This window comes from Podarcis pityusensis (genome assembly GCF_964106645.2).
Source record: "Podarcis pityusensis genome assembly, chromosome: 6".
NCBI lineage: Eukaryota > Metazoa > Chordata > Lepidosauria > Squamata > Lacertidae > Podarcis > Podarcis pityusensis.
Window position 1 is genome coordinate 1,330,749 of NC_138030.1, and position 142,704 is coordinate 1,473,452.

At 49.5% G+C, this 142,704-nt stretch overlaps 1 protein-coding gene across 1 annotated transcript; it reads left to right on the forward strand.

The window, feature by feature from the left end:
• Positions 1-21,136: 21,136 nt before the first annotated feature.
• CTNNBL1 (catenin beta like 1) lies at positions 21,137-109,039 on the forward strand. The gene is made up of 16 exons (XM_081011250.1): positions 21,137-21,311; positions 41,510-41,695; positions 42,356-42,462; positions 46,755-46,894; positions 51,628-51,725; positions 55,297-55,390; positions 56,858-56,949; positions 59,726-59,798; positions 60,100-60,158; positions 60,718-60,866; positions 71,482-71,663; positions 92,954-93,051; positions 95,459-95,539; positions 102,156-102,293; positions 103,430-103,502; positions 108,806-109,039. The coding sequence occupies exons 1-16, from the start codon at positions 21,282-21,284 to the stop codon at positions 108,892-108,894; spliced, it is 1,689 nt and encodes a 562-aa protein (XP_080867376.1). The 5' UTR covers positions 21,137-21,281; the 3' UTR covers positions 108,895-109,039.
• Positions 109,040-142,704: the final 33,665 nt, after the last annotated feature.

The following is a 142,704-nucleotide window of genomic DNA, read 5'->3' on the forward strand; positions in this document are numbered from 1 at the left end:
ATTCCTCAGCCTCTGTGGGCCTGAGGTGTTTGAGACGGCCCGAGCGTTGGTTGCGCCTGAAGCAGTCCAGGCAACACCATGGGACACGATCCAAGAGAAGCTCCGCAACCACTACGCACCAAAGCCGTCCAAGATTGCTGCCCGCCATGTGTTCTACCACCGGAACCAGGCAGAGGGGGAGTCAATCAACAACTACACCACCGCCCTGCGACAGGCTGCCATGCACTGTGAGTTCCGAGACTTAGACGATGCCCTGATGGATCGAATCGTCTGCGGGGTCCGGGACATCCATCTGCAACGGCGCCTCCTAGCCAAGCCAGACCTCACGCTACAGAAAGCCATTGAGGAGGCTGTGGCCTCAGAAGCTGCTGAACGCTCCGCCCAGGAGATCCGCAAGTCCAGCAGCCCGCGTCTTGCTAGGGAGCCAGTTCCGGTGCATCATGAAGAGGCCAGCAGTGAGGAGGCATCCTCCAGTGAAGACGATGACGTGCACCAGACAAAGCGGGAGCGCAGGAAGTTCCAACAGAAGTCCAAGGGCCAACCGGAATGTGCTGGCTGCGGAGGCAACCATTCCCGTGCCAAGTGTCGATTCAGAGACGCCATCTGTAGGAAGTGTTCCAGAAGGGGCCACATCGCTAAGGTCTGCCGATCGGCTCCGTCTGACACCCCCCCTTCATCGACTCGCAAGTCCAAGTCTTCACTCCAGTCTGCCAAGGAAAGTTGTTTCGCTCTCACCAACTGCCGCTGCCCGTCTGGAACCACGATTGGCCAAACCGACTCGCCTACGCGACGCAAGCTGAACGTCACGGTGCTCATTGAAGGAGCTCCATGTGACATGGAGATCGACACCGGGTCTGCCCTGTCCATCGTGTCATGGAGCACCATCAAAAGACTGGTACCCAGAGTGTCCAAAAGGCAACTCGACTCTCACCGCGTACACCTGAGAGACTACCAGGGAAACGACATTCCCGTGGTAGGCGTTGGCCGGTTCCGGATCGCCTTCAAGGATTTTTCGGGCCTGCTCCGGTTGGTGGTGGTCGAAGGTCAGCGGCCAAGCCTCCTAGGGCTAGACTGGTTTGATGCCCTCGGCCTGGAAGTCACCGGCATCAACTGCATCTCTAACGCAGAGACTGAGGGTCTGGTCAAAGACTTTGCCGAGGTTTTTGACGGCACCTTGGGCCAATATACAGGTACGCCCATCTCCTTTAGCCTTGATCCACAAGTCGCCCCCATCAAGCTAAAGCCACGCCGGGTTCCCTTTGCTCTCAAGGCTAAGGTGGACGAACAACTGGACAAACTGATCGCCCAAGGAGTTTTGGAGCCGGTTGACCACGCAAAGTGGGAAACCCCCATCGTCACGCCTGTCAAGCCAGATGGGTCGGTGAGAATCTGCGCTGACTACAAGTGCACGATCAACAAGGCACTTCAGCAGCACGCTTACCCGGTTCCTGTTGTCCAACACCTGCTGCATTCCCTGGGTGAGGGTAAGGTCTTCGCTAAGCTGGACCTTGCCCAAGCCTATCAACAACTGCCAGTCGATGATGCCACTGCTGAAGCCCAGACGATCGTCACCCACCGGGGGGCTTTCCGTTGCCGCCGGTTGCAGTTCGGGGTGAGTGTGGCTCCTGGCATCTTCCAAAGCCTTATGGAGCGTCTCCTGCAAGGGCTTCCGGGCGTGGTACCATATTTTGATGACGTCTTGGTGTCTGCAGACTCACACCAGCAGCTGTTCGAGCGCCTCCGTGCCGTGCTGACCAGGTTCCAGGAGGCCGGGCTCAAGGTAAAGAGGGACAAGTGCCAGATCGCCGTTCCACAGGTAGAGTTCCTGGGCTATCTTATCGATGCCTCCGGTCTTCATCCAACCACATCCAAGATCCGCGCTATCCAGCAGGCCCCCACCCCAAAGAACAAAACGGAGTTGCAGGCATTCCTGGGGCTGCTGAACTTTTATAACATGTTCCTGCCCCACAAAGCCACAGTGGCTGAGCCTCTTCACCGACTCCTTAGCACTAAGACGCCTTGGGCCTGGGGTCATCGGGAGACGGCGGCCTTCAACGCGGTCAAGGCTCTCCTTTCTTCAGACAGTGTGCTGGTACAGTACAGTGAATCCAGGCCGCTGGTCCTTGCCTGCGACGCCTCACCTTTTGGCATCGGTGCTGTCCTTAGTCACCGTTTTCCAGATGGAAGAGAAGCACCGCTCGCCTACTTTTCCAGGACACTATCTCCGACGGAACGGAATTACAGCCAGCTCGACAAGGAGGCATTAGCACTTGTGGCTGGAGTGAAGAGGTTCCATGAATACCTCTATGGCAGGACTTTTGACCTCATCACTGACCACAAGCCACTCCTGGGCCTCCTCGCCGGTGATCGTCCAACTCCACCGGTCCTCTCACCACGCATGCTGCGATGGACTGTTTTCCTGGCTGCCTACCACTACCGGCTCATCCATCGCCCGGGGAAATCGATGGGCCATGCCGACGCCCTCAGCCGTTGCCCTCTCCCAGCATTTGTGGAAGACCCGGCTCCAGCTTCATCGCTCCTTCTGATTGAGGATCTTCCGGCAGCGCCTGTATCGGTTGCCACTGTGGCCTCCGCATCTGCCCAGGATCGCACCATCAGCCGGGTGCTCAACTGGGTGTGGAGGGGGTGGCCACAAGGGCCTGTTGCATCGGAGTTCCAGCCCTTCGCAACCAGACAACATGAACTCTCAGCTCATCGCGGCTGCCTGCTGTGGGGAGACCGCGTCGTGATTCCCCAGGGACTCCGTCAGCGCGTCCTGGAGGCTCTGCACGTTGGCCACCCGGGAATTGTCAAAATGAAGGCGTTGGCTCGGTGTTACGTCTGGTGGCCTAATATGGACGATGCCATCACTGCCTGGGTGTCCGCCTGTCAAGCGTGCCAGGAGTCGAGGCCTGCACCACCGGCAGCTAAGGGACACACCTGGGAGACGCCAAAGACACCCTGGTCGAGGGTGCACATCGATCTGGCTGGCCCCTTTCACGGCCGGACCTTTATGGTAGTGGTGGACGCCTATTCCAAATGGCTGGAGGTCGCCCTGATGCCCTCCACCACTACCGAAGCTGTCATCCGGGTGCTGCGAGGCCTGTTTGCAACGCATGGGTGTCCTGATGTCCTTGTCTCTGACAACGGACCGCAGTTCACGTCAGGCACGTTTGAGCGGTATCTTTTGGGACTGGGCATCCGCCATGCCCTAACGGCACCCTTTCATCCATCCAGCAACGGGCAAGCGGAAAGAATGGTGCGCTCGACAAAAGAGGCACTGGCGCGCCTGGACCGGGGAGACTGGCATGAGCGGGTCGCCGAATACTTGTTCGTGCAACACATCACCCCTCATGCGGCCACAGGGAGGAGTCCTGCTGAACTGCTTATGGGCCGCCGCCTCAGGTCACCGCTCGACCGGCTACACCCAGACTTTGCCGTGGCTGAACCCCCAGGCTGTGCCAACGCACCACGGTCATTTGTCCCAGGAAACCAGGTCTTTGCCCGGAACTATGTGGGGGACATCCCTTGGGTGCCAGCCACAGTAGTGGGAGTCACTGGACCTCGCTCGTACCAGGTGGCACTCGAAGACGGACGCTTGTGGCGACGGCACATAGACCAGCTTAGGCGCAGGGTTGGGGACTTGGACACTACCGAGGTGCCCCCAACTGCGCTTGCGGCTCCAGAAGAGACACGTACAGATGGCGAGGCCCCACCTACACCTCCCTCGCAAGCTGCCAGCGTGGAGCCGAACCAAGCCGTTTCAGAACAGACTCAGATCACTCCACTTGCGGAGGCTCCACCCACAGCAGCGGATCCAGGGGAGTTGGTTCCAACGCCACCTAGGGTCGCACCACAGCCTCAGCGAGAACTGTGTGGCCCTCCGGACTTGGCTACCAGTCCCCGGCGGTCTGGCAGAGTTTCCAAGCGCCCAACTTATTTAAAGGACTATGTTGTTGGACAGGTATCACTGTTGGTCTAAGTATGGGAAATGTAACCGATATGCTTTAGTGCTTAATTGAACCATTACGCGTAGTGCTGTATATAAGGAAACCATTACGATTGTAACTAACGCCTTATCTCGGTGGGGAGGGGTGTTATGTAGTGTAGTTTCACCCTGGGCCAACAGGGGGATACTGTATATAGTTTTCACTCAGGTCTGTAGATAGTTTTCACTCAGGTCCGCGTCTGTTATTTTAGGCGGGAACTCTGGGCTGTTGTGGTTACAATGTTGACAGCCGGCTGCCTATAAATACAGGCCGGCTGAGCTGTTCGCAGTCAGTTCTATTCCAGCTTACCATAATAAAGAGCTACTTGAAGAAATCGCTGTGCCGGCTGCTATGTCAACCCACGACCTAACAATTCTAATCTAGTTATTACATACATACATCTTTTGTTCTAAGACCTCGAAATTTTTACTCTTTCTAAGTTCTTGTGTCTAATGTAGATTACTTCTATCTTTATACTTTTTACACCATTTTCCTCTTTCTTTAACCCTGCAAAGCATCATTCATCCAGCATTTTGCTTCATGGGATGGCCAACCAATCACCAACCAACCAACTTGTCTATCTGTCTGTCCTGAAGATTCCTGCCCTGCCCTTCAACTAAACTCTCAGGGCAGCCATATTCATTTGCTCCAAGGGGTCTGGCTGCGAATCCTGCCTCTGGAGCCACCAGTCTTCCTGCCTTGGAAATGCCGCCTCTGCCTTCAGCCGACCAAACCGCGGTGGCAGCGCGAGGCGGGTGGGTGGGACTACGCAGCCCCTGCAACCTGGCAAAGCACAGCAGGTGGGAAGCGCCGGCGATGAAGGACCATTCCCCATCCTCCCTCTTTCAGGCCTCCTTCGCTCATTTATTGTCGCAGCTCGGAAGTGGAGCTGTCACCGCCTAAACCTCACTCATCCATTTAACCTTGGAGGAAGAAACACATTTGTGCCGGATAACGCGCATCAGATGGTGGCAAAGGGAGAGGTGCGCGGAGCCACCCCCGTGCCTGATGGATGGGTTACAGGGGCCTTGGCTGACCTGAGCTTGTACGTTGTTATCTGCGTTCTCCCAGGAAGCTTTTCATCATGCCCAAAGGGAGAGGCAGCGAGGCTGCCAGAAGCAGCTTTGTGGGGCTGCAGCTGCAAACTCAAGGTGTGCGCACCAGTGTGCATGTATGCACATGCGATGGGCAGGGCAGCATTAGCCAGAAAGAGCCAGGGAGACAAAGAGTGTGAATAGGAGGAAATGTCCTCTGTAGGACTATTGACAGTCTCCATTTTGCTCTGGAAGCGAAGTCCTGATAAAAAGGTCTGGAAACCAAGCCTAACCAAGTGCAGGATAGTGCGCACCCCGGAAATGATCTCTTTCAGCTTCTGCCTTCTGGAAGAAGGTCCAGGGTTATAAAGGCTAGGACTAGCCGCCTGAGAAACAGTTTCTATCCAAATGCAATTTTGGTTTTAAACGCAGTGTAAGGTAGTCTCTATGGGAGTTGTTGTTGTTTAGTCGTTTAGTAGTGTCCGACTCTTCATGACCCCCTGGACCAGAGCACGCCAGGCCCTCCTGTCTTCCACTGCCTCCTGCAGTTTGGTCAAACTCATGCTGGTAGCTTTGAGAACACTGTCCCACCATCTCGTCCTCTGACATCCCCTTCTCCTTGTGCCCTCAATCCTTCCCAACATCAGGGGCTTTTCCAGGGAGTCTTCTCTTCTCATGAGGTGGCCAAAGTACTGGAGCCTCAGCTTCACGATCTGTCCTTCCAGTGAGCACTCAGGGCTGATTTCCTTAAGAATGGAAAGGTTTGATCTTCTTGCAGTCCATGGGACTCTCAAGAGTCTCCTCCAGCGCCATAATTCAAACGCATCTATGGGAGTATATTGTATTTAATTATGGGGTATCAGAGTTTTTATCGGGTTAACCAGGCTGGGATAGCTGGGATAGCAGGCTTGTTGGTTTTTGAATGTCTGATGTAGATTTTTTGAATTTCGTTGTTCTGTATGAGACAATAAAGATTATCGTATCGTAATGAGGAACAATTGGGGGGGGGGGGAGCTGGGTCTGTTTAGCCTGGAGAGGAGGAGGCTAAACATTGGGAAGAACTTTCTGAAGGTTGAGACCTGCTGGACTACGGAACGGACTACCTTGCAAAATGGTGGACTCTCCTTCACCGGATGTTTTAAAGCAGAGATTGGATGGCCATCTGTCAGGGCTTCTTTGCTGTGACTTCTGCATTGCAGGGGGTTGGACTAGATGACATTTTGGAGTCCCTGCATAGAACTCTACAGTTCTATGATTCTATATTCATAAGAGATGCACTCCCTCGGACTGCTGCGTTCTCCTCTGACCAGCTGAAGTTTTGTGCAAAATCAGTATTGAAAGTTAACTAGTGTTTTTCATGGCTGTCTGCTGTGGCCTAAACGAGACAGTACAGAAGGTCCTGATTAGAGCAGAATGGGACTATTCTGGTCCTCCTGAGTGGAAATAGTGGCACAGAGCGCCCTTTTCCAAAGTTGGCCTTCTTCATGCTCCCTTTCTCAAAATAGTTGCTCAGAGTGCTCTTTTCCAAAGTTAGCATTCTCCACACTCCTTTACTCAGAATATCTGGCCTGGGTGCTCTTTTCCAATTATAATGTTATGCGTTTGTGGGGTACCTGGACTCCTATTCCAATGCCTGGGTGCCAGACACTAGATTTAGCATGTTCAAATCAAGCCTGCCTGGCTTAGCTTGCTTAGGAGAATGCCTGGGGTGGGTCATTCAGAAGAACAATGCAAGGGGTTGGTCTTGATTACTCTCAAGGCTCCTTCCAACTCTACAATTATTATGATTTTAACAAAAGGAAAGTGATGAGCCATTAGGAATCTTATCAGAGAGGAGGGCAGGCTCCTTCAGCTCAGGGGTAGTGAGAAGACAAAAGGCCAAAGTTTCAGAGAGAGTTTAGGATTGAGTTTTTGCAGAAAGGTTGCAGTCTGTAAAAGTCAGCAAGCTGGAGAGAAGATCAGAGCCATATTCTGATCTTTCCGTTTGAATCTTAGGCCATGTCTATGGGGAAAGTGAGACCCTTGTGGGGTGTCAATGCTGTGAGCCCCTCTACTGGAGGCTCAGAATGCATATATGCGTAAATAAACAATATGCAGTGGTACCTTGGTTCTCAAACTTAATCCGTTCCGGAAGTCCGTTCCAAAACCAAAGCGTTCCAAAACCAAGGCGCGCTTTCCCATAGAAAGTAATGCAAAACAGATTAATCCGTTGCAGACTTTTAAAAACAACCCCTAAAACAGCAATTTAACATGAATTTTACTATCTAACGAGACCACTGATCCATCAAATGAAAGCAATAATCAATGTACTGTACTCTAAAATAAATAAGACAGTATTGTAGATGATAATTTTTTTAAAAAAATCTTACCTGCACTGATGATAGTCATTGTTTGTATGGGGGGCTTTTATCCATTTCCGCAGTCAATCAATCAATCAATCAATCAATCATAAAACAAAAAACAGGCCACAGACACAAAAATGAAAAAGCCACACAAACAAAAACGCAAAAAATAGCAAAAACAAAAGCACCAAATATCACCTCAGAAAACTGCAATCAAAAACAGAAGGCTTTAATTATGATGGGGAAGACTTAAATTTGCTGCTTATCTGTTAAACGGGAGGGGGAAAGCCTTAATTACTATGTGGGGGACTCAAATTACCGTAACTGCACAACAGTGAAAACGGAAGCTCAGGAGCACGTTCAGCTTCCGGGGCAAAGTTCAAAAACCAGAACACCTACTTCCAGGTTTTCAGCGTTCGGGTTCCAAGTTGTTTGGGAACTAAGCTGTTCGAAAACCGAGGTGCCACTGTTTCATAAAGACACACAGTCTCTGCTGTGCCTCCCTTCTAAAAGGAAACACAGACCCTGAGTAAGTGCCCGGAACCCCTGGGATCTCACACCACTCAGAAATCAGGACTGCATGTAACAATGGTTTCCTTTCTTCCAGTGCAAGAAAACAGGAGGCAGTTGTGGTTATTTTCCTCTTCCTGTTGTGTGGCTGAAACAAAGAAGCTTTGCAGTCATCCAGAGCAGCTACTACTCAGAGCGGTGGCCCACAGACTTGTGCCAGTCCACCAAGGACTGACTGCTGGCCCACAAGAACCCCACCACAACCCAGGTTGGGTGGGATGTTGCAAAGACCAAATATGGTACCAGTTGCTGGCAAAAAGAATTTTTGGTTCTCCACATCAGATAGTACAATGAGAAACACTGATCTAGTCCACCTTGAGGGAGGGGATGCACTGATAGGGGGCCAAACCTCCACATGTGGTGGACCTGCAAATCTGTACATAAATTCCTGGAGAGGAGTTTTATAGGGAATGTCTGAGATTGAAGGCAGAGCAATGAATATCCATGCCAGGCTATGTTTGTCATCAACATTCAAAGATGGCAATAATAATAATAATAATAATAATATACCCCATCCTCCCCAGCCAAGACCGGGCTCAGGGGGGCTAACACCCGATATACAGTAAAAACAATTGATTGAAATACAACTTAAAAACAAGATTGAAATACAACATTAAAACATTAAAATACAGCCTCATTTCAGTGGAAACTCAAATCAAAAACTTTTTGGCGATGAAAACGTCAAGTCTTCACCAAGGCCAACTATCCAGACTGGTCCTATGTGGACCAGAAAAAAACTCCCCAAATAGGAGTTCCATAATTTATTTCCATTACTTAATAAAGTTCAAAAGAGAGAAGACAGCACACGGAGGGATCTGTGCAAAGAGTGGGGGTTGTTCCAGCCGGCGAGCAAAGCGCTGCCACGATTTGCTGCCTCTCCGCTCCGCCGCGCGTCTTTGCGCATAGGAGGAAATCCCTGCCAAGAGACTTTTCCCTCGAAGCGCAAAACCCGCCCGGCTTGCGCGCGCCCGGCCGGCGATGTCCAAACACAAGGCGCGCCCGTGGCCTCTCCAAACATCGCGTCTCCTGGTGCTGCTGCTGCTGTTGCAGATTTGCTGCCTTTGCTCATGCTAATTTCACTCTTCAATTATAAGCGGCTCGCTTTTTCTCGTTTTAATAAAAACGAAAGCATCCGGAAACGCCGCGGTGCCCGGGAAAACGGCAGATCTGACATAATTAAAAAGTGGCTTCGATCAGGCTGTTTTCCTAATGGTTTGTCATATCAAGCAGCAGCTCCCAGAGAGAGAGAGAGAGCGCCCCCGCCCCATTCCGACTCCCAGCCCCCTGAGGCATCATTTACATTTCTTAATAACCCCTCATTAATATTCATGACGTGGGGAGGGCCACGACGGCTGAGTGCACACCACTAATTCAATTTCGCCGAGCCTCCGTGTGTTTAGTTAATCACCGGGGGACCTGGGTGGCTCAGTACAATTATTTATTCGGAATGAGATCTGGAGGCATCGGCATTGCGAAAGGACCCGAGGAATACAATGCAGGAAAAAAGGGGATTCTCCGCCTCATCCCTGCAGGCACCTCGCCTGGTCCCCAGGAAGAGCTGGAGAGAAAAGCCCCTGTTTCCCTGCCGGCAGTTTTGTGGTAAGAGGTGGGGAGTCCTCTCCATCTTTACAGCCCTTTGGACGCAACGCGCAGCTGCAAGAAAACGTCTAGGTAACCAACGGCTGGCTATAGGGGGTGCCCAGGTGGCTTAGGTGCACAGTCCTCCCCTTGAGGTTGGGAACAGGAAAACAAAAGGAGAGCCTGCTGCGTCAGGCCGATGGCTTGTCCAGTCCAGCATCTTGTTCTCACAGTGGCCAACAATGTTTAGGCAACACGGTGACCATATGCATACGTAATAGACAACCTTTATAGAATTCCTTCAAACAATTGTTGTTGTTGTTGAGTCGTTTAGTCGTGTCTGACTCTTCATGACCCCCTGGACCAGAGCATGCCAGGCCCTCCTGTCTTCCACTGCCTCCCACAGTTTGGTCAAACTCATCTTCGTAGCTTCGAGAACACGGTCCAACCATCTCGTCATCTGTCGTCCCCTTCTCCTTGTGCCCTCCATCTTTCCCAACATCAGGGTCTTTTCCAGGGAGTCTTCTCTTCTCATGAGGTGGCCAAAGTATTGGAGCCTCAGCTTCAGGATCTGTCCTTCCAGTGAGCACTCAGGGCTGATTTCCTTCAGAATGGAGAGGTTTGATCTTCTTCCAGTCCATGGGACTCTCAAGAGTCTCCTCCAGCACCATAATTCAAAAGCATCCATTCTTCGGCAATCAGTCTTCTTTATGGTCCAGCTCTCACTTCCATACATCACTACTGGGAAAACCATAGCTTTAACTATGTGGACCTTTGTTGGCAAGGTGATGTCTCTGCTTTTTAAGATGCTGTCTAGATTTGTCCTTGCTTTTCTCCCAAAAAGCAGGCGTCTTTTAATTTCGTGGCTGCTGTCACCATCTGCAGTGATCATGGAGCCCAAGAAAGTAAAATCTCTCACAGCGAACATAACAAGTTCAAAATGAAATCTTAGTCTCAAAGTCTCTGAAAATCTTTAAATGAAGCGAGGTACCAAACTTTGAATGATGAAAGATAAGCTGTAGAGCTTTGTGTATTCAGCAAATATAATGTCCAACACTGAACAGAGATTCCGGATATTGACCGCTGTTTCGTAGATCTTCGTCAGCGTGGTGGGAGAATATAGAATTGTTTCATGAACCCATCTTATTTCGAATGAATATATCTGAATGAAAATATCAAATGCTGTGGAGCAGTGCTCATGTAATAAGATTGTCTATTACGTGTGTATATGGTCATCGTGTTGCCTAAACATTGTCGACGTTCTCTTTTGCAACACAGGCTTTTGTTTGGATACTCCCAGTGGCCAGCCTGACGCCTGTGGGAAACCAGCAAGCACAAGAGCAACTCTCTCTCCCCCTGTGGTTTCCAGCAACCGGAGATGTCTGCAAACATGACATGAAGGATGGCAACATCAACTTTGCCCTGTGGGAATGCCTTGCGGAGGACTGCAGTGCCTGGAGACAGTCCTGCTTCCATAGCAGTGACCAGAGGAGGAATGACCGCTGGGAGGAGCGCAAAGAGAAGAAGCGCCCTGGTACATCTGCAGCAGCACAACCAGACGCCTTCCTCTGCCCCAGCTGCAACTAAACATGTCTCTCCCATATCCGTCTCTACAGCCACAGCAGGCGATGCAACCTTTCACCAATGTGACTTCTCCCTTGAAGGAGCACTCCTCCGTTGTCTCCTGGGACAGATGGATGCCAAATGTACAAGTTGTCATCATCATTTTATTTGTATTCTGCCTTTCCATAGTTATGCTCAAGGCGGCTTACAGCATGACAAGATTTACATAACTACCAACATAACAAAAGTCATAAACAATAAATAAAACACATCAAAAAGCACACAGTCAAATGGAAAACAATTTCCACATAAATCATAAAATCTAAAACTAAGAATACAGTGGATGCTCGGGTTGCGAACATGATCCATGCGGGAAGCACATTTGCAACCCACAGTGTTCGCAACCTGCAGTGCTGCATCTGCACACGCATGGGTCATGATTCGACGCTTCTGCCCATGCACAAAGCACGATTTAGTGCTTCTGCGCATGTGCAAGCGTCGAAACCCGGAAGTAACCCATTCCGGTATTTCTGGGTTCGGTGCAGTGCGCAACCCGAAATCGCGCAACCCGAAGCGTATGTAACTCGAGGTATGACTGTAAAGCATTAATATCAATCAAAATTTAAAATGACATAGATTAAAAAAAAAAGCAATTTGAAAACAAGGAGAAAACAAAAACGGAGCCCTCTCTGCCCAGCAGCAGCAGCAGCAGCAGCAGCAGCACTCCTTTATGGAGCCTGTCAGGCCCTGCCCCAAGCCAGGTGGAGAGAATCAGGGCAAGGCCCTTCTGGCTCCCAGCAGGTCAGAAGCATCGCTGCCTCCAGCTGTGGGGCAGAGCAGAGCTATCCTGGCCAGCTGCTGTCCATAGCCACCTCCTCCTCCATGAATTCGTCCAATCCTCTTTGAAAACCTTCCAAGTTGGTGGTCCTCACTGCCTCTTGTGGGAGGGAGTTCCATAGTTTAACTGCGTGAAGGAGGACTTCCTTGGATCTGTTCTGAATCTCCCAGGCCCTAGTCCAGCACTCTAACCACTGCACCACAACACAACTCTCAAGCTCCAGAATATGGGTGATCCCATAATATATATATATATTTTTAATGATGTTTATTGAGAATTTTAAAATTACAAAAAAACCAAAGAGAAAAAAGAGGAAAAAACAAGAAAGAAACAAATAGCAATTAAAGAATATAGAAGCAGGATAAGCACCCCAGAAAATCGGGGTGGGAAAGTGAAGACTGCTATAGGGCCATCCTGGGAGGGAATATGCCTTTTGAGTTGCAAGGGCAGCTTTTGAATGATGTTCTGCTTCCAGGCAAGCTAATTTTGGTCTTCATTGGAAGCTGTTTCCAGGCAGCCGCGTCTGGGCCTCTCTTTCCTGGCATGCATTGCATGGGGGGAGCCTCTCAGTACCAAAGCCCCCCCCCCCAAATTTCAGCATCATGGCTGCCCCCGCACTGCTTCCAGGAGCTCACTGGGGACTGTCAGAGGCCCTGACAAACAGCTCGGCGGCTGCTTCATAATGCCGCCAATGATGGAGTTGTGGAGGCAACGGCAGGGAGAGGAGCCAGGGGTTGGGGGCTCTTGTCATAACTTTATTTGTGGGAGACGAGCGCTTTGTCGGGGGTTTGATGGATGGGCCAGAAGCAGCCTGCGAGGCGCATCCCCTGCGTGGCTCGTCATCAGCACAGCGGAGCAACCTTGCAGCTGAAAAATGAGCTGGGGGTTGAGAGAGAAAAAGAAGACAATGGCTGCAGTTGCTGTTGCAGTTGCTGGTTTGTTTGCACAAAGGAAAGCAGCGTTGATATGGCGCCTTGCAAATCCAACTTATCTAAATTGGGATAACATGATCCTATCTATATCTATCATCTATCTATCTAGCTATATCTATCTATCTATCTATCTATCTATCTATCTATCTATTATCTATCATCTATCATCTATCTATCTATCTATCTATCTATCTATCATCTATCTATCTAATCTATCTATCATCTATCTATCTATCTAATATATATCATCTAAGGTTAAAGGTAAAGGGATCCCTGACCATTAGGTCCAGTCGTGGCCGACTCTGGGGTTGCGGTGCTCATCTCGTTTTATTGGCCGAGGGAGCCGGCGTACAGCTTCCAGGTCATGTGGCCAGCATGACTAAGCCGCTTCTGGCGAACCAGAGCAGCGCATGGAAACGTCGTTTACCTTCCCGCCGGAGTGGTGCCTATTTATCTACTTGCACTTTGATGTGCTTTCGAACTGCTAGGTTGGCAGGAGCAGGGACCGAGCAACGGAAGCTCACCCGTCATGGGGATTCGAACCGCCGACCTTCTGATCAGCAAGCCCTAGGCTCTGTGGTTTAACCCACAGCGCTACCCACGTCCCGTTCATCTATCATCTATCTATCATCTATCTATACCAGAGGTTAGCAAACTTTTTCAGGTCAATGCCCTCTCAGTTGCACAGACTCCCACTTAGTGAGTTTCACCCCACCCTATAAAAAGAATAGTTAACAACCCACTGAGGAATAAAATGCAAAATAGCAACAATTGCACATCCAGTTAAAATGAGTTCAGTTAATTCAACAAAACTGATGGACTCGATCCAGCGATACTAGGTTTTCAAAGCCTGTTGGTCATTTACAGCTTCACCGCCCCCCCTGCCCCTCCCTCTTAGCGCCCCCCCAGCCACACAACTGCCCTCCATCGGGTGTTACCACCCAATTTGGGAACCGCTGGGCTAAACCGAAACCACCTCACATCCAACTGTAACCAAGCCAAAGTCCAAAGCATTAAGACCATAGCTGTCAAGTGTCCCTTATTTGAAGGGACAGTCCCTTATTCCAGCGCCATGTCCCGCTGCTGTCCCTTATTGATAGCTGTCCCTTAAATGTCCCTTAAATTATGTCCCTTAAATTTCAAAGGAAGCAGCTCCTCTCCCTCCCTCCCTGCCGGCCAGGGAGGAGGGAGGCTCCAACTGTGTTGCTTGGCTGTGTTGCTCACCCAATAAGAAGTCTAAGAACGACTGGGGGGTGGAGCTTGCATGCCTTGTGTGTGGCTAGATAATGCAAGCTGAGGGGGTTTTTGAATGCTGGATGCCATTTTGTTGCACGTGCTGCTGCAAACTGCAGTGCAAAGCCAGGCCGGGGAGCCATCTTAAGTTGAGGCTGCATAGGCCTTGTGGTGCATGTGATTCAGATTCTATTCAGTTGAACCTCTGGTTACAAAGTTGGTTGGACAGTGTTCTCGAAGCTACCAGCATGAGTTTGACCAGACTGCAGGAGGACAGGAAGACTGGAGTGCCTGGAACAGGTGAGGCTGCAGGTCCCTTATTTTGGCTGCTGGTCCCTTATTTTCAAATCTGTAAGTTGACAGCTATGGTTAAGACCCCAGGAGATCTCGCTTCTCCATTAGTCACAGCTTTGGTTCCAGCACAGAGCCAGCAGATCTCTGGGTCTCCAGATTCCACCTTTGCTTCCAGCCCAGCTCTCTCACACCTGTCGGGCTCTTGTTCTCCTACCTAGCAGCTAGGGGAGGGGAGGGGAGGAAAGACCCACCCTTAAGCTTGGAGGGCCCAATCTCTTAGTTGTAGCTCCTGCAGCCTTAGCTCATTATTTTGGGGTGCTGATGAGGACCCTAAAGTGGCCAGCTAAGGTCACTGCCTTTGTTATGTACTGAGTTGAATAGGATCCAGAAGACAGCAGTCTGATTGGTCCTAGAACAATAGGGTCCAGAATGCAGCAGTTTGATTGGTCCTAGAAAAATAGGGTCCAGAATGCAGCAGTCTGATTGGTCCTAGAACAATAGGGTCCAGAATGCAGCAGTTTGATTGGTCCTAGAAAAATAGGGTCCAGAATGCAGCAGTCTGATTGGTCCTAGAACAATAGGGTCCAGAATGCAGCAGTCTGATTGGTCCTAGAACAATAGGGTCCAGAATGCAGCAGTCTGATTGGTCCTAGAACACAATAGGGTCCAGAATGCAGCAGTCTGATTGGTCCTAGAACAATAGGGTCCAGAATGCAGCAGTCTGATTGGTCCTAGAACACAATAGGGTCCAGAATGCAGCAGTCTGATTGGTCCTAGAACAATAGGGTCCAGAATGCAGCAGTCTGATTGGTCCACAGGAGCCACCCAATCCAGCTCCAGGTGGAAGTGAATCCGCAACCTGATTGGCCTACAGGTGAATCCCGGAATTAGCCAATCACGTGGGGCCCATTGTGTAAATAATGTATATAAAGCAGACATTCTGGGGGAACTTCCATTCCTCACTACTATGAGCTGAATAAAGAGCAGGAAATCCACACTCGACTCCGAGTATATTTCAGCCTTAGAAAGAGATTTGTCTGACCAGTCCTCCATTAGATTCCCACCCCCACTGGGTACGGAACCCTAAGAACTGGAAGGAGCTCAGGGAACCATTCAGACTGGCCCCTCCCAAACCCCAAGCGCCTGGAAAACTTGTGCAAGATATTTTAATTTGTGTTTTCTTCTTACATGTACACTTCCCTCTGTGCTGTATCAGGCTCTATGTGTTTAAAAAATGATTTAATGAGAGAAGACATGTGGTTGCTTGGTGCCCCCCCTCCCATCGCCTCCTTTTTACCTGGGGCTACAGTTCCACCCTAGCAGTCAGCCAGCCTGCAACCTTCTCCCTGCCGCCCCTCCTGTTTTCTCCAGCTTCTCCTCGTCTTCGTTTGCTTTCTGTATTTGCCTTTAATTCAATATTTTGTCCCCATGCTCCATCTCCCTTTATTGGATAACACTGCTCTGTTATTGAATCCTCCCTCGCAATCGTGGGGGAGAGAATTTAGTTTCACAGGCAGCAATAAAGCCGGATTGGAGTCTTCGGAGGCCAGGAAGGCGCTACGGTTCGGAGGTGTGGGAGAGAGGAGCCCCAGGGGCTTCTGGGAAAGCCAGACCTCTGCAAGGTCTTGTCTGTTTTTCTCAAGTTAGCAAATTGAGAAAGCAGGAAAGAGCCATCGGAGACAGCCTTCTCCAACCGCAGTGATAACTTGTTTGAGGATTCCAACCCACACCCAATTTGTTCATTGTAAAGGTAAAGGGACCCCTGACCATTAGGTCCAGTCGTGGCCGACTCTGGGGTTGCGGTGCTCATCTCGCTTTATTGGCCGAGGGAGCCGGCGTACAGCTTCCGGGTCATGTGGCCAGCATGACTAAGCCGCTTCTGGCGAACCAGAGCAGCACACGGAAACGCCGTTTACCTTCCCACCAGAGCGGTACCTATTTATCTACTTGCACTTTGACGTGCTTTCGAACTTCTAGGTGGGCAGGAGCAGGGACCGAGCAATGGGAGCTCACCCCATTGCGGGGATTCAAACCGCCGACCTTCTGATCGGCAAGTCCTAGGCTCTGTGGTTTAACCCACAATGCCACCCGCGTCCCTTGTTCATTGTAGCCATCATCAAAAACATTTATATACCGCTTAATATGCAAAATCCCTAAGTGGTTTGCATAAAACACAGTAAGATGATTTTTTAAAAGAAAATTACATAAGCAACAATTAAAACCGAAAAGGCAAAGTAAAAACAGAGAAGCTGTCAATAAAAAAATCATTTAAATATCAATAAATAAAGCAGAACAATGTGGTGATTAGTGTATATGCAGGAGGTGTGGTGCTGTGTGTTAAACCACAGAACCTAGGACTTGCCGATCAGAAGGTCGGTGGTTCAAATCCCCACAATGGGGTGAGCTCCTATTGCTCGGTCCCTGCTCCTGCACACCTAGCAGTTCGAATGCACGTCAAAGTGCAAGTAGATAAATAGGTACCGCTCCGGCGGGAAGGTAAATGGCGTTTCCGTGCGCTGCTCTGGTTCGCCAGAAGCGGCTTAGTCATGCTGGCCACATGACCTGGAAGCTGTACACCGGCTCCCTCGGTCAATAAAGCGAGATGAGCGCCGCAACCCCAGAGTCGGCCATGACTGGACCTAATGGTCAGGGGTCCCTTTACCTTTACCTTAGGAGGTGCCAGACTTCCCCTCATTCCTTCCATGTGCTCAACACACACAAATTCACCTCCCTCTCTGTGACTGAAGACATCTGCAAATGCCCCCCAGAAGCCTGGCTCATTTGAAGCCTCCACCCAAAGGTCCCACTACAAATCCACCCCCAGGCTGTGCACAAATTTCAGCTTGGCAACTGCAGAAGAAACCTTGACTGTCCTTCCAAAGAGGAATGCCAGCCAGCAGACCTGCAAGGGCCCAGGTGAGGTCCTGGTGATGAGTTGCTGGGCAATGCTGTGCATTTGGGTGGCATCACTTGCCTGGTCCAGGCGGCAGATTCGAGGCTAGATTCTGTGGACGACACAAGAGGCTGCTATCTGGCACTGCCAATGATTGCATACAAATTTAACAAATATAATACTAGAGTGATAATAACGATAAAGGACTTCAGCCTTGACGGATCCATTGTGATGGTCTCCCTTGGGAGGTGGTGCAGTCTCCTTCCTTGGAGGTTTTTGAGTGGAGGTTGGATGGCCATCTGTCATGGATGCTTTTGCTGAGATTCCTGCATTGCAGGGGGTTGGACTAGATGACCCCCGGGTCCCTTCCAGCTCTAAGATTCTATGAACTAGAGGCGCTATCGCAGAAATGTCCACTCAGATGGGTCAATTGATTCTTTTGCTTGTGGTGTTACACCTGCTGGGCTTTCGGTTCTGTTTTGCAGTGCAGACCTTGGTTCTCAAACGCCTTGGTACTCAAACAACTTGGAACCCAAACAGTGCAAACCCAGAACTAAGTGTTGTGGTTTGCGAACTTTTTTCAGAAGCCGAACGTGCTCCGTTTTGAGTGCCACACTTCTGTTTTGAGTGTTATGCTGAAGTCTGTCTCTTTTTGCTATTTATTTTATGATTTTGTGGCTATTTTATGTTTTGTTTTTGTGACTGTGTGGAACCCAGTTCAGTTCATCTAATAATTAATTGATTGTGTGACTGCAGTACATTGCTTATTGCTTTCATTTTATGGAGCAAGGGTCTCGTTAGATAGGAAAAAATCATGTTAAAATGCTGCTTTAGGGTTGTTTTTTAAGTCTGGGACGGATTAATCTGTTTTGCATGACTTTCTATGGGAAAGCATGCCTTGGTTTTGGAACGCTTTGGTTTTGGAATGGACTTCCGGGATGGATTAATTTTGAGAACCAAGGGACCACTGTAACTCTTTCCCTTTTTACTCTTGTGCAATGCCTCTTTTACATTTCCTAGGTGGCCATTCTAAGAAAAGAGAAGAAGAGCCTGCTGGATCAGGGCCAATGGCCCATCAAGTCCAGTATCCTGTTCTCAGAAGTGGACGACCAGATAGATGCCCATTGTGGGGAACCCGCAGGCGGGATCCGAGCACAAGAGCCCTTTTCCTTCCAGTGGTTTCCAGCAACTGGGACTTGGAAGCAATAGCAGGGTCCACTTACCTTAACTGAACAGGACATGGGTTTGAGCACATCATGCGTAGGCTTGTGCTGTCAAGTGTTTATTCTCTATTTATTTGTGTACAAATTATTGTGCCTTCTTGCTCAGCGCTAGTCATCAAGCTTCCCAGTAACTCTTCAACATTCCCAAGAATACACTGATCTCCGCAGTGTAACTGCACTGGCGTCCCTTGGTCACAGCTGGCTCTATCTGGATGCTCAATAAAAAGGATGATGCAATAATTATGTGCCATTTATCTCTTCTTTAGAGCAGAGATTTGTGGAGTTAATTTCATCCTGACTGGTTCGTCGTCAGCTGCACTGAAACGACTGGGGCGCTGGCTGAAGGCGTCTGTCAAAAAATTATATATGTTTTTAATTTCAGGCCTATCTTTCAAGAAAACTCCCACAGAGATAACTGTGCGCACTCTGCTGTTAATGATACAGGAGTTTGTTTGCTTGCTCGTTTTCCTAAAGGGGGTGGGAGAAAAGACATACTACACAATGTTTTGCAGGATTCCGTGCAATTAGCTTTCCTTTCCAATTTGTTTTTGCTTTTCACTACTTCAGATCTCCTGCAAATGAAACACATGGATCACATCTTTGGTTTAACCGAGGAGTTTTTCTCCACTTTCCTTGAGCAATGAGGGAGTTCTCAGCGTAGCGGTTTGCAGAATCATTTTCCAGCAGAGAACACATAGCACACTTTTGCAATAAATAGTAGTGGGGTTTATTTGCAAATCTGGAGAAGGTGGATAGGAAAAAGTTTTTCTCCCTCTCTCATAGCATTAGAACTTGTGGACATTCAGGGAAGCTGAATGTGGGAAGAGTCAGGTTGGATAAAACAACGACTTTCTTCACGCAGCATGTAGTTAAAACGGTGGAAATCACTACAACGACACCTTTCTTTTTGAAAATTCAAGTAGGTAGCCGTGTTGGAGCAATGACAAACCTAGACAGCTTCTTAAAAAGCAGAGGCATCACCTTGCCGACAGGTCCGTATAGTTAAAGCCATGGTTTTCCCAGTAGTGATGTATGGAAGTGAGAGCTGGACCATCAAGAAGGCCGATCGCCGAAGAATTGATGCTTTTGAATTATGGTGCTGGAGGAGACTCTGGAGAGTCCCATGGACTGCAAGAAGATCAAACCTCTCCATTCTTAAGGAAATCAGCCCTGAGTGCTCACTGGAAGGACAGATCCTGAAGCTGAGGCTCCAAGACTTTGGCCACCTCATGAGGAGAGAAGACTCCCTGGAAAAGACCCTGATGCTGGGAAAGATGGAGGAAAATAATGTATTTCTCTTAAATACATTATAGATCCCCCCCTTCCTTCTCAAAGTTCTTCTCTTCCTGGTTTCCGATTTTCCCAGTCAGTTTCGCCATTTTGGCATAATCCATCATCTTCATCAGCCATTCCTCTCTGGATGGAACTTCCACACCTGGGATTTTCTACATGCAAAGTGTGCTCTGATACAAATTGAGACACAACATCTGCATATACAGAAGCTCCCCCACCCATCAAGGGAGGTATCGCCCCCACCCTATCTTTGCTGAATTTTAATGTGTAGCTTTATTATTTATAAAGCGGGTGTGTGGTTTTTATTTTTTCATAGGTGTTATGAAATATTAATGTATCATATGACACCCCCTTTCCCCTTCATCTCCTTCTGTTTTTGTTTCTCCCCTTTGGGTAACAAGCAGCCAACAAATTTAATGCATGCACACATCATTTTATTCGGATGCTGCCCTTCCATAGTTAAAACCCACACCGTAGGCAGCTTACAACATGAAAACACACACACACATAATTACGCACATAACAGAAGTAGCCATAAACAACAAATAAAACACTGACAGGCACACAACAGATTTCCATATATATCATGTTGTTGTTTTTTAGTCGTTTAGTCGTGTCCGACTCTTCGTGACCCCCTGGACCAGAGCACGCCAGGCACTCCTGTCTTCCACGGCCTCCTGCAGTTTGGTCAAACTCATGCTGGTAGCTTCGAGAACACTGTCCCACCATCTCGTCCTCTGCCGTCCCCTTCTCCTTGTGCCCTCCATCTTTCCCAACATCGGGGTATTTTCCAGGGAGTCTTCTCTTCTCATGAGGTGGCCAAAGTATTGGAGCCTCAGCTTCAGGATCTGTCCTTCCAGTGAGCACTCAGGGCTGATTTCCTTCAGAATGGAGAGGTTTGATCTTCTTGCAGTCCATGGGACTCTCAAGAGTCTCCTCCAGCAAGGTGATGTCTCTCGGCAAGGTGATGTCTCTGCTTTTTAAGAGGCTGTCTAGATTTGTCATTGCTTTCCTCCCAAGAAGCAGGCGTCTCTTAATCTAGATCTAAAACAATGATAGGAAAGATTAAAATCAGCAGCAGCAGCCTCCCCTCCACCCAACAAAACCGCCTAAACAAGATGCAGGATAAGAAAATAATCATAATCATAATGATGGGGAGGGGAAAAAAGCTTGGGAGCCGCCGCTCTAACCGCTGGGCCACACTGCCTCCCTCGCAAGGAGGGCGGGGAAAGGAATGCCGCGAGCAAGCGCGCCGATTCCCAGCCCGGCCGCCAGGGGCGCCAGACGCAACAGCCGCCGCCGCCGCAGCTCCTCCTTCGGCCGAGCGACGCCTCCACGTGCGGCGCGAGCGCGCTTTACGGCAGCCGCAGCACCTCTTCTCCCTCCCCCGCCCCTTCCGGGCGCTTTGCGGCAGCTTCGCGGCCTTTTGCGACAGTCCGGAAGAAGGCGGCGGCGGCGAGAGAAGCGCCGGTTCGCGGCGGGGAAGGGGCGCCGCCGGCATGGACGTCGGGGAGCTGCTCAGCTACCAGGTCAGCGGGGGAGGGATCCCCACCACCTCCCCGACCGGGGCGAGGGGGCGCCGGAGGTGTCGCCATGGTTACCGGCCGGGGGAGGGGGCTGGGGGGGCTGCGTCATGTCTTGTTGTTTCGGGGTGGGGGAGGGGCCGGGGGATCCCTGCCCCTCCCCCCTCCTGGTTCCTGTCACTTGTTGTTTTTTTTTAATGATATTTATTAAAGTTTCAACAAATACAAGAGCAAAAAAAAACAGGAATACAAGAAAGTACAAAATACAGAAAAAAGAATAAGATTATTAAAATATAACAAAAAAAAGAAAAATAGAGAAAAACATACAAAATACAGTTAAAAACACATTAACTTTCCATAATATACCTTCCCTAGCCTTATTTCCCCGGACCTCCTCATACCTCCCTTTTTTGTATTCCAGTTTGGTTTGTTAGTTCAGCAAATCCTTACCATTAAGCTTTTACCCATTTGTAAACCTTTTTTCATATCTCTTAAAGCATTGCAGCTGGAAACCACTTAGTTTCTATCTAACATCCTTCTAAAGTTCATTAATTTTACAATATTTCTGTAAATAGTCTTTAAATTTCTTCCAGTCTTCTTTCACCGACTCTTCTCCCTGGTCTCGGATTCTGCCAGTCATTTCCGCCAATTCCATGTAGTCAATCACCTTCATCTGCCATTCTTCCAGAGTGGGTAGATCTTGTGTCTTCCAATACTTTGCAATGAGTATTCTTGCTGCTGTTGTGGCATACATAAAAAAAGTTCTGTTCTTCTTTGGCACCAATTGGCCGACGATGCCCAGAAGAACTGGGCATCTTCTGGGCTGGTTCTTGTCACTTGTTAAATGTACAGGTAAGATCGCCTTTCGCCCGAAGATCCCACAGGGCGGCTCACGACATGGAAATCATCATCTTCATCACCATCACTTTTAATTGGTGTACCTCCCAGTAGCGCCTTAGAGACCAGCGAAGTTTGCTCTTGGTATGAGCTTTCGTGTGCATGCACACTTCTTCAGATACACTGAGTGTGCATGCACACGAAAGCTTATACCAAGAACTAACTTAGTTGGTCTTTAAGGTGCTACAGGAAGGAATTTTTTTATTTCGACTATGGCAGACCAACACGGCTACCCATCTGTAACTGGAACCATGGAAGGCACCACATTGAGCCGCATGAAATGGAAGTCCATCAACCTCACCAAGAAACTTGCACAGGTACAGACTGATATCTTCTTTCTTACTAAATGCAAGAACCTGGACATTATACCCAAGGGTCTTAGAATTAAGAACCCTCTACAATCCACGTATCCCACTGAATATGCAAGAAAACTATGCAACACTTTCTCTAAGAAGCTGCTCAAACATCTGATCAGCGTTCTCTACTCTAAACAGAAGCTAATAAAGGAGGAACTCCTTGTATTGGACAACTCTATCAGGAACCACCAAGCTTGGCAAGAGTTCCAAAAGGAAAAACAAAACATTTACCACTCTCAACTGGAGCTACTGAAGAAACAGAAAAACAAGAAACTCTCTAACCTTTCCAACCTACAGGCTACTAATCAAAACAAGATCAACAATATTGTCAATCTCTCACAGCAAGCACTCAGCCCAGCCGAGGAATCAGTCCTTTCACGTGGACTGTCATTCTGCCCTGCCAAATCCCCACACATGATCCAGTTCTACGGGGACTTGGAAGCATTTTTCCGCCTCAGTGTATCTGAAGAAGTGTGCATGCACACGAAAGCTTATACCAAGAACTAACTTAGTTGGTCTTTAAGGTGCTACAGGAAGGAATTTTTTTATTTCGACTGTTGATGACTGTTAACGACTGCAATTGGTCTTCCAGGAAAAAGCAAGGGGTGAGATGGCTAAAAATAGCTATATCATGTATAATGAGATAAGAATCCAATGTCTCTATTCAGACCAGGTCTCTCCATGGTTTTAAGTTTGGTAAAAGGTAAAGGGACCCCTGACCATTAGGTCCAGTCGTGGCCGACTCTGGGGTTGCGCGTTCATCTCGCTCTATAGGCTGAGGGAGCCGGTGTTTGTCTGCAGACAGCTTCCGGGTCATGTGGCCAGCATGACTAAGCCGCTTCTGGCGAACCAGAGCAGCGCACGGAAACGCCGTTTACCTTCCCGCCGGAGAGGTACCTATTTATCTACTTGCACTTTGTCGTGCTTTCGAACTGCTAGGTTGGCAGGAGCAGGGACCGAGCAACGGGAGCTCACCCCGTCACGGGGATTCGAACCGCCGACCTTCTGATCGGCAAGTCCTAGGCTCTGTGCTTTAACCCACAGCGTACAAGTAATTAATTATTATTATTATTAGAAGTTAGAAGTCTGTGGGGTGGGGGTGTGGAACGGAGATGTCTTATCCAGCCTACTCTCTTTGTACCCATAACAGATCTTGGCAGGCAGGAAGGAGCAGGGGGATGGTATGTTGTTGTTTTTTGCAGCATGGAATAAAAGCATGATCACCAGCAAATGCCTGCACATTGGACGTAAGTGTTCATCGAGGGACCATAACTCCATGGCAGAGCACATGCTCTGAATACAGAAGCGCAGTCCCTGGCAGCAGGTGGGGTGCATAGCCAGTGACAGCAACAGCAGACAATAGTGGCCTAGTTGGACCAATAGTCTGACCTGATGTGACGCACCACTGCAATGCCCAGTGGGAAACTCAAGCTATCCTACTTCCCCACCAATTACTCTGAAAGGTAAAGGGACCCCTGACTGTCAGGTCCAGTCGCGGACGACTCTGGGGTTGCGGCGCTCATCTCACTTTATTGGCCGAGGGAGCCGGTGTACAGCTTCCGGGTCATGTGGCCAGCATGACTAAGCCGCTTCTGGCGAACCAGAGCAGCGCACGGAAACGCCGTTCACCTTCCCGCCTGGAGCGGTACCTCTTTATCTACTTGCACTTTGACGTGCTTTTGAACTGCTGGGTTGGCAGGAGCAGGGACCGAGCAACGGGAGCTCACCCCGTCATGGGGATTGGAACCGCCGACCTTCTGATCGGCAAGCCCTAGGCTCAGTGGTTTAGACCACAGCGCCACCATAACAACCTAATGCAATACAAACGTGATAATGAAGCATAACTTTAAAATAAGCAACCTGCGTCAAATAAAGTAACATTCAGCAATCATTAGAATACTATAGAATAATAATATTTTGTTATTAAATATTTAAAACCTTTTTAAAGCATTTTCTGGCCATTGGTGTTTATTTCATAAAATTTATACACTGCTTGATTGTAAAAAAACAAACTCAAAGCAGTTTTAAAATGTTGACTTAATTGTCCTCTGCTCACTGTTTTCTTGTCTCTGCATGTCGTTTGATGCAATTTTATTGTGCTGTTTTATTCTTGTACCAGTTGGGTAATTTTACAGTGTAAAGCAGTATACATTGGTACCTCGGGATGCGAGCGCGATCCATTCCGGAGCCCCGTTCGTATCCTGAATGGAACGTAAGACGCGATGGCGCGCGGCGTGTTTTGCCGCTTCCGTGCATGCGCGTGACGTCATTTTGAGTGTCTGCACATGCGAAAGCGGCGAAACCTGGAAGTAACGCGCTCAGTTACTTCTGGGTTGCCGCGGAGCGCAACCCAAAAGCGCTCGACCTGAAGCATATTGAACCCGAGGTATGACTGTATAAATCTCTTAAGAAGTAATAAACATTGGAGAAAGAGAAAGAACCTGTGGCTTGGTGGATAGAAGCACCAGCTTTGTGTGTAGAAGTTCCTAGGTTCAGGGCTCAGCATCTCCACGTTGAAAGGATCACAGATGTCATCAGGACTAGGAAGGACTCACATAAGGCCTTGGGTAGATGACAGTTTTTTCTTCCTGTCTCACCATAATGCTAGAACCAAGGATGCCCTCCATCCATTGAATACCATTTGCTGGGAAGCCGTAGTTGAGGACGTACTGTTGCCTCCAGGTGCCCCTTATAGGCTCCTCAAGTGGCTTCTGGTTGGCCACACTGTGCAGCAGGCTGGTGCCGCCCTAAATAGCCTGCCTTCGTCTGATCCACCTTCAGGGCTTGTGTTCTGTGAGGAAGCCTCGTGTGGCCTCTCTGGGTTCCACTTCCAGCTTTGGGGAAGAAAACAGGGAAAGACAAGTAACTCTGGAGAAAGAGATCCCTGGGTGGCTGAAGATGGCTGGAGAAACAAAGTCTCTCTTGGGGAGCAGCCAGGTGTCTCTCTCGCACCTGGATTGAACATGTGCTGATTGCAGGTACTTGGCTCTGCCCCCTTTCCAGTGAGTGGCTTCACCATCACACAGGTGTGCGCTTGAATTCCTATCTTGCACCAAGCTAAGCTCCCTTCAGAATTGATTTCTCTATTTTCTGAAAATTCTATTTTTGAGTTTGTTGTTTGATTTTTAATAGTTACAGTATTAAGATTTTTATCACTTCGGGGGGGGGGGGAGGAAGCCGTTAGGGCTGCTGTAGCTGAGAATGATGATGCCTCTAGCTAACATTTTTGGATTCTTTCTTACACTTTGTCACTTTCGTGTTCTTGAAATGCGGGTGGTGGAAGGTGTGGCCTCTGTCTCGTGGTAGGCACGTAGCCTTTGGCATTCATTCTAATGCCCACCTCATAAATATCAACCACTTAAGGTGCCATGGAGCAGTGATGTGGTAGTGTGTGGTTCCCAGCATTCCTCACCACGCTGGCTGGGGCTGGTGGGAGTTGGGGGTCCAACACCCATCTGGAAGGCCTCAGGTTCCCCTGTTGAAGCTCAGTGCTCAAATGAAGCAGAACATGCAAAAGAGAGAAGGTTATAGCAATAGCAGGAAAACTGTAGGAGGCAGACCTGGGAGGCGCATTTGAAATAAATAGCTCCGTGACAGTTTCTAGTCATGCTTGGAGATGCATTTCTATCCATGGAAAGCTAAAAGGAGATGCAGCTTTGCTTCTATTTAACAGTTGAATAATTTCTCAAGACTGAAGGTATTTGAAATGGGTTAAATTAAAGTTGCACCTCATTTGCTTTTCCAGTTTCCATGTAACAAAAATAGGTGATTTTGAGAACCAATTTGATGCTCCGTCTCGCCCCTTTCATTAAAAAAAAAGTTGTTCCTCCCTCACCTACTCCCCCCACCCCCCTGGCCTCTTCCTTTCCAAGCTTCTAGTCCTGGGTCCCTGCTAGGTGAGTTTTAGGGACTCTCCCTTCCTCTTCTCACAAGGACCACCTGCAGATCCCCTGCTGTGAAGCAGGTACACCTGGAGGGCCAGAGGTTCTCTATCCTTGTTTTGTGATGCTGCAAGGCCATAATATTTGGGAACATAATAATAATTTATTATTTATAACCCGTCCATCTGGCTGGGTTTCCCCAGCCACTCTGGGCGGCTTCCAACAGAATATTAAATTACAACAACCTATTAAACATTAAAAGCTTCCCTAAACAGGGCTGCCTTCAGCTGTCTTCTAAATGTCAGGTAGTTGTTCTTCTCTTTGACAACTGGTGGGAGGGCGTTCCACAGGGCTGGTGCCACCACCAAGAAGGCCCTCTGCCTGGTTCCCAGTAACTTGGCTTCTCGCAGGGAGGGAACCGCCAGAAGGCCCTTGGTGCTGGACTTCAGTGTCCAGGCATAACGATGGGGGTGGATACGCTCCTTCAGGTATACTGGGCTGAGGCCGTTTAGGGCTTTCAAGGTCAGCCCCAACACTTTGAATTGTGCTCAGAAACGTACTGGGAGCCAATGTAGGTCTTTCAAGACTGGTGTTATATGGTCTCGGCGGCCGCTCCCAGTCCCCGGTCTAGCTGCCGCATTCTGGATTAGTTGTAGTTTCCAGGTCACCTTCAAAGGTAGCCCCACATAAAGCACATTGCAGTAGTCCAAGCAGAAGATAACCAGAGCATGCACCACTCTGGCGAGGCAGTCCGCGGGCAGGGAGGGTCTCAGCCTGCGTACCAGATGGAGCTGGTAAACAGCTGCCCTGGACACAGAATTGACCTCCGCCTCCATGGACAGCTGTGAGTCCAAAATGACTCCCAGGCTGCACACCTGGTCCTTCAGGGGCACAGTTACCCCATTCAGGACCAGGGAGTCCTCCACACCTGCCTGCCTCCTATCTTCCAAAAACAGTACTTCTGTCTTGTCGGAATTCAACCTCAATCCATTAGCCGCCATCCATCCTCCAACCGCCTCCAGGCACTCACACAGGACCTTCACCGCCTTCACTGGTTCTGATTTAAAAGAGAGGTAGAGCTGGGTGTCATCTGCATACTGATGAACACCCAGCCCAAACCCCCTGATGATCTCTCCCAGCGGCTGCATGTAGATGTTGAAAAGCATGGGGGAGAGGACAGAACCCTGAGGCACCCCACAAGTGAGAGCCCAGGGGTTTGAACACTCATCCCCCACCACCACTTTCTGAACCAGCCCAGAAGGAAGGAGCGGAACCACTGTATAACAGTGCCCCCAGCTCCCAGCCCCTCAAGATGGTCCAGAAGGATGTTATGATTGAAGGTGTCAAAAGCCGTTGAGGGATCCAGCAGAACTACAAAACTCTCACCTTTGTCCCTAGTCCGCTGGAGATCATCAACCAGCACAACCAATGCAGTTTCAGTCCCATGATGAGGCCTGACTCCCGACTGGAAGGGATCCAAATGGTCTGCTTCTTCCAGGCATGCCTGGAGTTGTTCAGCAACCACTCACTCAATCACCTTGCCCAAGAATGGAAGATTTGAGACTGGGCGATAGTTGGCCATATTGGTTGGGTCTAGAGATGTTTTTTTAAGAAGCCGTTTAATGACTGTCTCTTTCAGTGGATCTGGGAAGACTCCCTTGCAGAGGGAAGCATTCACCACCCCGCAGAGCCCATTGCCCAGCCCTTCCCAGCTAGCTTTTATAAACCAGGATGGGCAAGGATCAAGGAGACGGGTGGTTGGTTTCACTCGTCCATGCAGCCTGTCCACATCCTTGGAGGAAACAGATTGAAATTGAACAGCTGAGCCTGCAGCATTTTGTCTTTCTTGGGATGCAAGGAGTGCATCACTATCCAGAACAGGCTGGCTCCTATCCACCCACTAACAGTGCCTCAGCCTGGCTTGGATTGAGCTCCATTTTATCAGCTCTTGCCAGACCTGTGGAGGTACAAAGCAGAAATAGTGCTGCATGTCATCAGCATATTGATGACATTGCAAAACAAATATTCAGGTGACCCCACTTAGCCGTTTCGTATAGATGTTAAGTGGCGTGGGGAGTATGACCAGCCGCTGTAGAATTCCATATTGGAACATCCCCCACAAGCACCACTTTCATGCAAAAGCAATTAGAACCACTACAAAGTGGTCCCCCCCACCCACAACCAAGGCAGCTGAGTTGATTCAGGAGTCCCAAGGCAACTTATATAAAAGAATGAAATCCATCTAATCTCTTCTAACAGAGCAATTAAATCCAGAGCAGCTGTCTGCCCTCTTTATTGTATTGGGCCCAACACTTTTCAGGCTGTGGGGAGCAGCTGCTTGTGCTGGGAAAGAGGAAGGTTTGTTACTGAATCTTAAGTTGCCTCCAGCCCCCCTCCTAAAAAATCTCTTTGCTACAGTGCCCTGGGGGCCTGGCATTTCTGCTCTGCAAGCCCTAGCAGCCCCTTGACGAAAAGTTCTTTTAGAGGTGCCCAGAAATCAACGTCTGATCCCAGTCGTTGCACCTTTGGATTCCTTGCAGTTCTGCAGAGGATGCTGAGGAATAGCTCTTGGGGCGCCTGTAGTTGCAAGGGACTCTGTCTTATGACTCTTAGATCACATGCTGTTTTGCTGAAAAGTTGCTGCCCCCCTATTGTGTAGCCCCGAGCAATTCGATCATCTCAGTGTCCAGTCTGAAATGGGAATAACACTTATGAGGTCAAACAAGTTAAGTTCATATAATTCTTCCCTTCCTTCCCCAGTTCTAAAAATACTGCACTGTTATACAGTGGTACCTCGGGTTACAGACGCTTCAGGTTGTAAACACTTCAGGTTACAAACTCTGCTAACCCAGAAAAAGTACCTCGGGTTAAGAACTTTGCTTCAGGATGAGAACAGAAATTGCGCGGCAGCGGCAGTCCCCATTAGCTAAAGTGGTACCTCGGGTTAAGAACAGTTTCAGGTTAAGAACGGACCTCCAGAACGAATTAAGTACTTAACCCAAGGTACCACTGTATCTGGGATGGGGAATCTGGAGCCCTCTAGATGTTTTTGGCTTCCAGGTCCCAGCATGGCCAGCCGTCCAGGATGTTGGGAGTCCTAGTTCAGCGGCATCTAGACATCTCCCCCCCGCAAGTGTTCCACACCCCTTTGCATTATAGCCATGCCTTTATAATGATATCCTCCGTGCGTCACTTAACTACCACCCTTGACGAGGCATTTGTGAAACTCAAATCTGTATCTTAAGCACATTTCACTGAGCTCTCTTCATGTGGCAAATGGAATTTATTTCCAAGCTGTCTGCATGGGTGTTTGAAATGTGAAAACAGTTATCAGAAAGGTTGGCTGTGCATGTGATATCCTCTAGGAATGTGGCAGTGGGGTGGTGCTTTCTGTTCCCGTTAATCGATAAGGTCTTAATGACACCCTTTCTTCTGTGGCAATCCGTACTCTGCCTTCTGCTGTAGCCTTTTCAACTCTAGAGCTGATGGCATTAAGAGTGTGCAAATAGAAGCAGTTCTTATCATTCTGATACCCACAAAAATGTGAAAAGCATTTTTAAGAGCCTTTTGGGGAAATGGCTCCATTGACGGGCAGCAGGCCAACAACTGCCCCATGGTGTGATTTTTTTTGCTGGCTGGCATCCTTGGCAACCTCTTCGAGTGCTCAGGGATAGTTTTCTAGGAAGCTGTGGCCAACTGTTGATTTTCCCTCCCCTTGCCAGAATAACCCTGCAAGGGCAGCCGAATGCAGACTCGCTAAATTTGACTGATGTTTTTATAACAGTGTTCTGATCCATTTATTTGCGCAGGGCCCAGAGTTTCATGCTCCAACAAGCTTATTCTTCATCTGACAATTCAGTGGGAAGCCAAAAAGCAGTTAAAGCATTAGCCGGAGTCATTACAGAGGGACATTCTCATTTAAGGGAGGTTCAGCTAGATTGATTTCCTCAGAGTCTAGCAGTTGGAGATGTCTTGGGAGCAGCTTCTGTTGGTAACCTTGCTGTTGCTTCGGCTGCAATCACACTCGTGAAGATGCTTTATCTTCTTCACAGCAGTGGCAGCGGCTGGGAGTAGATGGGTGCGAGTCTGCTGCTTTTAGAGTATAATGGGAAGCGCTCACCCTGTGTGGTTCCTTTTGCATAGGCTTGCTGGGGCGATACCTTCTTTGCGTCAGAATCATAGAGTTGTACAGTTGGAGGAGACCCCAAAGGATTGTCTAGTCCAACCCCCTGCAATGCAGGAATCGCAGCTAAAGATTCCCTGGCAGATGGCCACCCAGCCTCTCTTTAAAAACCTTCAATGAAGTAGAGTCCACCATCTCCCAAGGGAGTCCATTCCACTGTCTAACACAGTGTTTCTCAACCTTGGGTCCCCAGATGTTGTTGGACTACAACTCCCATCATCCCTGAGCTCTGCCCTTGCTATCTAGGGATGATGGGAGTTGTAGGCCAAAAACATCTGGGGACCCAAGGTTGAGAAAGGCTGGTCTAACAGCTCTTAACTATCATAAAATTCTTCCTAATGTTTAGTCCAGTTTCCTTTCTTATACAACTTGAATCCCATGGTTTGAGCCCTACCCTCCAAAGCAGGAGAAAACAAACTTGCTCTATCTTTCATGCGAAAGCCCTTGAGATATTTGAAGATGGATATATCATGCCACCTCTCAGTCTTCTCCTCTCCAGGCTAAACATGTCCAACTACCTCAGCCGAAAAACCCTTGCACCTTCCTGATGTTCTGGACTGCAGCTCCCACCAGCTCCAGCATCATGTAGCCACACTGGCTGGGACCGATGGGAGTGTTAGTTCAAAACAGCTGGGTGGCACCAGGTAGGCAAAGGATGCTTTAGGCCAGGGGTCAGCAAACTTTTTCAGCAGGGGGCCGGTCCACTGTCCCTCAGACCTTGTGGGGGGCCAAACTATATTTTGAAGACAAAAAAATGAATGAATTCCTGTGCCCCACAAATAACCCAGAGATGTATTTTAAATAAAAGGACACATTCCACTCATGTAAAAACACGCTGATTCCCAGACCATCCACGGGCCAGATTTAGAAGGCGATTGGGCCGGATCCAGCCCCCGGGCCTTAGTTTGCCTACCCATGCCTTAGGGTTCCCCTCTAGGAACTGCAAGGACACTTCTCAATTCCTGTCAGCTTCACTTCTGAGTATACTTTGGATTTCCTGGAAACATTTCTGAATTGCCTTTCTCTGGCTGATCTTTGCCACAATCCCTTCTCCCTCTGTACAGTGTTTGGATCATCTTGATATAATTCCCTCTCCCCACCATCTCCGCGCCCCCAACCTGACTCCTGTACATTCCACACATTGTACAAATTCTTCATCTTGCTTCTAATCCCAAGTGAAAACATTCATTTTTCTCCTGTCGTTGTTTCTCCAGTTTTCATGGGTTTCGTTATTATTTATTACCCTCTTATTTAATTCTAAGTATTTTTGATGCAATTTGCATGTGGCACAGAAGACATTAGAAAAAGTAATGCTGTGCTGTATTTCATCGAGCTCTGCTTGTTTCAACAGCTCGTCTGGAAAAGAAGATTGATTTTGCTCATATTTTTTCTTCCCGGTTTTAGAAATGAAAGGCTCCCGCAGTGAAAGGAAAGGGGGGCCGGCATCTATTCAGGCATATTTCAAATCCCTGCAACATTCCCCCCCTTCTTCTTCTTCCCCCCCACCCAAGCTTCACATTTCCCAGTGAGATGAGGCTTTTGCAAGCAAGGTTGGGGGAAATAAACATTCATTTCCTTATTTGTTTGCCTGTTTTCAAGGCATAGTCTGGGTATTACTTAGGAGTCAGCCTCTGCCCGTTTTTCCTCTCCCTTCCGCTTCTCAGACCCCCTCAGGCGTTGGCCTGCGCTGCGCTTGGGTGACCCGCCTGCCGCTTTCAATAAAATGGCCCCATCACATCAGAACGCTGTCATTCATTCATCCCCCGGGGAGTTGTGTGAGGCTTGGTTTACTTGCCTGTTGTCTGGTGATATCCCTTCTGGGGATGCATCCTGTTCACTCCCACTTGGTGCTGGTGCCACGCATGACCTGTGGGGATTACGGCGGCTGAGTCTGTGAGCAGGGAGGCTTGCGGCCACCTTCTTCCTACCAGACTCACAATACAGTGGTGCCTCGCAAGACGAAAAGAATCCGTTCTGGGAGTCTCTTCGTCTAGCGGTTTTTTCGTCTTGCGAAGCAAGCCCATTGACGGGATTAGCGGATTAGCGCTATTAGCGGCTTTTAGCGGCTTTTAGCGGCTTTTAGCGGCTTTTAGCATCTTATCAGCTTATCGGATAAGCAGATAAGTGGCTTAGCGACTTAGAAAAAGAGGGGGAAAAGGAAAAAAAAAACCCAGGAACTCGCAAGACATTTTCGTCTTGCGAAGCAAGCCCATAGCAGATTCGTTTTGCGAGGCACCTCCAAAACGGAAAACTCTTTCGTCTAGCGAGTTTTCCGTCTTGCGAGGCATTCATCTTGCGGGGCACCACTGTACACAATAGATTTGATGATTACAGGGAGACGTGAAAACACCCTTGAAGGAAGAAGGTCTAAGGCAGAGGTTCTCAAAAGGGTGTGGCAGCAGAGGGTAGCAAGCGTGGCAGGAAGATGCAAGGACAATCAAATAAACATTCACAGAGCTCAGTGTAGTATAGTACAGTATAGTATTAAAATATTATCATTATTGTTATTATGTAGAATATAGATAGGTGCCTTTTCAAAATGAGAAAAAGAGCATCAAGTGATACCAAGCACAATCCTAGTTGTGTTTTCCAATGCATTTCTTGCCAATAAAAAATTCGGTGTGGCGCGAGCAAGTTTTTGTTCTGAAAGTGTGGCCCAGAAGAAAAAAGTTTGAGGACAACTGGTCTAAGGTTTGAATTCTCCCCCTTCTTGTAAGATCTGCGATTATTTATTTATTGATTTATTTAGTGGGACACATGTTTTTGAAGTGGGGTGCAATAGAAAGCAGGGTTTTTACGTGTGCGTGCTCTTTGGATGCTGATGCTGCTTGTCTTGCGTTTGGATGGCCAGGCTCCCCCGGAGGGCTGAGTCCCGTAGATCAGCTTGAGCCCAGGCCTCCAAGCGGGATGCCTCAGCACCGCCTCCATGGACTTCCTTCGGCCTTGCATTCATTCCTCCTCCGATGCCATTGAAACAGTTCTTTGAAAACAAAGACTCTGGGCTATCTGTGTTGAGGCAATTGTTGAACACATTATCTTAAAGTGGCAGTTAACGGCGTGCATGCCCTTGTTTCTTCTGTTCTTCCGCGCTTGAGGCAATGTTGGGCTGCGTTGAGTGTGCTTATGATCTTTATTCCACGGAGTCAAGGGAAAAGATGGTGATTTGTTTGCACCCTCTGGACCGGAGGACAGAATGCTGTGTCTGCACCGCTGTCAGTAGTGGCAGTGAGCTATTCTTTGGCACCAGGTGTGGGTCAGGGGAGGAGCCCTGCGTGGTTTTGCTGACATTGCCAGCAGCCTGATTAAATGGAAGCCAGCTTTGTATTGCTGTGTTCCCAGTCTGAGGCCAGTTAATTCTGGTGCAGAGGCTTGGAGAGTTTGCTTCCAGGTGTAATGTGTTTGCTCCAGGCAAGGCTTTTGGTCCCGACACGGAAATGGATTGGTGGTTGTGCAGAAGTGCCATTTGGACGGCTCCCTTGGCCCTTCGTGATTGTGTTGCCGAGGTCCTTAGGAACACGGCTCCCCCCTTTTCTGAGCCAGCTCGACTAATTGCTTTCCCATTTTGATTGTCCTGGATTTCTCTTCTCTAAACATTTAATCTATGCTGTGCTCCATCAAATAGTGTCTCTGCCTTCGTGCCAGGTTTGGCTTGGGCGACGCTGGGCACCGTGCCTCTTAATTCGGCACCAAACATTTGGTGAGGGGAGGGAGGGAAGGAGGCCCCTGCCTGCAACAATTGCACTGAGTACAGCACCTGTCGGTTTGCAAAGAGCTCAGGAACCCATAAACTTTTACACAGCGCAGCAAAACAGTTGCAGATGGCCTAAACTGATGATTAAATATTGCTGCTGTTTTGCCCAGAAAGGCTGTGCCCATACCCCATGTGTCTGGTTTCTGATTACTTCGGGTAATTAAGGGGTCGCAGCCAAGTCCAGCTATTTCCAAGGGTTCCTCTTCCAATCCATCTCGGGAGAGCAGAGGGGAAAGCAATTGTCACGATTGCCAAAAACTGATTTGTGCTGCTGCAGTCAGTCAATTCCCAGTTGCCACTTTGGGGCCTCAGAACAGAATGCCTGCGTGATGCTTGAGGACAGCTGAGAGAGGCAAGACGAGGATGGATCGTGGGCTCTGCCTGCTGCTGCCGCCGGCGGTGCAAAAGCGATTGAGATTGCTCTGGTAGGCAACAGGCTATAAATCTGCCTGTAGCAAGCCCACTAGATGCTAGGGGCAGCCAGTTTGACAAGACGCAGCCTTCTTGCAAGCCCCTTCCCTCACAGCCTTCCCATGTTTCCCACAGTTGAGAGGCCATTTTCTAGTGGGATTCCTTTGGAGAATCCTGCCCTGGCTCACTCCTCAAAGAGCCACCCAGGAGATGAGGAGAGGGGCCTGGGCAGTAGAAAGCTCAGCCACTTGCTTTGCCTGAAGTTGCAAAGTTCTAAAACATGCCAGAACTGATTTTTAATTCAGTTTTCATTCCCTCGAATAGCAGACTTTGTGTTCATGTGTTGATGGACTTGGAGACCCAGTGGAACCACAGGGAAAAAATAGGGAGATTTCAGAATGGTAGGGTGAACCCCAGGGGATGCAGAGATATAAACAAGGGCACCCCCACGAAGAACAAAATGTTGACCTATAAAGCCTTAATGGACTGCAGTACCTCAAGGAACCCCCCCCCCCATTTACCCCAACCCTTTGATCCTCATCTGGGGCCCTTCCTTGTGTTCTTCCTCCATGAGAGGTCTGGACGACGGGTGACATGAGGATGGGCCTTGTAAGTAGTGGCTCCCCACTGGTGGGATGCTCTTCCCAGGGAGGCTTACCTGGTGCCTTCACTGCATATTGTTAGGTGCCAGGAAAAAACGTTCCTCTTCTAGACCCTTGACCAATGAAACAATCTATAGCCTTTTAAATGTATCCGTGGGAGGGGGGTTGTTGTCACGTTATGCATTTTGTGTTTTGTACTGTAAACTTGCCACCTTGCGATCTTTGGATGAAGGGTGTGTGTGTGTGTGTGTGTGTGTAACTGTATACATTTAATTAATAGGAATCATAAATAAAAAATCCCATGGGGGGCTGAGCATGCTCAGTGGTCTCCAGAAGCCACAGAGCATTGAGCGCTGGCTAGAAGATAAAAACGGACGACTGGGGACGGGTGTGAACTAACCAGCTCGAGACCCTGACAGAGTTACAGCCGGGAGTGTCCTGCAGGATTATTAGCCGCAATATTTTGTTGCAGTTCCTACATTAGTATGTCAGGAATCCATAGATCTGCTCTGTATTTTAATTTCCTATTGTCTGTATTCATCCTGGCAGCAGTGGTCTAGGTCGTTTCCTAAACACCAACATTTTTTTTTAACATTTCCATCAGCTGTGGGCTCTCATGAACGGTTCTAGTCTGTGGATTATATAGCGACTCTGAGAAACGTTCAGCTTAGTTGAGGCTCACCCTCCTAACCTGTAAAAGGGTCACCTGCAAGTGTGTGTTTTTGCCCCCACTGGAAATGAGCGGTGCTGGAACAGGATCCGGTAGCTCTTGCAGCCGAAGGCATTTCTTGAGAGGGCTGCTGTCAAAAGCTCTCTTTTTGCTGTCTTGGCAAATAAAACAAGAATGGTGCACACATACTCTCACACACCCCTTCAGCAAAATGCCAGGCAGGGAAATCTTGAGAGTCGCCTGGTTCTTTAATCTGTTTCACATTCCGCAAAGTGGATGCTTGTCTGCTTTCTCATGTCTCCGGAGGCAACAGGAAAAGCTATCTTGACAGACTTTGATGTGGAGTGTCTGATCTGCAGGAATTCTGGTGCTGCTCCTCTCCAACTCTGCCAGTCTGCTTATTGTCTCCATTATGGCCCAGATGGCCAAAGCAGAACTTCCAAGCAGTGCTGGGTGTACCAAAGGTGGCTGCTCCTGCTTCTCTGTGGCCTGGGGGGGGGGGCAGTTTGCTCCCTCTGCACCTGCATTTGCTCCCTTGTTATGCCTCCTTGCGTTGCTTTCCAAAACGGAACAAATGGGAAGATGGTGTAATGAGGGACCACTTTTTTCAGGTGACCGTCTCGCCTTCTCCTGTAGCTCCAAGGTTTGTCGGAAAGTTTGGGGTTGCTGTGCTTGCTGGAAGACAGTGGAACAGTTACGCGGTAAACGCAGTGTGCCAAAGTGGAGAACCCTCTTTTTTCTTTTTTTCTTAGAGATATTTATTAAGGTTTTTAAGGTATAACAAAGAAATGAAAAATAAAAAGAAACATACAAAATAAAAACAGTTAAAAACACATTAATTTTCCATAGCATATCTTCCTTACACTTATTTCCCCGGACCTCCTCATACCTCCCTTTTTTGTATTCCAGTTCAGTTTGTTAGTTCAGCAAATCCTTACCATTAAGCTTTTACCCATTTGTGGGCCTTTTTTTGTATCTCTTAAAGCATTACAGCTGGAAACCACTTAGTTTCTATCCAACATCCTTCTAAGATTCCTTAATTTTACAATATTTCTGTAAATAGTCTTTAAATTTCTTCCAGTCTTCTTTCACCGACTCTTCTCCCTGGTCTCGGATTCTGCCAGTCATTTCTGCCAATTCCATGTAGTCAATCACCTTCATCTGCCATTCTTCCAGAGTGGGGAAAGTGGAGAACCCTCATTGCGAAATACCCTGGCCAGCATCCTGGCGGAGCTGCGTCTTGGACCAGCTGCCATTTCCAATCTGCCCCACATAAAGGGCATCGTAATGCTTCATCCAGTGCACAACTAGCACATGGGCAGGCAAGGTCACATCAGTCTCAATAAACCTACCATTAAAATTGTGGACTGGTCATTTCTTCGTCAGAGGGCAAATGGGCAAAGTTAGCAGAGGATCAAATACTCCCCCCCCCTCACTGTATTATCTTGAATTGTGCTTATGGGGCAGTGGGGAGCCATTGCAGGCCCCGGGGAACTTTGAGGCTTTTGGCCCACTCTCTTTGCGCCAGCCTGCCCCCATTATGGAGAATGGGCAGGTTCATCCCTTCGGAGTTTATGGCGGTGAGAATCCTAGTCTCTCCATGCAGACAGAGCTGTATGCATGCAATTTCTTTTCTCTGTGCTCACTTGTTAGCTAGTATGAAATGTACCCTTTAGAAATGCCCATGAATTTTCCTCTGCAAGGCAGCTTAATTTCCTAAAACGAAAGGGTGGGGGGGGGGGGAAATGTTTAGCTCTTGCTCTACCTGACACTGCTTATTGCTTTTGAGATGCACTAGAGAAAAGCAGGATTGAAGGCAGGCTGGCTTAACACAGGTGTTAGAAAAAAGATTAAGAGGTTGGAAAGATATCGCTGGAGATTTGAGGCTCGCTTCCTGAAGTCTCTCTAAATTGACAGCTAATAGGTAGTTCTTCTTGATGGCTCTTTCCAGCTATATTCAACCGGCAGAGATCCACGCACAAAGGGAGCCCTTTCACTTCCAAAGATTCATTTCACATTTCTTTTAACAAATGATTTCTGAGCTCCACGGTAACAAGGTTATTTTGCTTTTGCAGCATGCAAAGCAGGCACTTTGCTTTTATTAAGCAGGCTTTATTAATTCATTTCCAGATTCTTCTCCCCCTCCCCTTCTCTCCCCCCCCTTCCCGGCTTCTTATTCTCCATTTCCAATCACACCAAGTTGCTGATGAAGAGTTGCCAGTCGCTAGAGCTAAGCTCCTCAATTCGCTCTTCCACTGGAAGGAGCCAGGGAAGGCGGCCTTCTCCGAAAAGAACTGATTCGGGGAGCCAGTGCTGCTGTCAACAGGCCCTTGCAGCTACAGCAGATCAGCCAGAGAAGCATTTGCGAGGCTTCCAAAGAGCTTGCTTTTTCAAAGAGCCATTGAAATGCCACAATATGTATAGATATATTCTGTGTTGATGCTGTGGCTAGGAGAGCACAACCCTTTCCTGGGGACCCGCTCCCCAGCTGAAAAATTGGGTGGATGTCCCAGGCCCTCACAAAATTGCCCGTCTCTAATAGCATGCTGGGTGCTTTAAAAGTTTATTAATTAGAAATGTATGGAACTTCTTGCGGGGGGCGAAGAACAATCTGTTAAATGGGTTTCCAGAAGAACCTCAGCCTGATGGTCAGGATGAAAGCACTCTTCCTTCTCTTTTCGAGGATATGAAAAGGAGGATCCCCAAGTCTGCCCCCCCGCCGCCCCAATGATCTCTCATAGCAACCAGCCGGGTGCTTTTGGGAGGCCAGGGGGGATGGGCAGGACAGAGAAATAGCATCTTTCCCCTCTTGTTTCTCCCCAACATTCCCTGGCATTCAGAGTTGTATTGCCCTTGAATATGGAAGGTTTGTTCTTTGAGACAGTATTGGTGACCTGATCACTCATCTCCCTCTTGCAGTATTGATGGCTGTTTTACTTGGACATGGTTTGGCTTCCTGTTGGTGATCATTTGATACTTCCTTGACCTGGTGCCGTCCAGAAATTTCAGATTGCAACTTCCATCACTGCCGCCCACATCACTCCCAACCGGCACGGCTGTACGATGCTGAGTCTGATGGTAGTTGTAGGTCAAAACATCTGGGGGGCACCAGGTTGGGGAAGGTTGTCGTAGAGTTCTTTGAAGTGGAAGACTCCTCCCATGCACCTTGGGATCTGCGCATCATAGTTTTTTTCTAGGAATCCAGTGACATTCGGGTGCCAGTGGGTTGGCAGCATTAATAATTACACTCGAGGCACTTTCATAATTTATCCTAATGACTCCGTTACTGCATATTAGAGGAGATTTCTCCCCCCGCCTTCCCCAGTTGAGGTCGAAGCAGATCGTAACTGCCGATAATGACATCGATTGCAGGCTCGGAGGAAATGGAGTTGGCTTTGTAGTGGAGTTTTAATTTAGCAATTGTTCTGGTGATGTAGCCCTCTTCTATGGTACATTACTTTGCGTCCAACCAAACGGTGTGCTCCCCTAGCCCCTCATTACGGCTGCAGTCTCATTGCTTTTTAATTAAAAAAAAAAATGGAGGGAGAAAAACAAGAACCGGCAGCCTTAGATTGCACGCTGCCTTGATAGGCAGAGTCGAAAGCAAACGCTTGTAGCCATTTCAGAACTTTCAACTTGCAATTTCAAGCTGGGTGCGAGAGCCGTTCCTTCTCAAGGAAGCGGAGCTTAGCGGGGCATCTTTCCTGCCAGAATGTTTTTTCGCCCCTTAAGTGGAGCTGAGTGAGGGCGGAATTACATGTTGCTTCCATTAAGTGCTTATTTCCAGACTTCTGTTTGCCCATGTAAAGTGCATGCAGGGAAAGAGGGGCATTTAACTGGCAGCAGGAGCTGCTTGCTTGACCTTTCCTACACCTTCCTATTTTTGCTGCTAAGCCCCTCCTCCCGCCCACAAGACCTTTTGCTCTCCAGCTGGACCCTTCCCCTCTTTTTCTCATTCCGAGGCAAATGCCAGGTTTGCTTTGTAACGCTAGACTAATGTGCACCTCCAGTCTTGGCACACCTCCTTTTGGGGCACCGTAAACTGAACCTCGTCTGTTTTCCTTGTAGGCCAAGAGCGTCTCTCATCACAAAGGCAGCGCTGGGTTGCAAACAGTGCTTCCCCACAGCACTTCCAAACAGCTGTGGTTTCTGGGACTGAATGTGGGGTGTTTTCCCCCCTTCAGCTGCAGTGTAATGTGCCTTGATCTGCTCCGCTTCATGCCAATCCCTGCCACTGAAAGGGTCTAGTGCAGGGATCAGCAAACCTTTTCAGCAGGGGGCCGGTTCACTGCCCCTCAGACCATGTGGGGGGCCGGACTAGATTTTTAGGGGGGGGGGAATGAATGAATTCCTATGCCCCACAAATGACCCAGAAATGCATTTTAAATAAAAGCACACATTCTACTCATGTAAAAACACGCTGATTCCTGTACCATCTATGATGTTTGGGCCGGATCTGGTGCCCGGGCCTTAGTTTACCTATTTGTTATTGGTATGAGATTTCGTGTGCATGCAGGTATCTGAAGAAGTGTGCATGCAAATAAAAGCTCATACCAGTAACTAACTTCGTTGCTCTCCAAGGTGCTACTGGAAGGAATTTTTTTATTTTGTTTCGACTACGGCAGACCAACACGGCTACCTACCTGTAACTGCCTTTCCATAATTAAACCACACTTGATGTGAAAAAAAGTACATAATTACAAAAATATAACGAAAGTAATCATAAGCAGTAAATAAAATGTCTCAATAAGCGCTCAGTAAAAAGAGAAAATCTCCTTATGTCATGTTAAGGCCTAACAATAGAGATGCAATAAATCAGTACCAATAGCAGCAAAAGGTAAGCACCTCCAAAATAAATTCTTGACTCCAGCCAAAAACCCCTGAAGGAAACCCCACCCCAAGAGTCTCTGGGCACCGTGAGCCAGGAGGTCCTGTGAGACGCACAGCAAACATGGTCTCTGGCCTGTTCAGCAGCTTCATCCTTTGTAGCTGGATTGCCCAGGCATCTCGACTTGCCCTACATCCTGATGGAGGATTCTGAACAAGTGTGTGTGGGGGGGAGCTTTGTGTCTCCGTTCCACTTGATTCCCCAATCCCAGCAATTCCCACCTCTACCTGTATGGTAGGATTGGAGCTGCAGCTGGTGCTTTTGTTGGTTACTTTTTAAATTACCGCTACAAATGTTCACATACATTTATAAAATTGATTGTGATGACACTGCAGCAATGTATAAATACATTTAAACGTTAAGTAAACATTAAGTAATCTGGGTGCCTGCTTACTAGAGGGAGGATCTCTTGTATGTATCTGGACTTTATAAAGTGTGCCAATGTGTCGAGAGCAACCCTTAAAAGAAATAACCATTTATTTTTATTACTTTTGCCTGTGTGAGGGAAAGGGATGGAAGTGGGTTCTCTTGGATCATTATATATATATTTTTCCCCTGTCCGCAGCCAAACAGAGGGACAAAACGGCCTCGTGAAGATGAGGAAGATGATCTCAAAGTGCGGCACAAGCAGGGCGGTGCGCGGGAGCGTGGTCGTCACCGGGAAGAGGAGGCACCTGTGATGGAGGAGACGGAGGACGAGAGGAAGAAGGTCCTTCATATCATTGAGAAGGGCGAGGAGGAAGAGGAAGAGGTACTTTTCTCATGAGGAGGCTGTGCTGCCCCCTGCCTCTCTTTCTCTGGAAAGCAAAGGCACGTGAATTCAGTGTACAATGGTTTGTGGTCTGCAGCATGGGAAGAATTTCCCTGATAGCTGGACAGGATTGTTTTGTAGAATTACAGAACTGTAGAGTTGGAAGGTACCCCAATGCAGGAATTTGTGCCCTTCAGTTTTCGGCTTAGTAAATACCCACTTTTTTTGCGGATGCTGAATTTCCTCTACGGTTGAACAGCGTTTTGTGCTTATGTGGAGGAGATAAGATTTGAGTTGCACCCCTTCCTTCTGGACCCACAAGTGTACTTTTTCCTCTCCTCTTCTCCCCCCGCCCCCCACAGCAGGAGCAAGATATTCCATGGGGCTTGGGAGCTGATTCCACTCTATTTGTGTAGCAGTTAACAAGCCTGGGGGATCTAAACACTCATGGAGGGCTGCCCTTTCTGTTGAAGGTTTGGCGGGGGACAGAACAAGGCTTGGGGGTTGAGGAGAGACATTTAGCAAGCTTGCTTCTGTGTAAGGGTCGTAAAGGGAGGTGGGGAGACTGCACAACTTAGAACCAGTTCACAGCTGCTGGGTTGTGAGAGCCGAGGAAATCATGCAGTCTCGTACAATGAGTTAATTTGTGTGTTTGGCCAGGAGGAACCTCTGGATGAAAGTTCCGTGAAGAAGATGATCCTCACTTTTGAGAAGAGGTCTTACAAGAACCAGGAACTTCGGATCAAGTTCCCTGATAACCCAGAGAAGTAAGTCTTGGAATGATTTGGCTTTTTTTTTTTTTTTGCTTCGTCCAACATACTCAGGTTACTAACTCGAGTTCCCTGTTAACAAAAGGTCTGGCCGAGAGAGACTTCAGCTGGTGGATAAATCTTTGTTGTTTTTTAATGCAGAGAAACCTATTTTGCAGAATGAGAGCCGGGCACTCACAGGCTTTTAACTGAGACCTCTTTATACTTTGGAAATAAGCCTTCAAAGTCAGGCAGCTCCTTGGTTCAGAAACAAAGCTCTCAGCAATTTCTCGCGGATCCAGTGGCTTGTGAATTCGATAGGTCAGCTTCTGTTCTTGCACATGATCTGGCAAGCTGTTATTCAGTGCAAATCTGTACAGCGAGGCTCTGCCCTGCTGTCGCTTGGTGTCAAGAAAACAGACCTGACCAGAGGGATGTGCTTTGCTTTACATTCTCATCATGCCAGAGATAGCTCAGAAACAGCGTTTGAAAGTAGCAGGAGGGGCTTCAGTGAAGCTCAAGTAGCATTTAAGAAAGCTATATAAGGCAGAAAGTGGCATGAGCTAGTACAGAAACCGGCTGAGCATCGGGGCAAAACATTATGGCTTCATTTTGAAGCATTGGTAGTTAGACAGATGGCTGTACAACCTCTGCTTAAAAACCTCCAAGGAAGGAGAACCCACCACATTCTGAGGGAGTCCGTTCCACTGTTGGAACAGCTCTTACCATCAGGAATTTCTTCCTAAGGTTTAGTCGGAATCTCCTTTCCTGTATGGATTGGGTACCAAAAACAAGCTTGCTCCTTATTCCTCCTTGAACGCTTTTGAGCTCATGCTTGCTTACAGCTCAGTTTTCTCTCTGTCCACCTCCTCTCAGTCAATTATTCTTTTATTTCCCCTTTAAAGAATTCATGTAGAGTTTGTGAGTGTTCAAAGATCTCTGCTTGTAATCCTAAAACAACCTTAAATGGCAGGTCAGTTATTATCACCCCCATATTACAGATGGGGAAACTGAGGCTGCAAGAGCTGTTTCCCCAAGGCCACCTACCTAGTGACATAGCAGAGGTGAGATTTGAATCCGGGATTTCCTGCTTTGCAGCTCGGTCTCTTACCCCTTAGATGCCCCAGCATCTCCTGTGCTCCAGGGTCCATGTCTTTTTGCATCCCGCATCTCCTCTCTAGCCTCTGACAAGCCTGCTACACTCCTCGTAAGCTCAGCCTAGGATGACTTTTGTTGTCTGCCAGGTGCAGGCCTGCCTGCTCACCTGTACCAGGTTCCCATCATTTTTTAAGAATGTACTCAGGACTTGCCAGGTCGCCTGAATGGCACTTCCAGCTGCAGCTGGCTGTTGGTTCATGAAAGCCATTGGACGCTGCACCCAGGGAGCTTTGGGGTGAAGGGAGGAGGAGCTCTCCATTCTGTGGCAGGAATGGGTTTTGCCACTCTGCTGCAGACCTTTTTGAGTGGCAGTTTCTTACGGACCACGAACCGTTTCCCCTTCTTCGGGGCTCTTGCATTGATAGCTCTCCCTTCCCGCAGCTGCTGTCACCGTTCATCAGCCCTGCCGGTTATCTTGGCTGTCTGCTACCCTGCTTAGCCTCTGCTGGCACTTGCTCTTTCTCAGTTCCAGAGCCCAGTGAGAATCCAGATCTCTCGCGGCCCATCAGGCCGTGTCCCCTGAGAGCATCAGGCGGGTGTGCTGAGGCTGAGCTGCAGCTCCCTGCTTCGGCTGTTCCTCCCAGCTGGTGAATTGCAAGCAGTCGATCCATGCCGGATCCCCCAGGGCACCCTGAGCCTTTCTGGAGGGCAGAGTTTCCTTCAAGTGTGGAGAAAAAGCTGCTTAGCAGAACGCCTTGGACGGAATTGATGGGGTCCCAGTGGGCGAGTTAAAGGCAGTGTGGAAAAACAAAACGAAACCCCCCTTTGCTCCGTGGGCAGAATCACAATATTGTATCTGGTTCAAATTTAGTCTCTGCCAGCGGTGTGCTTGCAAGTCTTATTTGCTGAATTTCAAACAGGACTTTTTGTTTGGCAAGTATAATGGCACCAAAGCACACAGGGAAGATTGATGGTGTTTTTTTTAAAAAAATGTTGTTAAAATACTACATGGAAAAATAATCACATTTTAACTGGACCCTATACAAGGCAGTCAGTGTCCCCTAAATAGCAGGTTTGGACTTCACAGTCCTGTCTGGTAGAAGGCAGTTCTGAAGACATGCAGTGAGAGGAGGGTCCTTTCTCTTGTTTGTGCACAAACATCTCCTGCGGATCAATATCATAATAGCCCAAAGCGTTGGACCTGCCGGCATCCACACAAAAGAGCTGGGCTGAGCCATTCGGATTTCCAGTTCCCAACCCCATGGTATAAACTGGATGCATTTGGAATTTGTATAATTAATTTACATCTGAAGCCACTCTCTTGAAATGCCCAGGATGAGCTGAATATGTGCCATCATTTTTGGTGGGTGTTTTTACAGCTCTAAGTATGCAGTCTTGTGAAAGAACAACATAATGTTTTTTCTGGGTCCCGGCAAAATGAAAACCCAGCAAAATCTTCCTCCAAACTCTGCTTTGCTTTTTGCAATATTGAAATGGCCTTTGAGAAGTTCTGCGCCCTGTCTCCTTTACTTTCCAATTGAAGTTAATAGAACGTGCACTGCATGTAACTTACTGATCAGTCAGCAGCAGCAGCAGCAGCAGCAGCAGCAGCAGTGCTCTCTATTCAGCGCCTTGGCACTTGGTGCCCTGATATGGGCAGTTATGCTGATGTGCGCAGTTTTGGCTGATCAGGTCTTCGCCACAGTTCTGTAGCTTTCAATTTCACAAAATGCCTGGATCCTTCTTGCATGCTTTCTCTTCTAAATGACAGAGTTATAAATTAAATTTTGGGGATTGCTGGAACACAGAAGAGCCCACAAGGTAGTCTGGTGGCTGTGTGTGTGGAGTGGGGGGAGGATTCTAGGGTCTGCATAAACAGGATCTGCTGGGTTTGGGATTTGGGGAGTGTCTTTGGCCTTGATAGGAAGGGAACTCCTGCAGGCGAGATGGTGGCCGTGTGGGCACCTGACAGACATCTGGCTCCACTTGTCACTGCCTTGGTGAGAGCAGCATTCAGCTGCTTACAGTCTAGAATGTAAATCTGAGCAGCGTTAGGTCTAGAGAAATGAGGGAAGGCAAGGGTCAGGAAAATGGGTGAAGGTTGAGAGGGAGATAAGGAAAGCAAAGAAGCTTCGGAAGAACATGGAGGAGAAAAGCACCAGCAAAACCCGTTATCAATGTGGCCAAGTTCTAATGTGCAAGAGTATGGTCTGACCACAAAACCAGTAAGAGCCAGTTAAGGAGTAACCTAACAGCCAAATGCTAGAGTGAAAAAACAGTTCCAAATAAGGTACAAGGAGGGTTCTGATATGTACAGTAATAAAAACACCGGGTTGAGTAAGTGTTTCTAAGGATTGTGGTTGGCTGAGCAATGGGGCAATGGGCCTGGCAGAAGGTGTTTGAGGAGAAGATGAAACAGCCAAGGGGACACACATCTTGCCTATATAGTTTGCATTCTAATGGAGAGCTCTCTTTGGATTCTGCCCTGTAATGTATTCCTGAAGAAAGTCTGAGCAGTTGGGAACTTGGTGTGCATCTCTGTACATGAGCCCCCAAAGGGAATTCGCCCCACGTTGGCTAGTCCAGGGCTGCAGAATTCTGCCTATTTATTAAGCATGTATTAAGCCGTAGGGAGGGACGCGGGTGGCGCTGTGGGTAAAACCTCAGCGCCTAGGACTTGCCGATCGCATGGTCGGCGGTTCGAATCCCCGCGGCGGGGTGAGCTCCCGTCGTTCGGTCCCAGCTCCTGCCCACCTAGCAGTTCGAAAGCAAGTGCAAGTAGATAAATAGGGACTGCTTTATAGCGGGAAGGTAAACGGCGTTCCGTGTGCTGCGCTGGTGCCGGTTCGCCAGAGCAGCTTCCTCATGCTGGCCACGTGACCCGAAAGTGTCTGCGGACAGCGCTGGCTCCCGGCCTCTAGAGTGAGATGAGCGCACAACCCTAGAGTCTGTCAAGACTGGCCCGTACGGGCAGGGGTACCTTTACCTTTACCTTATTAAGCCGTAGGGGAAGAGGTGCATCAAAGGATGCTGGACTAGACTCACAACAGGTCGGCCTTCCCTCATCCCCTTCCTGTTTCCTTCTTTTCTTTGGGGTTTCCTTTGGGCAGTGAGAGGGCAGCAGCCATATCTGCCCCAGGGGGCACTTAGCTGGCCGGTGGGCCATGGACCTTTGCTGGCCCCGCTGAACTTTGCCCTGCTTCCTCCTGCAGGTTCATGGAGTCCGAGCTGGATCTCAACGACATCATCCAGGAGATGCACGTCATCGCGACCATGCCGGACCTGTACCACCTGCTGGTGGAGCTCAACGCTGTGCACTCCCTCCTCGGGCTGCTTGGCCACGACAACACCGATATCCTTTCAGGGGTGGATGAGACAGGCTCTGCTGTCAGTGCCCCCCCCCCATAGTTCTGGTTTCCTGCCGCTGCCCCTCTCTGTGTATTACCACTCACAGCGCAATTGGGATTCTCGTGAGAGTCTGAAGCCAGGCATGCATGCTTAGAGCAGCATGCTGTGGCATTGTCCCTCGGCTTCAAAGCCAGCGGGGGGGCCTTGGGCTAGAGGGGGCGTGAGCTGTGCTGATAGGATTGATGTTGCAGAGGTCAGTGTTGGCAGGGGAGGAACCCAGTCTGGGAAAAGCAGCAGAAGAAAAAGCAGACCACGTCTTGGGAGCAGGTGAGACTGGGAATAGTAATTCAAGGCTGCAGAGAGCACAGTGTTTCTCAGAAGGTGCAGACACATGCTGACAGCTGCTAGGAGCCACAGGTGAGAGTTGAGGGCAGGATGGGGACCAAAGGTGGACAAAGGACCCCAGAAGGAGCACAGCATGTTCTTCATCAGAAGTACTACCCCCTTTTCCCCCACATCCCACACCAAATGAAACTATGACTGTCTTAGAGCTTGGTCTGCTAGGCACAGAAGTGCCATGGCAAAAGGACTGCAAATGAGCAGGCAGGCTAAACACACACAAACACACGACTTGTTTATAAGGATTTTCCAAAGTTCTGAGTCATTTAAGGATGACCCTGTTGCAGTGGGAATGTTTAATCGCAAGTTGGGCAGTGTGTGTCCAAAAGGTGCAAACCAGATTCCTCCATGAAAATGAACGTGGCTTTTGTGGAAAGCTTTTCCCGTGAGCTGCAGCTCCAACCTGTGACTCTTTCTCACCTGGCATTCAGAGCAAGACAAACCCTTTTCTCCTGGGTTTAGCGGGATTCTGTATTAGGCTTTTTGCTGCTTGCTCGCCTCTGCAGAGAACAACGTTCTGCAGATCAAACCCCGCTGCTCATCTTCTCCCTGGTCTGGAGTGGAAAAATTGTGAAGTCAATTGTCTTTGGTCCCGCTGGCTGGAGTGGTGAGTGGGCCAGTCACAGGAGACGGGGCATTTTTGGTGGTGGTGCCTGTGCTCACAGAACTCCCCCCCCCCCCCGGTTGCTTAACAATAACATCAAACAACCCTGCAGGAGAAACCTGTAGATAAAGGCTAAATACATCTTTATTTGTCCAGATATACGGTTTGGAGAAAAATGCTTTTTTGGTGGTGCTGGAGATAATTGTGTCAGCTGCACTCTGTTAAGACTTGTGGGTTTGTGGTTTTAATTGTGTCTTACTGTTGTGCTGCTTCACTTGATTCAATTTACGTTAGCCACCCTGTGCTCCAGTTGCAGGAAGAGCAGGTTACCAGAACAATGAATGAGTATTAAAGCCCAGTGAGTGCAGCAAAGCAGGAAGCGCCTGCTGTGCCTAGCCATCTCCGTCACCTTAGTTCGTGGCAGTGCAAAGCTTTGGCCGGAGACGAGGTTTGCGGGCAGCTTGAGAGTGGCATTTTGTACCCAAAGGTCAGCATGGATTTGTCATTCTCGGGGAAAAACACAAACAGTGGGGGGTTTGGCTGGGACTTCGTGGTCTTGCTTGCGGTGACCTTTAAGAGGAAGAAATGCAGAGTGTTGTGTCTCTCCAGCCCTGAGAAGCTAATGCCTGGGAGTGACGGCCACTGCTGACGACTTGTCAGAATATCCATCGCTCAGCCCTGCATTGAGCAAAGCGGGGTCATCCTGTATCTGTCATTTAGATTGGGGGCAGAGGCTCGGCTGGTGACCTGCAGCCCCCCTGGGGAAGGCGCAGTTGCCAAGAGCTGCTGGAGCTCCTCTGAAATGTTGGAAGGCAAAGCAGTAGAGAGCAAACCGAATCCTTAGACTTGAAACGCTGCGTTTTAGCAGAAGTGAGAATGCAAGGATCATTTGAAGTGAAGTACCTGGGCAAATGCGGCTTTGTGTAAAGTGAGACCAGAGAAATGTTTTGAAGGCTCCCCCCCCCGCCCCTCCCCGAAAGGAGTGCTAAACTGAGCTGGCTCTTCACACTTGATTTAAGGTTGGTGCTTTGGCAGGAGGAGGACGGAGAGGCGAGGTGGGTAAAATCCCCAGCGATAAAATTAATTTGTGGACAAGGCAGCTCCTCTGCTGAACCAGAGCCAAGGATGCGAGGAAGCGGTAATGCTCAGGTGGTGGCTTAAATTAGCAAAGGCTGAGAGCCTCCTGGGAAGAGAAGCTGCTTCCTTCTCCAGACCTCTTCAGCCCAGCTGGCAACATCTGCAGCAAGTTGATTCTGAAAAAAAGCTGCCTCTTAATGGAGAGGGATTGCAGACTTGAAACAGGCCTTGTGTGAGCTTGAAATTTTATTTTGCAGCGATGGCAACTGGAACGCAGAAGAGAGCACACACTCTCTCTCTCTCTCTCTCTGTGTGTGTGTGTGTGTGTAGCCAAGCTGAGGCTTGAGGGCATGGCTGACAGAGACAAATCCTGCTTTCCTTATCCCCTCCTTTTCTCCCCCTTTGGCCTTTCCAAGATGAATTAACGGCACAGGGACTTCAGCATCTTCTTGATTCCCTACCTGCAGAGCTGTGCACAAAGATATTTATCCTGCTGCATCCCTCAAGGGCCGCAGTTTACAATGATAAGTTAAGCCCCCACCCTGATAAATCTTGACACTAAGCCGCACTCTCTGATCCACCCAGATAAGGACTGCAAGCTAAATATCCCTTCTCCCATTGTACTTGCCCCCATTCACTAGAAAGCCAGCTTTCAGATGCTTGTCTTAACAAAAGTGAGGGAGGTGTGCAAGGTGGAAGAGAGTTCATTACATGATGGAACAAGTTTCAGGATACACACACGAGCCCATGACTTGCCTGTTTGGTATGCTGTTGATTTGATCAATAGAACCCTCCTGTTGATCCCAATGGGACCTTTGAGTGGGCTGGGAGGCTGCTGGCGGAGCCATCACTCCAGCATATAATATATTTTATTTGTTTATTGCATTTCTATCACACCTTTTGTCTTGGAGTTTCTACCTCCCCCTGCCCCAGAAAGCACAGCCAGGGTGTTCTCTGAACTGTGGAGCCCTCTCCTCACAGATTTGCTTCTGACACCTAATTGATTTAACTGATTTACACTGTACTTTTAAATAGTTGTAGCCCTCTCTGGGACCCCATTGTAGAGGGCCAACAACAACATATCTAAATGAATAACAGCTACAACTCCTCTTTCCTGGTAGGCCAGAGAAAGTTTTCAACATTTATGAAGTCGGCTTTGTGGGCTCGACATTCAGCAGGGCCTTTTCTTTCTGCTGCAAGCAGCTTCAATCTTCTGTGGAGAAGCGACAACTCTGATGCTGCGCTGTGTTGGGGAGCCTGGGAGTCCAACTATGCATTCCAGAAGGAGGGAAAGGAGGAGCACGAGATGAAGGCAGTGAGCTTTCTCTGCTGCCCTAGGAAGTTACTTCAGGAGGCCTCTATGTAGGACACCTCAAAATGTGGGTTGCCTTTTGTGATGTGCAGAGAATAGGTCAGGACTGATCATCGCGTATCGGAGAATAGTCAAGTAGGCCTAACGAGCGGGAATGTTTCTGACGGAGCTGCACTGCGGTTTAAAGGATCTATCTGTTACATAAGCCCTCAGTTACAGGTTTGGGAACAAGAAACCAGAAGTTTGGAAACCAGAAGTTTTTGGTGGCAGCAGCATCCTGGCCCAGTTGAGCATGGCAGCTTCATTAGGAGTCTGTTTGCTTTCAAGTTCGCAATGGCAGCATGACATCCACAGATTGGAATTTAGCAGTGCGCTGTTTTCTGTGGACCTGCCCACAAAGTCTTTGAAATTATTCCCAAGTAAGATAGCAAAAAACAGGGAAACAGGGATGGGTTGACCCCAGAAGCTGTGAATTTTGCAGGATGCCTTGGCTGTCAGATCACCTCCCTTCCTTGTCAATAAAATTAGGGCTGCTGTCCATACTAAATTCTATGATTCTACTCTGCCTGTGTGACATGCCCTGCAGCCATACCCAAAAGGTCTAGCTTGCTGTCAGCTGATTCAAACATGGCTCCTGGTACCTTGGTCCCCTGCTGCTCCATGGACAGGTGTTGAAGATAAATGGGGCTATCAAGTCTAGGGCAGGTCGTAGCCCCAGGAGCAGCCAAGTGGTGTTGGGTAGAGCCATAGATGTCATGGGCCTTGCAGAGACTCTGGGCTGTCTCCTGAGAAAAGGGGGAGTCAAAGAAATTAGAGGGCCAGGTAGGATTGCAGATAAACTCTAGCCACAAACAAAATGTTCAGCCACTGCTTCCAAGCCACAGCTAAAAAGATTAATCTAAATTGGCTAACAATCACTTTCAAATGCAGTTACTGCAGGCAGCACCTGGCACTCCCAGGCTCCCCAGCACCACTTCCTAGCCAGGTGTCACCCTTGACAGCACTTCTTTCATCATCGCCAGAACCTTTGATTTGTATGCCGCTTTCCCATCGTTGAAACTCTGTTTGAGGCAGCTTACAACATGAAAAGATTTGCCTAATTACAAAAATATAACAAAAGTAATCACAGGCAATGAAGAAAAAGCATGTCAAAACATACACCACCAAATAAAGCAATTGCCATGTTGGTTACTGACTAACTTAAGTACTGGAATCTCGTTTTGCAAGGGATCCGGTTGTTGTGGTTGCAGTGTCTGTGTGTGCACAGCGGAAAAGGGGTGTCTTCATTGCTGCTGCAAGCGGCCTTGCCTACTTGAAAAACCTGGCGTTCCTTAACGTTCTGCACATGTGTCTATAGCTGTGGTGGATCTTCTGCAGGAGCTTACAGACATCGACACCCTTCATGAAAGTGAGGAAGGAGCTGAGGTCCTCATAGACGCGCTGGTGAGTAGCCCCTTCTGGCCAGACCACCTGCCTGGCTGAGAGCCCCCTGTGCTTGGCTCTTGGCTTGCATTTCCTTGTAACGCCAAGCCGGGATTTTCTTACCATGGCCATACACAGCCATCTGTTTGGTTGCGACTATTGAGAGATGAACAGTGCTTTCAAAGGCAAGCAGTCAGCTTGAAAGAAGAGGGTCAGGGTGCATTGCCATTTGATGTTCTCCGGAGAGCATGCCAAAAGCCTCGCAGGGTGAGGCCAAGAACCCACCTAGTCCAGCATCCTGGTCTCACAGCCGACAGCTGGACCTGGTGGGCCCTGAGTGCAACACCCCTCTCCTCCCTCGTGATCCCAAGCAACCTGGAAAGGGAGCGCAGCGTCTGAATACGCTCTGAACAGCAGGCGGAGAAGCTCAACCATTGTGTCTAGCAGCCAGGGATATGCTTACCCTCTTTGAAAAATGGTTTCTCCATGGGAAATCTGGGGACAGAAAGGACTAAATTGGAATATGAACGAGAATTGCTAATATCCTTGGTTAGAGACAGGCATGCTTCTGAATACCACTTATGGGAAACCACAGAAGGGAGAGGGCTGCTCTTGTTCTCAATTCCTGCATGTGGGTTTCCCTTTGGGGCATCTGGCTGGCCCCTGTGAGAACAGGATGCTGGGCTAGGTGGTCCACTGGCCTCATCCAGAAGGCGCTTCTGATGTTCTGACGTTCCCTTCTTCCTCCTAAACTTCCGTTTCTTCCCTGCTGAGCTCCCCTTCCACCTCTCTCTTCCAGCCCCTCTTGTTTCGCAGCAAGTGATGGTAGGCAAAGCGGCTGACATAATTGAAGGGCGCTCCTCCACTGTGGGAAATGCATCCATGCCCTAATCAGAAGCTCGCCTTTCCCAGGTGCTTTTCCTGGGGACAATTCTTGAGTTTTTGCTGGCCAGAACTGCCGAGCTGAGCGTGCTGTATGGGGCTGTGCTGGAAGGGACGCCAGGCCAGCTGTCAGCGCTAGTGCGAACATCTCAATGTGAGCCTTTCCACCCTCCGTTTCGAGGGGAAGGGGTTGCTGCGCTAGTGAAACACCTGAGCTGCTCTGCGGCCTTTTGGCTGCTCTGCGGGGGTGGAGAGGGCAGGGAGCTGTCAGTTTGGAAGAGCAGAGCAGCGGCTGCAAACTTCTCCCCCACAATCTCTCCTGCCTCTCCGTTTGTGATGTTACCTTCCAGAGGTTAATTACCGTTGCCCCAAATGAGTTCTTCTGGCTGGCCTCTGAGCTTTTTTAATTACCGGCTCTTCGTTACAAGAGCCGGCCGAATGAATGAGATGGCGAGGCTGGGTGGGGGTAGGGGGGGGAGACCAGAAGTAGGTGCCGAGGCTGTGTTCTGAATCTGTTGCGCAGAGAAGCAATAAACCCTGGACAAAAGCTCCTTTTGTGCCTGCTCCTTTCTTCCAAGCCTGCTGACAATAGCCAGGTTTCGAGAGTGCTTTATTGTCTACCTTGAGCGAAATGGGTCACGGTTGACTCCTGAATGACTCCCCTTTATTTTACGGGAATAATTACTTTCTGGACATTCGAGCCAAGGTCACTGGGTTGCCCGCTAACGTGATTTCACACCCCACGAGTGTTGTTGTGTTCTGACATCAAATTGTGAGGGTGCTCTGGTCCGTGGAACTGGATAGGGTATCTTAACGGACCATCTAGTCAGATCTCCTGGAAGGGCAGGAGTTGGTCATGCTCAGCTCTGTCCACATGGTTAGATTCCAGGGGATGCTTTCTTGAACGATTCTTGTGCCAGCAAATCTTCAGGATGGAGCATCAAGGAAACTCATTACTTACTGCATTTATTTATTGAATTTATACCCCACCTTTTCCTCCGAGGAGCTCAAGGGGGTGGACATGGTTCTCCCACCCTTCATTTAATCCCCACAACAACCCTGTGAGGTAGGTTAGACTGAGAGGCAGCGACTGGGCCAAGGTCACACCCAGGGAGCTTCATGGATGAGTGGGGATTTGAGCCCTGGTGTCTGTCAGGAGTGCGTGCAGGAGCCAGGCCCTGGGACCAGTAGGGCTTTGCAGGACTCGGGCCTTCCTGAGTTTGTTCTGGGGAGGCAAGGCGTGGCTGCACAGGTGAGGCCGCTTGGTAACTCACTGCACCTGGTGGCAAGAGCTGGGAAGGGATATAAGGTCCGCATTTCCCTTTGGCTCTTTGCCACAGCAACATGCTTCCTACCTTGCTGCGTTTGGCTTCTTGCTTCCTGATCCTTGAACCGTGGCTTCTTGACTCCTTGCTTCTCGACCATCGGACCCTTGACTTCGTGACTCCCTGCTTCCTAACCCTCTGACCCCTGGCTTCTGGACTCTCGTTCCTGCTCTCACCCCGCCATCTTGCCCCCAGTCCCGACGTCCTCAGCTGGGACTTCAATCGCCCGTAGACCGGACCTTGACAGTCTCCCAGGTCTTAGTCTGACACGAACCCCCACACCATTACTGACTCTCCTTGCTTCAAGTCCATCCTGTGGACTCCTACCCACCCAGGAACTCGGGGTCCTATGGATCGTCCTTGCGGAGCCTAAACACATTGTGTTTAGGTTTTCCCACCCTAATGTTCACCCGCAGGGCTGTCAGTGGCTCCTAGCCACAGTGGCTCTGCTATTCCTCCACAGCTGGAGGCAGCAGAGCTTCTCAGTACCAGTTGTTGGAACTGCAGGAGGGGAGAGGGTTCTTGCGCGTGAATCCTGCTTGTGGGTTTCCCACTGGGGCATCTGGTCGGCCCCTGTGAGAGCAGGATGCTGGGTAGATGGGCCCCCTTTGGTCTACCCCAGCCGGCTCTTCTTACATTCTTAAATCCAGTAAAGAATAGAAATAAACAATGAGAACCAGCTCAGTGAAATCGGCTGCAGCATAATAGCAGATGTCTTGGCTTGCGAAATTGTGCTCAGAGTGAATGTTGTTCGTGTCCAAAGATAATTTTAATCAGATAAAGTTGCCTTCAGCTGCATTCGTTGTGTAGACTACATCATAAAAGGCAGGGAGTGATTGCTTGGTGTGTGTTCCCCTCCCTCCCCCTTTTGAAAAGGCGGCATTTCTTCCCCAAGGCTTTCATTATGCGTAATTGCTGGCCCTTGGATTCTGCCCTCAGCAGGCGAGCAGGACTGGAATCCTGCTCCATCCGCCACTGGCAATTGCTTTCAAGGCTGACAGGCAGCTGATGCCCAGTTGGGCTGTTCCGCTTGGCACTTTGGAATTCGGGGAGATTATAAGTCAATCAAGGCATGATTTAGGGAATAGCAGACTTGTGACAAGGTTCACATTCTTCAGGTGTTTTTCAGTTGTGTCTGACGTAGGAAAGTTGTCCAATTAATTACGGGGAAAACACTGCAGTGGAGTTTAAGGGGGGGAGCTTTGAGAGCCAGCTTGTTCCGTTATCAGAGCGCATCTCACTGCAGTGCTGGTTGTAGTTATAATTATTATTATGTTTTGACTTCTGATTTTCCGCCAACTCCTCATTTTGCACTGATTTCTGCCACCCCCACTCCCTTAGGAACCTCTCTCCTAACCTTTATGTCTCCCTCTTTTGTGGCTCAGGTTGATGGGCAGGTGGTTGCCTTGCTGGTCCAGAATCTGGAGCGCTTGGATGAAAGTGTCAAGGAGGAGGCAGATGGTGTCCATAACACTCTGGGTAAGGAGGGCTTGACGGACATCCTCTCATCGTGGACCCAGACGGCAAGGACACAGATGTGTGTCACTGTTTTATAACGTTCATAGAACTCCATGTGGTGGATCTCATTTGAGAGCAGATGTACCTGCTGGTGTTGAGGTCTGGGAGCAGGTCTTAGAGTGCAGCCAGGCCTTTAAAATGTCAGCTATGCTATCTCTTAGCAGTATATTTGAAGGCAATCAGCTGACTAATAACTCCATCGCTCACCTTGTTCCAAAGTGAGGGCTTCCACGTAACTTTAGGAATGTAGGGACATACCTTCAGCCATCCATTATTGAGTGGAAATAATGAGTTGAGGTGTATCTGCAACTACCCTGCTTTCATTCATACTGATGTTTCCCTCGCAGCCGGGTGCTGGAATCAGACGACAATCCACTTAAGCGCCCTGTTTCCTTGGAGCAATCTCTTAAATTGGCTCCACCACAATATAATGGCCAGCAGCCCCTCTGAATCTGTCATCTTCCACTCAGTTTAAAAAAAAAGGTTGATATTTTGCTGACTAGATATACCTGTAGAGGAGATAAGAGGGAAGGAAAATGCCTGGAGACTTGGTGCTGCAGCCTGGGAATCTGAAATTCCTTCTGGGTGCAGTAGCTATTGAGGTGTAGATGTGGATAGATGAAAATGGAGTTTTGCAGCTGGGGGAGTGGCGGCGGATGCAGGAACTTGAGGTTTTCTCTCTCTGTGTGTATGGAGAGTTCTTCACTTTATTTGGATGCTGGAAAAGGAAGTTGCTTCTCCCCATAAACAGAGCAAGCAGCAGCCAAGAAATGCCTTTTCCAGACACAGAATCGCGCTTCCTGGGCGACATTGCAAAGAATGACCCCAAAGTAATGGTCCTTGTGTCAGAGCTGGTTGGTTTGTCAACAGAGAAAAAAATGCCACAAAAACAAAAGACCCTCTGCTGTGTAAGGCTTTTTACCATTTCAAGAAGAGCAGCTGGTGGTTTAGGGTTTTTTTGGGGGGGGTAGGGTGTGTGTGTTCATAATTATGAATTCTGGTTTAAGCCTGGATATTTATTTCCTTTTTAATTTTTGTTGATTTATTAACTACCCCAAAAGTGCAATCTTAACGAGATGAAACCCCTCCCCACACCAAGAATCAAAAGTTTAAACCATAAAGTGTCCCAGCTCCGGAGGCAAATAGTTCAAATATAAAGAGTAACTCCAAAGAGGGATAGTAAAGTATTAATTCATACAGAGATTCCCTTAACAAATAATAAAGATTTATAAAATATGAAAGTGTTCTTCATCTGTGAGTTCCATCCTAATCGAGAATAAAGTTTCTATATGGTATTAAATGAGCCAGAAATTTGCATGTACTGTGACAGCACTGAGTCACCATTTGCCTTAATATCTGTAAAAGAAATAAAACCGTGCCGTATCTTTCTTTTTCTTACCTGTCCCTTCCCCGCCCTTCCTTCCAAAGCTATCATTGAGAACATGGCAGAGTTCCGGCCAGAGATGTGCTCAGACGCTGCCCAGCAGGGCCTCATGCAGTGGCTCCTCAAGAGGCTGAAGGCAAGTCACCCAGGCCTCTCCTGGTTCATGCGCCAGACACTGATTTTAGCACCTCTTGTCCTCCCTTTTTATTGCTCCCCCTGGTTAGCTCTCAGTCAGTGGTGCAAGGAGGGAGCTGCAGCCCAAGATAGGTGTTTCCTTGCCAGCTCTTATCCCACCTTCTTTAAATGACTTCGGATCTCCAGGGCCTGATGAGCTGCACCGAAGGGTACTAAAGGAGCTTGCAGATTTATTCTCAGAGTCAATGATCTTTGAGAATTCTTGGAGAACAGGCGGAGTCCCTGCAGACTGGAGGCAGGCAAATGTTGTCCCCATCTTTACAGAGGGGGAAAGACTTGGGTACCATCGACTGACCGGTCAGCTTCACATTGATACCATGAGAGGCCCTAGAACTTAGATGTATTCCGAAGCAGTGGTGCCTCCAACTGTGGAGGACAGAGCAGAGCCATCGTGGCTAGGAGCCATCGGCAGCCCTCTCTGATTCCATGAACTTGTCCAATCCTCGCATATAATTTGGATAAGAAAATAGGCTTCCAAGTGGAAAAGTCAAAATTAGAAACAGAATTGTTAGAACCCAAAACTAAAAATTTGTCAAGAATGTATAACTTGCTGTTGAAATGGAATACTCAGGATGAAACGGTGAAATCTGCTATGATTAAATGGGCACAAGATGTTGGACATAATATTATGTTCGCTGACTGGAAACAGTTATGGACCACAGGTATGAAGTTTACGGCATGTAATGCCTTAAGAGAGAATATTATGAAAATGATATACAGGTGGTACATGACCCCAGTCAAGCTTGCAAAAATTTATCATTTGCCCGATAATAAATGTTGGAAATGTAAAGAAACTGAAGGTACATTCTTTCACCTTTGGTGGACGTGCCCAAAGATTAAGGCTTTCTGGGAAATGATATATAATGAACTGAAAAAGGTATTTAAATATACCTTTCTGAAGAAACCAGAGGCCTTTCTCTTGGGCATTGTCGGCCAACTGGTGCCAAAGAAGGACAGAACCTTTTTCATGTATGCTACAACAGCAGCAAGAATACTTATCGCAAAGTATTGGAAGACACAAGATCTACCCACTTTGGAAGAATGGCAGATGAAGGTGATTGACTACATGGAATTGGCGGAAATGACTGGCAGAATCCGAGACCAGGGAGAAGAGTCGGTGAAAGAAGACTGGAAAAAATTTAAGGACTATTTACAGAAATATTGTAAAATTAAGGAACTTTAGAAGGATGTTGGATAGAAACTAAGAGGTTTTTAGCTGTAATGCTTTAAGAGACATGGAAAAAAAAGGTTAACAATTGGGTAAAAGATTAATGGTAAGGATTTGCTGAACCAACAAACTGAATTGGAATACAAAGAAGGGAGGTATGAGGAGGTCTGGGGAAATAAGAGTAAGGAAGATAGGTTATGGAACATTATTGTGTTTTTAACTGTTTTATTTTGTATGTTTTTTCTTACATTTTACTTTTTTGCTGTAATTTATACTTTTTTCTTTGTTTTCTGTATTTTTGTGAAACTTTAATAAATATCATTAAAAAAAAAAAAACTTGTCCAATCCTCTTTGAAAGCCACCCGAGTTGGTGGCCATCCCTGCCTCCAGTGGCAAGGAGTTCCATAGTTTAACTCTGCGCTGTGTGAAGAAGTGCTTTCTTTTAGTATGAGGAGGCAAATGAAGGCAGTGTGCCCCTAGTCTGCGCTATCCTTGTCCTTCATGCCTTTCCTTTCAGATAATCTGGCTGAACCAGGAATGCTCAAGGGCCCAGTTTTTTGTTTGAGAAGAGCCATTGTCCTTCCATGTTCTCCTGCTCTCTGGCTGCCACAAGTCCCCTTGCGCACTCCTGTAAGGAATATACCGCCTGCTGCAGAAACCCATAAATGTTCCTCTTGTGACCCTATGCACTTGTTAGCAGAAGCAATTTGTAATTTGCTGGTTGCAGGTGATAACAGAACTTACGTTTTCTGCTCTCTCTCCCCCCCCCCAGCCACTATTCTAATTTTATTCTACGCAAGTCTGTCTTGAGCATAAAACTGGTCTCTGCTTTGTAATTATCCTGCTAACTCAATGTCTTAGAAACTGGGGCATCTAGGAATAGCAATGCAGCTCCTCCATTTCGAGGCACCACCGTCGCCTCGCCACCTTTAAAATTCCCAGTCCTCGGTGGAGGATCCACACCTTTCCCCTCTTACTTCCCACACTGGAGGGTTCCGCTGGGTTTGATGAAATGTGACCAGGTGGCAGAGACATTCCAGTATAGAGGAGGGTCATTAATGGGGAGCTTGCCTGTTCGTGGGGCAGTGATCTGGTGAACTTCCCAGGGTTCTCCTCCCTGCTTGGAGAAAGGGAGAGTTAAGAGGCACCATGATAGAATTTGATAAAATCATGCATGGCATGGAGAAAGGTTTCCCTCCCTCTCCCATGATACAAGAACTCATGGATGTCCAGTGAAGCTGAATTTTGGAAGGTTCAGGACAGACAAAAGAAAGCCCTCCTTCACACAGCCCATAGTTAAGCGGTGGAACTCTCTGCCACTGGAGGCAGCCATGGCGACCAACCTGGAAGGATTTAAAAGAGGATTAGACAAATTCACAGAGGAAATTCCTGGAAGCCACAGGAAGGCTGAGTGCTCTCCTGCTCGGATCCTGCTCGCTGGTTTCCCCCAGTTGGCCTCCATGAGAGAGCAGGGTGCTGGGCCTGATCTAGCAGATGCTCTCCTGACGCTCTCACCTGACGGGCTTCTCTGCTCTGACTCTTCCGACAGGCAAAGATGCCCTTTGACGCCAACAAGCTCTACTGCAGCGAGGTCCTGGCCATCCTCCTCCAGAATAAGGACGGTGAGAGAGCTGACCTCGGCGGATTGGTATTCTGCTGGGCTGTGCCTCCGGCTTGTTTCAGATCATGACAGCTTCCGCACTCGCTCCCTCCCTCTGTTTCCCTCCCCATCGGTGCCTCGCCCCTCCTGCCTTTGGCTTCCCCTTCCTTCTGCTCACTCTCTGTCTCCTTCCCTCCTCTTTCTCTCCGCAGCTTCTGTACTCTGTCAAGCCATATTGATTTTGTTTGCTGATATATCGGTGTTAGATGGCTGTAAAATCTGACAGTTGGCTTCATTCTCCCCCCCTCCCTCTCTTCCTGTAGACAACAGGGAATTGCTCGGGGAACTGGATGGAATCGATGTGCTGCTTCAGCAGTTATCTGTGAGTAATTCGCTGCCATCTTCCCTGCCATTGGGAGCCCCAGAGCCAGGCTTTTAGAACCGGGGAGGAAGGGCAGGAGCAGAGAGCAGGTCCCAGCAGTGGCAACGGCAGGTGCTTCACAGCATCTATGCGCTTTGAGGCGCATGCCTGCCATCCTGAGAGGGGGCACGGCCCCATTTGCTTGCTGCCAGCTTGGGTGACTTTAAAAGAACCATTGTAGAGTTGGAAGGGGTCTAGTCCAACCTCTTGGGGCATTCATGGAGAATTTGGTCACCAGGGGCTCCTTGTTGTTACTTGCTTTATTTATTTCATTGCATTTATAAAGGTAAAGGGGCCCCTGACCATTAGGTCCAGTCGTGGCCGACTCTGGGGTTGCGGCGCTCATCTAGCTTTACTGGCCGAGGGAGCCGGCGTACAGCTTCTGGGTCATGTGGCCAGCATGACTAAGCCACTTCTGGCGCACACATGCAGCTGATATTTATGAGGTTTTTTGGGGGGTGTTGCTTTTTGGGGAGGGACGAGACAGACAGTAAAGCCTTCCGGCTTCCTCCCCACGCAGGTGTTCAAGCGCCACAACCCCGGTGCGGCAGAAGAGCAGGAGATGATGGAGAACCTCTTTGACTCCCTTTGCTCCTCGCTGATGCTGAGCTCCAACCGGGACCGTTTCCTGAAAGGGGAGGGGCTGCAGCTGATGAACCTCATGCTCAGGTGAAAACCGGCAGACGTAAGACATGGTGCATGGCCGCTTGTTGCAATGAGACCTTCCTCCCCACAATTCCTCCCCCCCCCCAATATATCCAGGAGTTGGGTATTAGTACTAGTATTGTATTCATTTCGATCCCTTCTTTTTCCCTGACCGGGGACTCAAGGCTGCTCACAGCTAAAACAGAAACGGATAAAAACATAGTGGGCAGAAAACAATAATTTAAAAACAATTAAACATTAACAGTATGTACCTGTGTATGTATGCCCTATTAGAATATACAGACCATTACAATAAAAACAGCAAAGGACCAGGCCTTTTGTTAAAAACAGTTCCCCAAAGCCTGTTGGAACAAGAAAGCCTTCAGCTCCCAGCAAAAGGACTACCTTCTCTAGGCAGGGAGTTCCAAAGTTTCCTGATAGCAGCCACCACCGAGAAGGCCCCCTTCCCCATCCCCACCAGGTGTGCCTGTGAAGGTGGCAGGGCTGAGAGACGGGCCTCTGCCAAAGATCTCAAAACCCGAGCAGGTTCATACGGAATAATACGGTTCTTCAGATGGACCTAAGCCATATAGGGTTTTATAGGTCAGAACCAGCACTTTGAATTGTGCTGGAAACTGACCGATAGCTGGTGGAGCTGTTGTGACAAGGAGGATATCTTGAAAAGAGGATTAGACAGCTGCATGGGGGAGAGGGCGATGGAGAGGCCGACTGGCCAGGATGGGATGCAGGATGCTTCTGAATACCAGCTGCCAGAAGCCACAGGAAGGGAGAGTTGCTTTGGAGCTCCAATCCTACTTGTGCATTTCGCATTGGGGTGTCTGGTTGTCCACTGTGAGGACAGGATGCTGGACTAGGTGGGCCATTGGCCTCATCCAGCAGATGTTCTTCTTAAGTACTAGACTGAAGGCCTGTATGGTGTTGATGGTGGTCACTGAAGGCTGCAGGCCCATTTGGAGACGCCTCCCTCTGCCGCCAGCTCCTGCTCTCCCAGAGATGTTTTCATATACAGCAGCAAAGGCATCTGTGCAAACGGCTTGTGCTTTGGGGCGGGGTGTGTGTGTACTGGACTGAAGGCACCCCACACGTGCCTGTATTCGGAGCCTTACGGTGTCTGTGAGGGAGGTGGGTCTGAATGGCAGCCCACTTCCTCTCGGTGTACACAAGACACACACTTCTCACGTTAGACTTCTTTGTCTTTTGCATGTCCAAAATTCACAGCTGGAATCAAAGTGCTGCCAACCAGGCTTTGTGCTGGAGGCTTTTGCTGGCCGCTCAATCATTGTTTCTTGCCAGTCCCACGAGTGGCTATGGACAGACATTCTGTGGAGGTAGATAAAAAGCTCTGCCTCCCTTTTTCTCCCCCCTTCTGTTAACCCTGCTAAGAGTGAGCTTTTTTTAATGAAACAGCGTCTGGACCCTCCTCCCATTTTTTGTTCCCCCTTGCGTGCCCGAGTCCCAGCCTCGATGCCTTCCTTCCTCTGGCATCCAGCTCTCCTTGCCCGTCCCCAAACCGCACACTGCCCAGGGCTTCCTGCCTGCCCACCCGCCCGCTCGCTCGCTCGCTTTCCCTGGGTGGGCTGAGCGGCGCAGAGAGGCGGCTGGCAAGTGCTGGCTGGCAAGAAATGATCTATTCCTGCAGACTAAGGCTGGTAATGTGCAACGGCAGCAGCAGCAGGGAACTGAATAAATAACCAGGAACGTGGATTATTATTCAGACCGGAGTGCTGAGTTTTCTTAAGGCTAATTAAAGCAAAGCTGCAAAGCTCTGAAACCGTGAACAAGAGGGAGGCTTCTCTCTTCTCTCTCTCTCTCTCTCTCTCTCTCTCTCTCTCTCTCTCTCTCTCCCCCCCCCCCCCCGCCTCCTGGATTTCCCGTCCTTTTCTCCTCTGAACGCTAAGCTTGCACGGCTAGCCTTGCAGAACTAATCACCTGGAGTCCTTGAGCCATATGGGTGGGACCTTGCATTTTAATTTTTTTTTTTTTTTAATGGCTTCCCTTCCTTTTTGGGTGGAGTGGGGAGGGGGCTGTGCTGTTCACCACCCTTCTCTTCCCTGGTACTAGCTGGCAAATAACAACAAGGAGAAAATGTCTCCCTGGACGCAGCTGCATTTAAAAGGAGCTCTGAAGGGCAAAGCGTAAATAAACCAGCAGCCCCATCTGTTGCTGCTGCTGCTGTAGCACCTCTGCCTCCACCATAGAATGGGGTGGGACGTCTCTTTCCCTGATAAGGATGGCTAGGCATGGGGGGGTCGTGCACAACCCAAAATGCGCAGCCATTTCCCATTGCTGTATTTGTGAGCCTTCAGATGGCACAGCATCACGGCCTCCAAATACTAAAGGCCAGGGCATTGCCAACATGGTGCCTCCATATGCTGTAGATTGCAGCTGCATCAAACTTGGCCGTTGGCTGGGACTGACTGCAGTTGTAGCCCACAGAAACTGGGCCAGATTAATGCAGTGTGGCGTACTTGGGGTTGCCCTTGAAGACGACTCTTGAAACTTCCAGCTGGTCCAAGATGCAGCCGTCCGATTCCTGGCTGGGTTGCCTTCAGAACCCCTGTAGCTCCGGTTCTGAGACAGCGGCTTTGGCTGCCAGTTCGTTGCCCCATTCACTTCAAGGCACTCACTCTAGTGTTCAAAGCCCCAAGGGGCTAGGCCCCAGGTACCCTAGAGACCGCCTCCTTCCCTGCAAACCCTCTCGGGTGTTGAGATCAGCAGAGAGAGCCCCATTGTTAGTTCCAGCTCCCTCAGAAGTTTGGGGAGGGGTTAGTCTGGAAAGGCATTCTCTGCGGCAGTCCCTAAATTGTGGCGCTCCATTCCCACAGAGGGGCATCTGGCTTCTTCACTCTACAGCTTTTGGTGACTGCTGAAGATGCACCTCTGCTTGTGCCTTGGACACCTGAGATGCGTGTTTTCAGGACCTACCCTTTTCCTGTAATCTGTTTCATTTTAAATCTGAATTTTAAATGGTTGTGACCTGTCCTGGACCTGGTGATGAAGGGCAGATCATCATCATCATGGTATAACTTGACCCAACCTCACCTCCTCCTCAGACTCCACTAGCTTCAATGAGAGGCTTTGCCACTGGCTAGAGGCGGACCTGGTGCAGCAAGATGTGAGAATCTTGATTTGAAATCTTCCATGTTCTAGAGGGGAAGGAATTAAACTCCAGCATATGCCCTTCCCTTCATGCCGGAGGAATGGTCCGTAGGTTAGTGGTGAAATGCATGCTTGGCACACAGAAGGGCTCAGGTTAAATCGCTGGCGTCTCCAGCGGAAAGCATCTTTGGCCGCTGGTCATGGGCAGGAACCATTTCTAGATGGCCTAGGAGAGCTCCTCTCGCTTGAAGAAGACAGCTTGATGAGTCTGACTCTGCACAAGAACATAAGAGCCCTGCTGGATCAGGCTGGGGCATCCTGTTCCCACAGTGGCTAATTCACAGGCAGGATTCGAGCACAAGGACACCCCCCTCAAAGTGGTTTCCAGCAACTGGTATTGCTGGAATACCAGTTCCACTGGTTTTACTAACATCTAGAGTGCACTGAGGTTGTTTGTTTCAGTGGCAAGAAAGCAATGTTTTGTGGTGTGAATGTGGATCATGTGAACTGAAGGGGGCTGGGGCAGTTAGGAGTGCCTCATCCGTATGGAGATGGGGCACGTTCCCTCCATGAAGGGCAAGGGGAGGCGGCTGGAAGGAGCTGCATCATTTTTGGTCCAAATTTGAAGAGTCTGCATGGGTGGGATTCCTGTTTGCTTATTCAGCAAGGGACGTGGGAAGGGCCTTTGCCCTCAGACCACCTTCCTGTAAATTGGATGTGTCCCACGCGAGGAGGAGAGAAGGCCAGGCCAGAGAGGAGGCGAGATTGCTTGCTTGCATGTGTGCACTCCATTCCATCAGTGGGGAGCGTATTTGCCTTGGCTGCAAATGAGCAAATGCAGTTTGCAAGTTGGTGGCCTCCAACTGGAGGTTTAGAAATGTCACATCCAATTAAGGTCTCTCCCCAAGCACAATTCAATTTCTTTCTCCAGATTGGGAGCTGCCTGAGGCTTCCAGGAGAGAAAGTGAGGTGTCCTTCTGAGGCTTGCAGAGAGAGAGAGAGAGAGAGAGAGAGAGAGAGAATGAGAGAGAGAGAGAGAGAGAGAGAGAGAGAGAGAGAGAGAGAGAATCGCATTGTCAAGTGCCTTGGGAGCATTGGCACGAGACTTATTACACCCCTTCTTGTGTGGAGGAGAAACCCTCCTTCTCTCAAGCAGCTGCCTGGGAAGGCCTCACCCTGTATTTATAGCAAGCAGGGAATGAGCTTGTCTTGACTTTTAAGTGCCAGGAAACACATAGGGGAAATGGAGACACATATTGAGTGTGGGGGAGAAGGTTCGTAAAGCTTTTCTCGGCGGGGTGGGGTGGGGAGGCTCTCTTGCAAAGCCATTTGTGGTGGCTTCCCTTGACCACCTTTGCTGGCTGCAAGAGGGCTGTGGGCCCAGTCAGGAATAACGCATGAAAGTCAGGAGTGCGTTTGCATGCAGAACGCACTGCAGCAGCCCCTGCAAAAATATTTCATTACGTCTCTTGTTTTCATGTCACATCAGCTCCTTGGAAACCCGAAAATTAATGTGTATCTACTGAAATTTCCTTTCAGCACAGCCTCACGCTGTGTTTATCTAGCAGAATCAGAGCCTCGCGCCACTGTTTCCTAATGCGCACCCTTCTGCAAACATCCTGCGATAACAGTCCTTCGGTGAAGTGACCTTGGCTTCTGGTACCCTGCTTTGGGGGAGTTTCTTGGGGCCTTTTGTCTTCCTTCCTGACAGGGACAAGGAAGGGAGTTGCCCGATGGGCAGGGTTTGGCAGCAGTGCTTCTGAAGACCAGTTGCTGGAGGCCACAGGAGGGGAAAGGGCTGCTCTTGTGGTCGAATCCTGCTTGTGGGTTTCCCATAATGGGCATCTGGTTGGCCACTTGGAGGCTGGATGGCAGAGGCCACTGGCTTGACTTAGTAAGCTCTTCATATGTTCTTGGTCATTTGGCACCAATGCCCTGCGGGTGCTTCTGAAGTCATTCTTCCATAGATTGCCAGGATTTCAAGGTATCTGGGGAGGGAAGGAGGGGTTGGACCCAGCAGCTGCCGTTCTCCCGTCTCTAATTCTGGAGGTTAGACTGCCACACAGGGGCTGCCCTTGACTCCTAACAGCTTCAGAGCATGTAGCACACAGTCCACCAAGAGTGGTTTCTGGATGCTTTTTGAAGCGCTCTTTGGACGGCCTCCTTCCTGGAACCCTCCACCACCATTGCCATCCCTGTGGCTGTCCTCTTCTCCATCCTGGAGGCTGATCTGCTTTCACTCTCCTGTCTGCTTGCACAACTTGTGACTCACCAAGCCAAAGGCAGCCCACTAGCTGCGCTTGGTGACCTGCTGGGTGCTTAATATATCACCATTTCTTTCAGTTTTGGACATGTAGCAAAGCCAGGAGGTTTTCTGAGCCTTTTCATGAGTTGTGCTTGGCCTGGTGGGTTTCCAGTGCCAGGAAGTTGTCATTGCAATGAGTTTGTTCCTGGTTTTTTTAAGGTCCAGGTCAGTCGCTCCTTTGGTGAGGCTCTCAGGCTGTGGTGTCTGAATTAGTTCTCACCCAAGAGGGATTTCAATAAGCCCAAGATGAGACTAAGATAAACTGCTTGCCCTCTAGTAGAATAAATATTTCAAATAAAATCAACCTGAGACAGTCCAGTCAAACAGCTATTGATCTCTACAAGCCTGAACTTAAACCCAATGAATATTCCAGAGATCAGCTCTCTGCAACCTACCTAAATGCTGATCAATATGCAATTACTTCCCCCGCAAAAGGAGTCCTGAAGTTCTCCAGCCGAACCTGAACTTTATTTTTTAGCCTTTTATTATTGCCGCTTGCAAGGTGAAGGAGAGCTGGAAGTGGCAAGGGCAGGAGAGGGAGGAGGAGGTGAGCGGATTACTTTCCACAGCAGGCTCCTTCCTGTAAGTGCTCTGTGCTGCCCTGCTGAGCACTCAAAAGGGTAGCCTGTGAAATGGGTTCGTCTTACAGTGACGTTCTATCCAAGCATCAGCTCACTTGGCCTGCTCCACCGTACAAAGTTCGGATTTCTTGGGTAGCTTTCTGTATTGCTTTACATTGTGCACCCCTTTGAGACATCTTGTGAAAAGGGGTGTAGAAATATTCTTAATAGATGAATCAGGGCAGGCTTCTAATAAAGCAGCTGGCAATATGGTTGCACATTTAAGTTGCAATAATTTACCTCTCTGAGTTAAGATCTCAGAAGTGGCTTCACCTACATTGAAGAATTTTTGTCGGGATAAAATGGAGTCATGGAGTTTGATGTGTGATCCTTCTCTAGGGTGCAATTGTGATTGGTTGGTTGGTTGGTTGGTTGGTTGGTTGGTTGCTTGGATGGATGGCCGTCTGCCAGGGATTCTTTAGCTATGATTTCTGCATTGCAGGGGGGGTTGGACTAGATGACCCTTGGGTCCCTTCCAACTCTACAGTCGTATGATTCCGCAGACCTGCAGTCTAACACCTACTCTTTGTGCCATCATATTTTGCATTTCCCAGCCCCTCTTTTGCATCATTTGCATCCCTGGCTGTGAAACACGCGTCAGAAAGGCACTCTGGGCATGGGCAAGTTGGACAGCGCATTATGGAAGGGCAGTGGTGGTGGAATTAATCCTAAAGACACTGCTCTTTGCCACTGCCATGTGTGCAATCTTAATCCTGCTCCTCTTCCTCCTTATGCCTTCTTGGCTTCCCTGGAGGCTTCCCTACACAGCACAGGACAAACAGGATGTCTGACGTCTGCCTCTGCCTTTGGCAACGCAGCCCTGTGTTCTGGGATCAAGGAGGCAAGGTATTGACCCTCGTTGGCTGGGCCCAGCGTGAGGCTGTGCTGGCCTTTTTAGCGTCGTGTTGGAAGGAGTTGGCTTTGACTTACAAGAAGCTGCCAAGATTTGTTCATCCTCTTTCTTCCCTTCCTCTCATCTGCTCATGTTCCAATTCAAGCATCTTGGTGGCTGTTCTTCTCTTTTGGTTTTGCTTTAGGATTTTTGTTTCTCCAAATCGGACGCCCGCCCCCGAACAAATTGGGAGTTATGCTTTGCTGAATGGAGCTGTGTCGGCAATCAAACGCCCGCTTCCTTGCATTCTCTTTGTTGGCATGAATTTCAAACATACGTCCGCAGTGGCATTTTGCAGCAGCATTTTGCGAAGTGCCTGTTTCATTCCCTGCTGCTGGCAACAGCCATGGAAAAAGGCAGAAAATCCTGGCTGATTTGCTTACTGGTGTTCTGCATTCACAGGCCAAAATGAGGGCTGAGTTCCAGCTTTGCTCTTGAACACAGGGAAGAAAAACACACATACACCTAAAATAATTAAGTTGGTTGCTGGTAAACTATTGTGGATTGCTGGGTTCTGTGGGTGTGAGAGGATGGCATCCTATAAAGGGCCACTTCACATATTGCATGCTTTAAGCGTACGTTTGAAACGAAAATGTGAAACGGAATTGAGCAGGTGTAAGAGCCTGAAAGTGGCTTCTTCCTTTCCTCTGTTCCCCATTTCTGCTTCCTTGCACACACATGTAGCTGCCATACAAGAAATATGAAACATTATTAGCGGATCAATATGGCTATGAGTAGGGAGTGCTTCCCCCCCTTGACATATCCATTGCACCTCATCCCTCTTGCTAGTTACAGCTGTAAGAGGGGAGACCCAGTCCCCATGTACGAAAGGTCAATAAAACAACAAGAACACCTTGTGCGAAATAAATTTGCACTCATGTTTCAAGTTTGAGAATTAGACTGTAATCGTGGCTGACTTCCATCCTCCCCCGTACTGGGGATACAGCTTACAGGAATCTCTCTTGCCTTCAGAAAGGGAGGTCGTGTGCAAGTGACAATCCAGGTTCTCTCGAAAGGTTAGCCTCGCCTTCCCTGACCTTGTGCCTTCCAGATTCCGGCTAGGGCTGATGGGAGTTGTAGACCAAGCCATCTGGATCGGGTAGCAGGTTGAGGAAAGCTGGAGTAGTGTACGAAATCGAGCTTTGGAGTTGAAAGGGTTCCAACTCAGGCACTGAGATGGTTGGGGACTGTTCTGGTTTTCCATATACACAGTTGTACTTGGAACTGGGAGACATGGGTCCCGCCTCCATCATGTGGTTGTTGTGCAGGCTTGGTCTAGTCACTCTCTCAGCTTCTGTTTCCACATCTGTGAAATGGGTAGAGCATTGATCCGCCCTATGGTTGCAAGCACAATGAAGACTGTAAAGCACCAAGTAATAATAATAATTTATTATTTATACCCCGCCCATCTGGCTGGGTTTCTCCAGCCACTCTGGGCGGCTTCCAACAGAATATTAAAATACAGTGGTCTGTTAAACATTAAAAGCTTCCTTAAACAGGGCTGCATTCAGATGTCTTCTTAAAGTCTGGTAGTTGTTTTACTCTTTGACATCTGGTGGGAGGCGTTCCACAGGGCGGGTGCCACTACCGAGAAGGCCCTCTGCCTGGTTCCCTGTAACTTGGCTTCTTGCAGCGAGGGAACCGCCAGAAGGCCCTCAGAGCTGGACCTCAGTGTCTGGGCTGAACGATGGGGCTGGAGACGCTCCTTCAGGTCTACTGGACCGAGGCCATTTAGGGCTTTCAAGGTCAGCACCAACACTTTGAATTGTGCTCAGAAACGTACTGGGAGCCAATGTAGGTCTTTCAAGACCGGTGTTACATGGTCTCGGCAGCTGATCCCAGTTGCCAGTCTAGCTGCCGCATTCTGGATTAGTTGTAGTTTCCGGGTCACCTTCAAAGGTAGCCCCACATAGAGCGCATGGCAGTAGTCCAAGCGGCAGATAACCAGAGCATGCACCACTCTGGCAAGACCGTCTGGGGCAGGTAGGGTCTCATCCTGTGTACCAGATGGAGCTGGTGGACAGCTGCCCTGGACACAGAATTGACCTGCGCCTCCATGGACAGCTGTGAGTCCAAAATGACTCCCAGGCTGCGCACCTGGTCCTACAGGGGCACAGTTACCCCATTCAGGACCAGGGAGTCCCCCACACCTGCCTGCCTCCTGTCTGCCCAAAACAGTACTTCAGTACTTGTCAGGGTTCAATCTCAATCTGTTAGCCGCTATCCATCCTCCAAATTGAAAGTGCCAAATGATGATCAGTAGTGTTTTTAAACAGAGGTTGGGTGGCCATCTGTCAGGGATTCTTCAGCTGTGATTCTTGCATTGCAGGGGGTTGAACTTGCTTGCTCTTGGACAAAAATACCGAAATGGTGACAAAACTGATTATTAAGATAGAACCAGTGACAAAGGAAACAGAAGCGGTGGAGGTCTTGATGCAAGGGCTGGAGGAAATTTTTTAGAAAATTGGAAATTGTGATTGATATGAAGAAATACCAGGAGACACTAAGGGCATATATGGATGGCATGGGAGGTGGGCAGGAAATATTTGGGAATGCCTTGGTGGCTGAAATGAGGCAGAAATTACAGCCTCTGAGACTAAGAGGAGACTGTGAGGAAGGTGAGCAGGATTTTAAATCAGACTTAACTGATAGTCGCCTTCCAGTGAAATTTAAATATGCCAAAGTTAGGAAAAAGATTGGGAAACAGTTATTATATATGTGCAAAATAAATTAATTGATACACTGGCAGGCTCAGATTACACACTTGCAATCAGCAAAATTTGGATAAAATTAGAAGAAGAAGAATTGACGAAGTACAGTGGTACCTCGGGTTACATACGCTTCAGGTTACATATGCTTCAGGTTACAGACTCCGCTAACCCAGAAATAGTACCTCGGGTTAAGAACTTTGCTTCAGGATGAGAACAGAAATCGTGCTCCGGCGGCGCGGTGGCAGCAGGAGGCCCCATTAGCTAAAGAGGTGCTTCAGGTTAAGAACAGTTTCAGGTTAAGAATGGACCTCCAGAACGAATTAAGTACTTAACCTGAGGTACCACTGTATGCGTAAGGAAATGCAGAAGAATTTTGTTAGAATCAGAAGAAGAACTGATGAAGTATGTGTATGAAAATGCAGAATTTTGTTAATATAAGGAACCAGAAGAGAGAATGGAGAGAAGTCATGAGGTCTAAAGAGCATCAAAGATAAGGTTTTGAAATGTTTTTGGGGATGGGGGGCATTTTTGTTTTTGTTTTTTGTGGTTAATTATGGAAATTAACTTGAAAAAAACCAATAAAATTATTTACCAAAAAAAAGCACTTGATTGATCTTGGGGCTCCCTTCCGACTTGCAGATTTCTGATTCTAACTGTGTGAAAGGCTTTTAACTGGATTGGTTTCTTGCCTACTGAGGTGCAAGCAAGTTTCTCATTCATTGGTGCTTACTTATGCGGTGGACCTAAAAGAGCAAGTGTGCCCTTTTGCAGTTGGTGCAAGAGGAAAGGAGGCAGAGAAGTTCACTGTGTCTCAGTGGCCAACCCAAAGTAGAGAGTGCTCCGATCCTCTCTCTTCTGCGGACTAAGACTGAACTTTGCTGCTTGTTCATCATTGTGTGCAGCCTCATCCTACTGGCGGAGGAAAACCTTCCGTATCTTGTGGCAAAGTGCATTGCCCAGTTCACTGACAAAAGTCCTTCTGCTTCTACAGAGAGAAGAAAATCTCCCGGAGTAGTGCCCTGAAGGTTTTGGACCACGCCATGATTGGGCCCGAGGGAGCAGACAACTGCCACAAGTTTGTTGACATCCTCGGCCTTCGGACCATCTTTCCACTCTTCATGAAGTCCCCCAAGAAAATAAAGAAGGTTGGGACCTCTGAGAAGGAGCACGAAGGTAGGATTTAATCCCACACAGGCTGCCTTGCTGACCATGAACCCTCCGCCAGCCTCATAGTTTGCAGTGCAGCCTCAATAGACTTGCGCAGCCAGGAAGCGCTTGCAAGGCTGAGTCGCTTGCCAGCGTCTCCTCCTCTCTGGCTGCTACCAGCATGGCGGTTAATTAGCTCCTGCATATGTGCATGTGAGCCTGCCGTTTGAAGCTGTCTCTTTGATGCCAGGCTCTTTTGAAAAGAGTAATGAGCCAACTGCAAATGTCACCTCCAAAGCCGTGTTTTTTCCTGGCTCCGCGCACTGAAGTGTGACGTGAACATCAGGCGTCGCAGGCACAAACTGCTTGTGACTCTCCTGTGTTCCCCCTCCACCCCTTTCTCGGTTTCCTTCCACCACCCAGCCGCCCGCTCCCTGGAGGAGATCCAGAATCCCCACCAACCTGATCTGCCGCTGGTCTCGGCGTTCTCGCTGCCGCTACTGCCAAGGGGTGGAGATGCTGGCAGGAAAGGCTGACCCTCCTGTGGCAGGCAGTGGCGAATGAAAGTGACTCACCACTGAGTAGTGAGGATTATCTATTAAACACACACACAAACCAGGTAGACAGTATTATTTGTTGCACTGAAAAAACAAGTGCTGCGAAAACCGCAGCGGAATGCACATTCCAAATGGAGAGATGGGGTGTCTTGTCCCCACCCTCCTTACTTCTCCAGAGCAGAACATAAGCTGAGAGACGTGTGTTTTTTTCTGCCTGCTGGAAAAGGAGAGGGCAGAAGCCTGTGCTGTGCTGTTGACAAGATTGCACTTGGGGGCGAGGGGCGGCGGGTGTGGGTGTGACTGGTTCAGCGAGCAGCTGTTTCCCTGCTGAAAAATGTGCCAGTGGGTGAGCTGGAAACAGAACATTTGCTTTAGAGCACCAGCATTAGGAACGCGATAACGTTATATTAATGAAGGCAATGGGTTGGCAAGACACGTTTTCACAGGGCTTGTAATAGCTGCCCAGTTGAGCTCCTGCGCCTAGGATTCTCCGCTGGGAACGGGTGCAGAGAGGACTCCAGGCAGAGCACCAGGAGGCTTTGGAAAGCTGCCATCATGGATGGTACCTTTGGGGTGGGAAGGGGAGGGAGGCCTGCTTTCCACACAGAGGCAGCCAATTCCGTATGGCAAAGTGGAGTTTTCATTTCCTTCTGAGATGGAGTGGGATAGAACCACGGGAGACTTGGCAGGGGTACAGCTTTCCTTGCACCCAGCATGCAGTTCACCACCCTGGTTGGTGAAAGAGGGCATCCAATGGGTAAAAGTTGTTACAGGGGAGAATGGGTTGGTTTTGTTTCCCAGTCCCTGCCTGTCTCTTAAGGTTCCCAGGAATAATAATAATAATAATAATAATAATAATAATAATAATAAGCAGGGCAGGATTCACAGAAATCAGGAGTGGACTTGATAGACTTAAAATAGTGGATTTTTTTAAAATTTATTTTTTGGTGGGTTCAATTTTCTTTGTTTTGCATCGCTGGGCAGGTGAGTTGTTGAGATTGTAGCAATTCCAGTTAATAGAGATGTTTAACCGGCCTCCCTAGAGCTTGGCTGGCCATTACACTGATGGAGGAGTGTGTGTCTGTGTACGTGTGTGTTTGTGTGTGGTGCAGCAGTTTCACATCCTTCCCAAGCCATGCTAGATTTCTCCTTGTGCTCAGACAACCCAGCAGGGCTATGGGCACAGATGGCCTGAGAGTGTCTCTAGGTCTAGTCATTTCTGAATCTGAATCCTGTGCCCCACACGAGCCACTGCTGGGCCATCGTTTTCACCTGGGCCCTATATTTACAGCTGGACCATCTTCAACTCAGTTGACGTAAGCAGTGGATGCAGAGCTTGCCCCCTGCTTTGTATGCGATCCTGTAGTGTCCACAAACTATTTTAGTCTTTAAAGGTTTCAGTGGCACCTCGGGTTACGTACCGTCCTCCTTACAAACGCTTCGGGTAATGAGCTCCGCTATCCTGGAAGTAGATGCTGCTGGTTATGAACTTTGCCCCAGGATGCAAGTTGAAGTCACGCGGTGGCAGCAGCGGAAGGCCCCATTAGTGCAAGCGCACCTCATGTTAAGAACAGTTTCGGGTTAAGAACGGACCTCCGGAACGAATTAAGTACGTAACTGGAGGTAACACTGTATAGAACTAACGCTGGATGTTTTGGGGGTCAGCGCAGCATAGTAGTTGAGAAAGAGCAATCTATCAGAACAGTGCCCATTTTGGGAAGGCAAAACTCTGAATTCTCTGGAGCTGTTAACCCCGGTTGATAGATGCGACCCCCTTGTACACTGGAACAGTGAATGGAACGGCCCTAGTGAAATCGGGGGGGGGGGGGGGCATGAAAAGGAAGGCTAATTGTGCTACAGTACAAGCATATTTACAAGCTCAAACCAGCTGGCCATCAAGCCCAATGTTATCCTGCCTCCAACAGATGTCACTCAGAGAGCCCTCCATGCTGATTAGAGACCTCTGGGCTCAGTTTGTCCCTTGGCGTGTCCATCAACTTAACCGCTTTGGTCTGCTCTCATCTGTCCTCGTCAGAGTTACTGTATGGCGCAGCCCACAAAATCTCCCTCCCTCACAGACCCCCATACCCTCCCGGGCAGCATCTTCAAAAGACCAGCTGCAGGATTCTTGCATACAAGATCTCATGTCACTGTCTCCTCCACTCCCAAAGATCCACCAGGACCTTCCTCTTGCATTCTTGATGGTATATGCTTGCAAAGGCAGGTGTCCTGGTTTACCCAGGGATTCCTGCTGGGCTGCATGCTATAATGAACCTCATGGGTGTTAGGAAACACCCAAAATTCAGAGGACGTTGCTAAAGAACAGAATGCAGCACCTTTTCCCTCTTCTAGCAGCGGCCTCTTCATTGCCTCCTTCCTCCTATGTCGTCTTTCTGTTCTTCTCGTACAGAATTTAAGATCTTAAGTCACCCTGAGTCATGCTCAAACTGTGCTTTTGGCACCACCCTGGTCTGAAAAGTTGGTAAACAGGTGGTTACTGAGAAAAGACATGGTACAGCTATGGTAAAGGGTACTCAGAGTCAGTACTTGCTCTTATTGTTGAAGCCTTAGTCTTGGAAAGGAATTGGTCTGCGTTGGTGGTCCTTGATGAATGAATGGCAGCTCGATAGGATTTTGTGTCTATAAAATCAGCTAGCAACACCGCCCGCTTTTAAGGCCATTATTATGAAGATTTCTCACCTGCCCTTCACCCTAAGGCCTGAGAGCAGATAGTAGCAATTTTTTTAAAATGCTGTATTAAAAACAGTTCAAAACTAATTACAATCACAAGAATAGGCTGGCTCCTAAAAACACAGATCCTCGGCTGTCGGAGGCCATTGTAAAGAGGTCATCCTCAGCATCCGCCGGGAATTTATATGATGTGGGGAGGGTGCTCTGTTCTTTCAGGTATTTGGAGCCTGAGATGTTTAGGGCTTTAAACCCCAACGTGGGCATCTTGAATCTGGCATTGCTCCTTATCGCAGTTCCTCTTCACAGTCAGCTTTTCCTGCTTAATCAGAGCCTTTGGGATAGTACCTGCGTGCAACACCTAGCTGGACCCTGAGAGGTGCAAAATCTTCCATGTGTTAGGCACCTGTTTGTGTGTATACATGCCACCTACCCTTCTGAGCCAGAAATCTCCAAAGAGGATTTTTCCCCCCTGCCAGACTATAAAGCCTTAAACACTCAATGCCATTTAAATTAAAGAATGGCATTAAGCTGTTCACTAACAGGCACTTTGTGTTAAACAAGGATTAAAATGTGTGTCTTGATGGTTTTTGGTGGTGTTTACAAAATCTCACCACTGAGCTTGGATCTACTTCTCTTCGAAATTCCTCCAGTATCCCTGCCGGCTCTAAACACCTCTCCCCACCCCTCCACGGGCCCAATGTTCATCCAGCCTCTGTGCCCACATCCTCCACGCTTAGGGACCTGCGTGGTGTGATTCTGCAAAATGCAGAATTTGAAAGCGGACCCAGAAATCGGCACCCAGAAGAAAACTCTGCTTCAGAACAGCCGCTTGATGTTTTTGAAAGCCTGTTCCCAGGAGCTGCGGCAAAGTGCAGGCAGAGAATACCTTGCAGAAATCAGAGCGTGATGGGGAAGAGGGGGCAGGTGAGGAAAGGAAAAAAGAAGAAATGAGGTAGGTCAGCTGAGCAGCAAGATCTGGCATCAGCGGGGGGAGGGATGTCTCTTCCATGCTGCTCAGAGCTATTCTCCCTACCCTTGGACCAGTTGAAGCAGAAACTATTCTTTCAAACAAACAAAAAATATACACCTGCTTTTGCTTCAAGGCGCGTGCTTTCTGCAGGTTACAGAAAGCTGGCTTTTCTTGGTGCGTAATTTGAGCGCTGCAAGGGATGTTGACCAGGCCAGGCCCCTAGTCCATCTAAGCCTATTAGTGTCTGTTCTCACCACCAGCAGCTTTCCAGGATCTCAGGCTCAGAGGGGCTTGGCTGTCCCTGCTTACTGCAGATGCTTGAGCTTGTGGACTTAAGACAGTAAGGCAAGGCCTTCAGCCATCGACCTCTGGCCCTTGCATACTTCCTTAAAATACATTTCAGCGTGGAGCAAGAACGTAAGAAGTGCCTCCTGGCTCAAGCCAATGGCCCATCTAGTCCAGCATCTTGTTCTCACAGTGGCTGGCCAGATGCCTCAATGGGAAACCAGCAAGCAAGAACCTCCTGCGGTTTCCATCAACTAGGATTCAGAAGCATTGCTGGCTCCAGCTGGGGAGGCAGAGCAGAGCCATCAGGGTTAGGAGCCACCCATAGCCCTCTCCTCCCCCGTGAACTTGTCTCATCCTCTTTTAAAGCCATCCATAGTTTTATCTATGCAATGTGTGAAGAAGGACCTTCATTTCTCAGTCCTGAATCTTCCAACATTCATCTTCTTTGGATGCCCACGAGTTAGGAGAGGGAGAGAAAATATTTTCCCTATCCAGTTTCTCCATGCTATGCAATAATGTCACCTTTCCTCTAAACTGAAAAGTCGCAAACGTTGCAGCCTTTCTCCATCCCCTTGATCATTTTGGTTTCTCTTTTCTGAACCTTTCCCAAACTCTGCCTCTCCTTTCTACTGCTTTCTGCATCTGACTTTGCTTCAGAGATGGCTTCTGGTTCTTTCCCTCCTTTTTAACCTTCTGCTCAGGTTCGGGTCTCACTTTCTCAAGGGCCGGGATTTGGAGTTTGGGAAGTACCTGAAATGCCAGACCGTAGCAGAAGTGCTCGTGTCTCGAAGAGCATTTCCTCAAGCTTGCCTTGGATAGCAGCGATGCACCTTGAGTCTTGTTCAGGTTCAGTGTCCGGCTGAGCCCAAGCACTGGAGGGAAAGAGCGGCCAATTATTGAAGATGGCCCACCAGCTCCAGCCTTTTTCAGTGCACCAACTGTCACCTGCATGAGTTGGATTGGAAGCAGGTCCAAGAGCCCATAGTGGAAAGAAATGGCTTGTGCAAGGTCTGTGGAAGAAGGGCAGCAGTTCTGGGGTTGAACACTTGCAGAGAATGATGAACTAATGGAGAACAGTGTGTGAGAGAGAGAGGGGGGGGGAGCAATTGCAATTCTATACCCTGGTGGGATTTCACAAAGTCATCATCAACCATGGTGATTTCCATTAGGCTCTTGGAAACTGTAATATTTGCTGCTGCAAACTTCATAAAAATAGCGCCACTGGGAACTGAAGTCTGGAACTAGCTTTACTTTCTTATTAGCAGTGTTTGTGTTTGTTTCTGAGGTAATAAGTGCAGCACCGAGATCAGACTCTGTCAGTCTCCCTATAGTGTGTGTGTGTGTGTGTGTGTGTGTGTGTGTATATATATATATATATATATATATATGTATATATATATCTGTGTTGCTATGCAAGCGTGATATTAACATCCGTACATTAAAATCAGCATCTGGGAGACCGAGGTTCAAATCCCCACTCACCCGCTGGTGCCTTGGACCAGTCACTGCCGCTCAGCATAACCTACCTCGCAGGATTGTTGTGGGGATTAAGTAAAGAGGGGAACAGCTGTTCGCAACGTTGAGCTTAGGTGGAAAGGTGGGGTGTCAAGGCAATACATAATTTGAGTGTGGAAATGTTTCTGTTTGAGACAGTTGTTTCTGTGTGGGTTAGTGCTTTGGGGTTTGCATTTGGGTCTGTACAGAGTATTGAACTTCGAAAGTTCATGTCCTTGGCAGAAGGGCTACAAAACACAGTTGGTAGACTCCATTGGGTGTTTGTGTGTACGTGTGGAGAGAGCTAGTTGCAATCCCTGGCCCCTCCAGCTGAAAGGATCCAGTTCAGCCAGGACTGAACAAGACCATGTAGAACCACTTCCATTTAGAAAAGGCAGGAGAGGAATAGACGGGAAGAATCGTCCGGTTCCTGGAGTAGCTCCTTCAGCTTCACCTCCATTGTTTTCTGGGCCTAGGGAGGTGATTATCATCTCTCATGAGTGTCTCTTTCCCCCAAATGAAAAACAATAGCCTCCCTTTGCAGAGATGTGAGGTTGCAAACATCCGACTATGCAGCGGCCTTGAGGTCTAAGGCACATCCTCATGAAAGGCTAATGCAGAAGCAAACTTGGAACTTCTTTTGTCAGTGGTCTTGAGATCCTGAAACAGACACTTCTTATCTCTGCCTAGGAGAACAGGTAGCTGCCGTGTTGCAGGTCAGACTATTTCTCCATCCATTCCTGCCTTGTCTACTCTGGCCAGCAGCAGCTGCTCTTGCCGGTGGTCTCTCTGCCTTTCTTTCCCATCACCTGTTTTCCAATTCTTTTAACTGCAGACACTGCCAGGAAATGAACCTGGAACCTCCTGCATGCAAAGCTCTGTCACTAGGCTGTGGCTCCTCCCTTGCAAAATTCTTGATCTTTGCACTCCACATTCTTATCCTAGGAGGAAATGCTTCAGCGCCATCCCCCCAACTCTTTGCCTGCCCTTCCCTTGTGCAGGAGACCTTCCTGGCAGCTGGTGCCCAGAGCGGATACCTGGGTGGGGCGGGGCTTGCCTGGGGCGGGAAGGAGGACACGTCCTTGGGCCGAAGCGGCAGCCAGACAGACGTTTTGCAAGCCCTGCGTGTGGCACACGTCTCCTTGTCCGCTTTTATGGCCCATTAACTCAGAAGTCTAATTACGCCAGCTGAGATGACAACCTTCCTGAAACGCTTTGCCAGTGAAAAATGTGTTGGTTGCATCTGCTTGTGACGCACACGCTCCCAGGGCAAATTTCCCCAGAAGGGAGGGGGCACCTTAAGTGCTAAGCGGAGGACGATGTCTTACAAAAGCGGGTCTGCTGGCAGCAGCTCACAAGGGGGCGCTTTCCTGGATGTTGCTGCAGATAATTAGCTGTTCCTGTGATGACCCCTTGGTTCTTTCTCTGAGTCAGATCCAATGTACACAGAGGAGCACACCTGTCCAGCAGGTGGATCAAATCCAAACATGGTTTGCCGGAAAGAACCCCAAGGGTCATCTAGTCCAACCCCCTGAAACACAGGAACCACCGCAAAAGACTCCGTGACAGATGGCCACCCGACCTCTGTTTTAAAAAAACCCATATGAAGAAGAGCTTGCCAACTTCTCCGTTCCACAGTCAAAGGCTCTTACTGTCAGAAAGCTCTCCTTGGTGTTTAATTGGAATCTCCTTTTTTTGTAACTTGAAGCCATTGGTCCAGATCCCACCCTGTGGAGCAACAGAAGACACTCTTGCTCCACAGATGACCCCTGGAGCCCCCAACAACCCTACCACTCTGTGACAGCCCAAGGTCAGAGAGATGGCGTTGCCCTTAAGGGATGGGGCGTCTTTTTCACCTGCCCGGAGTTTTATGAAGGCAATACAGCTCCCACGGCAGATGTCTCCATGGGCAGAGAGGAGCCCCACTTGGAAGGCGGGGTGGCAGTGCCTTTTCCTCCCTATCCTGGAGCTCCCACAAGGGGTGCCCACCATGGCATCACACCCGACAAGATGGAACGCAACTGAGCCCTCCTGCACTTCATGTCGGATTATGTGTAGAATAACATTGATCCTCTTAGCCAAAGCTCTTCCCCCAACTGCCGGCATGTATTATTTCATCAAGGTGGCTTGGGCAGCTTTCCTTTTGTTACAGAATTCCATGGGCCCTCATTAAAGTATATTACAGGGGAGAAATTTTAAAGCTATTTATCTCTGGGAAGTTTATGGTGCGGTATCAATGCCTCACAATGGAACAATTTCTGCAGAACTCTTAATTCTCCTATTTGCCACCATACCACTTAGATTTTTAATACTTTAATGAGAAATGCTTTTCTGTAAGTAGCAGTGCATAGTTAAAACTGTGGAACTCCCTCCCACAGGAAGCAGTGAGGGCCACCAACCTAGAAGGCTTTTAAAGAGGATTAGACAAATTCTTGCAGGAGAGGGCTGTTAATGTCTCCTAGCTACAATGGCTATGCTGTGACTCCACTGTCAGAGGCAGTGATGCTAAAACCCTACTTGAGGGTTTCCCATATAGGCATCTGGTTGGCCACTGTGAGAACAGGATCCTGGCCTAGAAGAGCCATTGGCCTGATCCAGCAGATGCTCGTTGCATGTTCTTTGCAAGTTCTTCTGGAGAGGTTTTGTGAAGAAAGGGGATGACTGACACCTCGAGGCTCCTAGTCCCCGCAGGCCGTTCTGGGATAGGCCGAAAGTGTTCAAGGTTTTTACCAAGTCCTGTTTCTTCTATAGATTTTTTCAAAAAAATTCCACGATACGTTATCGAAGGCCTTCTCCGCATCTATTATGACCTAGTTGAGATTCCTGCATTGCAGGGGGTTGGGCTAGATGACCCTCGGGGTCCCTTGGTCTCTGATTCAGGAGGTCTGAGCTAGGTCTTTTGACACCCAGAACCGACTCAACTGCCTCTTTTCCAGCCTCCGGGTTACAAGTGAGCACACCGGCATGGGAAGGATCTCTGCTAGGACCCCCCCCCCCCCACCTGCTCCATCCAGACAAAGCAGCCAATTTTTCCTCCTATAAATTTTTAATTATTGCTCTTATCTGCTCCTGCGATAACGCTGCAGCTTGGAGAGCCTGCCTGTTGTTTATGCCCCCTTCTGATCTTGTATGTACAAACAAAACTTCTTTTGATAGGAGAGATTATTTGCTTGCCTTTGCTGCCTCAGCCCGGAGGCCGCAGCATGCGCCCTAATCTCCTGGCTGCGCGGCAGAGATAGGGAGTATAAATTTAATCGAGGTGAACTTGGGAGTGTTTGAAGATTGCAACAAAGCCTCATGAATCCTGCCACCTTTTGCACTCCCGATGAGCTGGATTTCTGTACCCAGAACCTCCGAGGTTATGGAGGGCAGCAAAGATTGGCAGCCGACAAAATCTAGAATTTAATTGCTATTCATGAGGTCCGCAGGTGGTACTAAAATCTTGATAACGAAGTGGCTTGGAGCTGCAGCTGCCCGAGCCTTTTCAAATGTCAAAAAGAGAGAACTGCTTTTTCCCTTTGCCTGTCCCTGTAGAGACTGCCGTATAGTTTTGAGGGTAGTCATGTATTTGGAAACACATTGAGGAGAACCAATGATGCCTTCCACTGTCTCCTTGTGTCGTGACAACATTCATGTTGGCAGAAAATGTGCTTGACTCTGTTAACTTTGCTCAGTTGAGTGCAGCAGGGGGAATCTGCCTACCGGGTGCAGGTGAGCTATGGGTCAAATCAAACTTTGGTCAAGAGAGGCTGGGTCATGGTTTTAGCAGGCCTGAAATACCTTCATTTCCCTGGAAATACTGTCCTTTCTAGGTGAGAAGATGCTGCAAGCAGTGGACAATCTAGCAAATGTTTTCACAGGGGTGGGCAGATTGCAGATGTCGGCTAAAGTTACTATTTTGTCTAGTGGGCTCCCCAAAACAGGTTGCTCTAAAACACTGCGTTTGTACTTGCGCCTTCCAGTAAGTGTAGACCTAGGCTATGACCCTAAACGGTCAGCCTCATTTTTGTGTTCTTTGCCAAGGCGGTTGCAAACTGCTTCTGATCTCTACTGACCTTGCCCTCAGTGCGAAACATGCCTTGCCCTGTTTCAGGTGCTCTTCTTAGCGCCATTTTCCTCCACTTCCTCTGCCTCAGGTGAGGCTCTCACTGCCATTTAACCCAGTCGGTGCCACTGCTTTGGGTGATTTTTCTGGCAACGCCACCTGCCCTGAGCACAGTCACTTGTTGACAAAATCACACATGGGCAGCTAAGGCAAGCTGGGCCAAGAGGAGAAGAAGAAGAAGAGGAGGAGGAGGAGTTTGGATTTGATATCCCGCTTTATCACTACCCAAAGGAGTCTCAAAGCGGCTAACATTCTCCTTTCCCTTCCTCCCCCACAACAAACACTCTGTGAGGTGAGTGAGGCTGAGAGACTTCACAGAAGTGTGACTAGCCCAAGGTCACTCAGCAGCTGCATGTGGAGGAGCGGGGAAGCGAACCCGGTTCACCAGATTACAAGTCCACCGCTCTTAACCACCACACCACACTGGCTCTCAAGAGGGAGGAAGAGGAGGAGGAAAATCACACCAAGGCGAAACAGACGCTGCTGCGAGAACAGAAACCCAACCAGTAGCCTCAGCTCAATGTGATCATTTAGTGACGAAGACATCTCTTGGCTTCATATACTTTTGAAGTGCCCATCACAATCAGAGAGCCTCTGTCACGGCTCTCTGCAGCCTGTATCACACGATACAGGTATGCTCACCTGGGAGCCAAGATCTACTGGCACAGCAGCAAATCCAGGTTTGCCCTGTATCATACATTAAAAGCAGCCTTTGGCGTTAATGAAACCCGTTAGCCACCCCCCACAACACGTTACCCAGAGGGAGGAGGGGGCCGCACAGGGAATTGCTTCCAGTGATGTCACATTAATGACTGAAATTAGCGTCGACCAAAAAGTTTAATTCTGCCCGGCGCTGGGGCTGTTTGTTTTGGGATTAGCTGCTTGTTGTAATCTTCTTGATTAAGGATTATGATCCCTTTAGAAGCATAAGCCAGGCGAGCCTCCCAGGAGCTGACGGAGTGCCGCGCACAATGTGCATTGCGGCGCCGCGCTTGGAGGGAGTGACCTTTCCCAGGCAGGCAGCTAATCCAGACAGCTCAGCAGACGTTTTGTGGCTGAGGGTAGCGGCCCTTGCTCATGGCTCCATTGGCACAGGGCACAGCTGGCCTCTGAAAGGAAGCGTGCCACCTGGAGGCATTGGTGGGCACTTCCTCCTCAGCAGTGGGAGAGGCAAACTGTGCCCAGAGGGCCAACCAAAGCCAGCTTCTTCAGCATCTGAAACTCTTCTCTCTTCCGGCGGGGACTAGAAAAATGCTTGACAAACCAGTGGCTGCGGGAGCCTCTCCTGAAGCCAAGTGATGCACTGTATTTCGTATACAGGCTGCAGATGTCTTCATGCCTTCGATGGTCAGCTGCTTGGAGAGAGAGAGAGAGAGCCCTTTGTTGGTGCTAAGAGCCAAGGCCAATGTTGGGAGCCGAGGCTCTTGCTCCTTCCCTTTCCCATTGATGGGAGATGTCTGCCCCTGCAAAGAGCACACCTGTGCTCAGATCTTAGGCCCGGCATCTTGCGTGAACTCCCGCCTACATCTTGTGGCTCTGAGGAAATAGTTGCACCTGAGATTTTTTTTTTTCTTTTTAGATTTTATTAAAGATTTTCTTGTTTTACAGAAGTATGTGTAATGTCTCTCGTATTTTTTCCATGTAACATTTTTACAAATCAGTTTCATTTGTTGAGACATTTGGGGGGGGGAAGGGGTGGAGGGGGAAGAGGGGGGGGTCGGGTGGCAATGTTTCTAATTTGCTTAATGTATGTAGGGTTTCATGTCAGCATTGCTCGTGCAGGTTCTCGGCTGTTCATTTGTGTTTCTTTGGTGTTGAGAGAGGTTGGGGTTGGCCTATGGTGTGGTTGTTTGTTTGTGATTGGCTGTGGTGATCTTTGTTTTCGTGTGTGAGTGGGGTGGGTGGATGTTTTGGATCAGGTTATTCATATTGATTTGTATTCTGTTGGTGGGTTATTGTCATTGTCTTGTTGGGCTGTGTATGTGATAAAGGGGAGCCATACCGGGGTAAAGGCGTCTTCTTCTATTTGCCCCCGTGTCAGTTTCAGTTTATTGGTTAATTTTTCTAGTAAGGCCGTTTCCCATACTATTTGGTACCATTGGTCCATGCTTACTCCTGACAGGTCTCTCCAGTTTCTGGTTATGGTGTTTCTGGCTGCTGAAAGTAGGTGGGTTATGAGTTCTTCATGGTGTAAATTGGCATTGTTGTCTTGGAAGATGTTTAGTAGGGCCAATTCTGGGGTGGTGTCTAATACTTGCTTAGTTATTTTACATATTTCTTGTATGGCTGTTGTCCAGAATAGTTGGATTTTGGGGAACTCCCACCACATGTGGAGGTATGGTTGCACCTGAGATTTGTGGATTGGCAACAGATACACAAGAATGTTCGGAGTCGTGCATGTGGCAAGAGGCAGCCCCATCCCGAGTTGAGGCCTCCTTCTTGGAGCAAGTGACTTCCATCGCCTGTCAAGAGGAAGCCTTTGGCTCTTGATGGGGATGAGACTCTCTTTCCTTGGAGGTTTTTTCAGCAGAGGTTGGATGGCCACCTAGTTGAGATTCCTGCATTGCAGGGGATTGGACTACATGAACCTCGGCGTCTCTTCCAACTCTACAGTTCTATGATTCTATGAAACAGCACTTTCATTCTCACAGGTGGTGGGGTTTGAAGGCTGGTTCACTCAGAATTTGCAATCACAGGTAAAATGAAGAGTTGACAAGCACTCCAGTGCATGCAAAAAGATATTTCAGGCACCCACCTGGGCCATTCATAGAGCTCTTTGTGTGGTATCTGTAGAACAGATGAAAGAGGAGCTAGTGAAAAAACCCCTTTTTGAGCTTTCCAGTGGCCATGGATCGCTTTTCATCTCACTTCATGCACGGATATGCTTGGGGGACGTGGAAACACATTCCAAGTTGATATGCCTCCAGTTCTGGGTGCTACAATTTTAAAAGGATGTTGACAAGCTGGAACTATGTGCAGAGGAGGGCAACCAAGATGATCAATGGCCTGGAAACCAAGCCTTATGAGAAAAAGTTGAGGGAATTAGGTATGTTTAACCTGGAGAAAAGAAGACTGAGAGGTGATAGCCATCTTCAAATATCTGAAGGGCTGTCCCCTGGAAGAGCGAGCAGACTTGTTTTCTGCTACTCCAGAGGACAATAAAGGAAATTCCAATTAAACAATAGGATGCTCTTTCTCACAGTAGGAGCTATTTGAAAGTGGAATGGGCCACCTTAGAAGATGGTGGACTCTCCTTCCTTGGAGGTTTTTAAATAGGTTGGGTGGCTAGATGTCATGGATTTGTTGGTTGTAATGCCTGTATTGCCAGGGCGGGAGGACTAGATGGCCCTTGTGGTCCCTTCCAACTCTACAATTCATTGGTTCTCTGCGTGTGGAGGGATTTGTCCCAGGATAATTGGTGGCACAAACTGGTCCTGCTCCTGAATCCTCCTTTCTCAGCTAGCTTCAGAGCCTGGCCGTGCCAGATGTCCTTGGGCCACAGAGCTGCGGTGCTTCTGAGCTTCAGTCAGCTGCCTGTTTAACTTTCCCTGTGACGAGCTAAGCTGACATCCAGCGTCAAATGTGTAAATCGCCTCGCCACCAAAACATGCATCTCACTTGCAGCATCACGAAAGTAATGAATCAAAGTGTCAAGTAGCTTGAAGAAAATGAATTTGTTAATTGCCTGCATACTCAGACTCAGGGTAATATAAAAGGGAAGACTTGGAAACGCTCAAGTAGGAGGGGCAAACTGTGACCTCATTGCTGTTACTGAGCCCTGGCAGGAGGAGGGAAGTGGAGGCGGCTGTGTGATCAGAATAATAAAATCACCACCTCGGAAGAGGCTTGGGTGCCCCTCCAAGCAGCCAGCGCAAGATTGCAGGTTATGGAATTGTTCTGGGTCTGAGCAGCGCCCATAACAAGCCAGCCGCTGGGCATAAAGCCATTCTGGTGTTAGTTTTTCATGCATCACAAAGTTAGACGGTGGAACTCGCTGCCACAGGAGGCAGGGGTGCCCATCAACCTAGACTGCTTTAAAAGTGGATTAAACAAATTCATGGAAGAGAGGACTATTGATAGCTCCTAGCCAGGATGGCTCTACTCTGTCTCCACAGTTGGAGACAGCAGAGCTTCTGAATCCCAGTTCCTGAAAACCACAGGAGGGGAGAGTTGCTCTTGTGCTTGGATCCTGGTTATGGGTTTCCCATAATGGGCGTCTGGGCAGCTATTGTGAGAAAAGGATGCTGCACTGGGTGGGCCACTGGCCTGATCCAGAAGGCTGTGTTTATTCCAGGAAGTGAGAAAGCATGGAAAGGCAGGATATAAAGGTAACAAATACATTTCTCAGCAAGCAAGCTGTGTTGGAATGCCTCAATATCCGCTTCTTTCACCCCACGGATATTGGGTGTGTCTCCTGTCTTCGCAGGTGTGGGAGTCAGATCCATGGGTGAATGGTTTGTGCTCTGGGAGTTGGCACCATGTTGGAGTTGCCCACAGGCTTTCTCAAATGCACATTTCCAAGCTAGGCTGAAGAGCTCACTGGTCCATCAGTGGGTCAGACCCCCTTTCTGCATCTGCCTCCTCTGTATCCCACCGAGATGTCTTCGGACAATTGAAGGGGATCCCTTCCATACACAAAATTTGCAAAGTCACACAGCAAGGCATTCCTGGTGGCTGCTCCCTAGTTTCCACATTCCTTGCCTGCACAGCCTGAAATGGTTCCCTAAGCAGATGCAAAATATTGCTTATTTGGGACAGCATTTGCGGCTGGAGACAAGCCTGTTTTGGGCAGACACTGCGTTTATTACATGCTCTGAGGTGTTGCCTGCCCTGAGCCTTTGGGGAAATATGGAAGGATCTCTTTCAAATAAGTGCATTAGCTGAATCCCAAAGACTCCCTGGCAGGTTTTCAGACAGGGGTGGATCTTATCAGGGAGCCAGATCCTAAATCCACAGTTGCGTTTCGTGTGGTCCTTTGGAAACAGTCTTGCTTGTGCCTCAGCTGGAGCTTCTGTGCCAGCCTGGGGGCGGAAAGCACAGCTGAGCTCTGCTGCAGCCCTTGTTTGTTTCAGCGACTCTTACATGGAAGCTCTTTCCCCTCCCACACTGCACCATGGTTAATTGACAGTGCAAATATTTTCAGTCTCTTCAGCTTCATAATACCTTAACAAGATCCCTTTAGCACATCTACGGCTGTTGACAATGCTCTGAGAACCAAAAGAGGGGCTTTGTTTTGTTTTGTTTTTTGCACACAGAGGCAATGTGCAACATGTCTCAAGGCTGCCATCACACCAGCTCCCTCTCAGTCCAGCACGGCTCCACATTCTAGGCTGTTGCCAGGATGCTGTGTTTCCTTACAGCCACAAAAGTCTCTGTTTGCGTACACACACACACCTGCCTATGGTTTTTGAGTCTTGCAGTGTCATTATCCTCTTGGAATCTGGTAACTTCTTCAGAGAGAGAAGCACTCCTGAAGTCCACCCCAGTAGTGAAAACCGCAATCAGGGCCTTGAAATGCTTTTAAGGCGTTATCATCCGAGGAAGATATTCCAGACAGGACCTTATCTGGAAGCCTGTCTGTTGTCAGCTGCTTGAAGCATTCTTCGCTATAATAATTATTTTTGTGTGGTATGGTTCTTTGTGAACCTTGCTGAAATGTGCACTTTGCAGTTGTAATGATACTTTTATTGAAAACTATGGCCTCATTATCAATATATTGCCGCAGCCACGTGTGCCTTGCAGCACTTTTATAGAACTGTGCCCTTGCTTGTGATCTTGTAAAAGAGTCAGCATGCCAGGTTTCTGTGGCCAAGCCCAAGGAGCAGCCACACCGGAGGGCGGGACACTTGACAGCCTCAAATTCAGTTAGGACCACCATGACTTTGCTTGCCCCAGAGATCATCCTCACCTGTAGGCGATGAGTGGCGACTTTGCCTGTTTTGCATTGTAAGTCATCCCGTACTTCCTTTGCGCCTGCGTCGCAGGGGGTTGGACTAGATGACCGTTGGGTTCCCTTCCAACTTCACAATTCTGTGATTCCTTCAGTACCTCACAAAGGCATCTGTTGAGAGTGTTGATATTGTGCAAATGCATTTTAAAAGTAGCTGATTGTTTGAAACGGTGCGAAATGCAGTGGTTTGAGTGCCCACTGGGGTAGGATACCCCCAACATGCCACCCCACTGTGGAAAGAATTGCCCTGGCTTCCAGTTAGCTACTGGGCCAAGTTCAGGGTAGCAACGTTGGTGTACAGAGTCCTATACATCTTGGGACCAGGATACCTGGTCTCACACCCCTTGTGTACCCAATAGATCACTGTGCTCTGCAGATATGTTTTCAGGAGGTTCATTCCCCACAAAATAGGGACCAGGTCTTCAATGCTGGGGTACCCCCTGCCTTTGGAATGCCCTCCCCTTAAATATCAGGCAGACACTGCCACTGCTGTCTTTATAGCTAAATATAAAGAAGGCGGATGTTCTTGCTGGCCTGGCTTTGATTTCCAACACCTGGGGTGAAGTGCGGGCTGCAGCGAGCTTTTCCTTTAAGGGAGCATTCCATGCCCTTGTCAAAAGCTGCTCTCATCTCTGTGTCTACATGGTAAAGCCAGTGATCTGACCATCGCTTTTCAAGACAGACTCGTGCCTGTGGCACGGAGGGAGCCTCTGCCTGTTGTGGAGGTGGGGGTGGCTTGGGACAGCAGGCCAGGGCTGGGGGACAGTCTCTGGTTCTGGTGAATGCAAAGCACCTTTGTGGGGGGCTCCTTCCATTCTAGCAGCTCAGCTGTGGATCCAGGAAGCACTTTGCCCAAAAGAGGCAGCCTGACCCTCTTTGCGTGGGGGGACAATGACAGGCGGTGAGGAGCAGTTCTCTGGATCCTCTTGCGAACACCTTGTTCCATCCTGGCAAACGCAGCAAACGGACAAAGCCGATTGGCATGGAGGGCACGAAGCCCAGCTCCTCTCCTCCCTTTCTGCTCCTCATCAGAAATCAAGCCAGGATCTGGAGAGGGTCTTCAGGCGGCTCCTGTGGCTTCACTCCACTCCCCTTCCTGAGCTTGTTAGCGAGGAAACTGTCCTCCCAGCTCCCTCCACCCTCTATCTTGCTGCTTTTTATCTTGGATCTGCTCTAAGAAGTCCACAACACCCTCCCTTTGCGAGGATCCGCAGCGCTTTGTGTGTTGCCGTGTTGGTTTTTCCGAGGGGGCTGTGTGTTTTCTTCCGAGCCGGCATCAGTATTCTGCCCGAGTGTGCACAGGCTTCCACTCGGCCTGCTGCCTTTCGCCTCCCCTGCTGGGCAGATGTCCATTATAACGCAGTGCAAAAGGGGGGGGGGGAAGGAGGGGGAAACAACAACAACAAAGGCAGAACAACGCTGCCGGGTTGAGGCACGGTTTGACGGGACCTCCTGCAGCTGCCAGCACGCCAGCCACGGAATAGACTCATCTGCATTCCGCCGCTCAGCCGCCAAAGTCAAGATCAATCTCATTAGGATGTTTTCGACACTCCCTGCATCCCAAAGTCTCTCCCCACCCCAGCCCCGTCCGCTTGCCCAGGGGTGGATGGCTGGGAACTGGCATGAGCACAATCTCCACGGGGTAGAGCGGGGCAAGACTTCCAGCAAATTGGTTCAAATGGCAAAGCAGGGCAGCCGGCTTCCTGGCGCCTGATCCGCAGTTGCAGAACATCCCTCTTATCTGCGGAGAACGGTGGTCGTTGGGGAGATAGTGCCTGCGTTGTGCTGCACATTTTGCTCATGGGGCTGTGGATCTGCGTGGGGTTTGGTTTCGTTCTTTAATTGGGGGAAGGGGCAGAGCACGTGTTTGGAGTGCAGAAGGTCCCGGGTTCAATCCCAGGCAGCATCTCCAGGTAGGGCTGCAAAACACTGCCTGCCTGGAAACGCTCGAGATCTGCTGCCAGTCAGAGTAGAAGCCGCACAGAGCTAGGTGGAGCCCAGTGGTCTGGCACAGGTGGACCCTGCCGAAAGGGCGGACCCAGGCTGAAGACAGAGATCAGGGCTCCATGGGGAATTATCAACTGCCTTTCTGTTAAGCGGAGGCCTATGGCAGCCCACTTAGCTGGCTCAGAACTCCTGTCTCCTCCGTCCCACCCTGGGACTTTTGAGGCTGGGAAAGTTAACTTTGTTGTTTGTGTCGCTGCCGCTGTCTGGGAGCTTCCTTTGCAAAACTGCAGGCTCTCAATTGCGATGCTTGGAGTGTCGCCCCAAGGCCTGTCAGCAGTCTGCAGAATGCTGAAACTGGCCCCGCAGCGGGGGGGGGGGGAATCAAATGCGATCTGCTGCAGGCGCCTCGCTTTGTACTGAGCTCAAAGTGTGCGCTGGCGCCTTCGGCCCCTCTCGGATCCGGCTGAGAGCTGAGCCTGGTGCTTCGTGCTCTTGTTTTGAGTGTGCTGAGTTTAGTGACGGTACCAAAACAGCAGGTACCAAAATGGCAGGAGCACCCCTCTGGTTGTGCCCCTTTCCCCTGCGGCTGGCGCTGCTAACACAAAGCCAACCAAATGTGCAGCAGATTGGCCAGGCACGGAGCAAGGAGAGAGAGCTGTGGCTCCGTTTCCCCCTTTCTCCCTCCCCACAGATGCTGCGAAAACAGCAGGATCTCAGGTTTGGCTAGGAGGGAACCCTGCTTAGGGAAGGTGGGCCAACTCTTGAGCCATGTCAGCTCCCGGCATTTGGTCCTGCCTCAGCAATTCACCCAAGCTGCTTTTTCCTAGGCTGTTGGTGTCTGTGCTTTAAAAAGAAAGTGCAAAATTCCCTTTTGCTATTGTCTTTCAAGGGGAAAGGGGATTATCTTCAGTTTTTGGGCATGAACCAAAGTCACGTTGGCAATGCACCCTTGCATCTCTCCACATAAAGGCAAGAACTCCCAGGACTGGTATTCTTTGCAAATAGCCTTGCCTGGGGTTCTGAATTTCTCTCCCCACACTCCTTTAGAGCAGAAGGTTCTGCTTTGACAGAGAGACTGTGTGTGTGCGCGCGCGCATGTGTTACAGTGTGGTTGCTTGCCACTGTACGCTTTGCTCAAACAGGTTGTGCGTTGGTGTCTCTCCAGCTCACCTCCATCTTGCTCCGTCGGAGTAATGGAGCCACTGAGCCGGGCTGCCCACCAGATAACAGGTTTATCGCCTCTCCTGTTTCTGCTGTCAGCTCCTCTCTCCCTTCCACCAATCTCCTTGGTGCATGAAAAATTGACACCCCCTCAAGTTGAAATCTGTTGCTGAAGGAGGAACATTTATTAGCGGATTAGAAAACCTGTTCGCCCAGCAGGCTCTCCTTTTGCTTGTCGCCCTGCGCTGCCCAGGTGCAGAGTGTGGGATCCCCCGGCACGAGAAAGGGGCTCCTCTGTCACTTGGGATCCCGCATGCCTGTTGCAGAGCCCTTCTCGCGAAAGGCCGAGACACTGGTTTATTGAAAGCCCCTTGCAAAGAGGTGCCTGTCGCTCCTATTCCATGAGCAATTGATCGCGGCTTCTCTCAGGCCCCCGGGCTAAGGCAGAGCTGTGGAAACTCATGTTAATCTGTCTTGACAGCAATGAGGAGATGATCCCTCTTCTCCGTACATTGCATTTTCCTCTCTGAAAAATAACAGATTCTGACACCCCTCTCCTCCGGCAAGCCAATAGAGGCAAATTTTATGGCCCCCCTTGCCTCATCAATCTTAATCGGCGGGATTAAAGCAAAGGTGGCGTGGAGAGGCTGGAATTGCATTTGCTCTGAAATGCCTGCAAGGCGAGGCCGGCTCTGAGCGCAGGAGGGAGCAGCCGCACCTGCCTTGGCAAGAGGATTTGCGCTTGGGCTCCCTCGGTACAAAAGTGGACAGCTCTGCTTCTCTTTTACAGCGAAGACAGACACAAGGTGTTCACAGCAGCGAGTGTTCAGTGCTCCTTTTTAGGGTCTAGCAAACCAATCCGCAGGCTTGGAACAGTAGCCGACTGGGCTCTTGTCATGCAAAACCTGGAACAATTTTGCACCCTGGTGTTGCTTGTTATGTTGACTCTGTTCGGTGCCTGCTAAACCCAGCCTGGTGCCTTTAGACCACGGCTGCCTGTCATTGCCAACAGCGGTGCTGTCTGGGGATGTGAGCAGGCACCCCAGGAGGGCACCAGGTTGGCAGAGGCCGCTGTTGTTGCCATATAAGCAACCGCTAGCCGTAGCTGCTGGCCCCACCGCTTGCACCTGAACCCAAGGAAACAAAGTGTTGTTGGAAGATTCAGGGCAGATTAAAGAAAGGACTTCTTCACACAGCGCATGGTTAACCTGTGGAACTCCAACCTGCAGGAGGCAGTGATGGCTAGCAGCCTGCCTGGCTTTAAAAGAGGATTAGGCAAATTCATGGAGGAGGAGAGGCGGCTATTGGGGGCTATCAGGGACTGTGCTCTGCTTTCAGGGTCAGAGGCAGCAATGCTTCTGAATACCAGTTGCAGGAGACCACAGGAGGGCAGGGGACTCGTGTGCTCGAATCCTGCTTGCTGGTTTCCCACAAGGGGCATCTGGCTGGCCACTGGGAGAGCAGGATGTCTGTCTGATCCAGCAGGGCTCTTCTTCCATTTCTAAATTCCCATTTCGCTGAAGGATGCCTTCGCCTTGGGCCCTACAGGATCAGGCCTGTGAAGGTGCAGGATGGAGATTTGGAGTGGAACTGTTGGTCTTGGTGCCAGCAAGAGCCCAGCGGAGGCAGCAGCAGAAGCAGAAGAATAGTAGTTTCCTTTGGGGGCTTCTGCTCTCCCTCTTTCCCCAAGACTTGTGCTGCCTTGAACTTGACCCGTCAGCAAAATCTGAGAGGCTGCAAAGCAGGCAAGAGAAAGCTCATTATTTTGGGCAGCCTTTGTGCCTAACTCCGTGTTTGGCACAATGGCCTTTCTGTGAATAGATGCAAGCCTAGTTGCAGAATCTGCTCCCGCTGCAGCTAAATCAGGCTCCATGGTCAGGAGCCGTTTGTTCCTGTCATGTCCCAATTGCCATCCCTTCAGTGGGAACTTGTTCAGGAGAAGGGGCAAGCCTCTCTCGAGTTGCTTCTCTTCATACTGCACTGCAGGGTGTTGGACTAGATGACTCCTGGGGGTCCCTTTCAACTCTATGATTCCGCCACACTCAGCTGTGCAGGAAGCAATCGACTCCTCTGCCCCTTGGCAAAGGGATGGGGGGGGGGGGGACGGCCTTAGCTACCCGGCTTGAGTGTGTGCATCTCTTTCTCTGCCCCCAGAGCACATCTGCTCCATCTTGGCCTCCCTCCTGAGGAATCTGAGGGGACAGCAGAGAACTCGGCTGCTCAACAAGTTCACGGAGAACGACAGCGAGAAGGTGAGAGAGACCGGGGGGGGGCAGTGTTGGGGAGCTGGGAACAGGAGGGGGGTTCAGAGCGTGGTGGGGGCAGGAGAAATTGGGCACTGTCTCAGTGATACTGTCCAAATGGTATCCAGGATGGCGAGAGGCAGTGTGGTGGAGTGGTCAGAGTGTTGGACTACCAGGACCTGGGAGACCTGGGTTCAAATCCTCCACTCAGCCATAAAAAGCTCACCAGGTGAGCGGGCAAACACTGCCTCTCAGGCTGGGATTAAATGTGGGGACCCCCTTGCATGCCACCTTTAGTTCAACCAGTTATCTTTTTTCCTGCCCCCACAAGTTCTACTAGTGAACATTTGGCACCATGTTCCACCTGTCATGGATGCTTGAGTTGTGATCCCTGCATTGCAGGGGGGTTGGACTAGATGACCCCTGGGGGACCCTTCCAGCTGCTCAATTCTGTGATTCTATGACAATCCTCCAAAGGAGTTCCCTTGCGCAAGACCCACCGTGCTGTTGCCCCTTTCCTATTTCAGTGGGGCTTGTGCCCCGTGGTGCAATACTGCTGCCCACATCCTGCCAACCTCTCCGCCGGCTTCATGGCAGTGTCGTGGCTTCATAGCTCTCCCTCACAGCCAGGTGTGTGCTGCGTGGGTGTCCTGTGGCATGAAATCAGTGGTACCTCTGGTTGCGAACGGGACCTGTTCCGGAGGCTCGTTCGCAACATGAAAAGAGCATAACCCGCAGCGGCGCTTCCGCGCACGCGCAGGTTGCGATTCGCCGCTTCTGCGCATGACGTCATTTTGCCCTTCTGCGCATGTGCGAGCAGCGAAACCCGGAAGTAACCCTTTCCAGTACTTCCGGATCTCTGCAGGACGTAACCTGAAAGAACATAACATGAAGTGGACATAACATGAGGTATGACTGTACAGTGGTACCTCGGGTTACATACACTTCAGTTTACATACGCTTCAGGTTACAAAGTGGTGCTTCAGGTTAAGAACAGTTTCAGGTTAAGAACAGATCTCCGGAATGAATTAAGTACTTAACCCGAGGTACCACTGTAGTGGCATAGGCGTCCTGCAGGGACCCTTCTTGAGACCACCAACCCCTCTGAGCGCAGCCCTGCCCCGGCTGCATGGATAGGGTGGGCCGGAGTCCTTAACCCCCGGTTTCTCCGGGGAAACCTGCAGTTTCAACCACCAGCATTTCAAGCTAAGGAAATGGTTAGTGCTCTCAGTGCTCCTGAAAATTAATATTGGCTCTGAGGACCTGTATCTTCTTTGGAAATCAATTAGTGGAGCGGAGAGGGAACCAGGGATGTCCCGCTGGAGGGGAGGGCCTGTGCAAGCCTGCACTTCTGGTGGGACTTGCCAAGTGGGTCCCCAGGGGCTGCTGTTGGTTTTGTTCTGCAAAGAGCAGCCGCTAATGCATCCTGAGAGCTTCAGACGTCTGCCGTTGGAATAAAATCTGCCGTCTCCGCACGCACCCACCCTGAAATATATGTGGGAGAGCAGGTCTGGCAACGGCTGCTGGCCAAGATAGCTGTCAACGAGGGGCAGAGGCAGGGAGGTTGCCCCCGTGCCCTCCTTGTGGGTTTCCTGGCAGCACCTGCCTGGGAGCCTAGTGCTGATTTCTCCCCTTTTGGCCTTGGAAATCTTGCCTCTCGGGAGACGTGGATGCAGCTGCTTTGGCAAGACAGAGAACGGTGTAAAGGGAGCCCCTAGGTCAGGCCAGCTTGGAGGAACAGTGATCAAGGAGGCGGGAAGGGAATTGGGTGCTGAGATAAGCAGAATCAGGGCGATTTCAGAGCATCTGGGGCTGTTGGGTGCCGTGCAGTCTGTGAGCAGGACCTTGCAGGCTGTTTGCTTTCCGGTGTCCCATTCAGTACGGATGTGGCACCCCGGCTTTAAAAGCCCAACTTGTTCAATGCAGAGGCACCTCGCTGTCCGTGGGCCCTTCGTCTTGCTAGGGTGCCTGAAGGAGCGTCTCCACCCCCATCGTTCTGCCCGGATACTGAGATCCAGCTCTGAGGGCCTTCTGGCGGTTCCCTCATTGCGAGAAGCAAAGCTGCAGGGAACCAGGCAGAGGGCCTTCTCGGTGGTGGCACCCACCCTGTGGAACACCCTCCCTTCAGATGTCAAAGAGATAAACAACTACCTGACATTTGGAAGACATCTGAAGGCAGCCCTGTTCAGGGAAGTTTTTAATGTGTGACATTTTAATGTGTTTTTCATCTTTGTTGGAAACCGCCCAGAGTGGCTGGGGAAACCCAGCCAGATGGGCGGGATACAAATAATAATAAATAATAATAATAATAATAATTATTATTATTATTATTATTATTAACAGGGTGGGATGGCTGTGTGATGAGTTCAAACCTTTTTCCACTCTTCTTCTCTCCCTCCCCCCCGCCCCCCGGCAGGTTGACAGACTGATGGAGTTATATTTCAAGTACCTGGATGCAATGCAAGCAGCTGATAAGAAGATTGAAGGAGAAAAGCATGTAGGTGTCATCACCCCCACCCCACCCCCTCCTGTCAGTTCATTATGAGATGGTGCCTGCAAGTTCCCTGAAATGCTAAAAGCTCCCCCTATGAACTAACCCAGACCCTGCAGCCGTTATCCGAGGCCCTTCTTTGTGTGCCCCCTCTGTGAGCGATCCAGAGGACGAGAACAGGGCCTTTTCTGCATTGGCTCCCCCTTTGTGGAACGCTCTCCCGCGGAGGCTTGCTGGGCGCCATCATTACATTATCTTTGGGCACTAGCTTAAACTTTGCTCTGTAACCAGGCCTTCAGCCTTTAACTATCAGTGGCCTTTTAGAAGTGGGTGGGATATTTTTAATGTAAACACCCCCCCCCCATTTGATGCATATGTCAGGTTTTTCTTTTACCTCTTTGTGCTTTTAGTGCATTGAGTTGCTTCGGGCAAGGTAAAGTGACTAACACATTTAATTAATATTATTAATAATAAATAATAGTATTAATAATTTTTAGGTTCTTAAAGAGACAGCTGCGGTTTGCTCAAGGGCTCGCTTGCTTCCTGCCCCACTGCCTGCGAGCTCACCAAAAGCGTCCTCCAGACACGAAGGCCTGCTGCCCAGCTTAAGCAAGGGAGCATGTGTGTGTTGTTCTCCATTCAGTTAAGCACTGGAGAATAATTTGCAAAAAACCTGCAGTTATAGGGTGGTTTATAAATTCAATTAATACAGTAGACCCTCGGGTTACGTTACTCTCGAGTAACATAAACTTCAGGTTGTGAACGCAGCAAACCTGGAATTCTTTTTCTGAGTTTCGCCGCTGCACATGCACAGAAGCGGCGCCTCTGGGTATGAATTTTTCGGGGGGCGCTTGGACCCCAGGAACGAATTAAATTCGTATCCAGGGGGTCCACTGTAGTAATAAGAATAGTAATAACAATACCTACCACGAGTTTGGTTTTTAAAGTTTTTAAAAAATATTTTATCGAAGTCTGTCAAATCCATTCAAAAATAATAGCAAAAAAGCAGCACAGTGTATCCAAGAGTGGCTTTATATTTGGTTGGTAGAGGACTTAGGGAAGCCAGATTCCACATTGTCCCGTGGAGAAGGCAGCCGTCCCTGTGCATTGGAGCCCTGAAACGCCGCAGAGTCACCGAGAGGGAGCAGGTGTCCCTCCAGGCAGGACACGGCAAGAACCCCAAGGAATGCTGCCGCTCAGAAAATCTCAATGTTTCGGGTTGTGGTGAACAAGTCTTCCCCAGTCCATTTCATGTTTTATTTGAGAAAAAGGTGGCAAGCCACCACAGCTCTTTAACTCCCTCAGAGACGAGGTGCAATTATAGAGCCTCAGCGGTGATCTCTGCAGAAAGGGAGGCAAAGGCAGGTGATGACTTAATGCATTTCTTCTTAGTTCTGCGAGGAAATTATGCTCAGCAGGTTTATTCAATAAAAGCGCTCTCGCTGGATACTTTGCGCCATAACGACTTACAAATTAGATGCTAATTGTGCCACTGTTAAGTCATTCCATCCTTGAACGGGAGAATCGGCTTCCGTGGGCTTTGATAGCCTAAATGGGGTTTTGGAATTAACCTGGCATTTGAGTGGGGCAGCAAATGGCTTGAATTGCACAGAAGTGCCTTGCGAGAGGGTGATCATGAAAGGGGTTAATGCGGAGCGTGAGGAACAGCAGCGTTTGCCGGAGGCTCCGCAGCCCAGCTGAACTTCCTCAGCTGCTCAGACCTTCCTCACCTGGGCTCTGAGCTGAAGCCCCTTACATCCATTGCCAGCTGAGAGCACAGCTGCTCATCCTAAAAGCCCCATGATGTCTCATCCCAAACAGAGTGAAAGAACTTGCAAGGCCTGCACCTATTTTATATGGGACGGCTCAGCTCACAGGGAACGCTTTGCTAGATTGGCCACGGGCCTGATCCTGCAGGCTCTCCTTATGTTCTTCTGCAAATGTGACTAGCAACAAGCAACGTTGTCCCTCCCATTAGCCAACACCGACTCCTCCTGCAGGGCTTCTACATATGTGTGCGTTTTGCATTGCTTATCATTTTGCCCTGCAAGTGTCGGGTCTCACATCTGGTGCCAAACTTGCAGCTCTCCCTCACACTTCAGCCTCTAAAGGAAGTTTTGAGCCTTCCTTCTTGAGGCTGCAGCTGTTACATAAATGCCCCTTCAGTGCCAACTCTGAAAGCTGGAGAGAGAAATCAGGCCTTCAGTGTTTTCTCCTCCCTTGGTTTGAGCTCCCCTTTATGGGGCTGGGGTGGGTGTGTGGGTGTGGGTATGGGTGTGTGTGGGTGTGTGCCGGCCTTCAAGGATCAGTCCTCCTCCCTCCGCGCCTGGCATAGATTTGGGTTGGCCCCCTTGGCCTCTTCCCCTCTGCCAGCAGCCCCAGCTGGTGGAAGCAGGAAGATCTTGCCTCTGTCAGCCTCCTTCATCAGCCTTTGCTCATCTTCGCCGCAGTTGCTCCTCACGCCCCAGCTGGCCTGACGGGCTGTCCCAACCTGTCTGTCACCCTGACAGCTGATTTTAATTGGGAAGCGGGAAGAGATAATCTAGGCTGACACTCGTGCTTACCTTGCACAGAGCAGCCGGAGCAGTCTGCACTTCTGTGCCCCCTGGCCGCGAAAAGGTGTGCCAACAGGGCATGTGCCACCGAGCCACGTCCTGCAGAAGTTGCTCCTCCAGGAGGCAGTGGCAGCCACCAACTTGAGCTTTAAAAGGGGACGAGACAAATTTGTGGAGGAGACTATGGACAGTTGGAGGCAGCAATGCTTATGAATATCAGTTGCTGGGAACTGCAGAAGACAGGAAGGCTCTTGAGCTCGTATCCTGCTTGTGGGTTTCCCACAGACACCTGGTTGGCCACTGGGAGAACAAGATGCTGGACTAGATGGGCCACAGGCCTGATCCAGCACAATCCTCTTTCATTTTTAAGCAGTGGAAGAAGCAGCAAAGTAGCCTTCCGAGGACGTTTCCGAGCACAATTCAAAAGTGTTGGTGCTGACCTTTAAAGCCCTAAACGGCCTCAAAGGCCCAGTATACCTGAAGGAGCGTCTCCACCCCCATCATTCTGCCCGGACACTGAGGTCCAGCTCCAAGGGCCTTCTGGCGGTTCCCTCGCTGCGAGAAGCCAAGTTACAGGGAACCCGGCAGAGGGCCTTCTCGGTAGTGGCACCCGCTCTATGGAACGCCCTCCCACCAGATGTCAAAAGAGAGCAACAATTACCAGACTTTTATAAGACATCTGAAGGCAGCCCTCTTTAGGGAAGCTTTTAATGTTTAATAGGTTATTGTATTTTAGTGTTCTGTTGGAAGCTGCCCAGAGTGGCTGGGGAAACCCAGCCAGATGGGCGGGGAATTAATAATAATAATAATAATAATAATAATAATAATAATAATAATTATTATTATTATTATTATTATTATTATTATTATTATTATTCCTGGACCCCCTGGCACAGGACTAGGAGGAAGATCCTTCCTAAGCCCCAATAAAGCAGCCAGCCACTTCCTGTCCCCTTGTACACCCCCGGAGTACCCAAGGGAAATGGCGTTGATGCTTGATTTTCCAGCACCCAGAATCCTGCCACCCATTGTGGCAGGCCGGGGTGGCTGAGAGGAGAGGAGCAGGGGCAGAATCTCCGGTGGGATCAGGAAGCCTCCCTGCTTGAATCTGCAGCAGGCCCCGCTGGGCTTTGGCAATCGTCATTTTGCCATTCCCCGACTGTCAGTCCAGCCTCATTACTGTGAGGGGAGCTTGCTTCAGTTTCACAGGAGCCCATCTTATTGCTGTCGCCTCCCATCAGCATGGGGCATCTCGTGGCAGATAAGGAATGGCACCTGATCATTCATTTGGAGGTTAGCATCTTGACGGCTGCAGAGGGTTTGGGGGGGGGGAGAAAGAGAGGCAGAGTGGCTGTTTGGTGTTTGCACGGGGAAAAGATTAACAACAGTTTGGAGGGGGAGGAATGGTGGTTGTGAACAGGGCTTTAAAAAAATGGCATGGTGGTGCGGCAGCCACCCACGCACCAGCTCCCTGCACACTGGCAAGCATCTTTGGCTAAGTTTCCCGGAGCTCGCCGTGTTTTTTGTCTTGCTGCCAGCCCCGCAGGGAGAGGCTCCCGCCTTGCACGAGAGAAGAGCCGTCCCGGTTTCCGCCTGCGCAATCAGCGGATCCGGCCTCCAAATCACTTCGTTATCCTGGATTGCAGGTGTCGTGCGCCGTGCGCCTCAGATGTCAGCTTGAGCTGCCACGGCTGATGGCTTCGAAAACACTTGCCATTCGCATTTCTAAAAAATAAAAATCAAGAGCTGTCAAGGCGGAAGGGCAGAAATTAGGAGCTGGAGAGGCAAGGGGGGAGAGCCTCCTGCCATGGCTTGTAGATTGCCAGTGACATTCCTGCCAATCCTGAGCCAGGATTTTAAGGGTCTTTGAGGCTCCAGTGCATTCTCCGAGAGGCAGCCGCCACAAGCCAGGTCAGTGCCTGGTCACAAGAGGGCAGGACCTGGTTGTAGCAAAGGGTCTGGGTCATAGAATCATAGAACTGTAGAGGTGCAAGGGGCATCTAGTCCAACCCCCTGCCATGCAGGAGCCACACCTAAAGAGTCCCTGACAGATGGCGACCCAACCTCTCCTTAAAACTATCAAACCAGAAAAGGGTGCGGTGGCTTGCTAAAAGGCGGCAGGTTTTGAGCATCCAAAACCCAGACTGCAAGGTGTGGTCCCGCAAAAGCTGGAGTAGGGAAGCGGAAGAAGTGAAAAGTCAGGAATGGAGTTGAACGGGGTTGTCCCTTTTAGGGTCTCAAACTCTCAGGGGAAGGGGAGCACACCTGTTTTTGTCACCTGCCTTGGGGGTGTTTTCAAGGCCCCAACACACCGCAAGATGAAGCTGGGCAAGTCCTACGCGGTGCTGCTTGGCTTTCGGTCTTGGTCAGGTGGGCAAAAGAAGCCCGTTGGGTGGAAGTCGGAGGACAGTATAGGAATACAAGAGCTCCAGAGGGCAGCAACATGAGCACGGGGCCTTTTCTGCGGTGGCTCCCCATTTGTGGAATATTCTCCCCAGGGAGGCTCACCTCATACCTTCATTACATATCTTTAAGCGCCAGGCAAAAACGTTTCTCTGTCTCCAGGCCTTTGACTGATTCACATTCTGTGTCCTTTCCAGTGTGTTTGGCGGGGGGCGGGGCGGTTATTGGTTTGTTTTTGTTTTTATTATGTGTTTTGTGTTCTCGTTTTGTATTTTTCTGTTGCAAACCACCCTGTGCTCTTTTGGTGAAAGTTAATAAATAAATAGGTAAATAGAAACCATTCTCTCCTGATAATACCCTTCGTTAAACTATGGAACTCACTGCTACAGGATGGATGGATGGCTTTAAAAGAGGTTTAGACAGTTTCACATAGGAAAGGGCTCTCAATGGCTCCTAGCCATCATGACTGGGCTCTGCCTGCAAGGTCAGAGGCAGCGATTCTTCTGAATTCCCATTTCTGGAAAGTGCAAGATCCCAAAGGCATCTAGTCGGCCATTGTGAGAGCAGGATGCTGACCTGGGTGGGCCATTGGCCGGATCCAGCAGGCTGTTCTTCGCATCGCTGCTGCCCCTGGACTCTTCCTGTGGGCTGCTGCTTTGCTCAGCGGTTTGCTTGCAGACCTTCCTCAGTCTGGGACCTCTGTTGCTTCGTGTGGGCTCTGGGGAAGGAAGGTCTGGGGCTGGGCAGCTGGCTGGGGGAGCCAGAGGAGCTTGCCGCTGCCACGCAGCCTTGCCTTTCCCCTGTTTCTGCTTGCAACACACACACACACACACACACACAGGAGGGGGGTCCCTCCTTGCCAAGTCTTGCAGGTACAGCGGGTGCCCGCTCTAATGAGGAGACATAGCTCCGGCGGACTGCCACGCACCTGCTGGGCCGCCATATAATAAATCACAGCAGCAGCAGGGAGCTCGCGGGTTGGCAAAACAAAATTCCAGCGTGAGGATAGCAAAAGGTCACGTGTGGCATGCATTACTGCTGGCGCAGGGCCAGCAGGAAGCGGAGGGTGGGCTGGCAGGCTAGCGCCGGGGAGTGGGGGGTCCGCAGGGACATGTTTTGCCCGGGAACAAATGGCTCTTTCACTGCACAAGGGATTTCTGCGGACTTTGCAATAGGAGCTGCTCCTGGTGCTTCTCTTCCGGGTCTTGCGCGATGCTTTGGTTGAGACTCTTGAATTGTGGGGTGCTGGACTAGGGGACCCTAGGTAAAGGTAAAGTGACCCCTGACCATTAGGTCCAGTCGTGGTCGACTCTGGGGTTACGGCGCTCATCTCGCTTTATTGGCCAAGGGAGCCAGCGTACAGCTTCCAGGTCATGTGGCCAGCATGACTAAGCCGCTTCTGGCGAACCAGAGCAGCGCATGGAAACGCCGTTTACCTTCCCGCCGGAGCGGTACCTATTGATCTATTTGCACTTTGATGTGCTTTCGAACTACTAGGTTGGCAGGAGCAGGGACTGAGCAACGGGAGCTCACCCCATCGTGGGGATTCGAACCGCCAACCGTCTGATCGGCAAATCCTAGGCTCTGTGGTTTAACCCACAGCGCCACCCGCGTCCCAGGGGACCCTAGGGGACCTTTCCAACTCTGTGATTCTGTGATTCCAGGACATGGTCCGCCGGGGAGAGATCATTGATGATGACATGGAGGATGAGTTCTACCTCCGCCGCCTGGACGCCGGCCTCTTCGTCCTCCAGCTCATCTGCTACATCATGGCGGAGATCTGCAATGCCAGCATTCCCCAGGTGAGGGCAGCACGGCTGCCACATTACCCCCACCCCCCACCCCCAGTGTTCATGGGCTGGGGGCCCCCACTGGACTGTGTCTTTGCTTCTGTGCCTCCCTACCAGGGAGGACCCAGAACTCAGCGCATCTGCATCAGGAGGTGCTTGGTGTACACATTTTATGTTGCAACCTCTTTTTTGAGTTTCCCCTTGGCTAGGGATGAAGGCAGTAGCCCTATATGGCTTAGGACCCTCGTACCTACGGGACCACCTCTCCTGGTGTGTCCCACGGAGGACCTTACGGTCTTCAAACAAAAACATCTTGGAGATCCTGGGCCACAGGGAGGTTAGGCTGGCCTCAACCAGAGCCAGGGCTTTTTCGGCCGTGGCCCCGATCTGGTGGAACGCTCTGTCACAAGAGACTAGGGTCCTGTGGGACTTGACATCTTTCTGCAGGGCCTGCAAGACAGAGCTGTTCCACCAGGCCTTTGGCCAAGGCACAGCCTGACCCCCTCCTTTGGCAATCCTCACAGAACTCTAGCCCAATGGTTGCCTTTAATTTGATCCTGAAGTGATTTTAGAATGAATTGGTTTTAGAATGCTGTGTTACTTTTATTGTTGTTAGCCGCTCTGAGGCTGGCTTTGGCTGGGGAGGGCGGGATGTAAATAAATTATTATTATTATTATTATTATTATTATTAATTAAGGTGGCAGCCTTTCTAGAAGGTGGGTGTCCCTGTTTCCCCTCCCCTCCTTGGGCTAACACACCTGGGTGGAGGGAGGGAGGGATTCAGCAAGGTTTTCCTTTGCCCACATGGGCTGCTTCCTGCCACATGCAGAATCATGGAATTGGAAGGCCTCCAAAGGGTCGTCTACTCCAACCCCCTGCAATGCCCTGATCCCAAGGCCAGATATGCAGGGCTGCTCATTCCTGCTCGCACAGATAAAGGCACTTTCCTTTCTGGCCATTTTGGGGCCGTGTGAGTGTGCTGTGTCAAGATCCTGGCACAGTGCAACCAAGCTGCCTCCCTGGAAAAAAAACCCCAACTCTCCTGTGGGTTTTTTGTTCTCTGTTTCCATTACAATTACTGCAGATTTCTCTCTCTCTCTCTCTCTCTTTTGCTCCCACCCTCTCTTGTTTTTCATTCCCTGGCCAGATTCGTCAGCGAGTCCATCAGATCCTGAACATGAGGGGAAGCTCCATCAAAATAGTTCGGCACATCATCAAAGGTGAGTCCTTGAGCCCTGGAGTGGGGGAACGGCTTCCTCTGAGGTCCCACTCAGGCTCCTGTTTGGCCAGCAACCCCATCAGAAAGCAGGGAGCCGGCCTCACAGCCTCAGGCACATGGAGCCGGGCAAGAGACCGCCTCTCTGCCTATTCATCCAGCCGCCACGACCCCTTTGGGCAGACCCTGCCTTCCAGCCCCGTTGTGCCGCCTGCAAGATTGTTGAAAGTAAGTGTTCGGTGCAAAGCCGTCGCCAGCAGCAAGGACTGGGCTGGCCTCTGTGGCTCCTGGCCTGTGGGCTTCTGCACATAGCTGTCAACGTTTCCCTTTTTTTTAAAGGGAAATTCCCTTATTCCGAATAGGATTCCTCGCAAGAAAAGGGAAAAGTTGACAGCTATGCTTCTGCACTGAAGAGGAGTGGTGGCATTTAGGAGACCCCTAAATTTAGATGCAGGATGCTTTGATGGCAGGCCTGCTAGGCAAGGCTTGGGGAGAGAACCAGTGTGGTGTAGTGGTTAGAAGGTCTGACTCTTAATGCAATAAATAACGAAAAACAAAATTAGTAATAATAATAATATTAATAATAATAATAATAATAATAATAATAATAATAATAATAATAAATTTTATTTATATCCCGCCCTCCCCAGCCGAAGCCGGGCTCAGGGCGGCTAACAACAATCAAATAATCAAACAATCAAATAATCAAACATTCTAAAAACATTTCATTATAAAAATTAATTAAAATCAAATTGATGGCAACCGTTAAGCAAATTCTGTGCAGGTTGCCGGAGGAGGGAGTCAGGCTGCGCCCTGACCAAAGGCCTGGTGGAACAACTCTGTCTTGCAGGCCCTGTGGAAAGATGTCAGGTCCCGCAGGGCTCTAGTCTCTTGTGACAGAGCGTTCCACCAGATTGGAGCTGCAGCCGAGAAAGCCCTGGCTCCTCTTCCACCACCTCTAGCCTCCCAGCCCTAGATCTCCCACTGCAGGGTCCTGAGTCTCCCTGAGAAATGCACAGTTCACCTTCTGACCTGAACCGGCACACGTGAGGTTACAACAGCACCCAGGTGGTCTGACCCACCTTAGGAGGGTCCGGGGCAAGTGGGGCTTCCTCAAGTCCCCCATCAGGCTCCAGCTGGCCACCCCCCTCCCCCTGTGTAGGGGGGGTAGAACTGGATTCCTGCTTTTCTCCACCGAGGTGGGATTCTGCTCACCTTGAGCCTCGCACAGCTGGAGTCGTAAGCCATTCTTGCTGCAGGAAGAAGACAGGTTCTTTCTTGAGGGAGGGGGTTTCTCTGGGGCTTGGAGCCAGATGGTGGTGGGGAGTGGCAGGAGCACCCAAGCAGCAGGAGAAGCCGCTCCCGTTCCTCCCCACCAGCGGAGGCTCAGCTAATTCAGCATCTTCTGCCTCCTTCCCTTTTTCTGTTTTGCATGCAGGGCTCTGGTCCCCTTCTCTCTCCTGCTTTTTTGCATGCTAATTGGAAGCCTGTTTCTTAGTTTGATTTTTATGGCCTACATATTTTCCCTGTTTCTCTGGCAGCCTGACAGCTGATGGGTCCCTGGGGAGGGCCAAGAATTGCTTCGGATGCAAAGGGAGAGAGAAATTGGGCTCTCCATTTATTTTAAGTGGGGATGGAGGCAAGCAGGGAGGGGCAACAGCCTCATTAAGGCTCCTCTCTGATGGCTGACCAGGCTGGGCTTTGGGGAGAAATTTTGGAGGTGGGGGTGCAGCTGCCTTGGTGTGGGAACCGACAGCGTCTAGGAGAGACAGACCACCCTGGGTGCCCCACTGAGGCAGGGGACTTTGGGGTGTGAGAGATCCAGTAACTGTTGAAGCAAGTGTTGGTGATAGGTTTAGCCCCTTCTCCCTCTCTCTGAGTGCCATGTATGGGGTCATGTTTCTTGGGATTTGTTAAAGCTATATTGATGGGAGTGGTGGCCACCAAGCTAGATAACATGATTATTAGCATTAGCATTCCTATACCACTTTATATCAGAGCAGTCTACAACACATTAAAACAATCTACAATGAAAAATTGCTGAATAAAGTACACATTCAGAGCAGGAATTAACAGGAAACTAAAATGCTATCTTAAAAATTTTAAAATAAAACATTGCAAAACAGGTCAGCTACAAAATGCACATTTGAGTCAGCAGAGTTAACAAAAAAAAAGTAAACATTTTAAAAGAATGAGAAAGAGAGAGCCAGATGAAATTGCCGTTCCCATCTCTTTGACTGTTGTGAGAAGAGGATGCTGGACTAGATGGGCCCAGGGCTTGATCCAGCTTTTCTCTTGTTCTCATATATTGACCTCTGCTTATTTGCTTGACCTCTGCTTACTTGCTTGAGCTTGAATGCATTAAATTGTTCCTTGCCTGTAGATACTTCCTGCCTCTTCTGTGTCTCGTTCACTCCCTGGGACACATAGTCATTTGAACAGTGCAGATTAATCAGTTTGGCTGTGTGTGGATCCTGCCCTAAGATCAAAGTGTGGGAGCAGATTTCCTTTTGGGTGCCTTGGTGTGGGCTCACTTCCCAGGGGGAAGGGGAACATGGGAGAGGCACATCCCACCAGACAGAGCAATGAGTAGCCCTCCCATTTCCACCTCCACCTTAACTTCCCTAGGCATCAGAAGCCCCCAGGCCTTCCCACCTTCTCCAGAAGAATGCTTGACTTGCTGCTGCTGCTGCTGCTGCTACAGAATTTGCCACCCCAAAAGAGTGGCCTCCTGGCGGTTGGTTGAGAAGAGTGTTGGCTCGCTTGTCTGCTTCTTCCAGTTTAGCCTCCTTAGGTGGCTAATGGCATCTCGGCAGCCCAGCGCTGAAGATGCAGGGGAGAGCAGTGACCTTGAGGTGCCTTCGCAAGTGATGTGGAGAAGCCATTTCTCTCCCTAATGGAGCCTCGTTGTGCTCAGGACTTGTGGATATGGTTCGTGGGGCGTGTAAGGCCAGAATCGGCTCTCCAGGAGTTGAGTGATGGGCCTGCAGTTTGACACATCTTGCCAGGTGTGCTCTCGGTCGCCAATGCCTTTGTTTGGCACAGAGCAGCACTGTGTGGAGGCTTTTCTTTGGCCGAACGGGAAGGGGGATGAGACTCACACCTTAGGAAATTGTGGCTGTAGCATTTCTTCTGAACGTGATAGGAGAGCCTCCTGTCTGAGGTCCAAGCAGAGTAAGAGAAATTCCAGAATCGGCTCGTGCAAAAATAACATCTCTTGTACCGGTTGTGTGCAAAATGCTTTGAAATTCTTACTTATCCATGCAGCAGCCCTGTGTGGTAGGAGAAGGCAGACAGAGAGGGAGAAAGAATTGCAAAGGAGCAGATTTCAGCCCGGACTTCTTCTGACCAAGCCCCTGCCCCACTTCCCATTGGCATCAGCATGAAAAAAATACACAATTCCAAACATAACCAAAAGCGGAAACAATAAATAAAACATCAAAAAGTATGCAACCAAACTGAACGATTTCCACATATAGCGTAATAAAATCTAAAGATGCAACAAATTAATACTGATAGCAGCAGCAGCAGCAACCTGAAACAAAAAACCCCAAACCAGACCCCTTCGGAAGAGTCTGTTCGGCAGCTTCATCTTCTGCAGCTGGAGTCAGTCCCGGTCCCACTTCTCCTGCCAGATGGAAAAGGCCTGCAAGGCAGGGAGCAGGTCTCCCAGGACTCCCAGCCAAGAACGGCCTTTCCCGGCCTGCTGTCTTGCTGACCTTTTGGACTCCAGCTCCACTGGCTGGGGCTGACGGGAGTGGTAGTTCAAAACATCTGCAGGGTGTCAAGCTGGGGGAGGCTGTGGTGGAACAAGACCAGAGATGTTTGAAGAAGCAGGGATGAGCAAGCCTAGATTGCGGGGCTGGTTTGTAGAATCGATACCCCACTTAATAGCGTGCTTGCGGTTCTTGCCCCATTTGTGCTTCCAGTGCCTCAGTTATTGGGGGAGCGAGGTAAAGGGTAAAGGGACCCCTGACCATTAGGTCCAGTTGTGGCTGACTCTGGGGTTGTGGCACTCATCTCGCTTTACTGGCCGAGGGAGCCGGCATGCAGCTTCCGGGTCATGTGGCCAGCATGACTAAGCCGCTTCTGGCGAACCAGTGCAGCCCACGGAAACGCCGTTTACCTTCCCGCCGGAGCGGTACCTATTTATCTACTTGCACTTTGACGTGCTTTCGAACTGCTAAGTTGGCAGGAGCAGGGACCGAGCAACAGGAGCTCACCCCATCACGGGGATTCGAACCGCCGTGGTTTAACCCACAGCGCCACCCTTTTGGGGGAGCGAGAGAGATGTGCAAATGGTCCAGGGATGTAAGCCCAGCTTTGAGGCCATCGCTCTGCCCCCCTCCAGCCTGCAAATGTTGCAAGGGCTGCTGGGCAGGCAGGTCTCCCCCTCTTTCACATAAGCCCAGAGGGGGCAGCTGCTGCTTGTTGCTGTGACTTCTCCCGCTCAGTTCCCCTCCTCCCCGCAGTCTCTGGAAGTGAGGAGCAGAGCCTGCCCTGCCTGTTGGAGCAAGTCGAGCCATGGAGGGCACAGCCCCCATTGCAGCAGCTGCTGCCAAGTTTGAGCTTCATGCATATTCAAGGCTCTCCTCCCAGGAGCCCTGGCAGAGGCGGCGGCAGAGCAGCGTTGTTTGTGTGTGCTGCTTGAGGTGAGGGGGGAGCAGCGTCCCCATGCATTAGGGGGCTCACAGACCCCCCCCTCCCTCTAGCAGGGTCCGCATCTCCTGTATTAACGGGAGCCCTTTGCTCTGCAAGCTCTTGTTTTGGAGACCGGGTGGCACCCTGAATAGGAACGGAGAAAGCTGCTCCTTTCCCCTCTGAGGTGCCTCTGGAATTACTGGGAGAATTGCGGGTTTTCCACAGGTATCTGGGTGGCCGCTGTGCGAACAGGATGCTGGACTAGATGGGCCACTGGCCTGATCCAGCAGAATCTGCTTGAGTTCTTATGTGGTCACAGGATGGGCCGGTTTGCCATGCCCTGCTCAGCTCCTGGCTCTGGGCCCGGCTGCCCCCCTCTGCTTCCTCTCAGCTGCCCTCCTTCCCATAATCAATATTCCCACCCCACCCCCATGACTAGCCCCCAAACATGGCACCAAGTATATCTGCTGGTTTCAAGGGGGGGTATCAGGCATTGCTTAATAGGGCCCCTTACCTCCTAATTGAAGCTCCGAAGACAAGGCTTCTCCCTTTCTGTTCCCATCTTACCTGGATTTCAGTTTTGTTTGGGGGGGGGTGTTGCCCCAGATGTGGAGCTACAGCCACTTCTTCTTCTTCTTCTGAGAGCCACCTCTTGTCTTCCTGCAGAGTATGCGGAGAACATCGGGGACGGGAAGAACCCCGAATTCCGGGAGAGCGAGCAGAAGCGGATTGTGGAGCTGCTGGAGAATTTCTGAGGGTCCCCCACTCAGCGGCTGCAACGCTTTCAGGACCCTGTGACCTCGTGCTGCAACTCTGGAGCCACAGAAAGGACTTGCTGGAGGAAATAAGCCTCTAGGCGGCTTTTTGAGATATTAAAGGATATTTTGTTTTGGTTTTTTCCTTACGTTTCCCGACTGAGTCTCTGCTGTGGGAGCACAGGATGAGGCCCACCTCCTTGAAGTGGAATGGATTGCTTTGGGCCGTGGTGAACCATGTCTGCATCCATTATGTCCCACTTTATTTCCAGGTTTGGGGCAGGCTAAAAGTTGAGGGGTTCTTGATGCTATTTGATGGTCCTTTGCAGCATCCCTTAGATCTTGTGATGGGGCTGCTCTGCATTCCCAGCTTCCTTACCCCAGTATGGGGCCCAGGATGCCTTTGGGTTGACTGATTCCATTTTTATACTCTCCTTTCTCCCACGGGAGCTCAGAGCTGTGAACAGAGCCAGTGTGGTGTAGTGGTTACAGCACTGGACTAGGGCCTGGAAGAGAGACCAGGGTTCAAAACTCTACTCAGCCATGATGTTCACTGGGGGTGGCCGTGGGGCCCAGCCACTGCCTCTCAGCTTAACTTACGTCGCAGGGCAGTTGTGGGGATTAAGTGGGGAGGAAGAGAGCCACATGCTATGCCACTCTGAGGCCCGGGGCGGGGGGGGGCGGGAGCAGAAGCAGAATATAAATGCAACAAATAAATAAACTGCATTTCTAAAATCAAAACTGCACAAAGCAAAACCAGCTGCTAAACCATCAGTAAACAAAATTTATTCATTTCATAAAATTTATTCACGGCTTGATTCTGGAAAAAAATCTCCAAGTGGTTTACAAAAGAGAAAACAGTAAAATCAAAAATGTACAACCCTACTTAAAAGCATACAAAATATGAAATACTAAAACAAAAAAGAATTACCTTAACTTTCTTAGCATTTGGGTAGGCTTGTCTAAACGAGAATGTTTTTAGCAGGTGCCAATATGAGTGCTTATTTCAATAGGCAGGGAGTTCCAAATTGCAGGCGCTGCCACACTAAACGATCAAGTTTGTACAAAAGTTGAATACTTGTTGTGTGGCCTCTGTAGCAGCACCAGTTCTGCTGGTTGGAGTGGTCGGCTGAGCACAAAAAGAGCTTTTAAGCTCTCTGCCCTCCTGGTGCGGGTAAGGGCTGCCCTGGGATTCTCCCCCAGAAGTTGGATGGCCCTGGCAAGGTCTGGCAAAAGCATCGCCCAGCCACCATGAGGAGCGAGCCTTGCCCACCCCCTCCCCGGAAAGCAGAGAGCCTTAAAGCTCTTTACGTGCTGGGTAACCCCGGCCAGACCTGGCAAAAAGAGCTTTCAAGACCTCCTTTAAAAGGGCAAGACCTGCTTGGTATGTGGACTCCTGAAGTATGGCGGTTTCTCTCTCCCCGCTGGCCACGGGGGCAGCCCCAAGGGTCTTGGCACATACACTTTTCATGCATATGCTGAACTCTTGGAACAGAGTCCCAGATAAGATGTTTCTGTCGCTCCTTTGGTAATAGCTGCTTAGACTAGGATGTTCCTTGGAGTCACTTCTGACTCTTATGATTCAAACTTCCTTGAGGACCAGAGCCCAAACCAACTTTTTCTTCTGCTGCGGTTGGTTTTTCTGGAGTCGCTTTTCATCCCCCGAGGCTCGTGCTATCCCCGTAGAGCAGCGGTTCTCAAGCTGTGGGTCCCCAGATGTTGTTGGACCACAACTCCCATCATCCCTGAGCTCTGGCCTTGCGAGCTAGGGGTGATGGGAGTTGTAGTTCAGCAACATCTGGGGACCCACAGGTGGAGAAAGGCTGCCATAGAGAGTTCTCTTTCCCACCCAGAGCTTTGACCTTCCTGCCCAACCTGAGCTTCTGATCCTGCCCTGTTTCCTCCAAGGTGGGGAAAGAGCCCTGCTTCTGATGTGGGGCTCCTTCCTGGGTGTGGGTCCTCCTGTGCCTTTCACTTCAAGGTGCCCCTGTGGGGCAGAGGGGATGTGCTGCGGCTGCCTCCTGGCACTCCACTCTCACGGCGTTGTCTCTGTCCATCGCACAAAGCCACGCAGCTTCTCCCGTGGACCTGGGCTGGGCCTCATTTGGAGAGATTTACATGCTGGCAGCATTTGTTCCTTATCTGCAAAAAAACGCCTTGTCAGAGAAGCTTAGAGGTGCCTGTTGGCATCGCAGGCCGGGAGGCTGTTATTTTGGTCACCAGCCTGGGATCTGCAGAGCCCACTGGCTGGAGAAAAACAGTGAAAGCATTTCCAAGGAGGCTCTCGGGGCCTTTGCCTCCTTCCTCGTTCTGTACAAATAACCTCCCTCCATTCTTTGGAGCGCTGGAGGGAGTCCATGCGAGAGACCCCCGTGGCCTCCCCATGCAGCGCTGTTTACTGGCAGCTGCAAGCTGGTCCAAAAGAACCTGGGACCACGTTGAATGAGGCCACAGGCAACTCGTTTCCTTCCAGAACCACAAGAAAACCAGATGGTGGGGAGGTGTGGACCCGTATTGTGCATTTCTGTGTGGGATGCATCTTGCCCACTCGGAGATGTTGCAGACATGTCAAGCAGCAGCGTCCAGAAAAGCAAAATACTGATTAATCTGGAATGAGTACCTGTGTGTGTGTCAGAGAGAGACAGAGTACTGTTCAGAACAATTGCATCTTAAATGCATTAAGCTCACTTGATTTCAGCCATTAGCAGCAGGGATGCTTGAAATTCCAACTAAATGCAAGCAAGGCAGAGAGCTGAAAAGCGCTTTTCCTGCCAGGAAAACCTGGCGCAAAAGGAGCTTCTGAGCTCTCTGGTCCAGGGAGTGGGGGGGGGGGCAAGTCTCTCTCATGCCACCGTCTCCAGCACACTAGGGATGCTCACGTGAGGGTGGTTTCAGCATATGCACCATCTGCAACATAAATCCCTGTGTAAGATGTGGCCATACTGTATTGACTTGCATTTTTCCCAACTTCTCTCCAAGCTAAGGGATATTTGGAGATCAAATGCACTAATGCACACATAGAAATTGGATTTGGCATTCCCCAACCTGGTGCCCTCGAGATGCTTTGGACTACAACTCCCATCAGCGCCAGCCGGTAGGACCTTGCTAGCTGGGTTGCAGCTCCTGCAGCCTAGCTCATTCTTTTGGGATACTGATGAGGACACTTAACTGGGTGGCGCTGTGGGTTAAACCACAGAGCCTAGGACTTGCCGATCAGAAGGTCGACGGTTCGAATCCCCATGACAGGGTGAGCTCCCGCTGCTCGATCCCTGCTCCTGCCAACCTAGCAGTTCGAAAACACGTCAAAGTGCAAGTAGATAAATAGGCACCGCTCCGGTGGGAAGGTAAATGGCATTTCCGTGCGCTGCTCTGGTTCGCCAGAATCGGCTTAGTCCTGCTGGCCACATGACCCGGGAGCTGTACGCCGGCTCCCTTGGCCAATAAAGCGAGATGAGCGCCGCAACCCCAGAGTCGGTCATGACTGGACCTAATAGTCAGGGGTCCCTTTACCTTTAAGGCCATTGTCTCACAAAGAGACTTCCCTGACCAGCTCAACAACAGAACCCTCTATTGGATTCTAACCCTCAGTGGGTACAGGACCCCAAGAACTGGAAGGGACTCAGGGCATCATCCAGACTAACAACACACACACACACCCCAGGGGGAAAAACCCGCCCACATGCATGTGTTGCTTGCTGCTCTCTTCTGCTGCAGGTAAAGGAATCGTGCAGCTGCTCCCGGAAGTTGGCGAGACAGACGTGTCGGCTTCTGGACCACTGGGAGATTCCTGGCAGGTTTTCAGAGGAAAGGGCTGCCCCACAGCCCAGCTCTATGGAATGGGACCTCCTTGACACATGTGCTTTCATTAGGGATCATGGAAGGGACCCTGGGGGTCATCTAGTCCAACCCCCTGCAGTGCAGGAATCACAGTTCAGGAATCCCTGCCAGGTGGCCATCTAACCTGTTTAAAGAAACTCCAATGAGTCATGGAATCGCAGAGTCAGAAGGGGTTCCAAGGGCCATCTAGTCCAACCCCCTGCAATGGAAACGATGAGTCAAGAACCTGCTCTGACCCTTGGAGTTCACACACCAGATCACTGGACACGGAGTGCTTTGCACCGACCTTTCAAGATGAAAGTGCTTGCCTTCACATTGAAGGGAGGCTCTAAAGAACAGCGGGAGCTCCCCCCGCCCAAAGCCTGCAAAGATAATTCTTGCTTGTTGTCTTCCTCCTCGCCCCCTCTCTGCGTTTCTTCTCCCAAATGAAAGAAATGTTTGAGGGGATTATAAAAAAAACCTGAAATGCCATAGCTTATCGGAGTACAAAGCAATCTTGGTATCTCGTCCCTGTGATGGATGCTGAACGAGGCTCCATATGTTGCAGGCATTAAGCACACAATTCTTGTTATCTGGGCCAGGACTGGCTGTCACTAACCAACCCTGCTAAATTCCTGCAATCCCAATGCCTTCCAAACTTAATTATTGCTATATTGTTTATGTATTGCATTACAACCCAACTTTTTCTCTCTGAGGAGCTCAAGGTGGAATACAGCGTTTCGCCTCTTCATTGAATCCACACAATGACCCTGAGAGGTAGGTTAGGCTGGGAGGCAGTGAGCAGAGCAAGGTCACACTCTGGGAGCTTTATGGCCAATGGGGGGGGATTCAAACCCTGGTCCCCCAAGTCCTAGTCCTACACTCTAACCACTAGGCCACCCTGGAGGGGAGGAACAGGGGACAAGCGGTTGACTACAAGCCCTGGAAACAGGCAAGACCAGTCGGGTCACAGAGTTCAGGCTGCGAGCAAATCTATCCCTGCTCCAGCATAGATTTAGCATCTGTTTGCTGAATGATTTATGTTCATCCGCCACTTCATCACAGTTCAAAAAATTGAAAAAGCAATAGGAATATAAGCAGAGCATCTGCTGGATCAGGCCCATGGGGGCCCATCCAGTCCAGCATCCTGTTCTCACAGGGGCCAACATGACATCCCCAAGCAAGACCCGGGTGCAAGAGCCACACTCTCCCCTCCTGGGGTCTCCAGCAAAATACTCAGTGCAATCGGATGCTAAATATCGCAGAACTGCAGGGTTGGGAGGAATCCCAAAGGTCATCTAGACCAACCCCCCTGCATTGCAGGAATCACAGCTAAAGCACCCCCCACAGACCCAACCTCTCTTTAAAGACCTCCAAGGAAGGCACCCTGCTCCCCCCGAAACTGTTAAGCCTGTTCCAGCTTCACTCTGCATTGGTCACGTCCAGCAGACTCAGAGGAGGCTCTGCTGCTCCTTTCCTGCTAGAACAATTTGACATTATTTCAGCATTTGCCCCGTGTTGGGTGCTGTTATGGGGGAAAGAGGTCCTTTCCTCCAAGGTGGCGTGCGCAGTCTTCCTCCTTCCCATTTTATCCTCACAACAACCCTGCGAAGTGGGTTAGGCTGAGAGGGAGTGCCTTCCAATGCTTTCCAAACTTATTTATTGCTATTTTGTTCATGTATTGCATTTATAAGCGTTTGGCTGAGAGGGAGTGCCTGGCCCAAGCTTCGTGGCTGAGCGGGGATTTGAACCCTGATCTCTCCCAGGTCCTCGTCCCACTCTAACCACTGCGCCACACCACTGCGCCCCAGCCACCTTTGCCAGCTGAAGGTGCAGGCAGGCCAGTAATGCAGGAGCTTGTGAGTATTGAGAGAGGAGAGGCCTTTTTCCTCCACCGAAAGGGTCTTGAGCATGACATGAAGGAGGGAAGGAGGGAGAGAGATGCTCCGGAAAGAGCAGCGTGTCTTAGCGTGTGTCTGGCAAGGCGGTCCTGGAGCTGCCAGCCCATAAATAACAGTAATCACTAAATAGGGACAGTGCCTGGGCTGGGCTGGCGTCTCCTTCCCACATGCAGTAAAAATTCATTAGGAAAGGAAGCTGCAGCGTTCCAGCAGCGCGAGGGCCATAAATCTCCGGCCAGGCTGCTTCGGGGGCCGGCTGCCTGCCTCGCTGCCTCCGCGGGCCTCAGCCTTGGGCCCTTGCCTGGGTCTCGGGGCAGAGCCACCACCTGCCGTGGTATCCCCTCGACCTCCAGCGGGGAAAGCGTGGCTCTGGCTCATGGAGGGACCCCCAGAAGCCATCTAGTCCAACCCTCTGCAATGTGGGAACTAGAGAATCCCTGACAGAGAATCCCCTGTTTAACACCACCCACCACCTTCCCGGGGAGCCCAATCCACTTTTGAGCAGCTGTTACTGGATGTTTTTAAAGAGAGGGGGAATAATAATAATAATAATAATAATAATAATAATTATTATTATTATTATTATTTATTTATACCCCACCCATCTGGCTGAGTTTCCCCAGCCACTCTGGGCAGCTCCCAATCGAATGTTAAAAACAATACAGCATTAAATATTAAAAACTTCCCTAAACAGGGCTGCCTTCAGATGTCTTTTAAAGATAAGATAACTGCTTATTTCCTTGACATCTGGTGGGAGGGTGTTCCACAGGGCAGGCGCCACTACCAAGAAGGCCCTATGTCTGGTTCCCTGTTACATTACTTCTTGCAATGAGGGAACCGCCAGAGGGCCCTCGGTGCTGGACCTCAGTGTCCGGGCTGAACGATGGGGGTGGAGACGCTCCTTCAGGTATACAGGACCGAGGCTGTTTAGAGCTTTAAAGGTCAGCACCAACACTTTGAATTGTGCTCGGAAACGTCCTGGGAGCCAATGTAAGTCTTTCAGGACATGCGTTATATGGTCTCGGTAGCCACTCCCAGTCACCAGTCTAGCTACCGCATTCTGGATTAGTTGTAGTTTCCAGGTCACCTTCAAAGGTAGCCCCACGCAGAGCGCATTGCAGTAGTCCAAGCGGGAGATAACTAGAGCATGCACCACTCTGGCGAGACAGTCTGTGGGCAGATAGGGTCTCAGCCTGCGTACCAGATGGAGCTGGTAGACAGCCGCCCTGGACACAGAATTGACCTCCGCCTCCATGAATAGCTGTGAGTCCAGAATGACTCCCAAGCTGTGCACCTTGGTCCTTCAGGGGCACAGTTACCCCATTCAGGACCAGGGAGTCCTCCACACCTGCCCACTCCCTGTCCCCCCAAAAACAGCACTTCTGTCTTGTCAGGATTCAACCTCAATCTGTTAGCCGCCATCCATCCTCCAACCGCCTCCAGACACTCACACAGGACCTTCACCGCCTTCACTGGTTATGATTTGAAAGAGTTACAACTGGGTATCATCTGCACACTGATCCATCCAACAGGGATTCTTCAGCAGCTATTCCTGTATTGCAGTGGTTAGACTAGAGGACCTTCAGGGGTCCCTTCCAACTCTATTATTCTATCCTCCTGTTATTCCAGCAGGGCTGGTGGAGAAGGAGAACGCCAGAATGGGCGCTCGTGGCCAGGTCTGCCTGGCCCCTCTTCTGCCCTCCTTCGCAGGTCCCAATCCAGCCTCCTCCTCCCCTGCCAAGAGAGGAGAGTCGAAGATCCCCTGTATGCATGGAGCAAGTTTTGTGTGTAATTCCTCTTAAACCTATTAGTGGATGAATGCAGAAGACTGACTTGGGAGGATTAAAGCCTTTAAACCCATAGCAAGGGCTGAACACCTGCCATCCCTTCAGAGTGGAGGGAAAAAGTGGCCTTCCTGGAAAGGCAGGTGGGGGGGGGAGGCTCCTCCACTGCCTGTTCGCTTGTGCAATAGTGCAAGGAAGAAGCTGCAGCCCAGCCAGTGGGCAAGGGCAACAAAACCAGCCGCATCGCAGGGCCATTCTACAAAGAGCATGCGCCACCTCCAAGAAAACTCTGTATAGAGGCATCTGCACACAGTCTCCTTCCCAAGGCCTCTCTTGGTCGGAATCTCTGACCCACCCCATAAAAATAAAAGAAGAGTGCTGGATCAGGCCAGGCCAGCATCCTCTTCTCACAGTGGCCAAGAAGATGCCTCTGTTGGGAAACCAGCAAACAGGATCCGAGCACAAGAACAACTCTCCCGTCCTGGAGAGAGCTGACATTTATCATCATCATCATCATCATCATCATCTTATTTATTTATTTATTTATGCATACATACATACAGTGGGCGCTTGGGTTGTGAACGTGGTCCGTGAGGGAAGCACATTTGCAGCCCGCAGTGTCCGCAACCCGCAGTGCCGCATCTGTGCACGCATGGATTGCAATTCGGCGCTTCTATGCATGTGCAAAGCACAATTTAGCACTTCTGCGCATGCGCAAGTGCCGAAATCCAGAAGTAACCCATTCTGGTACTTCAGGTTCGGCGCCGTGCGCAATCCAAAATCGTGCAACCCAAAGCATCTGTAACCCGAGGTATGACTCTACATACATACATACATACATACATACATACATACATACATACCCTGCATACCTGGCTGGGTCTCCCCAGCCACTCTGGGTGGCTCCCAACAGAATATTAAAAACAATAAAACATCAAACATTTAAAAACTTCCCTAAACAGGGCTGCCTTCAGATGTATTCAAAAAGTCAGATAGTTGTTTATCTCCTTGACATCTAATGGGAGGGCATTGCATATGATAGGAGCCACTACCGAGAAGGCCCTCTACCTGGTTCCCTGTAACCTCACTTCTTGCAGGGAGGGAACAGCCAGAAGGCCCTCGGAGCTGGATCTCAGTGTCCGGGCTGAACGATGGAGGTGGAGACGCTCCTTCAGGTATACTGGGCTGAGGCCGTTTAGGGCTTTATAGGTCAGCAGCAACACTTTGAATTGTGCTTGGAAACGTACTGGGAGCCAATGCAGGTCTTTCAGGACTGGAAGCATAGCTTCCTCCGAGGCAGAGCAGAGCCATTCTGGCTAGTAGCCATTGATCGCCGTCTCCTCCTCCACAAATGTGTGCGACACTCTTTTAAAGCTTTTACTGTCAGAAATTCCCCCTGATGTTTAGTCTGAATCTCCTTTCTTGTAGCTTGAAGCCATGCCAGGTAGATTCTATTTTTTAAAAAAATATCTTTATTAATGTAAAATACACTTATGAAAAACAGACGTACATACAAGTAAACAAACATATTATCAAACAAATAACAGGAAAATCAAACAAACCATCACACTATAAGATATAAGACGATTAATATAATTATCATCATATATACTCCTGGTATTGAACAGAATTATAAAATTTATAGAAAAGAAATTTAAAACTGACTTCCAGTTAATTTCACTGAACTTTGTCTATGTATTACTTTATACCGCACAGTTACATATTTCTTATGTAATTTCTTTTTATCTCCCTACAAACTTATGTTTATACAATACAGGGATCAGTCTAATTCTGCCAAGATGTTTCCTTTTATTCCATAGTTTTCTAAATATTCTTTAAAGATTCTCCAGTACTTAGAGACTTAAAATCCTTAAAGCAATTTCATCGAATCGCAGAAGGGTAGAGTTTCTGACAGTGAGAGCCGTTGGACAGTGGAACTGTCTCCCTCTGGAGTTTGTAGACTCTCCTTCCTTGGAGGTTTCCAAGAAGAGGTTGGATGGCCATCTTTCATGGATGCTTTGGCTGGGATTCCTGCATCGCAGGGGGTTGGACTGGATGACCCCGGCGGGCCCCTTCCAGCTGTACAATTCCATTATTTGAATTCTGTGTTTGTTGCCTCTCCACAGCTAGGCTGTCTCCTTGGCACCCCGCCAGGCAACCGCAGAGGCCTTTGCTGTGCCTCCTCCTCCTCCTCCTCCACTGGCTGTTTCTGCTGCTAATTGAGCATGGAGAAGGGAAGGCGGCTGAGCCAAGCTTTCCTCTCCCCCGCTGGGGCAAGCATGCCGGCTTGGTCTGCCTAATTCCCCAGCAAGTTCATTAAGCAAAGGCCCCAGAGCAAGTTATTCCAAGCGAAGATCTGCTGCCTTGCATCCAGTGGGAAGGAGGGTTTGCTAGGGAAACGGGGCGATCTCCTGCTCCGATGTTCTGACTAGAGCTCTTGGCTGCATTTGCAATGAGATTCCGGTTCGGAATGTGAATCCGTCCAGCAAACAATGCTCTGTTATCTAACAAGCACAGCACAGTTTGCCGGGAAAAGAAACCTTTCCAGTCAAATGTGACCTGGCACAAGCCCCAGAAGCCAACAGCCAGCAGAGCTGGTTTTAGGAGATGGATATGTTTAGCCTGGGATGTGGGTGGCGCTGTGGGTTAAACCACAGAGCCTAGGGCTTGCCAATCAGAAGGTCGGTGACGGGGTGAGCTCCCATTGCTCGGTCCCTGCTCCTGCCAACCTAGCAGTTCGAAAGCACATCAAAGTGCAAGTAGATAAATAGGTACCACTCTAGCGGGAAGGTAAACGGCATTTCCGTGCGCTGCTCTGGTTCGCCAGAAGGGCTTAGTCATGCTGGCCACATGACCTGGAAGCTGCACACCGGCTCCCTCGGCCAGTAAAGCGAGATGAGCGCCGCAACCCCAGAGTCGGCCAAGACTGGACCTAATGGTCAGGGGTCCCTTTACCTTTTTTATGTTTACCCTGGCAAAGAGGAGACTGAGAGGTGATGGGAGAACCATCTTTGACTATCCAAAGGGGTGTCACAATGGAAGATGGAACAAGCTGGTTTTCTCTTGCTCTAGAGGGGAGGAGCTGAACTAATGGATTCAAATTTCAAAAAAGGAGATTGCAACTGGACATGAGGGTGTTCTTTCTGACAAGGGGTGGAATAGGTGACATTCAGGGGTCCCTTCCTACACAATGATTATATGTCTCTAGGAGTTTCTTCCCTCTTTGAGTGCTTCCCCCCCCCCCATTTTCCCCAAACATTTCATGGGGTTGTCCTCCCCGCCCCAATCAAGACCACAAGACTCCTCTTTCTTGTTCCACATGTACATTACACACACAAAGCTAAACACCACCAATGCCCATTGTGAGGTGGGGAAAAACTCCCCTCCTCCATAAAGGTGATTCCCCCCACCCCCTACCCAGCCCAAAAGTTGTAATCACTCAGCTAATTATGAGCTTAACTTAAAGGAGCTACCTCTGCCACTTTTCACCTTGGCTTGGCTTCCAGGGACCCGCAGAGCTCAGAAGACCTTTCACTCCATCCTCTCATTGAGGGCCTCCACAAATGTGTGTCTCAGCACTAAGCATCTGTGATGGTATTGACACTGTTGTGGGTTGCGAGGGTCCATCTGGCTTGGGGCCCTGCACCTGGGGAGGGCTAGACTGTAATAAAGGAAGTGGCTGAGATGGTCAGGCAAGTTCCTTTTGTAAGGCAATGGCCTTAGCTGGCCCCTTAAGTGTCTGCATCAGCATCCCAAAAGAAGGAGCCAGGTTGCAAGAGCTACAGTGGAGTGGCAGTGCCCTCCAAGCTAATGGGTGGGCCTTCCCTCCCCCCTCTCACCCTCTCCTAGCTGCTAGGTAGAACAAGTGCCAGAGAGAGCTAGGCTGGCAGCTGGAGACCCAGAGACCAGCTTGCTCTGGGCTGGATCCAAAGCTGTGACGAATGGAGAAGGAAGATCTCCTGGGGTGTTGATGCTGAGACCCTTCCATCCTATACTCAGGTTGCAAATAAAACCATCTATTCTGAAGACACCACAGTCTCCACTGACCTTCGCTCCAACCTGTGGGAATGTTCAGGGATGCAGGAGAGGATATATTGTCTGATTATAGCCTTTCCAACTTGTGTTAACAAGTTCACAATTTAGCAGAGTAACATTCCCCTTTTTAAACTTGCAGCGGATGCGTTTCCTCAGGCTCACTAAAGCCTCTGTTCTGGTATTTCCCCCTTATTCCCTCATAAAAGATAAGACACTGTCTTCCATAAAAGTATAAAAAGGTTTACTCACACATCATTCTGTTCACAATAGGATCCCAGAAGGCAGACGTAGCTTAGAAAAGTAACATATACCTAGAAACTATCTAATAAGGAGACAGTCTCTTTGTTCTCTCTCGGCTGGAAGCATCTTTGGTTAAGCAGATGTTGCTTTGATGCATGTAGTCAAAAAGAGAGAGATGGCTGCCCTGCCCTGTGCTTTTGTCGTTACCTGCACAGGTGAGGCCACGCCCACCTCTAGTCACATGCAGAGGAAGTCTGTCCCAGCCAAGAAGGAAACAGGAAGTTTACCTGCTGGCTGGACAAACCTTCCTCCCCATGTGTAAACATGTTCACTCTAGGAATGTTGTACTTGACTGCTCTTGTGTTTCACATCCCACACAACCTGGGTAAGTGCCTGGAACCCCTGGAGTCTCTCACTGCTCGAAGATTGGGGTGGCAGGTCACAATACTTTGAGGTTCTCCAGGGACAACAATCTTTCATTCTTATTTAGCATCTTCAAGGGATGCCAATTTGGGGCACGGATGCAGGTGTCTTTTAAGTGTTCAGGTGCACACAAGTCTGCCCTCCTTCGAAGGAGGTTTCTCACTTCGAAAAGCAAATCCTGCGAATGACAGCAATTCAAGGGAGGGACAGAGCCAGGCTCTGACTTGAGCCCCTTCCCTCTCCTTCCATTTCCCTGCAGGGCTTGGACTGGAGAAAGGGAAGGAGCCAATTTATTGCCTCTTTGTTTGGGGCCATATTTTCTTGTCTCCAGTTGTAAGCAGATTTGACTAAAGAGGTAAATTAGAAGTTAATTAGTGGAAGCATGATTGATCGAAGCACTTGGAGGCGAGGGGTGAGGAAGCGGAAGGCAGGGAAGGGAGGGAAGTGGCCTGGCCACTGTTGTTGCTCCTGTCCATTTGCACAGCAGCTGTTGCACTTGCTTGGGGGGCAATGGGTGTCATTTGGAAACCCTCTTGTTGCAGACCCTCTCTTTGTGAAGCGATGGGAGAAGAAGAGGAGAAGAAAAAGGGCTCCTGTATGCAGAATGCAACAGGGTGTGATGGCCTGGGAATCCGATTCAGAGGCTGAACCGGAGGAATCCCAGCCTGCACAGGAGTCCCCGCCTCCAGGGCCGGCTGAGCCGGGGCTGGGGCTTGAACCTGAAGGGCCCTCACCTGTGCCGGATCCTCAGGAGCAGACACCAGCTGAATCCACTCTGGCTCCGGAGGTGATTGAGGACCCATTGCCTGCAGGTGCGCCTCTCCCAGCCCTGTCAGGGGAAGGTGAGGTTGCCTCTGGGTCCAGTAACCCTCCAGCCTCTCCTGAGCTGCAGAGGCTTAGGGCAGAGAGGCGAAGGGAACTGGGTTCTCTCAGGAGGAGTGCTCGCCTTAAGGCCAGGAGAGGCGGGTCACCTGTGGGCTGGGACTGCCCCTGGCCTCAGAGGAGATAAAGGCCAGTCAGCCCAGTCCCAGGTTGCAGGAGCAACGACATTGGAAACCTGTTCCTGGCAGCACCCTGACCTGCTCTCCTGAGTTCCTGACCACGCCCAACTCCTCACTTTGGACCTTGCTTCGCCCCTGACGGACAGCCTCCTTACCCTTGACCTAGGACCGGACTTAGACCATGCCGCATGGTAACCCCCACCCCCGGGACCAGCACACAGGGGCTGCAAAATCCCAGCTCTTGCTGCTTGTAAATGATCACATTTATAACATGACTGTCCCCTTAAAAAAAATAGTTCAAGGTGAACACATGCAGTTACTGCTGGATATTCAGTTTTGCACACCTATCCACGGAATGGATGGCACGAGGCTCCCCTCGTATTCCAGCCTCTGTCTTTCTTGCACAGTGACCAGGGTCAGCAGAAGTCTACAGAGAGCTGTAGTCTGACTATAGCTCCCATCAATGCTTAGCACATTGGCCAAGGCAGATAGGAGCTATAGTCCAACCATTTCCAGAGGGCAACAGGTTGGGAAAGGCTGGCCAAAGGTGCCCCTCGCTCCTGCCCCTCCCTTGTTCCTCAGCACCATGGGATCTCACTCTAGGCCAGCGGTTCTCAACTTGTGGGTCCCCAGATGTTGTTGGACTACAACTCCCATCATCCCTGAGCTCTGGCCTTGCTACCTAGGGGTGATGGGAGTTGTAGTTCAACAACAACTGGGGACCTACAGGTTGAGAAAGGCTGCCTAGGCGCTCTCTCTCTCTCTCTCTCTCTCTCTCTCTCTCTCTCCTCCCACCCCCCCCCGTGTGTGTGTGTGTGTGTGAGAGAGAGAGAGAGAGAGAGAGAGAGAGAGAGAGAGAGAGAGATGTTAGATTGAGCGAGTAACAAAAATTGACTCTGTGATCATCATACAGCCTTGAGAAAATTAAAAACAAGCCCAAACAGATCTGAGTATTTGCCTTGTCACTGCTTTTAGCCTTCTCTTGTAAGGAGGTGATGGGCCACACTTTGTGGTTGCTTTTCACCAAGGAAACTCTGCTTGCCAAAAAGCATCAAAGGACAAATTATTAACTCCTTCCGTCCTGTTGCAGGGAGTTGGACTGGGTCCGTTCCAACTCTACAGTCCTACGATTCTGTATCCTTTGGCCCCAATCAGATGCTCGAATCTCCTTCTCCAGCTCTGAACGTTTGTGGAACAGCGCATTCCAATCTCCATGGCAAACTGGCTTAGCGAAGCCTCTCTGTCAGCAAAGGAAGGCTTAGCTCTGTTTTGCAGGAGCAGAGGCAGCTACAGACGACTCTTCTCCCTCCTTTCCAGTGCCAGACTCTTGAACAGAGGGCCCGTCTGCCGGGTCTAGACTAAACACTGAGTGGGTGGTTCTGGAAGGGCTTGGATCCAAAACAGGCAGCCTCTAGGAGTTCCTTCCCTTTTCTTGAGTAAGCCACAAATTTAGGCCTAAAGCGACAAATAAGAGGCCTGTGTGCTCACACACAAACACGCTGTTATGGAAATTAAAGTTGTTAAATGTTACAAATATTATGCCTGAATGTATCCTTTCGACTTGACAGCTCAGGGAAGATACCTAGCTTTAGAAATCATGTAAAATCAACTCCTTTGCCAGTTTCCTCCATTTCAGCGCTATTTTGCCCTTGGAAAAATGGACTCTTTTCCCTGCCACCTCCCCAAGCGTGAAGACATGAATACACACCTCCTACCCCAGGAAGTGCCCAAAGGTGACAATTGCTGAGCTGATTGTTGGCCAAGGAAAGCCTAACCCCATCACCGGACTTGCCTAGGGGTCCAGACGTGCAAAGGAAGTTCTATTGTACTTTGGGTGGTGGGACTTCAGAGGTGTTTGCCTATGCTAATCTTATACCTGGGTCTTGCCCATATGCTAATATCGTACCAAGGACTTGTCTGGACAAGGTTGAACTAGTGTAACCCCTGTCTACTCCTCCCCTTTTGTGACATGTCAGTGATGTAGCAATGATGCTGTACGAACTATATTCTGGTGGGAAGTTTTAAAAGTTAATGTCGCCCCATACTCTGGGTTCACTCGCTGCTGTTGAACCTGTTGTGCAACAATAAAGGATCTAAGTCTACTGACTGCTGTTTTGCTCCAAATTGCTTAGCAGGAATTTCCTTCTTTTACTGACCACATGGACCCGTGGGGGACTGGTACCCCGACGAGCTGGGCTGCTGAGTAGTCTCTCAACCCAGAATTTTCCCTATCACACAGAGACACTGATCCAGTTTGTGGCTCCAATTTGTAAATCTGGTTCAGGACCATTCCGGACCTGATCCAACCTGATCCGGATCTAAGTTTTGCAAATCACCAAGAAATTCAATGGTCTTGCATTGTGAAATGAAAATGGCTGTAACATTCTTATTTTTTGACATACAGACATGGCCTTTGGGGACATGGTAGTCATAATCCTAAAGGGTCATCTAGTCCAAGCACTGCAGGAATCAGAGCTAAAGAATCCCTGACAGATGTCCATCCAACCTCTGCTTAGAAACCTCCAAGGAAGGAGAGGCCACAACCTCCCAAAGGGGTCTGTCAAACAACACTTACTGTCAGAATTTTTTCCCTGAAAGTTTAGTCAGAATCTCCTTGGGTTCAAGTCTTACCCTCCAGAGCAGGAGAAAACAAGCCTGTTCCCTCTTCCATGTGACAGCCCTTAAGATATCTGAAGATGTCTATCATATCTCCTCTCAGTCTCCTCTTTTCCAGGCTAAACACACCCAGTTCCTTCAAGTGCCCCTTGTAAGGATTGGTTTCCAGACCCTTGATCATCTTGGTTGCCCTCCTCTGCACTTTTCAGCTTGTAAACATCTTTCTTAAATTGTGGCACCCAGAAATGGACACAGTATTCCAGGTGTGGTCTGACCAAGGCAGAATAGAGTGGGACTATGACTTCCCTTGATCTGGACACTAAACTTCTGTTGACGAAGCACAGAATAGTGTTAGCTTTTTTTGCTGCTGCTGCTGCATCATGCTTTTAATTCATATTAAGCTTGTGGTCCAGGGACGCAGGTGGCACTGTGGGTTAAACCACAGATCCTAGGACTTGCCAATCAGAAGGTCGGCAGTTCGAATCCCCACGACGGGGTGAGCTCCCATTGCTCGGCCCCTGCTCCTGCCAACCTAGCAGTTCGAAAGCACGTCAAAGTGCAAGTAGATCAATAGGTACCGCTCCGGCAAGAAGGTAAACGGCGTTTCCGTGCGCTGCTCTGGTTTGCCAGAAGTGGCTTAGCCATGCTGGCCACATGACCCGGAAGCTGTACGCCGGTTCCCTCAGCCAGTAAAGTGAGATGAGCGTTGCAACCCCAGAGTCGGCCACAACTGGACCTAATGGTCAAGGGTCCCTTTACCTTTACCTTTAAGCTTGTGGTCCACCAAGACCCCTGGATCCTTTTCACATGTACTGCTAGCAAGCCAGATGTCCCCCATCTTATATTTGTGCATCTGGTTCTTCCTGCCTAAGTGCAGAACCTGATATTTCTGCCCATTTAAATTTTGGACCAGAATTACCACCATCAGCCCCAGCCAGCACAACTGTGGAGGCTGATACTGGAGGGAGCTGCAGCAGCCCTGAGCATCTGGAGGGCACCAGGATGGGGAAGGCTGTGGTCTGCTCCTTGGGCCTGTGCAGATAAGGAGCTGCAGTCCAAGAGGACGCCAACCTTTTGCTGCCCCCCATGTCCAGCTGCTGCTCTTTCTGCCTCTTCGAGACACCAAGGGCAAGTTGTCGTGACTGTAGATGTCTGACCTGATGCCACCCGCCCATATCTTACTGAATGACACTCCCCCTCCCCCGGCATTTGCACCCAAAGCGGGGGGTGTCCCCCTCCCCCCCTTGTTCCCAGAGATCTGTGTGCATCACAAGATGGCATTACCAGCAGCCAGCGATCAAACAAAAGGCAGCGTTTTATTACACAAGCATGTTACAAGAACGATAACAGCTCCATGGAGACAGCTAAGGGCAGATTTTAGATATAAAAGGAATAATCAAAAGGAAGGCTGTGCCAAGGATTTATGGCAGCGCTAGCAGGGAGAGCTGCCCTATTTATTCAATGGGAGAAATAATGCCGGGCTGGAGATGGATTTAAACGCCGGTGGGATTGGGTGACTTCGGGAAAGGGGGGGCTGGAGGGGCGGGGGGGGAATTGTGCGCTGGTGATAAGAGCCCAAGGACACGGAAACCGCAGAGGCTTCTTACCTCGGCCTCCCTTCCCTCTCACTCCACCATTGAAATGTAAACTGTAAGCTCCTTGGAGGCAGAGGCCTGGATTTTCCTTGTGCTGATATAAAAAAGGTAAAGGGACCCCTGACCATTAGGTCCAGTCATGGCCGACTCTGGGGTTGCGACGCTCATCTGGCTTTACTGGCCAGGGGAGCCAGTGTATAGCTTCCGGGTCATGTGGCCAGCATGACTAAGCCACTTCTGGTGAACCAGAGCAGCGCACGGAAACGCCGTTTACCTTCCCGCCAGAGCGGTACCTATTTATCTACTAGCACTTTGATGTGCTTTCGAACTGCTAGGTTGGCTCACCCCGTCGTGGGGATTCGAACCTCCGACCTTCTGATCAGTAAGTCCTAGGCTCTGTGGTTTAACCCACAGCGCCACCTCCATCCCATGTGCTGATATAAAGTGCCACTTATAATGCAGCCTAACCTACCTCACAGGGTTGTTGTGAGGACAGAATGAAGACGGGCAGAACCACGTAGATCACCTTGAGCTGCTGGGGGGAAAGGTGAAAGGAAAGACCCTTCAAAGGCTCCTCGCCAGGATGGCACTGCTCTGACTCCACAGCTGGAGACAGGGATGCTTCTGAATCACAGTTGCTGGAAACCGCAGGAGGGGAGATAGTTGGTCTTGTGTTTGAATCCTGCTTGCTGGTTTTCCACAGGCAACTGCTCAGCAACTGTGAGAAGAGGATGATGGGCTAGATGGTCCAATCCAGCAGGAACCTCTTCTGCTCCTATGCTCTTGTCAATGACAATGCCAAATGAACTTGCAATCACCTTCTCTTGGGTTAGTTTGTTGTGATAGGATGTCATGTATTTCCTCAAAGGCCCAGGAAACTTTGGCTTCTTCCTTGCTTCTCTGCCCCCTGCCCTAGACTCATAGAATCCTAGAGCTGTGGTTGGAAGGGACCTCAACGGTCATCTAGTCCAGCCTCCCTGCCGCGCAACCCCCTGCAATGTAATTCCGTTCTTTGATTCCATCCTCAGTGCTATTGCAGGAAGTGGCCAATGCCAGCTCCTTTCATTTATGTAAAGTGTTTCATTTGCAAATGTATTTGCAATTTTGTGTGTGCGCATGAGTGTGTGTGTGTGTGTGGTCTGTCATCTTTCACACCTGCACTGTGACAGGCACAGATTTCCTTCTCATTCTGTAAGTAAAGGAACTGAGATGAGGAGGGGGTGTCTGGGCTGAGGCAGAGATCCAGCTGGGCGGGGAGGGGGCTCCTGGATACCCCAGTCAAGGCATCCCCTGGGGCCTGTGAGTGGATGCGGCAATCCGCACATTGAAGGAATTAACTGCTAATGTTTACAGAAGGAACCCAAAACCAGAAGCAGATGCAGCAGGTCTGGGAGAAAATGCCTTTGCTGCAGAACCTGGAAGAGAGGAGTATGGGATAGTTGGACCTCTGAGAAGAATCCTCAGGTAGCAGCTCTTTGTACTGAACCGCTGAAGAGTTCAGACAACTCAGGGCTGATTCCCACATCATGGCTCGACAAGCACCCTTAAGAGGGGGCCAATAGAAGTGGGAGAAACAGTCTGTTAAGGGGGGGGAGAGATGGATGCCTTCTGGTGTCTGGAGAAAAAAAGAGGGCCAAACCAGTTCTTCCCAACAATTACATCTCCCTAGCCCAAAACCCCACCCCACCCTCCCACTATATATAAGGGTCTGGTGACTTCTGTTTCAGTGTATCTGAAGAAGGGTGCATGCACACAAAAGTTTATACAGTGGTACCTCTGGTTAAGAACTTAATTCGTTCTGGAGGTCCGTTCTTAACCTGAAACTGTTCTTAACCTGAGGTACCACTTTAGCTAATGGGGCCTCCTGCTGCCGCTGCACAATTTCTGTTCTCATCCTGAAGCAAAGTTCTTAACCCGAGGTACTATTTCTGGGTTAGCGGAGTCTGTAACCTGAAGCTGAGGTACCACTGTACCCAGAACAAACTTAGTTGGTCTCTAAGATGCTACTGGACAATTTTTTAATTTTTTTATTTATATCCCTAGCCAGGCGCAGGATATCCTCTTTGTTAGGTAAATGAGGGTGACAACCAGAATGCCTAAAGAGGACAGCCTTTTCTCGCCCTGCCCCTCAATGCCCAAGACGGAAATTGAGTTCTGCGAGAGGAGAACAACAGAATGGCAGGTGTGGAGTTGCACAGAGATGGAGAGAAAGGGTTGCATTGCAGGGGTTGGACTAGATGAGCCTTGGGGTTCCCTCCAACTCTACAATCCTATGAGTTTTAGAATCTGGAAGCTGAGAGTATTTGTGGGCAAAGGAAATCTGCGGGATGAAGCTTATCTCACGCTTTGTGTGGATAATATCTGATGCGGCAAAGACACCTACTGAGATCACTGTGCCCCCCCCCAACACCCCTTTTCTTTTCGTCGAAGCTGCTTCTCTGTGAAAAGATTGTTTGCTTTGAATAATTTGCCCCCCTCGCTTCCCTTTATTTAGCTGGTTCCGCTGCATTGTATTTCGCTGACAGCCTCCCTGCAGAGGATGCCCCATTACTGCAGATCAGAATTATTTCTGTGACGATTTCACATATCGATTTTTCAGGGGGCAGGAATCAAAAACCTGAAAGGAATCGCCCGATTTGCCTCGCTTTGTTTTATTTTCCTCGGCCTCGGATAAAACATTCCTGGCCACGGAGATCTTAAGCAGAGGGGAAGCAATGGCAGGAGAAGGGAGAATTTGTGTTTGTGAAAACCTGCGCTCCCCTCCGTCCCCCGAATGCGACGGTTGTCTCTTTGCATTTGGCCCTGCTCCTCTCCCCGTCCGAAGGCTGCCAAAAATTATTCTTCACTCCTGATTTCGGCTCGTTTTCCTCCTTGCTCCGAGGCTCCAGAGCACCGCTCAGGTGGGATCAGAAGAGGAGATGAGCAGATACGCACCTCGGTGAAGCTGCCCCACGGGGGACCCTTTCAGCCGCTCCCGGCAGCTGGTGGGACATCAAAACCGGAGCGCTTACATTGCCCAAACTGAGCTTTTCCCAGAACCCATTAGGAAGGCATTTAGGCTGCTTTGCATAAGGTTCCTCAAGCTGTCGCTGCCACCAAACCTCTCCCTGGAGACTCTGGGCTTGCAGATAGGAAGCAGGAGGCTCGGGGAGACAGTCTTTGCTCCTTAGATGATCAGCCAAGGCTGTGGACATCTCTAAAGAGGTCTTTTAAAAAATAAAAAATAAAATAAAAAAAATGCCTGGGCCTCCCAACCAGCTCAGCTAGTTCCCTGGTTCATCTAATCATTTCACACACACACCCCAACACAGCAGGGCAGGAGGAGCAAAGACTGGATTTATTGTCCTAGAAAAGCAGATGGGGACCCAAAAGAGGCAAACAGGATTTGTCTTGTATAACTTCTGCAAAATTCGTATCGCTTCCCCTACAAATCTGGTTCTTCAAGGCATCCAACACAGAACCATCATCTCATGAGGGTCTTGTCAAGTCAGGATTTGGAAACTTCAGCCCTGGGGGCCAAATGCAGCACTCCAGGCCTCTCCGTCAGGCCCTTGGGGCTGTTCCTGGGGCCTCACCCCTTTCCCAGCCACACCGTCTCTCCCCAGGCCACCCCCCTTGCCAGTCTCACTTCACACCCACCTTTGGGGCTGGAATCTGACCTTGGCCTCTGACAACGCCTCCTGCTCACTTGTCTGCAGGACAGGCAAGGGTGTCAGGTTGCATGTGAGAAAAGCAACCTGCTGTGCAAAGGTAAAACTCACACTTGCTGCTCCAATGTGATTGGAAGAACCAAAGAAGATGATAGATAGATATAGATAGGTGATAGATAGATAGATAGATAGATAGATAGATAGATAGATCTATTGTTTTTGTTGTTTAGTTGTTTAGTCGTGTCTGACTCTTCATGACCCCCTGGACCAGAGCACGCCAGGCACTCCTGTCTTCCACTGCTTCCCGCAATTTGGTCAAACTCATGCTGGTAGCTTTGAGAACACTGTCCCACCATCTTGTCCTCTGTCGTCCCCTTCTCCTTGTGCCCTCCATCTTTCCCAACATCAGGGTCTTTTCCAGGGAGTCTTCTCTTCTCATGAGGTGGCCAAAGTCTTGGAGCCTCAGCTTCAGGATCTGTCCTTCCAGTGAGCACTCAGGGCTGATTTCATTCAGAATGGAGAGGTTGGGTCTTCTTGCAGTCCATGGGACTCTCAAGAGTCTCCTCCAGCACCATAATTCAAAAGCATCAATTCTTCAGCGATCAGCCTTCCTTATGGTCCAGCTCTCACTTCCATACATCACTACTGGGAAAACCATAGCTTGAACTGTATGGGCCTTTGTTGGCAAGGTGATGTCTCTGCTTTTTAAGATGCTGTCTAGGTTTGTCGAGATAGATAGATAGATGGATAGATAGATAATTTATTATGGTCGGAGACCAGCTTATAAAACACACTTGGGGGTACAATCCCAGAAGGAAAACAAACAATTAAAACAATGTACAACAATAAATTTAAAATTTATAAATGCAATAAGTGTATAGACACTTTAAAACTTTAAGATAAGCTACTGCAGAGAGATGACCCAGAGCCACTCATTGAACCGAGTTTGGGGTTTTTCTTAACGAACTAGTTTGAGTTGGGGGGTGGTCTGCGCCTACAGATTTGTACACCAAAGAAGTTGCTCTGTGCCATAGAAGAAATGGGGGTGGCCTCCCCCCATCTCACACCCCTAGCTGCTAGGAAGGAGAACAATAGTCTGCAGTTTCCAGCAGACTCTCCTTGTGTTCTTGCAAATGCACAAGCTCCTGGAAGTGTGTTGGGAGGTGGTGTCCTGTCCTTCTGCATCAGTGTCTTTCTGAATTCACTCTGAATATAACCCTCAGAACTGCCTGCAAACGTAAGCCCTCTGCCTCTTCGCGGGGTGAATGAAACCCCTGCAAGGACCGAAGCCTCCCCCTTCTGCAGAATCCCGTTCCCTCGTATGATAGGAGGGGATGACAGAAGGTCTTCATCATTGGGCAGAGGATGCTTAGCTCTGCAGCCGCCTGCCTGGCTGCTGTAGCCTCAGAGTCAACCCTCCATGGATGACTTACGGGCCCATTTGCCCTCCGGCTGGGGAGGCAGAAATCTTCTGGAGACGGAGATGGATGGGGAGCAGGCCTGCTCCCCACCTGGAGACGCTCCTAACTTTGTGCACGATTTATGCCCTCCTCTGCTCCCACCTAGCATGATTTAAGCACATTTGATTATGCAATAAAAGTTCTTAGCAGGTTTCAGCCATTTAAATGTAATTATGCAACATCGGCACCGGGATCCCAGAGATAGATCATTAATACGTCTGCTACCTCTGCGTGGCACAGCTGCTAGGCAGGCAGAGCCTGACACAGAAACCCACCGAGGGCAGGAGGCAAGCGGGAACGGCGGCAGCCCAAGCTTAGGGGCAACTTTTAGGGGCAACTTGAATGTGGCAACTTATTCATGCAGCTCACAGTTAAACTGCAGAACTCGCTTCCGCAGGAGGCAATGATGGCCACCGACCTAGATGGCTGTGAAAGAGCTTTTGACAAATTCATGGAGGAGAATTAGGCTATAGATGGCTGTGCTGTGCCTTCACAGTTGGGGCAGCAATGCTTCTGGATACTGTTGTAAACAAAAAGCTGCCCTTTTCCCCCTTATGGGGTATCCAAGAGCCCATATAGAGCCCTTATGTAGGTTCCCTCTTGGTAGGAGAAAATAACAGAGGCCACCCAGAGAATATTGAGAAGCAAAGCAGCTAGTAAGCCTGATCGTCAGTGATCTTTTGCAACAGGGTCCTCACTCATCACACGCAGGAGGGAGGAGGAACCCAGAACAATGGCACGCAAGGCCTTATATAGACTTTTGAAATTGCCACCCTGTAGATCAAGACCACCCCCAGATACATCATACATACATCACAGAAGGGGTGTAGCTCAAGACCACCCCCCAGACACACCATACCTACATCACAGAAAGGATGGTCTACAGCAGAAATCCGAGTGCGTTACTTATCTCCTGTCGTTGTTTATCTCCTGTCTGGCAGGTTACCTGTTAATGCTCACTTGATTGGATACCCTGCACAGCCTGGCCAGTCTTCTGTAATGATAAATACTTAGTTCCTGAGCCAGGTCACAGCTCACACCCTATTCATATCTTAAATGTGCCCTTAAGACAGGATTTGTGAGGAAAGAGACAATGGGGAGGTTTCCCACTTTGACCTTGCAGAGAAATAATTGAGGTCAATTTGTTCAGGACTTTTTTTCGGTGGGGTTTCCAAACATGCGGTTTATATATTTATGTACGTGTTTGCTTGGTACATTTCTGGGCATTTATAACATATCTAAGACCTTAAAATTCTTATAACAATACCAGTTGCTGGAAACCCCAGGAGGGGAGAGTTGGTCTTGTGTTCGAATCCTGCTTGCAGGTTTCCCACAGGCATCTGGCTGGCCCCTGTGAGAACAGGATGCTGGATTAAATGGGCCATTGGCCTGATCCTGCAGGCTCTTCTTAATCTTCATAGCTGATGCTTGATGGGAGCTGCAAGTCAGCAAAATCTGGAAGGCCTTATCCAGGACTGTCGTTTTAAAGGCACAGATAAACAATGGGGCTGTCACATGCCTGGCTGGCCGTCTTCCTGGCAGTCCCCTTGTTTAGCCTTTGTAGCTGCAGTTGGTAAGGACTACTCTTGGTGGCCTTTCCTGGCAGCTGGTGGTGGTGTGGAACTCCAGATGTTGTGGGTGGAGATGGCTCAGCGTGAGGATTGCCCTTGGAGCAGATTGCTTCTTGTTGCATGCACCCTCATGCTGAGATCCAGATGGCACATTCAGCAGTGGTCTGGTGCCCACACAAGCGGGCAGCATTGTCAGGCTAATGGCGTGTCCTGAACTCTGAGCACACGTTGAGTTTTAGCCCACTGGTGAGAGAGAGCAGAGAACATCAGGGGCTCCTGAAAGCTTGCAAAAAAAGTCATTATTGGCCCATCCTAATGAAAGTTCATTGTCCTTCAAGCTCAGTGGGTCAACTGATTTCAATGGGATTTTAATCACCAACGTGCCTTAGAAGTCTGTGCATCACGATAGCCTAACCAAACCTGCTCAGAACCTTTGACTAATCACTATTGGGAACAAGATGGAGGGTGCTTAAATTTTGTAGCTAATGAACACTTTGAACCAAGTGAGGCTCACACAGCTGAGTTTTCATTTGTTGTGAAATTCTACAAGTAACTAATACCATTAGTTAGCACCACAAGCAGGATTTGACTGCAAGAGCCCTCTCCCCTCCTGCAGCTGTAGTTCAGCCACATCTGGAGGTCTATCCCTGATCTGAGACCGTTCTGCCACAAGGAAGACAGACCAGGGTTGTGGGCTGAAGCCAACCATCTTGTTAGAAATTGTAGCCAACTTCAGTGAAGCCCACCACGCCTTGCAATGCTCACTGAGTAATGCTACACTTTTGGAACTGCCCGGTGGAAGTTGTGGTGCCTTCCAGCTGTGTTGGGTGACAACCCCTGTTGGCTGAGGCTGACTGAGGTGGATGGGCTGCCAGCTGGAGGGCACCATGTTGGGGGAGGCTGCCCTACATTGTTGAGCTACATGTCCTGATGTGACATGGTGCGCAAATTGTTCTCACCTTTCGGCAGCAGGAAGGATCACATTCACACATGCATTTCTCTTACTCCTTGCCACAAATGATTCGGCACAAGAGTGATGTGTGAAGACTTGGGACTCAACTGGCAGAGGAGCATTGCCTGACCGTGTTGGATTGTGGCCAAGATACTCATTGGGCATTGGCCCTAAGCTGCCCTCCAATCCAATCTGGATAACGTCCAACCAAGTCCTCCCTGGAGCAGACCCACTGAAATTAATGGCACTCATCTAGTAGGTTTACTCTGGGTAGGACTAGCAGTGGATACAACCCAACAGTTTCCTTTGGGAAGGCTTGGTGGGTGGATTTTGCTCATTTTCAGCTCCACTCTTTATGGGTGTCGTGAAGAACTTTTGCCTCCAACCAGATTAGCCCATCACCTGCCATGGAGAGTTGTGGGTCAGTGGGTCGGAGATTGGTCTTTGTTGCAGCCGGCTGAGTGGTTCTTTTCCATGTGGGGAAAATGAGATGTTTGCTGGGTCTGTGCCTTTCTGGGTTGCGAATAACTATATCGGCAGGTGATGCAGCTGGGACAATCACAATGCTATGAACCAAAAACGTCTTGTTCTAGAATGTCCTGAATCCCATTTGATTTGGGAATGTACACTTGCTATTTACGGTTAAATTGCTTCAGGATGTTTCAATGAGAAGCGAAATGTAAATGAAATGAAACAAATAAATATTTGCTGCATGCAAAACAAACAGCCACATATTGATTTCTCTCCCCCTCGGAAGAACTGAGCGAAGCACAGCAGGCGCTGCATCCCTCCAATCAGGGTTGATGAAGTCCGGGCTGGACCACCCAGGAAGCTTGGGGAAGCAGTCGCCTCAGGGCAGCTGGTTGGGAGGAGAGGCAGATACAGGCCCTGTTTCCTTCTCTGACCCTGCCCACCCACCCCCCACTTTTCATGGTGGCAGGGGGTGGGGACAGACAGCATTTTCTGTTTTGCCTCAAAAAAGCGCATCTTCCTGGGCTAGTCTTGGCTGGAGCATTGTGTTGGTTCCCTGCTTGGGACACCCTCAGGGTTCTGACCTGCTCAGGGTGATCTGGGTGGGGTGGGGGAACTGGCAATTGGTTGGTTTTGTTTCTTGGTGGAACCTTCTGGTTCTTGTGTCTCTGCCCCCCCCCCCCCCCGACCCAGGGGCTCAGGCTTTATCCAGAGCCCAGGCAGAGGTGCTCACCCAGCTGAAAGGGAAAGAGCAACACACAAAGGCAGCCCAGACACAGAAGCCGGATTAGCTTTTACATCAGTAAATAAAATCTCCCCATAAAGTTCTCTGGGCTGGTCTCTCCAGGCATTGGCTTTTTATAGCTCCGGCATATTTCTCTCATTGCAACTGGTAGGCAGCCGGCTCCCATCTTCTCCACCATGCAATTAAAAGGTGAAATGCAAATTATAATGGGACGCTTGACTAAAATGAAATAGTTATGGCTAATTGCAGCTGCCCCCTTCCCTGCTGCCAGATGCAAAATGCATCACTTATGAATTACTGTCTAGCAGAGAGTGAGAGAGAGAGACAGAGAGAGATATGAATGAGGGAGCCCCAGTGGGCAGACGCGGCTGAGTGGTCTCTTTTGGGGTTGAAGGATATGGAGGGAACGGCCTGGTGCCATGAAAGGCCATTGGGCGGTTCTACTACCACCAAACCCCAATGGAAGTTTAAAAAACATGGGACCCACACAGTTGTTTGTTTGTTTGTTTGTTTGTTTGTTTGTTGCATTTCTATTCCACCTTTCCTCCACAGAGCTCAAGGTGGTATGCAGTTCCTATTTATCCTCACAAGAACCCTGTGAGGTAGGCTAGGCTGAGAGTGAGTGGCTGATCCAAAAGGTGAGCTTCCTGGCTGAGTGGGGATTTGAAGCCAGGTCTCTCCCAGGTACAAGGAGAAGGGGACGACAGAGGACGAGATGGCGGGACAGTGTTCTCGAAGCTACCAGCATGAGTTTGACCAAAGTGCGGGAGGCAGTGGAAGACAGGAGGGCCTGGCGTGCTCTGGTCCAGGGGGTCACGAAGAGTCGGACACGACTAAACGACTAAACAACAACAACAACAGCTCTTCCAGGTCCTGGTCTGACACTCTAACCACTGCACCACATGGCGTGCTACATGAGGGCTAATTGCTCTTCTTTGTAGAGACCCTGAAGAATTTTTATTCAAAATTCAGCCAAATAAGATTTTTGTGGCCCTTCCCCATTTTTGCTGTCTTTGGGAACTTCCTCCCCCGTGGTTTCTAGGTTCCACTTAGCTGGTCCCAGCTAACACGCTTTGGCTATCCTGCCCTCCAATTTCTTAATTTTCATGGATTTCTACAGCCAGTGATATTTTTTAAGGAAAAAAATTCACCCTGAACCCCTCCCTCATTCTCTTAGAAAGGCCATGGTGCCCCCTTGAGAGGGGCTGGGACCCAACTGAGGGGTGCCAGAACTGAGTTCCAGCTGGGGGGGAAAGCCCAGTCTATAGCCCACCCCTCTTCTGCCACTTCTGCCATGGAACCCCCAAGTTAGAATGCCAGGGGAATTCCCTCTAGACCCAGACCTGGTGGCCTTGTGTGGCCCTTTTACTCTGGGATGTAAGGAGGATGCATAAACCATCCAAAGCAAAGGGCGGTTTGCAAATTATTGGAGAGCCGAGGATTGCAAGAGGAAGTTAAGGCGCCAGCAAGCAAACCTTGCCTTGCACATTATTTCAGCTTATTTGAATCCAATTTATACATTCTGTTTGGCTGGACACAGCAATCTCCTGCCTTAATTTCCTTGGCCGGTGAGGAGGGAGGTTGGGCTGCAAGATCTCCCTGGACTTGTCGGTTCTTGACTTCGGCGATGCCGCAACTGCTCACCGAGCTTGAAGGATGCTGACTTTTTTATATATACATGAAAGGTCAGATTAAATCCCTAAATTTATTTCTTCCCCGTTTCCCTATTTTGGGGTGGGACGCACATTTATCGTTATTAAAAATGCATTCATTGCTCTCCCTGATTTTCTGGTTAAGTGGTCTAATCTCTCTCTGTTAATAGGGGAAAGTAAAATGCAAGAGTGAGGGCCATGAAATATAAATGGTGAGAACCCATAAATGCTGCATTAGGCAAGGCTGTTTGCATACATTATGCACGCAACATATTGAGGGAGAAGAATTCGTGTCCCCCCTCCCTGCAAAGTGCGAGAAGCACATCGCAAATCACCGCTTTGCCGAGTTCCCCTTCATAAGAGGATACAATAAAATCAAAGCTTAATAGTCTCTAATACGAGATTTGAAGGCTTCGCCACCTACTCTGTACCAGCGCGGAGCAATAATCTATGCAAATCCGATGCCTGTGTTTTCTACATTTGGGTGGTTTATAGGAGTGGGCCGGGCTTGGAAGACCTCCTCCCCCCCCCCCTCTCTCGCTGGAAAGTAAATTATTTATACAGAGAAATAAAAGAATGATGAGGCAACGCAACTCAGCCGCCTCAAGTCCTTGCCAGGCTCCACCCTTTGCTCCCCCCCCCCTTGCAGGTCTGGGAGAGCCACCTGCTCCAGCCACAGGGCACCAAGGAAAAGCACATGGGCACATAGGAAGATGCCTTATGCTGAGTTAGCAAAACAAACCCCTGTGTTGCAAGGAGAATGTCAGCAATGTCTAGGCAACATGATGACCATGTACATGCGCAAGAGGCAATCTTTATATACTGAGTTAGGTCATTGGTTCATCTAGCTCAGTATGGTCTACACTGACCGGAAGCAATGACTTTCCAGGAGTTCAGGAAGGAGTCTCTCCCAACCCTGCCTGGCTGATGGGCACTGTCACTCAGCAGCCTTTGGAGTGCCAGAGCTTCCCCACACCTTCTCTAGATGAAGGGGCACCAAACGCCACTCACTGTGGAGCCATCTCCTTCCTTGGTCTACCCCCCACCTGTGAAGCAGGGTCTCCCATGGCCCTTCCACCACCTCTGGTTCCTGGCTTGGGCCTTCTGCTGGCGTTGGGAGTGCCCTCTTGCCTTCCTCCTCTGGGACTCCCACTTCTTCACTTGATGGCCACCCCTCTTCCTCCTCTGGCGCCTGTCCTTTTCTCTCCCCCTCCCTGCAAGCCCTTCCTTTTTATAGCCTGAAGACCTCCCCCAGTCTTCCCCTCTTGTGTTAATCCCTTGGTGACCCTGCTGCCCACCCCATCCACAATTGTTCCATACTCTCCAACATTTCTCTGATGAAAATAGGAGGCATCTTATTCCATTATTATTACAGTGGTACCTCGGGTTAAGAACTTAATTCGTTCTGGAGGTCCATTCTTAACCTGAGGTACCACTTTAGCTAATGGGGTCTCCTGCTGCCGCTGCACAATTTCTGTTCTCATCCTGAAGCAAAATTCTTAACCCGAGGTACTATTTGTGGGTTAGTGGAGTCTGTAACCTGAAGCGTCTGTAACCCGAGGTACCACTTTGTTGTTGTTGTTGTTGTTGTTGTTGTTGTTGTTATACCGCACCCATTTGACTGGATTGCCCCAGCCTCTCTGGGCGGCTTCCAACATAACATATTTACTAATCTAATTTAATACGCCATCAAATCTAATGCGCACCTCAATTTTCAAAGCCTTGAAACCAAAAAAGTATCTGCTGGCTAAGGTCAACGCGCCATCAAATCTAATGTGCGCCCTAATTTTTGCAACGTAGTTTGGTGAAAAACAGTACACTACATTCGAGTAAATACGGTATACGAAAACATAATAAAACATTGAGCATTTTAAAAATTCCCCTATAAGAGCTGCCTTCAGATTTCTTCTCAAGGTTGAATAGCTACTTGTCTCCTTGGCTCAGGGCTCACCTAACTCCATACCCTCCAATATTTCTCTGATGAAAATAGGGACATCTAAGGAAAACTGGGACATTCAGGGATCAAATCAGAAAGCGGGATGGATTCTCTAAATCAGGGACTGTCCCCTGAAAACAGGGACACTGGAAGCAGGGAAGCAGATACGGCGCCGGGGTGCAAATAGCCGCCCAACGCCACCAAATTACCATGGATAGCGTTGGGGTGGCCTTAGCTGCACACTGCCAGCCATCGGGAGGGGGGTGTTGCAACTGTCCCCCATGCTGCTGCAGGAGAGCGATCCCCACGGAGGCTTGGGAGTGAAGTTGCACCCCTCCCAAGCCTTCTCGGGAGGAGAGTGATCCCCGCAGAGGCTTGGCAGGCTTGGGAGGGAAGCTGCATGCCTGCCAGCCTTATTGTTGGCAGGGTGCAGCTGGCGGGCATGCAGGAAAAGGGGAGGCTGCCGGAAAAGCCGCGCAGCTCCCCCACTTTCTGGGGCACCCCTGAGAGGCCGGCGCCCTGGCGCAACGCACCACTAAGCCCTATGGAAAAGACGGCCCTGACTGGAAGGGTCTGTTGTCCTGGGCCAGCTCCATTCTCTGCTGTTTTCCTTCTCCCAGTCCTCCCTCAGAGGATCCAGTCCTGTGCTCAGCCCCCAACCTGCTCTCCTCCACCTTGACTCTTCTCTCCAGCTCATAGCTGTCAACGTTTCCCCCTTTTTAAGGGAAATTCCCTTATTCCGAATAGGATTCCTCGCAAGGAAAGGGAAAAGCTGACAGCTATGCGTCCAGCTCCTGGGATTTCCAACTCCCAGCTGGGCATGTGCCAGGATCTACGCCCAGAAAAGCGATCTCTCCTAAATGCGTCCAGCTCTGTGCTGTGAACCTGGGGACGGTACCAAAGCTTGCAATTATCTCTGCCTTGTTATACAGAGTTGGCCCTCTCCTGATGCTCAGCTGATGCACAAATCAAAAGCCTCCCACCCCCTCAAAGTCCCCCCCCCCCAGCTCAGAGTGGTTAATGAGCTTCTGTGCAAGTGTGATCTGCCCAAAGCCAAATGCAATTCTGCTGCTTTGCATAAAGGGAGGGAGGCATTGTTAACCCTCTACTCTCCAAGGAGCTCTTCTTGACTTATTGATTTATTTCATAAAAATTTATACACCGCTTGCTTGAATGTAAACAAAACAAAACAAAACCACCCACCTCAAAGCAATTTACGAAAAAGACAGAATTATAAAAAAGGAAAAAGAACAGCAATAATTTAAGACTTTTGAAAAGTCAAAATAACAATAGACTAAAACTAAATCAAAACTTTCTAACCATCTGGGTTTTCTAATCAAAAGAAATAGCAGCAGGTGAAGAGCAATTCCATCAAGGCAATCAAGCTGCTTACCTTTCTTGTTTCTCTCCTTACCTGCTTGTTGTGCTGCTTTGCTGGTGATACAGGACCCCACAACCACAAACTGAGGGTGGGGGAATAAGAACTCCTGAAATTTGGTCCTGTTTATGTATGTGACGACAGTAGTAAGAATGATATATGCCCAGGGCTGGAAGGAAAGAAGAATGGATATCGAAATGGATGGACTTTGCACAAATGGCGAAATTGACTGGGAAGATTAGACACCAAGATTTTAAAATTTTTAATGAATGGATTAATTTAAAGATTACATGGAAGATCACTGCAAACATTTAAAAACGTTAGCAGGGTTAGATTAGCATTTGTAATATAATTGATAAAATGTATGGGAAAAGGAGATTTAAGAGATTGGATTAAAGTATTTAGTCGCAGAAAAGATAAGAGACAAAAGATAGAAACCGGGGAAGGGATGGAGGGAAGTCCGGAGGTGGCAAGAACCCCTATATAAATATTGAAATTGTTATGAATGAATGCAATTAATAATGTATGCAAAAATCTTTCAAATAAAATGGGGGGGGGAGAGAACTCCTGGCACATTCAGGGGGGTCCTGCCAACACACCTGGAGCAAACGTTTTTGCTTTTCTTTTGTAAAAAAGAGCATGACTTTTATGGCATTGCTTTTTACAGACATTGCTACAACATTCCACACAATCAAAATTAAATTATTTATAATGTTTACTTAACAGCACATACTGCCTTAATTGCAGACATTGTTTATTTTTCAGAACAATCATATGCATAAATTGAGGTCAGGGGACAATCTTAATCAGGAGAGGGAGGGGGAGTTGACCACCCATCCTCTGAATTCTGATCTTATTCAGACCCCTCACCCCACAGCTTCTGATAATTTAAAAAAACAGCAAGAGATTCTAAGCAGAGAGCTCTTACGTTGAGGGTTTTATAAATTTGTTGGTATCTGTCTGCCTTGGGAGACAATGCCATCGGGGGTACAGTCACGCCAGGGGAGAGTTACAGCACCTGCTATGGTTGTAGAGACCGATAAAGGAGAGACATGTTTTATTGCAGCTGGGGCAGAAGAAGGCATCCAGGCACCCAGCTGTTTCTTCTCTTTGTGATCCTGGTCATTTATCCTCTGGTCACTGCTATGACTCCACAACCTACCTACCTGTTTCCAGGCATTGTGGTCATCTGCCAGGAATTCCTACACAGCGAGGTTGATGTTTCATATGCCTGTTGTCTTTGTCCATGGAGTTTTCTTGGCAGGGATACTGGAGTGGCTTGCCGGTTCCTGCTCCAGAGAAAAGCAATGACAAACCTAGACAGCATCTTAAAAAGTAGAGACATCACCTTGCCGACAAAGGTCCGTCTATTTAAAGCTATGGTTTTCGCAGTAGTGATGTATGGAAGTGAGAGCTGGACCATAAAGAAGGCTGATTGCCAAAGAATGGATGCTTTTGAATTATGGTGTTGGAGGAGACTCTGGAGAGTCCCATGGACTGCAAGAAGATCAAACCTCTCCATTCTGAAGGGAATCAGCCCTGAGTGCTCACTGGAAGGACAGATCGTGAAGCTGAGGCTCCAAGACTTTGGCCACCTCATGAGAAGAGAAGACACCCTGGAAAAGACCCTGGTGTTGGGAAAGATGGAGGGCACAAGGAGAAGGGGACGACAGAGGACGAGATAGTGGGACAGTGTTCTTGAAGCTACCAGCATGAGTTTGACCAAACTGCGGGAGACAGTGGAAGACAGGTGTGCCTGGCGTGCTCTGGTCCAGGGGGTCACAAAGAGTCGGACACGACTAAACGACTAAACAACAACAATAGGTTGATGTTGCCTGACAGAAGCCAGCCGTCACAAATGGCGGTTTAGCATTTGAAAAAAGACACAGAGAGCCAGCAATATTTTCAGGATGGTATGAGCAGCTCCTTTCGAACTTCTCTCCTCTCCGGTATCTTTTTTTATCCTTTGTTCTCTCCTGTCGCATGGCCGTTTGCCAATGTCTCACGTTACCTACATCCGGTCATGGCTTTTACCCACCCATCGCCATATAAGGTAATTACTGCCCAGAGGGGGGATATAACTCCATATAAGGTTATGCACTTAATACACTGCAAGGCACGGACATGCAGGTCACCAAGGTCAGCGAGGCACCAGGTGGCGCTACAAGCCTTTGCCATGACTTCATGGCTCCCACATGCCCTCTTTCTTTATATTATTAATCAGAGCCATATATGTCAGTACCAATACGGTTATATCGAGCGCGATAGGCAACCCTTGTGAGGCCAGAAGCAGGCCGCTGACGGGAGAACCATGCAGTACATATAGAAATTAAAGAAGGAATACATTGGATACAGCAACACAAAATAATGCAAATAACTACTATTAGGATCACTAAAATCAATAAATGTCGAAGCCAACTTCCATCCGGAAGCCAAGAATATAAGAATTCTGATTCCAAGCTGCATGGTACGCTTCCTTTCTACTTTATTAGCCATGCACTGGGGTCACTCCTATAGCACTGAGATCGGTCACTGTATGTTCCTGTAAGAGAACAAGAGCTATTAAAAGTGAAATTCATGTATA

Coding starts and splice junctions, on each gene's coding strand:
- CTNNBL1 (XM_081011250.1), top strand. CDS start 21,282: ATGGACGTCGGGGAGCTGCTCAGCTACCAG. Junction 21,312..41,509: donor GGGAGCTGCTCAGCTACCAG/GTCAGCGGGGGA, acceptor CCCTGTCCGCAG/CCAAACAGAGGGACAAAACG. Junction 41,696..42,355: donor GCGAGGAGGAAGAGGAAGAG/GTACTTTTCTCA, acceptor GTGTTTGGCCAG/GAGGAACCTCTGGATGAAAG.